At 62.4% G+C, this 122,329-nt stretch overlaps 9 protein-coding genes across 22 annotated transcripts; 5 read left to right on the top strand and 4 right to left on the bottom strand.

The window, feature by feature from the left end:
• Positions 1-1,359: 1,359 nt before the first annotated feature.
• NLRC3 (NLR family CARD domain containing 3) lies at positions 1,360-18,713 on the bottom strand. Of its 6 annotated transcripts, none has more exons than XM_068699349.1 (19): positions 18,351-18,713; positions 12,608-12,794; positions 11,949-12,097; positions 9,121-10,864; positions 8,695-8,781; positions 7,906-7,989; positions 7,606-7,689; positions 7,127-7,210; positions 6,669-6,752; positions 5,950-6,033; positions 5,641-5,724; positions 4,736-4,819; positions 4,549-4,632; positions 4,245-4,328; positions 4,024-4,107; positions 3,824-3,907; positions 3,497-3,580; positions 3,335-3,418; positions 1,360-2,883 (listed from the first exon to the last, which is right to left on the bottom strand). In XM_068699349.1, exons 2-19 carry the CDS (start codon positions 12,703-12,705, stop codon positions 2,793-2,795), a joined length of 3,261 nt encoding a protein of 1,086 aa, XP_068555450.1. In that variant the 5' UTR covers positions 12,706-12,794; positions 18,351-18,713; the 3' UTR covers positions 1,360-2,792. The 6 variants fall into 6 exon arrangements, with proteins under 6 accessions (XP_068555450.1, XP_068555448.1, XP_068555449.1 ...); XM_068699347.1 differs by having other exon boundaries at positions 11,837-12,097; XM_068699348.1 differs by having other exon boundaries at positions 12,608-12,797.
• Positions 15,313-23,717, top strand: NMRAL1 (NmrA like redox sensor 1). Of its 2 annotated transcripts, XM_068699367.1 has the most exons (6): positions 15,313-15,688; positions 20,108-20,295; positions 20,371-20,609; positions 21,299-21,548; positions 21,780-21,970; positions 22,371-23,717. In XM_068699367.1, the coding sequence occupies exons 2-6, from the start codon at positions 20,148-20,150 to the stop codon at positions 22,539-22,541; spliced, it is 999 nt and encodes a 332-aa protein (XP_068555468.1). In that variant the 5' UTR covers positions 15,313-15,688; positions 20,108-20,147; the 3' UTR covers positions 22,542-23,717. The 2 variants fall into 2 exon arrangements, with proteins under 2 accessions (XP_068555468.1, XP_068555469.1); XM_068699368.1 differs by lacking the exon at positions 15,313-15,688 and having other exon boundaries at positions 20,021-20,295.
• DNAJA3 (DnaJ heat shock protein family (Hsp40) member A3) lies at positions 23,327-34,472 on the bottom strand. Of its 2 annotated transcripts, XM_068699358.1 has the most exons (12): positions 34,246-34,472; positions 34,029-34,156; positions 33,796-33,879; positions 32,873-33,085; positions 31,672-31,824; positions 30,530-30,677; positions 29,673-29,737; positions 28,634-28,762; positions 28,168-28,283; positions 27,304-27,401; positions 25,049-25,164; positions 23,327-24,436 (listed from the first exon to the last, which is right to left on the bottom strand). In XM_068699358.1, exons 1-11 carry the CDS (start codon positions 34,445-34,447, stop codon positions 25,061-25,063), a joined length of 1,440 nt encoding a protein of 479 aa, XP_068555459.1. In that variant the 5' UTR covers positions 34,448-34,472; the 3' UTR covers positions 23,327-24,436; positions 25,049-25,060. The 2 variants fall into 2 exon arrangements, with proteins under 2 accessions (XP_068555459.1, XP_068555460.1); XM_068699359.1 differs by lacking the exon at positions 25,049-25,164 and having other exon boundaries at positions 34,246-34,471.
• A 529-nt stretch (positions 34,473-35,001) lies between these two features.
• Positions 35,002-70,377, top strand: CORO7 (coronin 7). 2 transcript variants are annotated; one of them, XM_068699353.1, is made up of 28 exons: positions 35,002-35,315; positions 36,560-36,656; positions 36,908-36,982; positions 38,560-38,630; positions 39,051-39,234; positions 39,632-39,708; positions 40,549-40,599; positions 47,471-47,557; positions 47,760-47,842; positions 64,148-64,202; positions 64,283-64,340; positions 64,421-64,566; positions 65,514-65,609; positions 66,343-66,465; positions 66,546-66,681; positions 66,773-66,948; positions 67,048-67,156; positions 67,278-67,364; positions 67,489-67,631; positions 67,867-67,971; positions 68,083-68,168; positions 68,325-68,466; positions 68,564-68,653; positions 68,727-68,843; positions 68,918-69,053; positions 69,134-69,225; positions 69,310-69,396; positions 70,242-70,377. In XM_068699353.1, exons 1-28 carry the CDS (start codon positions 35,256-35,258, stop codon positions 70,245-70,247), a joined length of 2,775 nt encoding a protein of 924 aa, XP_068555454.1. In that variant the 5' UTR covers positions 35,002-35,255; the 3' UTR covers positions 70,248-70,377. The 2 variants fall into 2 exon arrangements, with proteins under 2 accessions (XP_068555454.1, XP_068555455.1); XM_068699354.1 differs by lacking the exons at positions 35,002-35,315; positions 36,560-36,656; positions 36,908-36,982; ... (2 more) ...; positions 39,632-39,708; positions 40,549-40,599 and adding an exon at positions 46,981-47,053.
• VASN (vasorin) lies at positions 54,567-62,561 on the bottom strand. 2 transcript variants are annotated; one of them, XM_068699356.1, is made up of 2 exons: positions 62,447-62,561; positions 54,567-57,294 (listed from the first exon to the last, which is right to left on the bottom strand). In XM_068699356.1, exon 2 carries the CDS (start codon positions 57,282-57,284, stop codon positions 55,254-55,256), a length of 2,031 nt encoding a protein of 676 aa, XP_068555457.1. In that variant the 5' UTR covers positions 57,285-57,294; positions 62,447-62,561; the 3' UTR covers positions 54,567-55,253. The 2 variants fall into 2 exon arrangements, with proteins under 2 accessions (XP_068555457.1, XP_068555456.1); XM_068699355.1 differs by lacking the exon at positions 62,447-62,561 and adding an exon at positions 57,765-59,151.
• Positions 70,378-70,409: 32 nt separating the features above from the next.
• Positions 70,410-72,596, top strand: PAM16 (presequence translocase associated motor 16). Its single transcript, XM_068699369.1, has 5 exons — positions 70,410-70,552; positions 70,955-71,039; positions 71,493-71,632; positions 71,941-72,006; positions 72,440-72,596. Exons 1-5 carry the CDS (start codon positions 70,550-70,552, stop codon positions 72,524-72,526), a joined length of 381 nt encoding a protein of 126 aa, XP_068555470.1. The 5' UTR covers positions 70,410-70,549; the 3' UTR covers positions 72,527-72,596.
• Positions 72,597-73,197: 601 nt separating this feature from the next.
• On the bottom strand, positions 73,198-79,422 carry GLIS2 (GLIS family zinc finger 2). Its single transcript, XM_068699357.1, is given in 7 exon segments — positions 73,198-75,552; positions 75,669-75,787; positions 76,020-76,153; positions 76,333-76,509; positions 76,657-76,857; positions 76,859-77,057; positions 79,183-79,422. Coding segments are annotated over 6 exon segments (1,596 nt in total). The 5' UTR covers positions 77,039-77,057; positions 79,183-79,422; the 3' UTR covers positions 73,198-74,767.
• A 2,624-nt stretch (positions 79,423-82,046) lies between these two features.
• On the top strand, positions 82,047-90,870 carry TFAP4 (transcription factor AP-4). 2 transcript variants are annotated; one of them, XM_068699212.1, is made up of 7 exons: positions 82,047-82,352; positions 86,557-86,722; positions 86,914-87,012; positions 87,341-87,511; positions 87,826-87,963; positions 89,153-89,311; positions 89,445-90,870. In XM_068699212.1, exons 1-7 carry the CDS (start codon positions 82,264-82,266, stop codon positions 89,637-89,639), a joined length of 1,017 nt encoding a protein of 338 aa, XP_068555313.1. In that variant the 5' UTR covers positions 82,047-82,263; the 3' UTR covers positions 89,640-90,870. The 2 variants fall into 2 exon arrangements, with proteins under 2 accessions (XP_068555313.1, XP_068555314.1); XM_068699213.1 differs by lacking the exon at positions 82,047-82,352 and adding an exon at positions 83,044-83,120.
• Positions 90,871-91,501: 631 nt separating this feature from the next.
• Positions 91,502-113,840, top strand: SRL (sarcalumenin). 4 transcript variants are annotated; one of them, XM_068698933.1, is made up of 8 exons: positions 91,529-91,659; positions 98,664-99,791; positions 101,427-101,525; positions 102,365-102,460; positions 105,446-105,481; positions 108,869-108,985; positions 109,326-109,559; positions 110,217-113,840. In XM_068698933.1, exons 1-8 carry the CDS (start codon positions 91,599-91,601, stop codon positions 111,026-111,028), a joined length of 2,583 nt encoding a protein of 860 aa, XP_068555034.1. In that variant the 5' UTR covers positions 91,529-91,598; the 3' UTR covers positions 111,029-113,840. The 4 variants fall into 4 exon arrangements, with proteins under 4 accessions (XP_068555036.1, XP_068555037.1, XP_068555034.1 ...); XM_068698935.1 differs by lacking the exon at positions 98,664-99,791 and having other exon boundaries at positions 91,502-91,659; XM_068698934.1 differs by lacking the exon at positions 105,446-105,481.
• Positions 113,841-122,329: the final 8,489 nt, after the last annotated feature.

Raw genomic sequence — 122,329 nt, forward strand, 5'->3', positions numbered from 1 at the left:
TGTGTTCATCAGGGCAGGCAAGAGCCCAGGCTGTTCTCTTGCCCTTCTCTTTTCTTCACATCACCGAAGTACTTTGCTTTCCCTCCATCTGAAGTCTACAGTCAGGTCCAACCCCTCCATTATTGCACTCAAGGAAGGAATGCACGTGAGTTATTTGAAAAACCAAGAGATTTTTCATCTCTTCGATTCTCTGACACCTGTCAGCAGAGCTTAGAACTTAAAATGTCCTGTTGGAATGAGCCTAAACTTCACAGGTACACACTCCACAACTTTTATGTAGTTAACAGGACATATGTGGGTGCTGTGACGAGCTGAAATGCACTGAATTATATAGGCTTGAGCTGAACTGGCTGACAGTTAGGGCCTTTCTTTGCACCCGTAATTATAAAGTTAATCAGCATTTTGCACCTCACTTCAAAGAAAGACACAGAAGATGGTGTTCTTAGTGCTAGATACCTACTGCAAATCCATTAGGGTGGTCCTGTGACAGCCAGGGAAAAAGTGTATGTGCTTGCCCCAAGGGCTGAAATGTCCTGATTTTAGGACCTGATCTGAAAATGTTATTTTGTGGTATTCAGGGAATCCACTCTGGTCCTCCCTGCATGCTGAAAGAGATGCCTTTGACCTGTGAGGGAGATTTCCTATGTGACTGGGCACAGTCTCTGAGTTTGGACCAGTTTTCTGTTATTTTCTATACCCTAGGCTGAAGGGGAAAGCTGATGCACTAAGTCACGTGCGCAGAGCCAGAGGCTCTTCAGGCAGCACTGCCACCTAGCCTTCCAACACAGCCCGCCAGGATTTAGGGGAGCTGTGGTTTGCTTTACAGCTTCTTGTATCAGGCGTGAGCAGCAGTGCTTGTAGCAGCCACCCCCAGTGCCAGGGGAAATGCACCCTCTGGGTATTTGACACTTCCAGCACGGAAGCGTTTTCGTATAGCTAGGTATGTGTATGTGCATACAGATCTATAAATGGCTTTCAGGTTATTGTTAACCCCATATTTCCTGGAGCTCCAGGGTTTGTGAGCCTGCTTGGGATTGTTGATTGCTGTCTCCTTTTGGTACTTCAGGTAACATTTCAGCTTGGGGTTAAACACAGACTTGGGGCAGAGCTGGCCTCAAGGCCCTGTCTGCCCTGAAATAATGATGACAGAGGTAGGACTTCAGTCACTCAGCATCACTGTATCCTGCTGGAGATCACGAGCCAGCCTCTAATGCCTCATGGAAAAGCCATGAGCCCTCCTGGTGTGCTAGAGCAGGGTGTGGGGTCTCCAGCCTGGGCAGGGGCACGCAGCCCTAGTGGTGCACACTGAATGTCCTATGCAGTGATCCACAAGCAACAGAGAAAGGCCGTGCAAAGGAATTTTTCCAGCTAGGAATTGATTTATTTCCAAGTATGTACAGATCGCACAGCTCACCCCAGCAGTCCTCCAGGAGCAGCCCCCAGAGGTGTTTGGAGCAGGACAGCAGCAGCAGCATGTCCGAGTGTGGAGTCTGGCTGGGGTGGGTCAGGGAGAGGGGCAGTGGCTGGCAGGGGCTCTGGGGGCTGCACAGGCTGGCTTCTGGTCACCTGCAAACCTGGCACCTTCTGGGATCACCATGTCTCTGCTGCACACCCAGAGGCATCACCAGGCACCTCTGTTTCAGGAGCTGCCTGCCCAAAAGGTGACCTGCTAGGGGAGAACCCTCTCCGGAGCTGGGACAGGGGGAAGACGTGTCCCAAGGTCACCCAGCTTGTCACCGATGGCAAGAGCAGGAAACCCAAAAAGTCCAGCCTAAACTCGTGAGAGGCAGAACTTTGTCAGGAGGCCTCCCAGCAGCACCTGGATGCGTGTGCTGGAGGTGGCCTGTCCTCATGCAGTGCTGGTCCTCTTCCACGCGCCCTCCCGCTCCTCCTTCCTTTCTCCCAAGGGCTCTTTATTTCCCAAGGCCTTTCTAGATGGTTCTACTCCTACACCTTGGGATTTCTGTCTCTTCCAAGAGGCTTTGATGTGGGACAGCACTACCAAACACTTTGGGCATGCCCAGCCAAAATCATCTTGCTCCTGAGGGCATGGCAAGGCGCACCGCTGCACAAGGAGCAGCCCCTGCTCTGAAATGCCCTGCTCCAAAGCACCCCCGACTGATCTGAGCGAGGGAACAGCAAAGCTCTCATCTCTCCAGGACTGCAGCAGGAGCTGTATTTGGCATGGTGAGAAGGGGGGCAGCTGTTTCACCTGGCTCTCCCAGCCTCTCCCTAGCAGACCTCGATGGAGAAGAGCTGGCACTGGGAGCAATGTCCCGGGGCTGGGCTGGGGCGCCGTGACATTTGCCTACAGCAACCCAGGGTGAGAAGAGAGCCGAGCTGCTGGGCGGTCAGGATGTGCCTGGTGTGGGGCAGGCTCCGGGCACAGCACCGCGGCCCCAGCATCACGGAGATCACAGGAGGGGTTTGCTGCCCAGGCGGTGGGAGGTGAGTTATCCCTGTGCGTGGGAAAAGGGCCTGGCGTGTGGGGTGTCCCCTCCTCCCTCCTGTTTCCATTTCACCCATTCACATAGCCTCCAAGCTCTGCTGAAGGGGCCCCCAGCCATGTGTTCCCCAGCTTTTTAATGCTGGTGAGCATTGACCTTCATGCACTGCTGATCCCAAGCCCCACGTCCCAGCAGCTGCCAGCCCCTGGGGGCCCTGCTGAGAGCTGCGGGGCTCTCCTTGCCCCTACTCTCCCCCGCCGAGCCTGGCGTCCCCCCTGTGCAGGCACAAGCGGCCAAAGGGACGCCCTCTGCCCCACCAGGCCACCTCCTCGCAGCCAGGGGCCCTCACACCTCCACGATGCAGTCAGGTGCGTTTGTCCGGATGGCGTCAGAGATCATCTTGGCTCCCGACTGCCCAATGCGGTTCCCTTGCAGGCTGAGAGAGGGGAGGAAGAGGAGTTCAGGCTTGGACACTGGGTGCTTTTGAGAGAAGCTCCCCAGCTTTGCACCAGCCTCCAGCATCGCTTGCAACCTCGCCACGCCAGCCCAGACCTCATGCGAGGACCTGGTCGCAGAGGACTGTGGCTTTGAGAGCCCCAAGGCAGCCAGGTGAGCAGCTGCAGAACACCCCTGGGGAGCTGGAAGGGCTGATCCAGCTGCACCTTGTGGTATTTTGGGGAGCATTTGACTTTTAGGATGGTCCTTTGCCCTGAAGGCATCCCCGGAGAGGAGCTGCGGGGTCTGGAGTGGTGTAGGGATGTTGGCTGCCACTTGGGAGGAGATCGGGATGCCCTGGCCCCCAGCCCCTGCAGGGCAGCTGGGGATGGGCAGTGCCAGCAGTGGGGAAGGTCTCCCCCACCCCTGCCTTAGGTTCAGCAGCCACTTACTTGACGTAGGTGAGGCCGTGGTTCCCCTTCAGAGCGGTGGCAATGCAGATGGCTCCGTCCATGCCCAGGGAGTTCTCCTGCAGGCTGCGGGAGGCGGCAGGGTCAGAGCACCGACCTCCAGCAAGGTCTGGGGGCGTTCTTCCTGGGGTGCAGGGTACTCACTTGAGCCTGCGGAGGCTCCGGTTCACCTTCAGCGCGTTGGCCATCGCTTTGGCTCCTGCCACGCCGATGGAGTTTCCTCTCAAGCTGCAAAGGAAGGCAGGCCATGGGGAAGGACAGCCCGGGGTGACCCGTGGGCCCCGTGCTCTATATGGGCGAGAGGAGGAGGTGGGAGAGGGAGCCCCACATCAGCGAGCCAAGGGACAGGTAAGTCTGCTAGGGCGTGATGTAGGGGATGCAAGAGGTGATGAGACAAAGACCGGAGCCTCAGACACCCCCAGGGAGCGGTGTCACCGTGCTGGGGACTCGCTGGCCCCACCGAGCACTTACTCCAGGATCTGCAGACTCTTGTTGACCATCAAGGCCTCCGCTAGGGCTTGGGCCCCGGCCGCACCGACTGAAGCCACCTGAAGGCTGCAAGAGAACAAGAGCCCTTCAGTGCACGTCCTGAGGTGGCCGTGGTGCACTAATTAGACGAGGTAATCAGACCAGCTGCAACGCCGGGGCCCTGCCACAGCCTGGGCACTCACTGGAGATCTGCCAGGGTGGTGTTGACCTTCAGCGCAGCGGACAGGGCGGCCATCCCCTCGTCTCCGATGGCGTTCTCCTGCAAGCTAAGACAGGGAAATCCGGCGTCTGCCCCAGCCCCAGCACCCAGGAGCAGGGAAACGGGCATCGAGCACAGGGCACGGTGTGCCAAAGTGCCCTGGGGGTCCGTGCCCAGGACCTGCCCGCCTGTATCCACACTTACTCGAGGCTGGCCAGGCTGCTGTTGGACTTGAGTGCTTGTGCCAGCGCCGTGGCCGCGTTTGCCTGAATGAAGTTCCACTGCAAGCTGCAAAAAAAGGGGAGCTGAAGGCTGGGCTTTGGGGTGCCCCGGTTCCTCCGGGCTCAGCACCCATCCGCTCACCACCTCCAACACGGTGGAGGCTCAGGGGTGACCCCGTTCACCCAGTGCAAGGCCCCCACGGGTCCATGCAGGATGGCAAGCTCCACGTCTCGTGGAAGGGCAACTCAAGGAAGCCACTTGCCCACCAGCTCCGAGGGAAACTCACTGGAGGGAGGTGAGCGCCCTGTTCTCCTTCATCGCCAGAGCGATGGCCTTGCCGCCTTCGTCGTACAGCAGGTTGGCTGCTAAGCTATGGGTAGAGGACAGAGGAGACACGAGTCACACGTGGTTTGGGACATCTCCAGCGACACCACGCAGCAGTGTGGGTGCCCTCCTGGCCCCGTGGGACTTACTCCAGCCTCCTGAGGGTGCTGTTGGTCCGCAGGGCGCGGGCGATGGCAGGGCCCCCCTCCTTGCTGATGGAGTTCTCCCGTAGGCTGGGGAAAGACAGAGGCTGGGGGGAGAGCACCAAGGCAGGGCATCGGCTGCCCCCCCAGCCCCTCTGCCCCCCGCTCTGGGGCTGTAACCATCCGTGGCACCAGCAGCTCCGCTCCCTGCATGGCTGTCTGCAGCGACACAAGCTCAGCAAGAGATGTCCTCGGAGAAGGGAAGCCTAAAGTCTGACCTCGTGGTGTGGGGCTGTGCCCAGACTGCCCCACTGAAAACAGGGATCACGGATCACAGTGTGGCTGAGGTTGGAGGGGATCCCTGGGCCTATCTCCTCCACCCCGTGCTCCAGCAAGCTGCCCAGCCCCATGTCTGGGTGGCTTTTGGAGAGCTCCAAGGAGGAGACTCCACAACCCCTCTGGGCAACCTGTGCCAGGGCTCCATCACCGGTAAAGCAGCGCTTCCTGGGGTTCAGACAGAGCTCCTGTGATTTCTGTGGGGTGGCATTAGATGGAACAGAGCTGCTGTCATGAGTGCCCTGCTGCCACCCCTCCCTGCAGCGGCTAGTTTTCGCAGCACGTCCCTGCCAGTTTATCGGGGTTTTTCTCAGCCTGTTTCCGTGCTGCGATGGCTTTGTTGTGAGAGACAGCTGGGTGGTATATGAGCTGATACCACCTCATGGGGAGAAAGTTAACGACTCCCAACCCTCAGCCTTTTTAGGGACCGAGGCTGCTTTCAGCATCCGGAGCAGTCGTGGAAGCAGCCGGGCACGAGCCCAGCCTGCCGAGGAGCTCCCGTGTCCCCTCTGTCCCGAGAGCTGTGCCCCAGGGTGGCATCATTGGGACAGGGGGGCAGAGGGGCTGCCACTTACTTGAGGTTGACAAGTCCCTTGTTGGAGCAGAGAGCCACTGTCAGAGCCGCGACCCCGGCGCTGCTGATGGAATTGCTCTGGAGACTGACACAAAGAGGGGGGCGTTAGGACGGGCCACTCTTGGCACCTCTGGGTGGGCTGCGGGGTTGCATCAGGGGTTAAAAGCGCCTCTTACACCAAGGAAGAGGTCACCAAGGGGAGCCGAGGCCAAAGGAGCAAAGGTGGAAGAAGCAGAGGGCGCCCAGCAAGGGGCTTTGTGGCAGCAGGGGGGGGGTGGCAGCCAGGGGCTGCTGCGTGTTGGGGACTTACTCGAGGCTTTGCAGGCTGTGGTTGACCTTCAGAGCTTCAGCCAAGGCGACCGAGCCGTTGTCTCCAACGGAGTTGCTGGAGAGCCTAAGACAGGAGGCCGAGGGAGCGTTACCAGCAGCCGTGTCACAGCCAGAGCCCCTGCTGGCAGTGTGGGGTCTGCAGCCCCCTGCCCTCCAGCGGGACCTGAGCAGCTTTGTTGGCCTCCCCTTGCTGGGGTTATGCTTAAACCTGCTGCCAAGGATTCACCTGACCCAGCAGGAGTGCCACCACAGGGTCCCCATGTCCCCTGCTGTACCTTTGGGTCCCGGGAACACCCTCGGGGTCCGACCACAAGCATGAATTTGCTGCGGTCTAATTTCCAGCCCACATGCACCCGTGTTGCTGTACCAAAACTGCTTTTTAGCTGAAACCTCTTTTAATGTACCTACAGGGCCTGGAGCCCCACCGTTCTGGAGGGCAGCCTGGCCCCTTGGTTCGCTCCGTGGCTCCCTGCTTCCCCAGAGGAAAGCAGAGCATCTCAGAGGTAAGCAGAGCACCTCAGCACCAGGTCTATCCAAAAGCCATTCTGGCACGCTTCCCACCCTCACCCACAACATTCCCCTTGGACAAAGCCTGCCCTGACTGAGTAGCACGGCCCAGACCCCTGCCCTCAGCTCCCAGGGACACGTGGCATTGGCACTGCCATCCCTCGGCCTCGTGCTGCCCCTGTCAGCTCTCACATGAGTTCCTTGAGGCTGCAGTTCCTCTTCAGTGCTTCTGCGATTTTCTTCGCGCCCTGGGCTCCGATGGAGTTTTTCTGCAGGCTGCAAAGGAGAGGAAGTCACCCTGATTATCAGCCAGCCTCAGGCACCTCTCTGCTGGCAGCACCTGCACCCCCTTCCTCCCCTATAGACTGTTCTCAGCTCTGGCAGTGCTCTTCCACCCCACATGCACCCTGAGAACGCATCAGACTGGGAAAAAAACTGGGTTGTGACAACCTCTAGAGGTCTAGAAGGTCTTTGCTGATAGGGGTGGTGTGGGGGCAATAAACTAGGAAAATCAGCACAATGGGAAAGCCCCGGCTCTGCTGCTTGGCCCCCGTGACCAGCCAGACACCGGGATGGAGCTGAGCCGGAGCCCGTGTGGGGTCTGCTGGTGGCTGGGAGGAGCAGGGGGGCACCGGGTCCTGGTCACTCACTGCAGGGTCGTCAGCTTGTGGTTGGTGAGCAGCGCCTCGGCCAGGAAGGTGGCACCGTCCTCCTTGATCACGTTGTGCTGCAGGCTGCAAGGAGAGGAGCAAGCTGTGAGCACCAGGGCGGGTGGCACCTGCTTCATCTCAGCACCCCCAGACATCAAACACCCGTCCGGGGCTGCCACCAGTGCAGGGCGAGCAGGAACCCCCCTGATACAGCACTAAGGGGTTCCCAGCTTCGCTGCCCACAGCAGTCTGCTTTGCTGTTGTGCAGTCCTGCATCCCAACGGAGATTTAGGGCCCCTCTGGCTGATGGGGATTTAGGGCCCCTATTATTTCTGTGCCCCCTGCAGTCAGGCTTGCTGCCCGGCACAGCTGAACCAGGGTGTGCCCAGGGACTCCCCAGGGAAACCACGACGTGCAGCCCTGCAGGCAGCTCGTCCCATGCCTCTGCTCCTGGGGGTGCTGCAGAAATTGAGACTTACTTCAGGGAGAGCAGGACTTGGTTTTTTTTCAGTGCATCAGCCAGCGCTTTCGCTCCCGAGGGGCCGATGGAGTTGCTCCGCAGGCTGGGGCGAGGCAGGGGAGAGGTGAGCAGAAAGGACAGGGTTAGCAAGGCACAAGAAGGGACTGTGGCAGTTCACCAACACGTGCCCAGCTCAGCTGAGTGCTGCTGTGGGATGCCAGGGTCGGGCACGAGGCTGTCCCCAGCTCCGTCGGGGAGCCAGGAGGGGTTTGGCTGCACAGGGACAGCGCGGAGCGAGCTGGGAGGGGGCAACACTTACTCCAGCACCATCAGGCTCCTGTTGACCATCAGTGACCTGGCCAGTGCTTTGGCACCCTTGTTGCTGATCTGATTTTCTGCCAAGCTGCCCAGAAAAAGAGAGCGGGTGTCTGTCAGGGGAAGGAGGAGGCTCTCACAGCCCCGGTGCAGCTGCGAGCGCTGCTGGGTACGGTGCAGCAGAGGAGAGCGATGGGGAGCGTTTGTTTGGTGGATGGCACAGCCCTGCCTCGCTGTGCAAATGCTTCGGGGTGGCACTGCAGGGACGGGGTGGAAGGGGAGTTTCTAGATTTAATTCATGCAGTGAAACGCAGAACTCACAGTGAAGGGATCTCTGTGTGCAGCCACAAACAAGGAAGGGAAGGGAGATGGGAAAGAGGGGACCCATCTTCTCGAGGCCACGCATCTCCATGCACCAGCTGCTCTAACCCATGCTTTGTGCCCAGCAAACACCCAGGGCCTCGGGAGGTGGGTTACCAAGACAAGCCAGCTGCAGCTTGCTGCCCAAATTCCAGGTTTAAGAACAGCAAGGAGGTGAGGTAGGAGCCCAGCTAAAAATAACTGAGGGGGGTGGCACTGATCGGGGTTTTGGATGAATCACGGCCTGCACAGGGCTGCTGCTGGCAGCTTGTCCCGGGGAGCCTGGGCTCCTGGAGCAAGGGTAAGGTGCAGGAGCCCCCCACGTGGGGCTGTCCTTGTCACCTGGCACCCTGGGGAGGCAGTGGGACAGCCACCCCTGGAGGCCCCTCGCTCTGGTTCTTCCCAGGAAGAGCTCATCTGGGCTAGGTCCTACCTGAGCTTCTGGATCTGGCAGTCCTTCACGCTCAGCACGCTGCCCAGCAGCTCCATCACGTTGTCCTTAAACTGGTTATTGTCCAGCCTGGAGGAAACAGAAGGAAAGAGCAAAAGCCGAGGTATTCTGGAGAACAAAGAGTGAGGAAAAGACTACCCACAGCTGTGTAGGAACACAGCTGTGTAGGAACACAGCTGTCCCATGACGTCTGCGCTTCACGAGCGGAAAAACTCAAGCCCAGAAGCAGAGGTGGCTTCCCTGAGACTGCAGAGCTTCACCCATGCCATCCCCAGGAGAAAGGACAGCTTTGTGCTGAGGGACAGCGCTGGTGGGCCTGCATCTCCTGTAGACCCCTGGGGTTTTGAGTCACGGGAGCAGTCTGGTGTCCCTGCTCGCTAATCCCAGTGCGGCCCCACTGCGCCTTACCTGAGGTTGTGGCAGAAGAGGAGCTGGGGGAGCAGGCTCTTACAGACGTTGTAAGTCAGGCAGTTGGAGAGGTTGGTCTCCTCCACGCACACGTCGGAGACCTGCAGGAGATAGGCCAGGACGGAGCAGTTCACTGGCGTGAGCATCCCAGCCAAGCTCTCGTTCTTCATCGCCTCCTCCACAGACTTGGCGATCTCCATGTGCTGGATCTCCTGCAGGCAGTGCACGGTGTTCACCGTCCGCGAGGAGATAACGTAGTCCGTGTTCAGGCAGCCCTGGAGGAAGCTGATGGCTTGGCTCCTGAAGCTGTTGTGCTCGTCCTTGGCCAGGAGCCACCCGGAGAGCAGCTTGTTCACCTGGGGGGAGAGCAGCCCCGAGAGGAAGCGCACGAAGATATCGAGCTGCCCGTCCTCGGCCTGCAGAGACCTCTGCACGGCGCTCTTGAAGTGGTTGAGGAAACCCAGCTTGGGCCAGGACATCCCGTTCTCCGTGAAGAGGTCGAAAATTGCCCGCTTCGCAGCGGTGTAATAATAAATAGCTGCTAAGAACTCCTGTATGGTTAGGTGGGAAAAATAATAGGCTGTGGAGGACTGCACCTCCTCCTTGAGTAAGAGTCTGCTGCACAAGCTGCTCTGCAGCAAGGAGAGGTCTATGCCGTACGTCTTCATGTCCTGCTCGTAAAACACGTACTTCCTTTTGAGCAGCCCGTAGAAGGCCAGCCTGCCCAGGCTGCCCAGGATTTTCTTGCTGTTGTTCACGGCTTGCTCAATCCTGAGTGTTTCTCGCTGCTTTTCCGGCCAGTCGCTGCTCAAAGCCATTTTAAAGTAATAGGAATAGATTTCGGAGAGGGTCTTAGGAACAGCTGTCATTTCTTGGGACTGATCGGTGCTGGTTTTTAGGTAATAACCAATCGAAGAGCCAGAAATCCGGCAAAAGCCAGGAACGGTGCACATGATGTGTAAGGATCTGTTAGCCTTGATATGATGCAGAACTTGGCTGGACAAGTCTCTGTTGTCCCGGAACATCTGGTCCAAAAATTCTTTCATCTCAGCTGCTCCGAAACCTCGTATTTCTGTCATCCGGTCAACCAGCCCGCCGGGGATTTGGCTGGCTGCTGTCGGCCGGGAGGTGACCCAGACAGAAGCCTCCTGTAGCAGGTTGCCACGGATGATGTTGGTGATCAGGTTGTCCACCTGGATCTCCTTCTTGGGGTCGGTGCACACAACCGTGTTGGAAAAATCCAAGGGAGTCTTGAACTCGTCCAAGCCGTCGAGGATGAGCAGCACCCTGGCGGCTCCGGCGGAGATGCAGCTGGGCTCGGTGGCGTGAGGTAAGGCCAGGCGGATCAGCCGCTCGGCGGAGAGCTTCTCGTAGGTGTTGAGCTCCCGGAAGGTGAGGGGCAGCCCCAACATGATGTCCCTGGTGATCTCCCCCTTTGTCCAGCTGGAGACAAACAGCTTCACCAGCGTGCTTTTGCCGATGCCAGCCACCCCTACGGTCACAGAGATCCGTGGGGGGATGCTGACCTTGGACAGGGGCAGGAAGAGCTTCTCTAAAGGGATGCTCTTGGACACGTTCCGGAGGCCTTTGGTGGTTTCGATCTGCAGGATGTCGTGCTCCTTCTGCTGGATGTCGGTCAAGCCTTCCACCAGCAGCAGGTTCATGAGGCGCGGGACGGGACCCGTCTCCAAGCTGTTCCCATAGCGGCTCTGGAGGCTCTCCAGATGTTTCTGCACCATCGGCTCTGCCCAGAGAGAAATGAAAGGAGGTGAGGGGGAGGAGGAGAACCACGAATGCAAAATAAATAAATAAATAAATAAATAAAATAATGCAAAAGCTTATACAGGAGGCATGTGCCAGGGCCCTGACTGGCCTCACCTGCATCCTCTCCCCACACCTGCAGGGCCAGGAGCCCGTTTAAGCCCATTTAAGCCTCCCGACCCTACCCGAGCTGTGCTGTAGGAGCATTTGTTGACAGCTCCATGGCTCTTGTGCCTGCTGTGGGCCTTGTTGATCCAGACCCAGATCTGTGCACTGCCTTTGCAGCCTGTCCTCAGGCCCTCCTCAGCTCTCTGCACTTGTCTGGGGGTCTCTGGCACGTGCCTGGCCCCAGTTTTTTCTTCCCTGGGCCCGATCCTGTGGCGTGGCTCCCTGGCTTGGCCTCAGCCCCATTGCCACAGATCTGGACCCTTGCTTGCACCCAAACCCCGGCAATATTTATATTGAAGGGCAGGATAAAACAGGGGCTGGAGGGGAGGAAGGAGCTGGTGTTTTTGGGGCTGCTGCCTCTGCCTGGGGAGCAGAGGAGATGCCTCAGCTGGGGTGCGAGCCTGGGGGCTGCCGTCCAGCACTACTGACGTGATCCTCTCATTCTCTGCCTCTCCCCAGGCTGCAGAAGTGTCTCGGAGGCTGCGTGGCCCCCCCGAGGCCCTGCCCCATCCCCACATTGCTACAGGTGGGTGGCGATGGAGGATCCGTCCCCAGGTGGTCCTGTCAGACTGCGTGAGCTCCCTGGGATCCACCACCCTCCGAGCACAGGTACGGCATCGCTGCTGCACCCCACGGGGCTTCTGCTCTCTGCTGCGACTCTCGCGAGCCCTGTCACCCCCTTGTTGTTGTCCTTCCTCGGCTGAGGCTGGAGGAGGCCCTGAGCCAGCAGCGGCGCTGCCACGGGGCCGCAGAGCCCCTTGTCCTGCTCCCCCTGTGCGCTGCCTACCGTAAACAGTGATGTGGAGGTAGAGCTGGGAATTGGTGGTCTCGATGAAGGTCTGCAGGCACTGGGAGGCATAGCTGCCCTTGCCAGCCAGGACATCCACCACGGCCCTCACCTGCTCGGGCAGGGAGCTCGCCTCCTGCGCCCGGCCGGCCTCCTCCGCCGTGAGGAGGTCCAGCCTCCGCAGGTGGCAGATGATCTCCTCCAGGAACTGTGGTGAGATGGACCTCACCAGCTGCTTCTGGTAGCGACTGATCCAAGCCTCTGCGGGAGAGGAGAGCAGCAGGGTTGGCTCTGGTACGAGGCCCGGGCACGTGGCTCGGGGGTGCTGGGGAAGGGCAGCGGTCCTGGAGGATGGCATCACCTCCAGGGAACGTCCTCCTGGAGGCGAAGCCGTCCCAAAACTGTGGTGGGTTAGGAGGTGCTCGGTCAAGGTGGTGGCTATAGAAAATGGAGTTAAAGAAACCCAAGAACACAAGAGATGATGGAAACAAAGCCTACGCACAGCAGGGTCTGATGAAGATCATCTGCCTTCGGAGGCAGCTGCTCCCCCCATGCCAGCACAGCAGTCCCCAAGCCCTCAGACTGGCAACCACCATCAGTGCTCACACCGGGGAGCCCCACCTCACCCCAGTTTTGGACATGAACCCCACCAAGGCGCTGGATTTCCTTGGCCCACTGCCTGTCCTGCCGCAGAGCCCAGCCACAGCCAGACCCGAGGACCTGCCCGTGTCAGTGTCAGTGTCCCTGCGGCTCCCTCCGGCCACCACTCACCTTCCATCAGAGGCCTCCCGTGGCATCGGCGATCCCGGGGCGAGGAGCGCGGTGTTGGCAGCAGCACGGCTCTCAGCCTGCGCCCACCACCTTCCCATGGACTGCCCGGTGTTCCCTTAGGTGGGCACGCAGCAGACGGCACGTCAGTGCGAGCTCTGGCTGCCCCGCTCAGCCCTTATCCATCTTCCTGCTGGAATAAGAGGAGCGGCGTGGGAGGGAGCTGCCTTGAGGTAACGCTGCCCTCCCCACCGCCGGCACAGGGGGACGTGCACTGAGCTGGTGGCCATCCACAGCCACTGCCACGAGCCCTCGTGGGCCCACACCAGAGCTGAGGCTGCTGCGTGCAGAGCTCGGATGCCAGCCCTGATCCTCTGACACCAAAATCCAGCAGCATCTGTCTTAGCTTGGGGCTCGGGTCAGCCAAATGCTCAGACTGCTGCGGGCTGGGCCGGGGCTGAGCCCATCGTGCTGCAGCATCTCTGCCTGCTTGCCCGGACCTCGCTGCAGGCTTGGTGCCTTCTCCAGCACCGCTTCTGCAGGAGCCTTTCTCAGGCACTGTGTCTGTGGGAAGTGCCCAGAGGTGTGGTGACACCCCCGTGCCACCCGCAGGGCACCCGGCAAGCGTTGGGGTGCCAGCCCTGTCACCCGTGGGTCAGCAGCACTGTGCGCTGCTCATCAGGTTTCTTTTTGTTGTAAAGGAAGTTGTGGGGCAGCAGCAGAACGACAGGGGACCCGTTTCGGTTTCCAAGCCACCTCGTTGCCGTCCAGAACCCCCGTCACAGCTCGCTGAGCGGTGGCAAACACCACATCCTGTTGCAGAGCTGTAGGTGCTCCACTTCAGTGGCAGCGCTGATGAATCGCAGCGCAGACAGAGCCCCTACCCACCCCCTCGTCTGCTGCAGGACCGCTGCCAGACTGCTCTTACTTTTGGTTTGTTGTTTAGAAGCGCCTCCAGTCACTGAGCCCCATTGTTTTTAAAGCAGAGAGTAGAGGTGAGGAGGGAAATACCGCTGAGCATGCTCCAGGCTTCATCTGTATTAGCTCTTTGCACCGTGCCTCTTCGCCAGCCCTAAAACCATCGCTGTGGCTGTGTCCGGGTGGGAACTGCTCAGCCCGTGGAGCCAGGAGCCCCAGCACCTCCTGGGGCAGCTGCTTTGGGCAGCAGCAACACAGACACCACATCCTAGTGCCCTGGCACAGCACCAGGGCTGTGTAGGTCCGTGCCACCTCACCCCGAGGTGTGCCAGCCAGGTGCTGTGCAAGAAGGGACCCAGCTCGCAGGCGGGACTGCCCTTCCCAAACCCTCTCCTGAGCCCAACGTGGGCACCACAGGGGCTTTGTGCTGCCTGCCCAGCAGCCCCAGCTAACTCTTGCTTGCTTTGCTCAAACAAACCTGACCTCTTCCAGAGAAAAAATGTCAATACAGGTCAACCAAGGGAACCTGGAGGAGATTCTGGTCCGTGGTCAGGTCCATGGTACAAGGCTAGGATGTGGGACAGCCCCTTTGCAGTCTCCCCTGCTCGTCCTGCCAGGAGACCCGTGTGAGATTTGTGTTTCCCGACAGCAGACGCGAGGGTGAGTGCCCAGGGTGCAGGAGGGAGGAGCGGAGCCGAGTCCTGGGGTCCCTGCACACACCGTGGGGCCGCTCTCTCCTCGAGACCCTTCACAGCCGGTGGTGCACAGAGGCGCACAGCGACAGACACAGCTCTCCTACACAGCCCATCCCTGTCCACCCGCTGGCAAGCCAAGGTTTGAGGCACGGATTGGGTGCTGGTGCTGTTTTAAGGGTTTTTGGGGTGCTGGTGCTGTTTTAAGGGTAGCTGGGTCTGAACCCACTCTCCCTCCAAGACAGAAAGCCAAGTCCTTCTGCTCCTCCTCGGCTGCCCAGCTCTGACCCTCTGGTTTCAGAGGCCCGGAGGCAGCTCAGCTGCCTCGCATTTCACCCCTCAGGCAGCCTCTAGGTCCAATTAAAATATCAGCACAAATTAAAGGAGCGCGGGGAGCAGTTCACAGCAAAATTTTCACCCTTTGATGTCGTCTTGTCTCTAACTGGCCTGGAAGATTCAATTAAGTCTTTGCATGCAGCAGCCTCTAGGTTTCTCATCTTTGCTCCGCAACCAGTAGCGTGGTTAAAATGAAAGGGGTTTTTGCTGCTTGCAGTGATGTTTCCCTGTCAACCCTTCCTCTGAAACGTGGCTGGTCAGGAAAAGCCCTTTGATGGGGGAGAACCTGCTCTAACGCTAGAGATTATTTGATCGCATCCCTTGGTGCTACATCAAAACGTAATCCTGCTGCTGGAAGCCGGCAGCCGTGGCTCAGCTCATCCAAAAACATCTGATACAGAGAAGAAAGCAGCAGAAGAAATGTTGCAGTGGCAGCAATTTTTTTTTTTTCTGCTTCCGGCACGAAAGTTTCCCATGGACGCAGCTCCAGGGCTGCCCGGTGGGTGCTGGTTCTCTCCAGGAGGGCAGAAGATGTTATCTGCAGGGGCCAGGAGGCTGCAAGCGCTGTGTGGCCACCCAAGGGGGATCCAGCGGTGGCTTGTGTCCGTCCTGCCTTGCTGCTGGTGCCCCTGGGGGCACCGAGGTGATAAGAGGGAGAAGGAGAAGCTGCGCAGCTGAACTGGCATCTGTGAGCCCCAGGCAGGGAGATGGGGGATTTCGTTTGCAAGAAGGTGGTGGTAATCATCAGGAGGGTCCCACGCAGTGGGATGCCACCAGACGTGGGGCTTTGGGGACATGGGGACCCCTGGCTGGGGTGAGCGGAGTGCCAGTGCACAGGGAGGCTTCTGCTGGTGACCCCTGGGCACGGAGTCCTGCGGAGTGCTTTGGTTTTAGCTTTGCTTTTGTCTTCCAGCAGAAGAGTCGCCCGCCTGAGGATGTCCGGGCAGCCCTCGCCTTGTCCCTTAGCAGAGCTCTGGCCCTACCTCCTTCGTCCCACCACGCCTGTGAGCAGAGGGTGCGTGTCCACAACACGTCCGTGCCCAGGAATTGCAGACAGGACAGGCTGGCATGGCATGGAGCCTTGCAGACACCAGACTGCCTGGAAAACTGTGGAAATTGGCTGATCTGTAGTATTGAGGTATGTTATAAAGTCTCTTATGCTAATTAATAGCTGCGTTATTAACCAGGTGCCTCTAGGAGCAAAGGTCTGCCCATTCCAGTGCAGCTCCGTGCCCCCAAACCAGCAGAAACCCTCGGTGCTGCTTCTGCCTTCTCCCCTTTTCACGAGCACCCCGCTGGGGCTCGCTGGTTAATTCGGGAAGCCCCACACCGAGCCCAGCAGCACGGTGCTCCTGTGCTCGCTGTCCCCCAGCCATGGCAGCAGCGTTGCTCAGAGAGAAACCAGCCTCTCTTCCCACCATTTCCTGGCACGCATGAGCCTGGGTGGCACCTTGCTCCAGCTGGGGCAGGCGGCGTGATAGCTCTGGGTCCCCAGGATCTGTCCCCACAGCAGCGGGGGCTCGGGGCTGTAGGTAAGGCTGGTGGCAAGCTTGGAAGCCAAAAGTAGAAAACTGCCCCTGCTCAGGTGAGGTGGGAGGTGGTGATGCTCTTGCTGCAAGGCTCCCTTATTGATTCACCATCCCAGCAGCAGTGGGTGCTTTGGTTTTTCCCTGCGGGGTGGGGAGGGAGGGCAGCTCTCCGAGGGGCAGCACATCACACGCCATCGCACTGGGCCATCCCCTCCAGCTGCTCTCCCTCCACCGATGGTTTGAGCAAATCCTCCCGGCGCAGCACGGGCTGCCACCTTTTGGCAGAACAGAAAAGAATTTCCCTGAAGCATCTTCTGCGTTAGACCCAATTTCGGAACCGACGGATTTGCAGGTAATTCACCCACCTAGGCTTGCACACCATTTTAAGATGCCACCTAATTTTATTTTTACTGTCTGCACGTAAAGTTAGCAAAAATGATTGTGCCCACACAGAGAGTTTCCTGTGTGCGCTCTCCTTCCAGCCCTTCTTTACCAGGAGGACTTTCTCAAAACCAGAGGCCCCAGAGGCTGTTTTACCCCAGCCACCACCCTGTAGAGCCTGACCCGTGTAAAGTGTCACCAGGAGCCAAGGCTGGCCGGGCCTCGCTCATACCAGCATCGCAGCAGGCAGTGCTCTCACTCCCCAGTAAATACCTTCTAGATGCACCACACCTAACCCCTACCAGGTTTGTTTTTTCCTCCAAAACCTCAACCAGAAAAGCAGGGCCCAGACCCAGCTGGAGTTAAACAGCAAGCAGCGGAGGTGAGGAGCCGGGGAGTGCCTGTGGGCTGCGTGCTAGGAGCCCGAACACCAGATCTCATCAGCAAAAAGCAAGGATGGATCTACAGGTACCTCCAACCCGACAAAAATGAAGCTAATTTCAGAGAGGAGTTTTCCTGCAGGGTGCTGCTACACCTCGGAAGCCTCCAAATGACAAATGAAGCACTTACTGAGCCGACCATGCCCCCGGGACAAACTTCAGCACGTATGTGTCTGCAGCTCACGGAAACGCAGATCCTCTCCCCGTGAGCAGTTTCAGCCTCTCTCACCCCGGGGATCTCCGTTCTCAGGATTTCAGCACAAACACTGAGCAGGAGCCTGCCCCGCAGCGAGGCCAGCCTCAGCCCCAGCGGGAGGCAGAGCTGAGGGCGCTGAGCTGCCGCGGTGCTGCCCCGCCGCCGAGCCTTGGAGATGTGCCAGGTCCCCCAGGGCTTCGGTCACACGGCGCCTGCCCAGAGCTGCGGTTGTGAACCCCCAAAACCAGCTGCAAGTTCTCAAGAAATTTTTACCCAACACCCAACGTCCTTCGTGCTGCGCTCTCAGACTGCCCCAAATTACCTGCCTGGCCTTGGATCGCCCTCCACACAGCGCTCAGACCACAGGCGTGACGGCACCCAGCCCCTGATTTGGCTGCCCTCTCCCACCAATCCCCTGCCCCCAGGGTTCATAGCATCCCTGGTGCTCTTTGGGACTTAAATAAGAGCAGGATTAAGCCTCACGCACCGCCCGCAGTGCCCAGCACGCAGTGTCACGCTGCAGGATGCTGGGCATGGGCACACGGCCCCCTCCTTGGCCTGCCCTGGCACCTGCAGTTCGGGCATCGTGTTTGGGATCCCCACAAGCAGAAAGAGCCCAAGGAGATACCAGGAGCAGCCACTGAGCCTTCGGCCTCACTGTTCCTGTGGCCCAGCAGAGAAGCTTTCAAGGCCCATCTGGTTTCATCCCAGCCCCAGGACCACCGCTCGCTCTTTGATGTGCTGTGCTAGTGGGCAGCATGATGCACTGATGGATGCTAATCTCATCCCTTCCTGTTTACACCACATAAATAGCACGTTCTATTTATGCTACATTTCTCTGGCTGTTTTTGAAGAGGACTGAAGTCACCAAAATGGCACGAACCTGGGGGCAAAACCTGGCGGTGCACGAGGTGGGCAGGCTGCACCGGGCCCGTGTGTGCAGCCAGCAGCAGGCAAGGGGACAAAATTCGTGATGAGGGACACATCCCCGCGAGAAGCCACGCGTGTCCCCGTTGCACAGGATTGCTCCTGAGCCTCTCCCCCTCTGGCTGAGCTGTGAGAAGCCCGGACCAGGAGAGCCAGGACATCTCACAGCAGCGAAGCCGGTGCCGCCACGCATGGCTGCCGCAGCGAGGTGTGCAGCAGCTCGTCCCCACGCTGGGCAACCAAGCGGCACCCAAGCAGCACCCTGACATCCCACACGCCACCCAAGTGACAACAGCCAAGCTCCAACCAACCCCACCAGCACCTTACCTCTGCCTCGCGTCGCCTTCTCCACATCCCTGTGCGAGCAGGGCAGGAGGGAGGATGCCCCTAGTCCTGGTGGGAGCATCCTCCGCGCCCCTGCATGGCTCTGCTCAGACCTTTCCTCAAAGCTTTGCTCTCTCGCCGCCCGGATGCTCGAGCTCGAGTCAGAAAATGGAAGCTGAGCCCCTGCCCCTCCGGGACCCGAGGAGGAGCTGTGGGCCGCGGGCCCCCACAGAGGAGCCGGGGCAGCACCCCAGGGGTGGTGGCGGTGCCCCCCGCCCGCCGTGCCGTGCCAGCCGAGCTGCTTTTGCTCTGTCTCGCTCCTTGCCCCTTCCTGTGCTGTGGGTCTTGCTCGATCTTCCTTCCTGTCGCGGCAGAGCTGTCGGGCTGCCGTGTAGGCAAATTGAAGCACGGCTCTACCGAGAAACCCACAGCGCTGGTAACCACCCCAGCCCACGTGAGGCCCCGGCCACGGCTGCTCTTCTGGCTGCTGCATCTACACCGAGTGATTTCAAACAAAAATTCCCCCCAAACAGCAGCACAGGGGAGCCCTGCGTGGGCAGAGCTCAGGGGAGCTGGGTGCTGAACGTCGCAAAGCCGGGGCTGAAGCTTTGGGAAGACCCCACGGTACACAGCAGCTCTTCCCCTCGCTGGGCTGCACCAGGAAACCTTCGTCGTTCCACTGGTAAATTCAAGTTGTATCTTGAAAACGAGCAGAAGGAGAGGAATAAAGTCCCTTTTTCCCAGAGTTGTTCTTCTACCAGCACCGGAGCAGCGTTAGGGCAACGCTCTCAAGGTGTAATTCAGGTTGCCGCACGTAGAGCCAGGAGATGGACGCAAGGATCCTGGTGGGTCCCGTCCGCCTCGGGCTTTTCGGTCACTCCGTGGGGCCGTCTGCAGGCCCCCAGCGGGTGTCCCCCACTGGGTGTCCATCACCATGCCAGGCCTGCTTGCTGCCACCTGCCCTGCGTGTGGGGTGGGGACAGCGTGTCCTGCGTGGGGAAGGGGTCGCTCCCTTTCTGGCAGGTAGCACGAATGGAGCCCCACTGAGATCCCCGATGCCCATTGTGCTGCCCCTGGGTCTTGGGGAAAGGGACGTTTATTTATTTTTTCAGCTAGTATCATGTGCCCATATGTTTGCTTATATATATTAATACGAACCCGTATATATATATATAAGTATATATTAATATAGTAAATATACACTAATTGATATATAAAATTATATAAACATATTTATAGAATATGTTTAATGTGGTTAATGTATTAATGTATTAATATATTAATATATTAATATGATGTATTGTTAATATATCAGTATGAATATTATTAATAATATATTATATAACATATAACATATATATAGTAATATATAATGATATATATATTATATAATATATATAATATATATTATATAACATATGTTGTATAATATATATACATATATATGTATATAATATATACATATATAACATATATTATATAACATATAATATATTATATATATATATATATAATATAATATAAGATATATAAATATGAATATCAGTATTACACAAACGGATAAATATTACACAAATGGATATATTTCAGGCCACACAATGCTGTGTTTCTGTGGTGTCCATACAAAGGGCTGCTCTTGTTCTCGCAGCGTGCTCGCTGCCGCAGCCTGCCCCGGCCCCAGCTTCCAGGCTGGCTGCAGGGATGTGAGGCTCCTTTTCTGTAATTAAAGTGATCCGAGTCCGTCCGTCCTATAATAATAGGAAGTACCGCTCCCACGAGAGCACAGCCAAACTGGGCTGAATGCAGCTGAGCAGAGCCAAAAGGAGCCGAGCGGAGCCGAGCAGAGCCGAAGGCAGCCGAGCGGAGCCGAGCAAAGCCGAGCGGAGCCGAGGTGCCTGCGGTGAGGCCATGGCGGGCTGGGGGCCGCTCGTCGTGTTCGGGGCCACTGGTGAGCAAGGGCCGGGGGCTGGGGGCTTGGCCCGGTAGCCCCCGGCTCACGGCCCCGCTTCATCCCCGGCCACAGGGGCTCAGGGCGGCTCGGTGGTTCGGGCCCTGCTGGCCGAGGGCACCAGGGAGGTCCGTGCCGTGACGCGGAGACCCGGCAGCAGGGCGGCCGCGCAGCTGAGGCGTTTGGGGGCCCGCGTGGTGGCGGCGGACCTGGACGACGGGCGGACGCTGGAGCCGGCCTTGGAGGGCGCCTACGGAGCCTTCGTGGTCACCGACTTCTGGGAGCACTGCAGCCAGGAGAGGGAAGTGGAGCAGGTAGCGCCTTGCTGTCCCAGACCCCTCACCTGGTGGGGGTGCAGCCGTGTGGCAGCAGGGTGTGGGAGCTCTCAGAGCCCTTCCTGCAGCCTCACCAGCCCCGCTGGCTCAGGCACACAGTCACCAGGCTTTGAAAATGGATCGGGTCCTGCTCCTTGTAAAGCCAGAACTCCTTCCCTGCACCCACGTTGTCACAGTTAGATGCCCAGAGGCTCAGGGCGGTGGAGGGTGGGCTGACGGCCCCACAGAGCCTTCCCAGGAGGGAGCCAGGGCTGTGGCTGCCTGCACCCTGCTGTACCTACAGCTTTGGGGCCAAAACATGGCAGCATCAGAAATCCCAGGGCTTTCCCCAGTGGGAGGAGTTCACCCTAGGGGAGGCTGGTGGCTTCAGAAGGTAAGATCTGCTAAGGCAGGTCCCTGGTAGGTGCTTAGGGTTGGGGTTTGTGCACTTGGCGGAGGAGCTGGAGGGTTTGTGACCCTTTAAAGTAGGATGTGGAAGCGGAGGACTGCTCCACCTGGCTGGGTCTGCTCAGCCCTGGCCAGAGCACGAGGTGTGTGGAGCGTGTCCCCGGGTGTGCTGGATGCTGCCCGCCCGGTGGAACGAAGGGGAAGGGGTGTGTGGGGATGAAAGCTTGCGTGTGTCCCATGGGAGCCCTGCTTCTCCTCGCGGCCGGTGTCACTTCACGCAGGGGAAGCGGCTGGCTGATCTGTCGAAGCGCCTGGGTTTGCGCCACGTGGTGTACAGCGGCCTGGAGAACGTCCAGCAGCTGACAGGAGGCCGCCTCCAGGTGCCCCACTTCGATGGCAAAGGCGTGGTGGAGGAGTACTTCCAGGCCATCGGTGTTCCCACCACGATTATCCGAATGCCGTGCTACTTTGAGAATTTCCTTTCTTGCTTCAGGCCTGAGAAGGCCCCACAAGGAGACGCGTTTGTCCTGGGTAAGACGGGGCCTCTTGCTCTGCAACTCCTTGTCTGCTTGGCACAAGCTCTCTGGGCTGGAGGAACCATTCCCTATGTGGGCTCCTCCACAGCTCAGAACATAGAGGCTCAGAAGATCCCGTTTTTTCCCTACCTCGTGTTCAGGGGCAGGGTGCCAAAAACTGGGCATCGCGGGAGCTGGGCTCTCACACAGGGCTGCGCTCTGACTGGGATCGCTCTCTCCCCTACAGCACTGCCCATGGGGGACACCCCCATGGATGGGATGGCAGTGGAGGACTTGGGCCCCGTTGTGCTCAGCCTGCTGAAGTCCCCAGAGGAGTACGTAGGCCGAGTGATCGGGCTCAGCACCGGCAAGCTCACCGTGGCAGAGTACGCCGCTGCCTTCTCCCAGCAGACGGGCAAGAACGTGGAAGCCTCCAAGGTAGGAAGCCGCCCTCGGTGTGTTTGATGCTGCTGAGGGGGGTGGGAAGCTGGTGTTCCCTGCCAGATGGGACCGCAGGGTGCTCAGTGACACTGCCCGGCCACGTGGCTGAGGATTTGGGTGGCAGCTGCCTCAGGACAGATGCAGAACAAGCTCCTGAGCAGCTGCTGTGTGATGTCCCCCTGCACACACTCCTTACCCTGGAGGAAGGATGGGCTGGAGGGGCCTCGTGGACCCTACCCAATAGACTTGCTGAGCAGCAGATCCTTCCTCACCCTTGGAAATTAATGCAGCAGGCTGCTGTAACACATCCCTCTTTGGCTTCCCTGCATGGTGTAAGAGAAATGCCCTACAGCCTCTGCCCTGTGCAGACAGTGCTTTTCCTTGGTTCTCTCTGCAGATCTCACCAGAGGAGTACGAGAAACTTGGCTTCCCGGGGGCGAAGGAGCTGGCTGCGATGTTCCGTTTCTACGCCCTGAGGCCAGAGCGCGACGTGGAGCTGACGATGAAACTCAACCCCAAGGCCCGCACCTTCCATCAGTGGCTGTCAGACAACAAAGCTGCTTTCTGACTATTCCTCCTCTCATCTTCCACCTGAGCTTTTGCAGCAGGTAGCGGGACCTGGCCGAGGCCGTGAGCCACACAGCTTTCTGCTCGTGCCTGGGGGCTGCTGCCATCCAGGGGCACATGCAGGAGCAGCGTGTCAGCTGGGCTGACTGTAACTGCCTCGCACACTGAATTTAGGGAGGTGTTTAGTGATTCTGGGTGTTTTCACATCTGTGGGATTTGTTTCTTGGGATCACACACTTCCCTAGGCAGCTCAGAGCATACCGCACGTCGTGCACTCAGCTCCCAGTAGCGCTGTGCCCTTGCCAGGTACCCACAGCAGTGCCCCAAAGCAGCGCTGGGGCAGGCTGGGGCTTCTCCTTGGACCACGTTCAGGCATCACAGGTAGGCCGGGCCGCATGCCTGCAGAGACAGGGCCTGCTGCTGACAGCCCCGACGGGTGAGAGCTTGATTCCTCAAGCCAGACAACTCCTGACAGTCTTTGGGCTCCCAAGGCTGATTTCAAACACTGCCCTCAGCAGCTGAGTATAACTTTGACAATTATCCAGCCTTAGGAGTTAAGACTTGTTTAAAAAGCTTTTTCCCTCCCCCGAAGGTACTGTTTGGGGGAGCTCTGGGCCACGGCTGTTTTTGTGCTTGAAGCCAGGTGTGGGCATAACCCCATCACCCAGCCCTGCGCCCCCATCCCAGAGCCACCCCTCATCCCTTGCCCATCACCGGGGCAGGGAAGGGAACGAAGACAAACCCCCAGAGGCAGGATGGGGGAAGAGCAAACAAGGCAGCGAGGCACAGTGTTAAATATCTTTATCAATCTTATTTACATGGATACAGAATCACTTTACAGGCAATTTAATCAGGAGGCAACGCGTGCTTTATTTCAGCAAATTAAGAAGGGCAGGACTACGACATGTTCTCGTTTAGCTGGTCGATTAGTGTGTGGGCTGATGGTACCTGCACGGCATAGCTAACAACAGCGGGCAACTGTAACCATGAAAATACTCACTGCAAGAGCTCAGCTCCTCCTGGAAGGAGCGATCCACTTCACTTGCATTCTCACACATGTAGAACAATGACTCTGACCGATCGTTTATGCTATGGGTGTTGCACTAACAATAAAATAGTTTGTCCAAACTGGCAAAGGGCTTGGTGACAAGCTTGTCCCAGCTCAGAAGCAACAGCATCTCCGTAGTAACTTCAGTTGGTTGAGGAGGGGGAGGAAACCTGAGGCAAAGCGCAGATCCCACCTCTGCGCTTCGTGCAGGAAATCAGCAGGACTAAGAAACCCCAGGGCTGCGGAGGAAGCCAGGGCAGCTGGGCTCTGACAAGTCCCAGCAGAAGGGAGAGATCCTGCTGCGAGCGTGATGCAGGGCAGCTAGAAGGGCACGGGAGACTGTTGTGAAGACAGGCTTAAAAGCCACGGGCACACCGAGTCTCCTAGGAGAAGATAAGCAGTGCCAAGTTCACCACGCACGTCTAGCATTCAGAGGGGCACCTGAGTGAACAGCAGCCATCTCGGGCTCCATACAGCAGACTGCTCCGCTCTGTGCTGGAAGGACAATTCTTTATTTTCACATTTCCACTGGTTTAGATTCTAAATAATACTTTTTTTTTTTTAAACCAAATAAGCTTCTAGCAGCAGTATGGACAGTGGAACAACCTCAGGAGACACCCACATTACCACGAAGCTGGCATTTTCCATTGTTACCATTTCCTAGGACGCTGGGTTGCTTTTGTATCGTGATGAGGGTTGGTGCCGCAGTACTTTGAGGCCTCCAGCTGGGATTCTCACTGTGCTGCTGACCGACATCCTTCGCTCTCCAGAGCCCGCTGCCAGAAGGATCCATCCCCGACTGCTAAGGTGATCTGCTGCTGGCTCTTAGTTTCCAGTAGAACGTTTCCCTGCAATTGAAGCAAGCAAAATGTTTAATTTCTCCTGAACGCACCAGATTGAGGTGCACAACCCCTCCAGCCTGCTTTGGAGCACGAGCACGTCCCCGTCTGACCTGCGGTCATCACCCTTTGTCAGCCACAGGGAGCGGATGACTTTGAAGCCGAGCCCCTGAAATCCAAGGGGATATGTCCAAGTGGGCTGCTGTCAGCCCACAACCAGCACCAGAGGCTCTGCGGGCCCCTCCTGCACCTCCCAGCAAGGTGCTGCTCCACCCAGCAGCAGAACTGCCCAGCCCCAGCTTTGCCAGCTCACAGGAACACCCTCAGTGCTTGGAGAAGGGACAGTCCCTAAGGGGACAAGTACTTCCAGGAGCTGCAGGGGAAGCCACCAACCTCCCTGAAGCTGTCTCCAGCTTTTCTGGTGCAGCAACAACGCGGTTGGGGCCCTGTTTTTTTGCTCCAGGTCGCAGGGGACAGCTAGGGCTGGTCACATCGGTGGCTGGAAGGCCTGAGGCTAAGTGAGAAGCAGCGCGCTGCTTTGGCTTCTTCCACCTCCCAAGAAGGGCAAGTTCTGCTCGGTGTGGGGGGAAAATCAACAACAAAACACAAGAGGCTTCCTACCTCGGATGGGTATCAGGAGCTAAACATTTTCTTAAGTTTGGAAAGGAATCCCTCCTTGTTCTCCTCAGCCTCAGGCCTATCCTCGCCTGCGCCAGCTCTAGCCGTGGCCCTGCCACCTGGACACAAACAGCAAAGGGCTGCAGTCAGATACGTTCCTCAGGCTGCCCCAGCTACGTCTCCCACCAGCAGCCAGCACCCCTGACAAAGGGAAAGAGTTATTTCAGACCGGGAATGGTCGGGTCAGCTGGTTCTGCCAGCACCCTCACGTATCTCTACCCGTGAGGGGCTGCAGCAGGCAGCGAGCCGCGGTACCGGGGCCACTCTGAAAGCACCGGAGAGCCTGGACCCAGAAGGGGAAGAGAAGGACGTCAGCCCAGGTAGCGTTGGTCCTTTCCCTTCTCCTCAGCCCTCCAGCTGCACAGGGGATTCCTGTGCTCTGCACAAGCAGGGCAGAGGCCTGACAGAACACAAGCACCCAGAACCAAGAGTCTGGGTCTAGCCACTGAAAGCAGGTTCTAGACTTCACCCTACAGAAGAAAAAGCTATGCTAGTGGTCCCTGGAAAAATCTGTCTGCCCATGTTTCATCCATCATCTGTGTCACGTTTAGGGCAAAGGAGTGCGAAACCACAGCAGGAGCCCCTTGTAAGGGATTCTCATGCAGTGCTCAGACAAACAGTATCAAGGAGAAACTGAACTCAGGCTAGAATCAAAAAGGCTACAGATATCTGAGAACAAGTGCCCAGATAGGAATCTTACTGGCAGCAGCTGGCAAAGTTTTCCTATATAAAAAAGTCCTGAGAAGTTTTTTTGTCCTTCTGAGAAGTGGCTACAGCAAAAACAAAGGAAACCTCTTTGCTACTCTGCTTTTTCTGCAGCCTAACCACCCATAACAAAACCCAAAATCCTCCCCAGCCTTTTTTGGGACACAGAGGGCACAAAGTCCAGTCCTCCCCATCCTCCCACAGCCAACACTCGAGCTCAGACTGATGCAACAGCATGAAACACTGAGGCCTGCAGCAGAACGTGCCTGCATCCAGTCAGGGTACTTTCTGCCTCCCAGAGCAAGGACAGGCTTTCAGCAGCAGCCTGTCTCAATACTGCAAGCTACTGGCCTTGGTTTTAATCCACCTTGTTGCTTAATTGCATTTAAGAGATCTCTCCCCTTCCCTCCAAGATGCATCTTTAATGTTACCTGCAGTGGAAAAGACAATCCCATTCACTTCTGAATCAAAGCTCTACAAAACATAACATTGGTAAGGATATGGCAGAGTCCACCTTCCTGTATCCTGAACTTCCAACATCACAGGCTTTGGCACGTGAGGTAGAGAGGACCTAAATTTCCACAACCACTTGGCAGCTCTGCAAATCCTACCTTTTCCTAGCTGTACGCAGTCAACAGTGCCCTTTTTGGTTTCAACCAAAAATAAACCCCAATCTAACAGGCATTAAGAAGCTCATTGTTCCAGCGAGAGGAAAGAAAACACTGTTTTGCCAGCAGAAAAGACAAAATGTTTGTCTTGCCTTACTGTTCTGCATATATTTTGCCTGCAGCTGCTATTGCTGCCAGATACCTCACCACTGACACTTAAAAAACAATTGCTGGATCCAAGGTTTTAATTTGGGACTGAAAAAGCAGCTTTGCAAAGCTCCCAGCTGACTTCATGCCTTCCCTCATGCTGGATGCTCTCTGCTGACTGGAGCCAACACCCAGCACCAACAAACCTTCCTAGCCAAGGTTTCCCCACGCACACCAAGGATGGCTCAGAGTAACCTTGACAGCAGTACTCCCCTTCAGCTTTCAAGGAGAAACATCCCCACTGCAGCCAGAAGCAAGCGCTGAGGACGGATTAGCTCACGCAGAGAGCTGCCCTGAAGCACATTCGCTTTTTCCACCTCTGCTACCATGACAAGTTACTTCTGGCCCAGGGGGAGAAGCCGGCAGCAGAAGGCATTCCTCACCACAGCGAGACTCAGCAGAACTTGTCAGGACCTGGAGCATCGCAGTACCTGCTCTTTGTTCACACCGATTTTGCCCAGTGACTATCAGAGCAATGCTCCCTGGGAAGAGGCTTTGTGCCACAGCCCATTAACATCTCACTGAAACTAATTTCAAAGTAAACGCTTCGCAAGTTGTGCTGACACGCTGTCCAACAGTCACCTCGGCTCACCTTTCGCTGCCCCCCGAGTCCCCGGGACACGTTGTGCCCTCCCACACCACCTCCCCGGGGAAGGAGCAGTAACTCCCCCAGCCCACCTGATGCTGTATTTGTGACTCCGTTCACTGTGCCGTCCACATCTCTCTCGTCCTCAGCATAGCTCATCATTAAGGCTCTCTGGCGATCCGTCAGCCTCCTGCAGGTCAAAGACAGAGCTGGTGGTTACGGCTGCCTTCACCTCCTCGGGCAGCACACGCAACAGGCAGCTACTAGAAGCACAAGATTAATCTGGCATTCACCACGAATCCCTGTGACCAATCTATAAAGAGCAAGCCCCAGTGGAAGAGGAGAGAGATGACCCACTGCAGTTCACCAAACTGTAGGGAAACAGCAAAACCTCTTCAAATGCTGAGAGAAACATCTGGAGCTGCAGCAGCACAAACATCTGTGGGGGGAGGCCTCAGGAAATGAACTCCCTTGCTGCGTGCAGCAATGCAAACTAAAAAGTTTGCTTCACCACAGAAGCAGAGGGTGGTGAGGCAGCCTGAAAAACAATTGCCAAGGACCTCAGTTACTTGAAGCTGCAGGTATAAGAGCACAGACGGACGTGTTGTGAGCCAGAACACTGAATTTACATAACTGGGTTCCAGACAAAAAGTGGCAGAAATCCAGGTGCGTGACTATTTATATATTTCTAGGGTTTAGGATTTTTACAGCTGTGTTGCCAAATTGTATTCTCAAAAACAGCAAGCAAACAAACAAAAAACACAACAGAAATCCAGAAGTCTGCCTGTCTACCTCACACTGGGGAAAAAAAAAGGCAGAGGAATGACTCTAACTGTCCAAGGAAAATTCAAAACAGATCTTGACAAAGCAGTAAGAATTTTTCACAAAATCTTTCTGAACAATTTTCTTTTTTTTTGCAAAAAGCTCAACATTTCCCAGAAACTTGCGTTACTTACTGAGGAACTTTTATCTTTATGTGAATGTAGTGGTCTCCGTAGCCATAACTATTAACCTTGGGAATGCCTTTCCCACTCATTCGAATTCTCTGGTCTGGCTGAATACCAGGGGGTATCTGTGAACACAGGGGGCACATTTGTTATTCCACTGTATGCATTTTCATAGTAATTGTGTTGCGTGTTTGTAATCAATTATTTCTCCAGCAGGCTTCAAAATAAGATGGGAGAGATCTGGTAGGTTCGTGCATCTGAACATGTACAGAGGCTGAGTCAACAAGGATGGGAAAGCTTGTGAAGAACCTAGCAGGGTTCAGCAGACTTCGCAAGCCACCTGACACTCAGTGCTGAAGAAGTCTGGCACTTAATACTGGGGGACATGGGAGATCTGCAGCATCTCTGCAGCAAAGTGGGGCTCTGATGTCCCACAGTGATCTATGCCCGAGCTCTTCCACGTAACGGTACCTACCGTGATATTGATTGTCTCGTACAAGCCTTGACATCTGGCTGTACCTCCCAGAACAGCCTGTGCTACTGAAATAAGGAGGTCTGAATGGATATCTGCGCCATTTCTTCTGAACACGGAACTTTTTTGAACCTGAAAGGCAGGCAGTTGCAAAAAGTAGTTAGCAGAACAATACAGAGTTATTGCGGTAAACTGCTTGGAAAGGTCTCAGCAGAGAACACCAGAAAGCTGCAGCCAGACCCTTCACCGCCCACAAGCCACGTGGCTAACAAGTCTAGGTTAACGTTCAGTCTTTTAGAGAATCACAGCTCTTGACATAACCATAACTAGCCAGAGGCTCAGGGCTCAGCAGCTCCCTCCTCTAATCCCGTTTGTTAATTCAGTGTCAGTACGATTCTGCAGAGACAAAGACCACACTGTCTTGTCCAGCACCCCAAAAAAAGGAAAGCCTGAAGAGGGAAGCAGGAACCTGTGCAGTGGCCTCACAAGCTGGAAGAGAATTAAATCCTCCTGCACCACCAAGGTACTGAAAAAAAAAAAAGAGTTTTCTCCCTGGCAGAGCTGCATATAACAGGATGCCTACAGGAGAAGTAACAGGATGCCTACAGGAGAAGAGGGCCCCAGCTACAAAGAATGTGCAAAGCAGCACTTAATGCAAATCTGCAACAGGACACTTGACCAGCCAGCCTCATGTGCATTCCTCCAGCCCTCCTCAGCACTCCCACCGCTGCAGGCAGATTCCTCCTTCAACCTCCAAGTCAAATTCTCGAGGCACCAAGAACCTGCTCTGTGTTTTGATACACACTCCCACAAAGGCCTCTCCCCAGAACCAGCAGCACAATTCTTCACGAGCAGACTCAACTTGTTACAATGCAGAACTTCTGCTATCTCAGAAAGTTCACAGGGATCACGTTACCTCAGCTGTTTGGAAGGATCACTTGCTCTTCCTCCTCCCGTTCCCCATTTTGTCGGGCTCCCCAGGCCGTTGTGAAGGGAACAAGCAACCAACTTAAGAATGGAAAAGAGCTGTAAGGATACGTACCCTGAACGTGATGAAAATTTCCTTCTTCCCCACAGGCATCCGAACTGTCTGCCCGTCCTCAACACCTGCAGTCAGGAGAGAGAAAAAAAGGGGAATGTTATCGTGTTCATCTTGTATTATAATCTGCGTGATACCGGAATGCCACAGCATCCCCGTGAGCTCCCTGCCACTGCAGCAGCGCCCGCACACCACGAGCAGAGGCACAACACCGACCAGAGGCACAGCGAGCCCCTCGCCACGAGCCCAGCACCATGGCCAAAGGGCAGAGGTCCAGCACACACCGGTACCCCAGAGGTGATCCCTACAGAGTTCTCCTGAGAAACACATCAGCCTAAGGAACGCTGGGCAGCCTCTACAAGCTACAGGAAAATTACATGCTGGTCACCCAAGGCGGTCTCAAAGCAGCAAGTCTTCAGTCCCACTGCATGGTTTGTCCTCTCTGGTGAGGAAAGCAATCAGCAAACTTTTCTGAGCTAAGCTCAGGTTTTAAAGATTCCCACCCTCTCCACCAGCTTCACCAAGGACAGATGAAAAATTCAAGTTAAAATCTTTTGGAAGCCTCACTCTTCAAGAACTGCTGAAAAGGATCCATGCAAGAAAAAAAACTTCAACTCAAAAAGGGCAAAGCAAATATTTTTACCTGCCAGGTACAAACACACGGCCAGAAAGTTTCTCTCATTGCTAATGCCTTCAATTACCAAGCTATTGATCTGCTTTGTTCTTAAGATTAAATTATCTGCAGCAAAGCTTCTTTACATTGCCCTGCCGTTTGTACCTGGCAAGTGCCTTGCTGTTAGCACAGCAGAAATAACTGACAGCCCCTTTAACAGACAGCAGTGCACAAACACAGCACTGACCTGCTGGCACGGGAACCATCACTGTCTTCCTCTGTTTGGTTTGCCCCGTTCCTCGACACACCACACACGGGGTTGTGATGATGGAACCACGACCGCCGCACCGTCGGCATGTAGATCGCATTACAAAGGGGCCCTTATTTATCGTTTCCTGGTGAAGAAAACACAGATCATCCAAATATTTAGTACTGAGGTTGTATTTTTCACCTCCACAGCACCGCTGACAGTGACCAGCCCAGCAGACTTGAGTCCTTCTAATCACACGTACAGCCTGACAGGGCAGGGGAGGGCAGCGTGATCTTTTAACAAGGGGTGGAGCAGAAAACAGGCTGAGAAATCCAAAGAGGATGCTGCCTGCGAGAAGCTGGATCAGGTTCAGCTTCCATCACCACATGCTGATTTCCACTGAAAACCATCACGACTACAAGCACGCGCCTGCTGGCCTGGGGAAGGGAGACACAACACTTTTCATCTCCAGGACGTAACGCAGAAGAACAAGACTCCTCACAGTGCTATTTCACATGGCGTTACAAACTGTATCTTGAGGAGCCCAAGGACAAGCCACTTGCAGGAATTACTGCTGTATCCAGAAAAAGGTTATGGAGACTAAACTATGGACCAACCTGTCACACAGGGAGACAGTGGGAAAGGCCTGCCTTGTCCTCTGGCCAGCTGTGCCCGTTCTGCACAGCAAGCTATTCTGGCCACAGACTGATCGCCAGTTTCCATTTTGATGCATGGAAAATCAAAAGCCCAAGGCCTGATTATTTCTTTACTAACTTCTTTCCTTCCTGTCAGCAGCACACATCTTCTCATTTCATGATTATCTCTAAGCTATCCTTGCTCCACCCTCCAGCCCTCCACTCAAAGTATGCCCAAGTAACGTCAGAATTGTTACATCAGGTAAATATTGTTTACTGGGCACGATACCAAACTGACCTCGTCCTGAAGGTACTGCTTTAGCTGGACAGAACACGCCTTTAACTTAGAAAAAACAGTCCTAGTGCAGATTAACATCTAGTCCACATTAACCTGATTTCACCCAAGATAAGCCGATGAGTGCAGTGGGAATTCTTCAGCGTGGAGGGGACCGACTCGGCCCAGTAAGGGAGAGAGGCAGGTTCTGCTGCGCTCTGAGCACTCACCATGCCCGTGCCGTTGCAGTAGTGGCAGTGCTGCGCTTTGGTACCAGGCTCGTTCCCTCTCCCTCCACAGCGCTCGCAGGAGTCATTGATGTTCACCACAATCTCCTTGTTAACACCTTTTGCAGCTTGGGTGAAGGTCAGTTCCATGATGTACTGCACGGGAAACAGACATCAGTCCACAACCCATGTGTGGTGGGGTCTTAAGCAAACTGGAATTTTGCCAAATATCAAACTGTGCTTAAATGTGTCTGGGTAACAGAGGGGGAAAGAAACAGATGGATGCACAACTCATTCGGAAATGTTCTGCCTCAATCTGGGAAGCAACAGCCTGCCTCATATAAATAAAAAGCATGGCAAACATTACAGGAAGGATGATTACACTGTGTAACAGAAAGGAGATTTTAAAAGAGAAAAGGGACAAGTATAAATACAAGTCATTTGTTTTTCTGCTCTCAGGAAAGACCTTTAGTATTTCCAAAGGTTTTACTGAACAGAAATACATCAACAGGTAAAGGCAGAGGCTTTCACTCCCAAAGAAAGCATCTGCTCTTCCTGAATAAACTCTTTTCTTTCTTAGCAAGGGGACTCAGAAGAAAGGGGGACTCCATAAAACAGCAAGTTCTGTTTGTAACAGGAAGGCCACTGCCAGCTGGAAGCACTGAACACCACGCATCTGAGGGCATCGCGTGAATCCAGGCTGTCAAAACTTAAAGAGCGTTTAGCTGCAGCGCAAAGAACAAGAAATAGTTTTTACGTTATTATGGGCTCCACTGCAAAGTGAAGCCAATTAACTTGCAAAATTAAGCCAATTAAGCAGTCAAATCCAATGCTGGAAGGCTTGTTTTATAGTTATAAAGGTATTTTGTGGTTTTCGTCATTACAGCACAAAGCAGACACATGCAAAGCAACTTAGAGCAGAAAAGTTGCCTATACAGAGATGGAAATTGCTTGGCAGCACTAACCGGGTCAGTAAACACCAGAAGTAGCTGAAGTCCACAAAAAAACGCTCGGTCTGGAGGCGTGGCAAGTATATCCATGTGGCTTACCAAGAACACTCCCTCACACACAGCAGGACGCTCACGTGGTGATATTCCCAGAGCGAACGCTTTGCTTAAACTCGCTGCAGGAGCGACCTGGCAGCCCGCTGCCCTGCTCCAGCTCCGCAGCTTCACACCCCCAGGAAACGCGTGCATCTCCTCACCTCCTGCGGCTGGTCGAAGACGTTCTGGAAATCGCCGAAAGGGGACCCCGAGAACTCGCCGAAGATTTTCCTGAAAAGCTCCTCCGGATCAATGGAGGGGCCGCTGCTCCAGTACTGGCGCCCAGCACCAGCACCGGCGCCTGTTGCACCAGGATCAAAGCTGGCTGTGCCGTAAGCATCATACTGCTTCCGCTTCACCTCGTCGCTTAACACCTTGGGGGCAAAGAACGATGCCATCAGGACAGCGACCAGGTCCTGAGCAGCCTGGCTGTCCTGGGCAGCCCCCCTAAAGGAACTCAGGGCTGTCTGTTACCAGACGGCGCTCGTTCAGACCTTTGTGTCCTCAGAAAGAGCGCCCCAGCCTTTGTGATCATACAAATCACCGAAAAGCTTGGCATCAGCAACGTGACAAGGTCTTAGTGGTTCGTAACAAGCACGAACAACTTGTGTTGTGTATTTCACTGCTCGAATGTTGAATGAAAGCTGGTGGTAAGAGTGCTGGAGGAAATCTGAGACCTGCCAGAGGGCAAACCAGCACAAAGCAAGGTGGAGAGCAGAAACGGAGCATGGTGGAACGCACCTTTGTCTCAGAAAGCTGGTAACTGCTGGCAGGTTTGTTTGTTTGTTTAACCTAGGCACTAACTCCACCGCAGAAACCACCCTTCCCAACTCTGCCAGTCCCTCACTGCTAAGAGCCAAAACGCAAAGAGCCCAAAGCATGATCAGGCAGATCAGAAATCTGGCCTAAATAACTCGCTGCAGACACCTCTAGGGCAGATGCCCTCACACCTGAAGCACAAGGTGTCAAAAATCAGCTGTCCTCTTACAGCAAACACACAAGATGTGGTATCCCCACTCCACCTCCACCAAGAGCTGTCCCCACCTCTCCTCCCTCTCACACCAATAAAACCCCCCCACGTTACCTCGTAGGCTTCTGCCAGCTGCGCAAACTTCTCCTTAGCCTTGGGGTCATCCTTATTCGTGTCGGGGTGGTATTTCTTCGCCAGCTAAACGAGAAAAAAAACAGACATTAGCAACAGACGGCACCAACCTGCTGCAACCGAGCCCTCGCAGGCAGCAGGCACAGCTCGGTGCCGGCCCCCTGGGGGCACGGAGCAGCCCCTGGGCGGGCTGGGGGTCTGGGGGGGGGCCGTGCCTGGTAGTAGGCCTTCTTGATCTCCTTCTGGCTGGCGGAGCGCGGCACCCCCAGCACCTGGTAGTAATCCTCCTTGGCGAGGGCCGCCGAGCTGCTGTGGAAGGAGGAGGCCGGGACGCGGCTCGGGCCTGAGGGAGAAAGAGAAAAAGGAGGTGAGGAGGCGGTGAGGCGGCCCCGAGCCCCCCTCAGCCCCCTCAGGCCCCGCTCCCCGCCTCACCCGCGGCCCACAGCCCGGCTCCCAGCAGCGAAGGGCGGCGTGCGGCGGGTCCCTGCGCGGCTCCGAGCCCCCTGAGCAGCCACAGGAGCGGCAGCCGCAGCGCCCCCCGCTCCCCGCCCCGCCCGGGCCCCGCTCCCTGCGCGCAGCCCCGCGCGGCACCGGCGGCGGCCCCCAGCCAGCGCGCGGCGCTCCCCGCCGCCATCTTGGCCCGCGCGCGGCGCTGCGCATGCGTCAGGGCGGAGGCGGCGGGGGGCGGTGTGGCGCTGCGCGTGCGCAGTGGAGGGAGGGCGGTGAGGGGAGAAGGGGGTTCGCTGCGCGGCTCCGCACCTCACAGGAGGGCACCGCGGGGTGGGGGCCGCTCCGTGGCACCCGGGAGGGGTGCGCGCGGCGGGGTGAGGCGCTGGCTGCTCTCCCGGAGGCGGCCGCGGTCCCTCAGTGAGGGCAGGAGGCGTTCGCAGCACCCATCTCCCTCCTCCATCACTGGGGCTGCTGCTGAGTCCCGTCAGCGGGGAGCGCAGCGCGCACAGCCGGCAGCAAATAACCCCGGCGGGACACGGGGGGGGCGGCAGGACCCGTCCGCAGCCTCGCTGCACCCCGCAGGTGTACGGGCACACAGCGCCCGGCCCGCGGGCGGAGGGGCCTCGGCGGGTCTCGAACCCGCGGCCCCTGGAGCTGCATCGGGGTGGGGGGGGGGCGCAGCGCCCGGCCCGGCTCGGGGGCGGGGCCAGAGCGGAGGGGGCGGGGCCAGAGCGGAGGGGGCGGGGCCAGAGCGGAGGGGGCGGGGCCAAGGGCCCGGCTCGGCTCGGCTCGGTTCGGGCGCCCCGGTGCAGCCCCGCCCGGCCCGGCCCGGCTCGGATCGGATCGGATCGGGGGGTCCCAGCCCGGCTCGGGGGGTCCCAACCCGGCTCCGGGGGTCCCAGCCCGGCCCGGTTCGGCTCGATTCAGCCCGTCCCGGCCCAGCCCGGCTCGGTTCGTGTTTCCCGGTTCGGCCCGGCTCGGCTCGGCTCGCCATGAACCGCTTCAAGGCGTCCAAGCTGCGGCACACCGAGGCCCGGCTGCCCCGCAGGGAGGTGAGCGCTGGGGGGGGCTCCCCGGGGCTCCCCCGGGGGGTGGCGGGGCCGGGCTGGGGCGGGCGGCACCGCCCCGGTGTCCCCCCAAAAAACCCGGGGGTGCCGCTTTAGGGCCGGGGGGTGCCGGCCACGAGGGTCCCGGGGTGCTCAGCCCTTGCCGGGGCTCCCCAAAACCGCCCCGGTTCCTGGGTGGCTCCCGGGCGTGGGTGCGGTGCCAGCAGCGGGCTGGGTGATGCTGCTGGGGATTTTGGGGTCTCGCTGCTTTTGGGAAAGATTTGGGGTGCCCGTGGGCATGGATGTGTTCAGCTCCCAGCCCCTGGGGTTCGGCAGCCCCCTTGCTTTTAGCTTCCCACCCCTGCTGCCTGCGCACAAATCCTGCACCCACACCCCTGCCGGCACCCCGGGTGTCCCTTTGGGGTTAGCTCGGGGTAGGGGGGGACGTGGCTGTCCCCACACATGTGCCCAGCCAGCATGGGGAGCACACGCTGGTTTTTGGGACTGTCACAGCCCTGGGATATCCATGTGGGATGTCGAGGGCCTGGTGTGCAGGGAGACATCTGCTCGGCCTCAGCAGCCTGAGTGGGATGGGGTCTTCCTTAGGGCATTCCCCATCCGGGTGGGAGGTGTACCTAAAGGAGCCAGGACCTGTCCCCATGTCCCTCAGGTGTCCCTGAGCATGGCCGCCTGCTCACACTTGCCCTGGCCGGATCAGGAAGCAGGGCGCAGACACGAGGATCCCACCTGGGTCACTTCTCCCTCCCCCAGCAGAGACACCCCGAGGGGCTGCGGCTTGTTGTAGGGACGTATCGGGGTGCTCGCCCCCCCATGGGTGCAGGAAGGGTTACGGGGCCTGCCCCCGAGCAGGCTGCGGTGACAGGGACCGGAGGAAGTGCTGCAGGAACCGCTGCTCTCGGGCAGGCCCCAAAAGGAAGCCGTGCAAAGAGAGGAAGCGCAGCTCTCGCTCCTCGGGGGCTCCTGCAGCTCCCGTCCTACAACGGGCTCCGTGTGGGGCACGGGCACCCGCTGCAGCGTGGCACCGGTCCGTAACCCCGCTGTCACCTCCGCACGAGGGTTGGACTTGGCCCGGGGTGTGCCAGGAGCTCCCGTGGGCACGCGGTTGCGCACCGGTGGCACCGGGAGCAGGTCCGGCCGAGGAGGAGCCTCTCGGTGCCCCGTGGGTGCCGTGCTCCGGCACAGAGGTGGTGAGGAGCATCCCCTAACACGGGCTTTTCTCTCCATCCCAGGCCTGGATTGGGGGTCTCCGAGCCGGCTCCGTTTCATCCTGTGGGAACCAGGTGAAGGCCAGCTGCCAGTGGGTAGCGTTCAGCGCCGAGCCGACAGGTGAGGATGGGGAGCTGGGATGGGTTCACCCCCGGAGCTGCGGTCCCTCGGGGCTGGGTGGCAGCGGCACAGGGCACAGGGGGCACGAGGGCACCAGGAATTCCCCCAGGGGTGCTGGCAGTCCCGCAGGTCCATCTCTGGATCGCAAATCTGGGCGCTCCCCGCTGCGTCCCCGGGATTTTTGGGGGTCCCTGTGGGCAGCGGCCAGGCTGTGGGTGGCCGGTGACCTGCTGCTGTGCCTTCTCCTGCAGGTGTGCTGGGCATCGTGCCGCTGGAGGGCAAGGATGGAGGCAAGAGGACCGTGTCTCAGCTCTGCTGCCACTCAGGTGAGCCGGGCGGCTGCTGAGCCCAAACCATTTCGTGCCATACTCTGCAGAGCTCTGCGCTGGGGCACCAAGGGGTCTGGGGCCATCTGTGTCCTGGGAGAGGGGCTGCTGGAGTCTCCAGGGACCACCACCCGCAGGCAGGGTGACCCCGCTCCCGTGTGAGGCAGGGACCTGCTGAGTTCAGAGCCGTGGAAGCTGTGAGCACTCAGGACCCTCTCTCAGTGCCCTGTGCCCCTGGGCTGCTGTGCCTGGCAGGGGGTTCACCTCTAGAGCTGCCGATCTCAGGCTTTTGGGGACCTTCCTCCAGCGCGCCCTTCCCGTGTTGTGTGCCCTGGACTTCCCAGTGCAAAATGTGAGCGTTTTCCAGTGGGAAAAGCACCCCTGGAGCATAAATCTAGACTGGACTCACCTCGAGCATCCTGCAAAAGGCTCCTGGGAGCCACCCGAGGAGCAGCAGCAGAGCAGCCCCGGGGCCGGCAGCCTCGCAGGAGGAGCACGGGAGCAGCCCAGCACCGGGCTGGTGGAGGAGCTGGGATCCTGGTGGCGTGCAGCCAGCTCCAGCAATGAGGGGAACGGGAATGGGAACAGGAATGGGAACGGGAATGTCCCAAACACGAGCGTCAAGGTGGAAGCAGGCTGCTGAGCCCGTCCCAGCGCCGCCCCGGTGCATGCTGTGCTCTGCCTGCCTTGGCTCTGCCCTTTCCTGGGGCTCAGCCCATGATCTGCTGGGCTGGTTTCAGCCCCTTTCTGGCCCTGTTGCCCTTCCAGAGCTTTTTTCCAGCCTCCGTCCTGCCCTGGCAGACATCCCCGTGCCACCGAGCTCCCCGAATTCCCAGAGGAACACTCGGCAGGGCCGGCGGCGCGCGCAGCCAGCAGCTGCAGAGCCCTTAATGAGATTTCAGCACCAGCCCTTTGAAGCCGGCCGTGCCCGGGAAATGCCTCCCTCGGGCATTCGGAGCAGGGGAGGGATTTTTGGATCCTCCCCGGGGCGAACAGGGCAGATAAGTCCGGGAGCTGGAGTGAGTTGCTTGTCTTTTCGTGCCTCCTGGGCCCGTATCTCCGCGGCCTCGTGGAAGCGGAAAAAGTACAGGGTGACCCAGTTTGCTGAGCGTGCCGAAGCACCGGAGGGGCTGTTCGTGCTGGTGCCAGCCCAGCCTTGCTCCCGTCACCATCCTGCCCCCATCACGCTGCTCAGGGCCCTTACAAAGGGAGCGTTGTGGCCAGCGTGGGGCTGACGCAAGCGCCCTGGTGCCATGCGTGCTCCTCCTGCAGCTCGGCTCCGGGGATGTCTGTTGTGAAACCAGAGCCAAAGCTGGGCGGTGGCACCTCGAGGAGGGGAGAACGCAGCTGTGGTGTGCTCAGGGCTCCCCGAGGGGCAGCGTGGAGGCTTGCAGGGAAGCTGAGCTGCCCTAAAATACCTCGGTGGGGCCGGGTCCCCCGAGGGGACCTCGCTCCCTGCGTGTGCGCGAAAAGGGGCTGAGACTGGGGGGCAGCAACGGGGGGCGAACGCGCTGTGTGCGGGGGGCTTGGCTGAGTGGTGGTGACACGGGGCTGGACCTCTGCTCCTCTTCTTCCAGACGTGGTGACAGACTTTGACTTCTCACCGTTCGATCAGCTCCTGCTGGCTACGGGCTCTGCTGACGAGACGGTGAGTGCTCGGTGCCGTGGGGGCCGCGCTGTCCCCAACCTGGCGTGTCCCTGGGGCTTCACTGCAGAGCTTGGGGAGGTGGATGCAGAGAGACGGGAGTGCCAGGAGCCTGGGGAGGGGGGTGCCAGCCTCGGGGAGCTGTGTGGGCACTCCCTGGGGTGTAGGGGACGGGGCAGGCTGACGTGAGGGACGGGGATGAGGTGCATCCCCCAAGGATCAGCCCTCTCCTGCAGCCCCGATCCCACCAGGGGTCACGCGATGAGGCTCACCTGGTGGCCCATTTTCCTGGCTCTGGGTAGAAGGCACCACAGCCTGGAAGAGCAGCAAGCACCCTCTGCTGGCTCTGTGCTGGCTGCGGGGTGTAGGGCCAGGGCTGGCTCACCCACCCGGGGTCTGACCCACATCTTCTGGGGGCCGCAGGTGAAGGTTTGGCGCCTGCCCGAGAGCGGCCAGGACCTGCCCAGCAGCGCGGGGCTGACGTTGGGGCCCGGTGGGGGCCCCGTGGACGTGCTGCAGTTCCACCCCACGGCGGATGGCGTCCTGGGCAGCGGCGCGGGGAAGCGAGTCACCGTCTGGGACGTGGGGCAGCAGCAGCCACTGGCAGGTAGGAAATTTGGAGATGTTGGTGCCGTCGGCTGCTGAGCAGCCAGAGCTGAACTGGCCTGGTGGTGGTGGCGGCACACTGGCACCACCTTGGTTTGGGTTTTGAATTCAGTGGCTCTGAGTCCAGAAGAACCGGCAACTGCCTCATGGCAAACACACGGTCCACCTGGGGAAGGGAAACCTGCTTTCTGGGGCAGAAGGGGGTCATTTGGCAACACCAAGCTGCTCGGGTGGAAAATCAGTGGTGCCGAGGGGAGCTCCTGCTGGGAAACTGTTCCAGCCCTGCCCTCCTGCCCTGGGTGCCCAGGGCTGGGGTGGGGACATCCTGCTTTGTCCTCCGGAGCACGGAGAGGGTGCCCAGCTCTTTGGGAGGCCCTGACCGTGCTTTCCTCCCCCAGCACTGGAACCTCACGGGGACCAGCTGCAGAGCCTGGCGTGGAAGCGAGACGGCCACCTCCTGGGCACCTCCTGCAAGGTGAGTGGCACAGGGTGTGAGGAGGCTGCCGAGCACTGCGAGCACCTCGGCGGGCATCTCCCATCCTCCTCCTCCTCCGTGGGGTCTTTTCTGGGCTCTGGCTGGCTGCTTGCAGAGTGCTCACTGTCACCCACACAGGTCCTGGTGGCCACAAACCCACCAGGCTGAGGGCCGCCCCTCGAGGAGCGCCGGCTGCTTGGCTGAGCGCAGGGGCTTTGGAAAGGGGGCGACCTCTTTGTGGCTGGCTACCCTGCTCCTGGGGTGCGCACGGTGACCCCGTTTTGGGGAGAAAAAGCCCAATCTGAGCCCGGTGAGGGGCGCTGAGCAGCGCTAGATGGCGCCTGCTGCTCGGCGCCGGGCTGGCGGTGCGCAGGGTGCTTCGAGGCTGTGCAGGGAGGGTGAGGGAGCAGGACCGAGCAGGAGAGTCTGGACGAGAGAGCAGCTGGAGCACTGCAAAGTGTGGCACTGCAAAGAGCAGAGCTGGCTCCAGGGCACCTCCCTGCAGCATCCCACCCGTCTGGCTGCGGGGTGCCGGGCAGGGGAAGGCTCGCCACGCCGCCCTCAGGATGCTGGAGAGCGGTGGGAGGGTGGGGGCTGAGGGGTCAGCACGAGCCCTGGCTGTGCTTTGGAGGGAGAGTGGTTGTGGGGGCGTCTTGGAGCAGTTTTGGGGGTGTCGGGGCCCTGGTGAGGCTATGGGGATGTGTCTGTGCCCGCAGCATGGGGCAGGAGCAGGCACTGTAGGGAGGAGGAGGCTCGCTGCAGCCCTCTGCCTAACATAGCCACACATCCTGCTGGCCACGGGGTCCTTAACCCCCTTCTGTTTTCTTTTTATCTCACCAGGACAAGAAGCTGCGGATTTTTGACCCCAGAGCCGGCCCGGCTGCATCCCAGGTACTGTCCTTCCCGGCTGTGCGCTGCGGGGTGCTCGGTGCCCCCCCCTGCCCCAGCCCTGGCAGGGCTCGCAGACGCTCCAAGGGGCCCTGGTGACAACGTGGGGGCACAGAGGGGACAGGGCTGCCTCCTCCTTGGCCCTGGTGACGTTCACCACGTGGGTCCCCTGCCCTCCCATGGGGCTGGTGAGCGCTCCCGGGGGCTTTGGCACCGTCACCTTCCCCCCGAGGAGCCCTGCGGGCACGAGGGCTCCAGGGTGGCTGCGGGCTCCTGGGCTTTGTGCAGGAGCTCCTTTGGTTCCTTTGGAGCAAAAAGGCTTTTGGGAACGAGGACTTGCCAAGGGTGAGGCTGGGCAGCTGGATCCGCACAGCTCAGCAAATAACAGTGATTAGGAAATAAGGAGAGGGCTTGGGGCTCGCCGTCAGCATCAAGTTGAAGCAGCCTCTTATTAGAGGCTTCCTGTGGCTTTTGGGGCTCTGGCTGCCGCCGTCCCTCCGTGCAGAAGCGGTGGGAGGCATTTGGGAGGGGAGGGAAGCAGTGGAGACCAGGGCAGGAGGGCGGCAGCAGAATATATAGAATAGATTTACATCCACCCGGTGATTGCAGATGCAGCTGAGCTGGGGTGAGGTGCTCCCCGCCCTCCGAATCGCTTCAGGAGCCACTTGGCATCGTGGCGAGGTGCCCCCAGCTTCACCCCGTGCCCACCCGTGGGCTGCCCACCCCCCGTTCCTCCCCCCCTCCAGACCTGCCGGCTTGGGGACCGGCGTTCCTGCCGAGCCGCCAGCTCCGCGGGCTCGCGCCAAGTCTCCTAGGGAGGGTGGACTCCGTCTAGCTGAGCTCTTAAAAATAACGTGTGAATGATGGTGTCTGTTCAAAGCAGGCAGCTCACTTCCCTCCGCTGCCGGCTCAGCCAGACCGGGGCCGGCTGCGGAGCCCCGGCCGGCGCTGGGTTTGCCAAGAGAAATCTGCACCTTCGCTGCCGGGAGGCGCAGCGCCGCAGCCGTAACCCCGGCCGGCTGAGAATTGATGAAGATGTTTAGTCTTGGAGAAGTGCTGCGCTGAAGGGGAAAACTTTAAAATGCCATAAATCCTCTGGAAGCTTGCGCAGGGCTGGCTTAGCCAAGAGGAATAACACTCCTGTGTTTTGGGTTTTTTTTTGTGTGTGTTTTTTTTTTTTTTTTTCTCCCCTGTTGCTGGAGGGCCGGGTTGCTTGGAAGGGCTCCTGCTCCCCGGAGCCAGCGTGGTTATGAAACCGGGTGATGCCGGGGCCGCTGCGTGGTGCCAGCACCTCGCCAGCTCCCCCTCTTTGAAGTGGCCCGGGCGGTGCAGGAGGTGAGCGATGGGTTCCTGCCAGCCCCGCTCGGAGCAGAGAGGGCTGCTCCTCCGGCTCGTTTGCTTAATTTGCCAAGCCCGCCTCATTAATCCAGTCCTTTTTTAGAGCGGGGGAAAAAGGGTGAGAGGAGCTAAAACAGGAGCCCCCGGAGCAGGAAGGAGAGGTCGCTGCTGCGGGGCTGCAACGCCCCACAGTGCTTGCGGGGCTCGCGGGTGCTGCGTGCGCCACGTTGGGGACTTTGGGGTGGCCGGGAGGTCATGGTGAGGGTTCAGCCTCCAGAACCAGGCTGGAGGCTCCTGCTGCTGTGCGTGGGGAGGGCCTGCCCCCCCCCAGCCCCCTCGCAGCTATTTCGGGCACGTCCCAGCCGTGGGCAGCAGCGTGTGACGCAGCAAGAGCGGTGACGGAGGGCAGGGCGGCGCGAGAGCGGTGCGGCCAGGGGCTTTGCTGGCCCCAGACGTGCCCCTGGAGATGCCCTGAGCCTCAAGCAGGGGCTGCTCAGCCCCACCAGGCTCTGGGGCCACCCTTTTGCTCCCACTGAGTCTCCCCGTGCTCCCCGGCCCGGCTCGGGCTGGGTGTGAGCACTGCTGGCCTTGTGAAGAGCTCCCCTGAGCCCCATCCGCTGCCTTGGCCTCGTCCCCCTCCCAAGGCCACGCTCCCGGTGCCGCAGCCTCACACGGGCTCAGGGCTCGCTGCTGCTGTGCGCAGTGGTCTCCTTTCCTTTACCCTCGCCTTGGAGACGTGTCGCATCCCCTTCCTCCTGGCTGCGGCCCTTTTGGGGCTCAGTGCTTCTCCCCTCCTGCCTTCCCCGACCCTACAACACCTGGGCACGTCCCTCCTGCCTCCGTGCGCTCCCACATCCCCCGCACAGGGCCCTGGGGGTTCATCGTGTGCTGCAGGATCCTCCAGGCTGCGGGGCCGTGGCCGAGCGTGGCCGGGGTGGGATGGGGAGGGACCGAGCTTGTTCTCACGAGAAACTTCCCCCGACAGCCTTTCGGCAGGGCCGGGGGCGAGGGAACAGCCGCACGCGCCGGGCGAGCGCACGCCCGCGCTCACGTTTTAAAGAGCTCCCTTGGAGCCCGCTGCTTGCGGGGCTGGGGCTGAGGGCAGCTGGGGACAATTTGCAGGGGGTCCCCGGGGGTTTGTCCCCATGGATTTATCCCTCCTGCTGTGCCTGCCACGGTGAGGGGGCACGGCTGGGTGCCTGGCGGTGCCCAGGTGGGGACGGGGGGGTGCCCACCTCTCACCGTGGCTGTCCCCCAGCCCCCTGCCACGATCACAGCGGGGTTTGGGGCTCTGTGGCCGTGCCAGCAGGGTGATGCCGTGGCCAGCTGGACACCCAGGCTGGGCTCACCAGAACCCAGTGTGGCACCTCTGCCCCAAATCCTGCCGGAGCGATGGCAGAGCCTTTCTGCCTTCACCCCCCCCCCCCCAGCAGCACGGCGTCCCACGCCGGGGTCACCCCGGGGGTACCTGACTCCCAGCCTCAGCAGCAGCTTCCTCCGGGCGGGGGGAAGGTCCGCAGCATCCCACATTCCCAAGGAGACCGTGGGAAGCTTTGAAAAAGTTGGCCTAGCTCTGGGCTGCCTATTTATAGCACCGCGCGCTCGGCGCTCTCATGCTTCTGTTCCCCAGCGTAGCTGCACGGGACTGTTTATATTTCCTCTGCTCCGCTTCCCCCTCGGCCGTCCTTCGCAGGAATGCCGCTGGTATTGCAGACATGGGGAAGTTGAGGAGGATTTGGGGCCGAGCATCACGAGGGACGTGGGCGCACGGGCACGCCGCTCCCTCCCGCGGGCGCGCTGGGGATGGCCGTGCCGAGGGGGCAGGCTCGGGGTCTGCCACTGCTTAATTCTGTGGGGCTGGGGAGGTTTGGGGCGTCCCCCCACCCCCAATCCCGGCTCTTTGTGGAGGTGGGAGGCTGCGGAGCCTGGCGGCTGTCCCGCTGGGAGCCCGCTCGCCTTCCTGCCCTTGCTGGGCCGGCGGCATCCTCAGGAGCCTTGCGTCGGCCTCGCCAAGTAGCACAAAGGACGGGACGGAGGCTGGGGCCCCTCCTGGATGTCCCACAGCACGGGGACACTGAGGCAGCGCCGTTCCCTTCCCGCTGCCACCCCACACCCCCTCATCCTGCCCTGGGCTGGTGCCAGCAGCGTGGTGGCTGCCGGAGCATCGCTGCCACCGCGTGTGGCGACTGAAGCTGCCCACGGGGACAAGCCCCGTGCCCCTCGTCCCCTGCCCGCAAGCACCGCGCTCTGCTTCAGGACAGAGCTGAGGAAGGCGGCTTCTAAATGCCAAAGCCACACTTGCTGGGGGCTCGTGGCCCCCCATCCGTGCGCTGTCCCCTCTCTCCGAGCATCCTCGGTCGGAGGAGCCGAGCTGCAGGCGTGGGGCTGGCCTGCGAGAGGCTGCTCTGCACTCCTGGCCACCTCTGGAGTAAGTGGGATTTGGCAGCAGGAGTTCACATTCTTCTGCGGGGAGGATGCGTGGTGGTTAACCCCCTCGGCTCCTCGGGAAGCCTTTCCTCCTGCCCCCTGGGCCTCGGTTGCTCTCCCCACCCTTTTGCTCCCTCCCACAGGGTTTTCGGATGCCTGCGGGCTGCCAGAGGGCAGAACCGAGGGGCTCCCCCCCTGCCCAGCCCCACGGCTCTGCCCTGAGCTCCCCAGCCCCGGCCCTCCCTGCCCTCTCCTCCCTTCCCAAGGTAAATATTCCCCGCGGAGGCAGGGATCGCCCCGGCGCGGGAGCAGTTTTCGCTTTGTGTCGGGCTCTCCTAGGCAGCCGAGGAGCCGAAATCCGCCGGCAGCTGTTACCAGCTCGCGCTGCCCCGCCGGGGCTCTGCTGCCAACAGCTGCATCCGACACGCCGGCCGAGCCTCCCCGGCCCTGCTCCCCCGCGGTGCTCGGCCACCCCGCAGCCCCCGCGTCCCGCAGCAGCCCTGGGGCCCCGCGGGGAGCAGGGCTGGGGACCCCCACGGCACCCAACCTGCACCAGGAGAGGTGGGGAGAGCTCCCCGGCACCCTCCCTGCGGTGCCGAGCGGCCTCAGAGGAGGGAGCACAAAATTTCTCCCCTCCCTTGGCCTGAGCTGCCTCAAACCAGCTGGGCTGAACCTGCACAAAGGGCTGGGAGAGGCCGGGCTGCCTCGGCGCTGGTGTGACCGGGTGGTGGCGGGGGAGCTGGAAGGCCCTCCTGGGCTCCCTGCGTGCCAGCCTGGAGCTGGAGGTGTCCGCCAGCCTCTGCCGAGCTGCCAGGAGGACGAGCAGCTCAGCGGGGACACGGAGGAGCTGCCAGCATCACCTGGGCTCAAAGCACTGGGTTCTTGCCCAGTTCAGGCAGCCCCAGGGACCCGCAGCTCCCCCAGCTCCAGCTGACCGAAGCGTCCTGATCACACCGCCCCATCCCAGCCTCGCCACCTGCCCACGGCCGAGGACACGGGTTGGGGGTCCTGGGGGACCCCCGGGGGACCTGGAGCCGCTAGGTGGAGCGGCTCACGCTCACCTCTGGCAACATCTGCACAGCCTGGTGTCTGAGCCACCTCCGAAACCGGAGCGCCCCGGCCCCAGCCTCCCTGCATATTTGCTGACATACGTACTGCTCAGCCCGGGATGGAACTAATGCAGAAAACATGTTTCCCCACTGCAGCGTGCGCAACGTGGGCTAGGAGCGGCGAGGCCCCACCAGGGCGCAGAGCTGGACCCCGTGCGAGGGTCCTGGCACCGTCTGCGCCCCACAGCAATCCCGAGCTGTGCCCCTGGGTGCTCGGCCCCGTCCCACCCAGCCGGGGACCGGCCGCGCATCCCCGGCACCGGCCGCGCACGGGAGCCAGCGGAGCCGGCGCGCACGGCTATCGAATCTCCAGCTGTGGAGTTTTGGCTGCCGCGGCCACGGGGCTCAGGTGCAGAAGCCATCTCCCCGCTGATGATCTGGGCTGGCCGGGGTTGGGCTTCCAGCTCTCCTGGCCCCAGCTCCCGGGGTTTCCTTCCCCGCTCGGCTCCGATCCTGGCTCCCGTCCGTCAGGCTGGCGGCGGGGCCCCGGGAGGGCTGGCAGCCCCCAGGCTGCCTCCCCGCTGCCCCGATTTGGGCCTCTCCTTGTCCCCACTGCGGTGACACAGCCCTGCTCTGCAAGGGGGACGTGTCACGGGCCCCAGGAGCGGGATGGGGCCGGAGGGGTGCCAGTGCTGGAGCTGTGCGTGGTGCAGCAGGATGGAGCCAGCAGGAAAGGGGCACCGGGTCAGGGGTTTGTCGGGGGCCTCCCATCCCCTCTGGAGAGTGCCAGTGTGTTAGATGTGGGGAATGGGCCCCCCCTGCCCCACATCCTGCCCCACATCCTGCCCCACATCCTGCCGCCGCTGCCGGGCTCGGCTTGGCCAGCGCAGTGCCTTCCCCGCGCGTCGTGCTGGCTGGCTTTGCGCCCTGTTTGTGCTGGCAAGGCGGCCGCGTGCCGGCGCCAGGCAGCGGATGCGCTTGGCACCACCAGCACCTTCTCCAGCCCTGGCCACAGGCCCCGGGCGGCTTGTGCAGAGAGCGGGCGTCCCGCTGGGACTGGGGGCAGTAGCTCCCAGCGAGGCTTCTCCAGGGGGCAGGAGAACCCCGATGCCACCGGGTCCCGCGGGCCCCTCTGCGCCGCACGGGGAGCGCTCGGCCGCGCGGAGGGGCCGGATGCGCTGCGCTGGGCTCAGCTCCGCTTTTCCATGACAGCTCTGGAATCGTTAGCGGTTGGGCTGGCTTCTTGGCGCTCGGTAAAACGAGAACGAGGAGGCTCCAGCGCCTCCTGCGTTGCGGGGCGAGAGCTGGCTGCCGGGCCCTGCTGGGATGCCGGGAACCGCAGGGCCCATCTGGGGGCCACATGGGAGCCGGCCCGCAGTAACTCTTCCCTTCCCGTCCTCGGCACAGCAGCGCTGGGGCCTGGGGGTGGGACAGGGCTGGGGACGGTGCCGGGGCGGGCAGGATGAGGCACAGGCCTGCTGGGGGGGTCCCAGCCCTGCAGGGAGAGGAGGAGGAGGTGTGGGGAGCGCCGCCGGGCTCAGTTTGCCATCGGTGTCTCGGTAGCCTCTGGACACCCGTGGGGCACCTGCCTCCTGCAGCCGGGATTTGGCACAGATCGAGAGCCCGGGGAAGCATCCGGGGAAGTAAGTGCCTCCCCCTCCCTGGCCATGGCCGGGGTCAAACATCTTCTGGTGCCTGCCAGCATGGAGCAGCTTCTGGGTGCTCTGACCCCCCCGAACCCCCACGCTTGCCATAGGGGGAGCCCGGGTGGTGCTGGGGGACCCGGGATCCTTGCCATCACGCTCATGTTACCCACTGCCACGCCCCGCTCATCCCAGCCACCACACCAGCACCTCGGAGGCCACCTCGCTGGCTGGGGACTCGGGACGGTCACTGCTTGGGGGCTGCCCCCACCCCGCTGGCACCGTGGGCACCTCTCGGTGGGGACCTGGAGCCAGCGCTCGGCCCCGGGGCTGGTCACGGCCGTGCTGTAGCCACACGTGAAGCCACACGGCGCGGGCGGTGGGAATGCTGACGGCCGTGTCTCCTGTGCCTTGCAGAGCGTCCCGGGACACGAGAACAACAAGGACTCCCGGCTGCTCTGGATGGGCGCCAGCGATTGCCTCATCTCCGTGGGGTTCAGCCAGGTACGCTCCTCACTGCTTGGGATTTCCCACCCCGTGCCAGGGCCACGGCGCGGCGTCCCCACGCGTCTCCTGGGTGCCAGCCCGGGCTCCTGCATGGCACGGCGGTCGCAAAGCAAGGGTACCCCCAGCTGCTTTGCGGGCTGCCAGGAGAGGACGTGGGGACGGCCACGCAGCCACCGATGCCGCGTCTTTGTCCCTGCAGATGCGCGAGCGGGAGGTGAAGCTGTGGGACACGCGCAAGTTCAGCGGCGCGACCTTCACCTTGACGCTGGACACCTCGCCCGGGTAGGGACGGGGACTCGCCATGGGGAGGTCGAGGAGGGACGTGGGGCAGCGTGGCAGTGCCGGGGTGGGGACGTGCCCTGCCGCAGCCACCGCCACCCCCCCGTGCTTGGGGACACGCAGTGAACACGGCGGGAGGGCAGAACCTGGCAGGGAGCTCCTGGCATCGGCAGCGCTTGGACACAAAGCCAAGGACAAGCCCGGGGACGATGTGGCTGCGTCCCTGGCACCACGCGGGTGGGGAGGGCGGGAGGTGGCAGTGCTGGGGACAGCGTGTCCGTGTCCCCAGCAGCGCCAGGCTGGGGGGGGGGAGCTCCGTGCCGCTGTGACGGGTGATGGCAGCACTGGTCACAGCACAAGGCAGTGTTTGGGGTGGCTGCAGCCGGACGGGCGCATGCTCCAGGCAGCACACGTTGCTTGGGAACGGGGCTGGGCCCCCAGCGCGATGCTGCGGGCGAGTGAGTCCCTTTGGCACAGCTCGGCCCCGACCCCGGCTCGCGGCAGGGCTCGGCGCTTTGTGCGGCGCTGAGGCTGCCCCAGGCAGACGGGGGCTGGCTGGCGGCGGAGCTTTGCTCGTGGGGCGTCCTTTTGGGAAACGGAACAGCGGGTTTTTTGTGGCCGTGAGGGGTCAGCGCCTCTTTTCAAGGCTCGGTGAAGATGTCTCCTGTCTGCCTGGCACCACCGAGGCTGCGGAGGTGACAAACGCTCCGGTTAGGGCCGGCCTCACCTCTCCCACACCGCCCCCGTGAGCTGGCCCAGGATCACAGTGCTAGGGTAATGAGGGTTTGGGACAGAGACTTTCTGGGCTGTGCTGGAAGCCTCTGCCTGTCCCAGAGCTGCTGGCAGGGCAGCAGGACACCGGGACCCTCACCGCACGCCGGGCTGGCTCCGTCACATGCGGCAGGGACACCGGGACCCTCGCCACACACCGAGCTGGCTGCGGCACGTGCCGGGCTGACGGAGCTGGCTGGGTGGTCGGGAGCCTCCGGGTGCCGAAACGTGGCCTCTGGCAAGGAGCTGAGTGAGCTGTGACAGCAGGGCTGGCCCCTGGCTGCCCCGCAGCATCCCCGCGCGAGGTGTCAGCCCCGAGCCGGCGCTGACGGCAGCTGGGACCGGCAGGAGGGGAGAGGAACGGCCGCCGGCGCTGCGGGGAGGTGCTGGCACGTCCCCACGAGGAAGGGCAGCTCAGCACGGTGAGCAGGGGAGCAGCAGGAGGAGGGTGCTGCTGGGCTGCGGCAGCCTCCCCGGGCACCAGGAGTGTCCAGAGTGAACGCCCTCGAGGGGAGCCAGGGCGCACAACACGCTGCCAAAGGGGCTGCTTTGGGATCCTTTCTCTAAAACCCACCCCTCTGCGCCTTTCCAGGAACCACCCCAATCCCTGCCGCTCCTCATCCCCCGCGTGCGTGGGCCTCCGTGCCGGCGCTCAGCCGGGGCGAGCCCGCCCGGCTAAATTGGATCCAGACGCGAGGCCGCGCGCAGCCCCGTTTGCTCAGGCCGGGGTTATTTTGGCTGCCGGCTTTATCGGCCGCCAGGAATGCGGCTGGCAGGCTCTGCCGTGCGGCGTGTCAGGCCGGGGCTTCGCGAGGTTGTGGCTGCGCCGCGAGGGGAGCTGATAAGGCGGAGGAGGAGAGGGGCCGCAGGGCGCCCGGGGGCGAGCGGGGCCCCTGCTCCGGGGAGCCGGGGAGGAGAGGGAGGTGCTCAGCACTGGGGCTGAGCGCTGGCAGCCGCCTTTCCAGCCCTCTCCCCACCTCTCCCCGCCTGTAAATCTCGTGGAGATGACAAACCGCGGAGGGGGATTTGGGCTCGCTCCCAGCAGACGTGCCGAGCGCGAGCCGCGCTCTCCCTGCGGCGCAACCGCCCGGCACGGCACGGCACGGCAGGGCGCGATGCTCGGGCAGGCAGGACGGGGAGGTGGGGATTTGGGGGTCACAAGGGTCCCCCCAGGAGGCAGAGCCTGCGCAGGGGGGCTGCACGCTTGGTTTAGGACCAACAGACCCCAAATGGCACGGCACCCAGCCCTGCCGGCACCGGCTGTGGCAGGAGGGGTGCCAGGCTGGCACGGCGGCCGCGGCCACGAGCCGTGCACGGGCAGCCCGGCGCAGCAGCAGCTCGTTTAGGGTTTTTGAGGAAGCAATCAGTGGGCGGGCAGGAAGCTCATACCATTCATTACTGACGCCGGGCCGGCAGGAAGGGGAGCGCGTGCCCTGCCGTGCCCCGCCGCGGGGGCCCCTTGCCTGCTGAGCCAGCCCCACGCATCCCTGGGCACCCCAAAATGGGGCAGGAGCGTGGCCCGAGGTGGGGCAGGGGGGGACAGCCCCCATGTGCCCAGCCCCGACATCCTGCAGTACCCGCAGCCACCGCGGCCCCACAGACAGCTGCGCCCCTACACAGCGTCCCCAGGGGCAAGGGTAGGAAGGGAATCACTGCCCTCATTCACCCCGCTTTCTCCTCCATGTCATTGAGCTCATTTGGGGGCTTTCTCATCCCAAACCCCGAGCAGGTGAGGACTCTGTGACCACATAAACCTTGTTCTGAAGGCACGGGGCAGCAGCCGGGCAGATACCATGTGGCACAGCCCAGTTTAGCCACTTGTGCTGGATGTGTCCCCTGGTGTCCTGCACATTCTGGGCTGGGGGCACTCCTGGCCCTCCTCCCCAGTCCCTGCCCGGGGGCTGAGTCCCCAGCGGTGCCCAGGGGAGGCGGTGGCAGGACCCATGGGTGGCCCCGGCCCCTCTCCGCGCCGCCGTCCTCACATGCCGCCTTCTGCCTCTTTCCTTGCCCGTCGCTGCCTTTGAATCAGGTTTTGTCTCCCCTCCGGCCCCCTTTAATTGGATCAAGGAGCAGCAGGAAGGGGCCTCAATAGGTTATTGTTGCCCTAAATTGTAACCAGCACCGGTGGGGTTGGGTTACGGGCTCAGACGTGGGGTCAGCGGCCAGACCCCGCTGCCGCACGCCCGCAGCCCCGGGCCGGTGCCGCCTTGGTGCCGGGGCTGCCGAGAACAGTGGCTCCCTTGTTGTGCCACCCAAACCTTCCCCTGCAGAGCCGGCAGCCTCCAGCCCCTGCCACAACCCTCTCGGGGCTGGGCCGAGGTGACCGGGTCTTACAGAGTGTCCCAAAAAGTCCCGAAATGCTGGGAGAGCTGGGGAAGAGCTTTTGGGAAGGCGGAGCGCTGGGGCCTGGTGGGGCCGGCCGGGTTTGTGCTGCCCTTTGCAGTGCAAAGTCCAGCAGCGCCGGGAGGTGCCCGTGGCGTGTTTGCTTGGGTTGGGATTTGGAGGGCCCCGGGTGCTTCCCCGCGGGGACGCTGACCCAGGCAGCGCTCTGTGCTCATCATCCTTCCCTCCTCCAGCCCCTGGTGCTCCCCGCGGGGTGGGACCCGGCTCTGCACAGCCTGCGAGTGGCCGGGGCTGGAGCACGAGCCCTTTCCGAGCCCTTCCCAAGCCCTTCCCGACGGCGTTGCTCACCCGGCCACGAGGCTCCAGCTCTCGTGCATGCTGAGCCACCAGCCCGCTGTCCCCTGTCCCCATTTATTGGCTTTTATGGGATTTCTGCAGCAGATTCTGCTGTGTTCCCCGTGCCCTGAGCCCAGCGGGGCTCCCCTGTGCCATGCGGCTCGTCCCAGGGGTGCGCCCATGCCACTTGGGGTGACTTTTACCCCAAATCCCCGTGCTGGCAGCACCAGCACCACCATGTCCCGTCCCAGTCTGGCCATGAAGCCACAAATGCTGGCTATTTCTGGGACTCAGGAGCCATTTTCTATGATTTTGGGTAGCACGGACATTTCGGGGGTCTCCAACAGCTTCCACCCCAGTGGCAAGGCCTTGGTGGCAGAGCCCTGAGCAGGACAGGTCCCCCTCCCCGTCCCCGTGCCACAGGCATCCCTGGAGAGCCCTGCCCTCGCCCCCTCTGCCCCCAGGCCCGTGCTGCTCCACAAGAAAAGGGCTTTTCCCTCTGCTCCAGCCAGCCCCTGGCTGCTGCCACAGGACGCAAGGAAGGACAGAAGCCACCCGACCAGGTGCCAGCCCCGGCGGGGACCGTCCCCGCATGGTGGCGGGGACAGACGCTTCCCCGTGGCCGCACGAAGGGGTTAAGCAAAGCCAGGGTGCCTGCCCAGCCCCGCAGCCTGCCCCGCTAATTGCACCGTGTAAAAATAGCCCAGTGCTTGCGCGGCCGCTCCAGCGGGAAGGCGGCGAGCGGCGTAATTGCCGAAATCGCTCCCAGATGGGCCACAGCCTCGTCCCGGGCCTCGCGCTGGCCCGCAGCCGCCTCCGCGGGCGACCAGCGCTCCCCAGCCCTGGCCCCGTCAGCTTTCCAGGAAGCCAGCAATATTTCTGCCTTTCCACAAGCTCTTCCTGGCAGCAAATGCTCTGCAGCAGCGCGGGGGGGGCTGCGGGACACTTGCACGCACACCCTGGCTCCCCGTGGGCATCCTTCACCCTGGGGTAAGGGGACGGGGACCCAGCACCCCCTTCATGGCCCTACAAAGGCTGCGTGTCCTGCTGAGGCTCTGCTCCAGCCATGGGGACATTGGGGACCTGGCACGGGCTCCCTGGGCTGCTCGCGTGCTGGGGACACCGGGACTTGCCCTTGTGCAGCTCGTGGTGCTCTTCACTGGGCCCCCATCCTGCTGGTGGCTTCTGCCCAGGGCTCTCGGTTAGCCGAGAACAGCGAGAGGGATTTTTTTGGTTTCATTTCAGGGGGTTTTGCAATCCTTCCCCTGCGCTGATTCAGCTCGGAGGAATTAGCAGCGCCGCACAATGTGCTGCGCTCATCTGCTCCTGGGGCTGCGGTGGAGCTGGCAGTGGCCGGGGGGGACTTTTGTGCTGGGGCTAGGGAAGCCGTGAGGGCTTGGGGGGGAGCTGCGAGGACATTTTTTGGGTGCCTCTGAGCTCCTGCAGAGCCACACGGGTGCAGACGTGGGCGCTGGGTATCACAGCGGGTCCGAGCACTGCGCTGTGCCAAGCTGCGCCGAGCCCCGAGCCTGGCAAACCTTGAGCAAGTGGGAAAAGTCCCTTCCTTGGGAGGGGGGCACATCGTGAAGCCAGGAAGGAGCAAAACAGCAAAACAGCAGCTCCGGTGGGAGCGTGACCCTTGGAAGGGGATGTGGCTGTGCCAATGCTTGGATGTGGGAGAGGGATTTGTGCTCCCTCCCCGCCCTCTCCAGCCGGGGCGGTGAAGGATGGGGCTGCCTGAAAGCGGGGAGGGGATTTTTCAGCGAGGTCCTGGAGCCGTAGGAATACAGGGAGGGAAAAGGAAGGGGCCAGGAGGGAAGAGGCGTGATGGCTCCTGGCGTGATGGCGCTGGGGCTGAGCCCGTCCCTGCGCCCGTCCCGGCTCGGGGGCTGCGGCAGCGACCATCCGGAGGCACCCGGCACGGGGCTTGCGCTCCGCCAGGGAGTTTTCTGCTCTCCTCCTCCTCGCAGGGCTGGAAAATATACAAAGCTCGCAGTGAAAATATTTACACAGCAGCAATTTTCAGAGGAATTTGGGATGTTAATTTGAAAAATCTGTGGGGAGAGAACCACAATGGGCCCTTTGAGCGGGCGAGCGTGGCCCTCGCGCCTGCCCGCCCGCGCCGGAGAGGGGCCCCCGCTGCCACTGCGCCGGCCCTAATGGGAGCCAGCCCTGCCGGAAACCCACCTGGGAGCCGGGGGGGCCGCTCCAGACAGCCCCCGCTGCCGCCCCGCGCCCCTAATTGCATCCAGAGCACGCACGGGACCGGGTCAGGGCCACATCCTGCAGCAGCGCGGTGCGCACGGGGGTCCCGGTAGGCTGGGAGGGGGCTGCAGGGCGCTCACCTGAGCCGCCAGCCCGGGGGGGCAGCAGCCCCCTTGGGTGGTGTCCCCTCGGTAACCCCTTGGGCAGCCGGCCCGCCGCAGCTCTGCTCGCTGCGGTGGTGGCGGCGCTTCAGCCCGCTTTGCTCATTTTCTCCAAATAAAACATACCTCCGCGGGCAGGGACCCAACCTGGAAAATTCCAGCCCGAAAGATAAAGGATTGGAAAACGATTAAAACCAGAGGTTGGAGCAGAAAGCACTTGGCAGCGGCAACCTGCCTCGCGCCGGCCCCAAGCCTCCCCCCCCACTGCAACCAGCGCACGAACACGGCTGTTCAAGGGGCCGGGGGGCTCGCACCCAGGAGGGGGGGCCCAGCACGGGCTGCCTGAGCCCTGGCATGGTGGCAGCCCCCGGTGCGAGGGGACCGTGGCCCTGCTGCGTGGCTGCGGATGAAGGCTCGGGCACGGCGCGGTGCCAGATGCAGGGCAGAGCCCCAGGCAGCCCCTTGGCGTGAGGCTGGCACGGAGAGGAGGAGGAGGAGGAGGAGGAGAGGAGGAGGAGGAGGAGGAGGAGGAGGAGGAGGAGGAGGGTGACGTCAGGAGGTTATCGAGGTTGAGCCACGCTGTTTGTCCGACGCCCCGCGGCCATCTGGCAGCCAGGGCAGGATGAAGTCAGGCTGGATGATGCGCAGGGCAGGGTCTCATTTGAAACTCGTGGCCTCTGTTTTGCTGGCAGCTCGCGCTGGGGGGCAGCTTCACGGGGCTGAAACCTCCAAAAAACTGCCCCGACTCATCCAGTGCCAACAGCAACGGGGAGCACACGGCCGACCTGTCCCCCCCTCTGCAGGGGACATGGGCACTGCCACCAGTGGTGCCCGAGGGTCCCAGGGGGGCTGGGCTGTGCCGCCCTCGGGAGGGGTCCCGCAGCTCCCAAGATTGCAAACACCGCGCACGATTCCTTGTTGTTATTATTTTATTTTAATTTTTTTTTTTTTTACAAAAAAAAGACACCCTTCTGGTCTGCCTTACAAAACAGATGTACACAAACCTGTACTAGAAAAAAAAAAAAAAAAGAGTTTTCCCAGAAGAAATGGGAAATAACCGTGTATAAATATTCTCTCCGAGTTCTTAAAGCTTCGATTCCCGGTTCGCCTGCTCGGCGCTTCCTTTGGCGCGCGGCCCGGGGGTCCCGAGGGTCCCAGCACCTCGGCCGGGCCGCGCCGCTCACATCAGCTTCCAGGGAGTTGAGAGCCACGGGCCGTGCTCCACTAAAGGGCCCTTGTTGCCAGCACGTTGATGCCCCTTAGCTAAGTCACCGCTGACTTTCTTTTTTAGCCCTAGCTAAAAAAAAAAAATTAAAAAGGCCAACCCAAACCCCAAATTAAAAACGAAAACCCCTCTCTTTCGCTACCCACGTTCTACGTAGAGTCACAGAAGTCAAGGCACTCAGTCATGCGCCGAGCGGTAAAATTAGTGTCTGCTCCCGAAGTGTGTGAGCCTCTCAGAAATTGCACGTTACGGGTTTGGGCTTTGTGCCTTCACTCAGTTAACTCCTCGCTGTTCCTCGGCCCGGAGGAACGGGGCCGGGTGCTGCCGCCGGCCGCACGGGGCTCCCCTGGCCCGGCTGCCCGTGCCACCTGGCTCAGAAGTAGGAGGGCTTGAGCGCGGTGGTGTTGTTGTTGCTGGGGTAATGAGCCTGCATCAGCGGGACCTCGCACTCGGAGCCGCCCGAGAGCATCGCGGGCTCCGGCCCCTTGCGGCTGTGGGTGCCCAGGTCCCCGTTATCCAGGCAGGCTTTCACTCCTTCCAGCTCCAGCGGCCCCGCGTCCACCCCGCCGCCCGCGTGCGCCTTCGCCCGGCGGTGCCGGCGGTAATACGTGACCCCCGTCACCACCACCACCAGCAGCAGCACGGCGGCCAGCGCGGGGACGATCATCAGGGTGAGGTTGTTGTCCTTGCCCTGGGTGACGGGCGAGTGCTGCTGGTGGGTCAGCTGCAAGGTGTGCGCCTCGACGCAGAACTCCTCCTTGGAGACCTTCTCCCCCAGCGGCCCGACGCACACGCGGTAGGTGCAGTTGGGTCTCAGCGCCCGCACCGTGTACTCGGCGAGCGAGGCCGGCAAGCGGAGCATCACGGGTCGCTTGTCCGGCCCGGAGAGGTTTCGGTAGCTCAGCCGGATGCCCTTCAGCTGCGCTTTGGACTGGATGTAGTTTTGCAAGTCCACCTTCAGGGACGTGCTGCTCACCTGCGTGATGCTGATCCGCCGGCTCGGCGGCGGCGCCTGGGTGGCCGGGGACGGCGTCGTCCCCCTCGCCTCCTCCTCCTCCTCGCAGTACGCCCCGGCGAAGCCCTGCGGGCACAGGCACTGCAGGTGGCTGCGCGCGTCCAGCTGGCAGGTGCCGCCGTTCAGGCACGTGCGCGGGGGGCAGATCTGCGGCGGGGGGCTGCTGGGGGCCGGGGGGACGCTGAAGGACACGGGCGCGGAGCTGCCGGGGGAGGCTCTGACCTGCGGGGTGGGAGCGGCGGTGCTGGGCTCCGGCGGGGGGCGGCTGCTGGTGGGGAGAGGCGCGGGGGGCCGCAGCGTGGTGGTGCGCAGCGTGGTGGTGGTGCTGGTGGTGGTGGTGGTGGTGGTGGGGCAGCCGAAGTCGGCGTACTGCAGGTGGTGGAGGAGCTTGCCGGAGTTTTTGGGGGGGAAGTGGCAGCGCGTCTCCTCGGGCCGCCGGAGGACCACGCTGCTGGAGTTCACCCACTGCACGAGCCAGCTCATCTGGCAGATGCAGTTGAAGGGGTTGCCGGCGGCCGTCACGGCCCGCAGCCTGGGGAAAAAGCCGGAGAAGTCCCGAGGGATGGTGTTGATGTTGAGGTTGCTGATGTCCAGCTCCTGGAGGTTGTGAAGGCTCTGGAAATCCTCTGCCGGCAGCTGGGAGATCTGGGCATTGCCGGCCAGGCTGAGCTTGGTGAGGCTCCCCAGGCGCCGCAGCACGGCCGGGACGCGCTCCAGCAGGTTGTTGGAGACGTCCAGCTCGTGGAGGTTGTTCTGGGGCTGGAAGAGCTCCTCGTCCAAGCTCGTCAGGCCCAGCCCCGCGATCTTCAGCGACTCGATGTTGACGGCGTGGAAGGCCCCGGGTGCGATAGCCGGGATCTTGTTCCAGCTGATGTCCAGCAGCAGGAGGTTGGGCAGGTCGAGGGGGGGCACTGCCCAGAGCTGGTTGTTCTGCAGCTTCAGCTCCAGCAGGTTCTCCAGCGTGTCGAAGGCGGCGGCGTGGATGTGCTGGATCCTGTTCCTCTGCAGGTAGAGCCTCTCCAGCAGCCGCAGCCCGTGGAAGGTCTCGTTGGTGATCTCCTGCAGCTGGTTGGAGGACAGGTCCAAGTTGACGAGCTCCGTGAGGGGCTGGAAGATGTTCTTCTGGATGCTGGCGATCTTGTTTTGGGAGAGGTCCAGGAGCTGAAGGGCGGGCAGCCCCGTGAAGCTGTCCTCGCTGAGCATGGTGATGCCGTTCTCAAAGACGTACAGGGAGAGGGTGTTGGGGGGCAGCCCCCGGGGCACGGTGTGGCCCCGTCTGGCGGCGCACAGGATGGTTTTGGGGTCCTGGCACTGGCAGCCAGCGGGACATGCCCGCGCCAGCTCCCCGGGGACCAAGAGCAGCAGCGTGCAAAGGACCAGCTGGTTCATGGTGTCAGCTCTGCGGGAGAGAGAGGTTTGCATGAGGATACGTGGAGCAAGCAGCGCCGCGAGCGCGGCTTCACACGCGAAACACCCGGCTGGTTTGGCGGTGCTGAGGGAGGGGCTGGCTCCACGCAGCTCCTGGGCCCCCGACCTGGCTCCTGGTGGGGCAGGGACAGCCAGGCTTGGGCACGCTGCTGTCCCCACCGCTGTCCCCACTGTCCCAGCACGGCACCACAGCCTCCCAGCCCCCGGCTGCCCACGCAGGAGGGACCAGCCCCTCGGCATCTCACCATCCCCTCCTGCCCTGCCCGGGACACTCCAGCCCCAAAGTGACCATGGAAGAGCCCAAAAACCCCCTCTGCGGTCACGTCTCCCCGCCGCTGCTCCTGCCCGGGGCGTGAAGCAGCACACGAGCTGCCCACCCCAGCCAAAAGCTCTCCCTTTCCCCCAACCCCCCTGGATTTAGGGCCGTCGGTGTCCACGCACCCCCAGCTCCTCCGTGCATGGTGTCCTGGCTCCGGCTCGAGGGGCTGCGTCCCCCGTGGGGCGAGGCGGCGGGGAAAGGGCCCCTCCTTCCCCCCGGCTCCTCTCGGCAGGGTGCAAACCAAACATGTGGGATGCGCCGCCTCCATCCCAGGACGCACCCGGCTCGGCCTCCGCCAGCGAAGGGGGTGGGAGCGCGCCCGCTTCCCGCACGCCGAGCAGGACTTAACCCTTTGCTTGTGCCGCACCGAGCTGCGCCCACGGGCAAAACCCCCCCCCGGGACCCCTGCCCACGCTGTTGCTTTGCCCCCAAAATCGCTACAAGGTTCTGCTTTTTGGGGTGGGCACGTGGACCCCAGCGCCAGGGCGAAGTGTAAGGCAGGGTTTGGGGTTTTGGGGAGGGGGGGTGAGTGCTTTGAGGGACCCGAATGGCTGCGCAGTCTCCAGTGCTTGGAATTGGAGCTGGTGGTGGCACCCCGAGGGGGCCTGGACTAATGAAACGCTGCCAGGGCAAGGCTGTGGGGCCGAAGGAACCGGCTGCCCCAGCCCCATCAGGGAGGCTCAGGGTGCCGGGGACGTGGCCACGGGTGGCAGGAGGGCATCACAAAGCTGGGGAGGTGCTGAGAGGGGCGAGGAGCCACAAAACGCCCGCTGATGGGTGCTGCCAGCCCCCTCCAGCCCCTGCGTGCCGCATCGTGTCTGCGCGGGGAAGCAGGGAGAGGACAGCGCTGTGACCTTGGCTGCGGTCCCTTTGGCAGAGCAGAGCCCTCAGGAGGACAGGAGCCCCTGCCCGGTGCCGTTCTGCTGCTCGGGGGGCAGCGGGGCCACGTCCCCGGGATGCAGAGGGGGGCACGGGGCCAGGCGGTGACCCCTCGGTGGGCTCAGCCCCTGGCGGTGCTCCAGCCCTCTCATCTCCCAAATCCCTGGCTGCACGCTGCGACTTGGCGGCCCAGAAAGCTTCCTCTGTTGGCATCCCGGGTTCTGGCACAGCACCGGCCTCGTCGGGACACGGAGCCCCCGTCCCGCTGGCGTGGGCAGGCAGAGGACCGAGGGGAGGAAGCTCTGGGTGTGCGAGGCCGTGGCAGCCCCTGCTCCAGCCCCTCTGTGCCAGGGGCCCCGGGGACAGACGTCCCGCCTCGTGTCCTTGCCTAGGACGTGGCTGGCTCGTCTCTCAGCCCCGTCTTTCAGCCCTTTTAATGCCAGCCCTAATTAGTGCTGGCGAGGGGTTGCAGCAGGGCCGTGCTTTCTCCGCCACCCCACTGCCGGCGCTCTGCAGGCCCTAGGGGTGCCGCGGCCCCCGCAGCCCCTTCCCCAGCACCTCCTCCCCTCCTGCCGAGCCGCTCCGAGCTGTTAATAGCTTCAGGCAAATAAAACCCCCGCGGCGTGCGAGGGGCCCCCGCCGTGTGCGGGGGGCTACCGGGTCGCGCAGCAGCACGCGCCGGCTGCCCCGGCCGCCCCTCCGCCGTGGGGGGCCCCGGCCGAGCCTCACCGGCGGCACAGCACGGCCCCAAAAGCGCAGGGGGGGTGACACCGACACCCAGGGGCATCTCTGTGATGGTGCCCCCCCACCACCACCCGCACAGGGTTAAGGCGGCGGCCGGCTTGTGGCCCGGTCTCGGGGTGCGCCCGAGGGTGGGGTGCACCCGCGCCGCTGGGCAGGGTCACCGCAGCGCCTGAGTCACTTGGCCTGGGGACAGCAGCACGGGGAGGAGCCGCTCCGTGGCCATGGGGTCACCGTCACCATGCCCCCGCCTTGTCCCATCGGGTGGGTGGCTCTGCCAGGGGCAGCTGCGCCCCGCGCACTGCGGTCAAGCACGATGGATGAGCTAAAGAATGTGTCGTATAGCCTCAATAAGGGGTTTTGGGGACACTTGGGGTGTTAAGGGGGCTGGGGACAGCTCTGGCACCGCTGCGTGAGCCCGTGGGGGGTTTGGTGCCAGGTGAGTGGCTACAGGAGTGCGAGGCTGCCGGTGACACCTTGGGGACCTGGCTGCCCCTGGGAGCGAGGAGCCAGCCAAGAGCCCTGCACCAACCTTAGGACTGAGCGGGGAACAGGGGCACCCCGAGACAGCCCCAGCAGTGCCAGGACAGCCTGGGGGCCGGCGCAGCGTGTGGCCGTGCCAGGCCACCCGGGTGGGCAGCGCCGGGTGCTGGTGGTGCAGGAGCTCGGGGCTGGGAGCGGGGTTTTGCAATGCCAGGGTCGGGTTTCGCTGACGTGTCCCATGCTGCAACCAGCTGCTGACTCCAAGTCTCTCGTCCCTTTAATTACGCTGGCATTTCCTCTCCGGCTGCCAGGCTCCGCTCACCCAGCCCCGGGCAGGTTGGGCCGGGCCGTGACCGCGGCCGAGCATCCCGCCTCGCCGGCCGGGCCGGGTGCCCGTGCGCTCCACCCGCGCGGCTCCCGCCTCCGCCACCTCTCCCTCGGCACGCGCCGGCATCGCCTCGGCACCCCGGATGGGCTTTCGCAGGGTGCTGAGGGGTTGATCCAGCCCAGGGGCTTGGCGGCTCCATAGGGGATGGGAGCAGAACGGCCTCGGCGCATCCAGGCGTTGGAGACGTTCTCCTGGAGGTGCTCGGCCATCCCGCGGCCGCCCCTGCCAGCGGCCTGCTGCTGCCTTGGCTGTGCTCCCCCCTGCCTGCACCGCAGATACTTGCCGAATTATTCATATTTTCCGGCTGCGGGAGGATCCGGGCTCAGCCTCCCCAGCTCACACAGCCTCTGCCTGCCAGCCTGGTGGGCTGGGAGCGCCGGCCCCGCTCCCTGCTCGGGGTGGGCACCGTGGTGTCCCCGCCGGTGCGCACAGAGCTTGGCAGTCCTGGGGACACGGCGGGGTCACCCCTTCTCCCCATGTGAGGGGGAGCCCGATCCCAGCCCCGAGCAGCTGCTGGGGATGAGGGGCAGGGCTGGCTCCTCAAGGGGGTCCCCGTCCCCGTGCCGTGGGTGACACCGGGGCAGATGGATCCTGCCACAGCCACAGGGAGGTGACCCTGGCGCTTGGTGAGCATCCCTTGTGCTCACACAGAGCCACTCACCCTCCTGACACCAGGGGCTGGTGAACCCAGGGGTGCCAAACTACGGCCAGGAGGGATCCCACAAACTCTCACACCACACCCCGTGTCACAGCGGGTCCCTGAGCCGGGGGTACCCAGCACGGCCGGGACACCTCCTCCCATCACCGCCCGCACCGGCGAGCGAGGCCCCGCATCCGCCCGGCTCCTGGCGCCGAACAAAGCCACCGTTGTTGCCGGCACGCAGCCAAGCCCGGTGGCCACCCCGGCCGCTCACGGGCACCGGCGCAGGCACGGCCGCGTCCCCGCCGCCGCTCGGGGCCCCGCGCGCAGGAATGCGGGGCCTGCACCGGCGGCCAGCTCGAGTTGCAGGCGCCGCTCCCCAGCCCCTGCACGCGGGGCCCTCCCTAACGCCCCCCAAACAAGCCCGTGTCAGCACGTGCCCCCTCCCGACCCCCGGCGGGGGCGCAGGATTAGCCCCTAATCCCCCTTTTCCCTTCAACCCGCCCTCCGCCGCAGCTCCCACCTCCTCCCAGCCTCCCCTCCCTATTTAATTAAAGTTTCCACAGCAGCCCCAGAGGAATGCGGGCCTGGTTATTGCCTCCCCCTTGGCGCCAGCCCCTCGGCCCCGCTCCTGCCCCCGTGACCCGGCCGCGCTCCCGGCTCTCAGGTGCCGGGAAGGGGGGGGAGAAAAACCAGCAGGGTGGCTTCGCCGGGAGCCAACGCACCCGGGAGCCCGGCGGTGCCGCCCTGCTGCCACGCGCGGATTCCTGCGGCCTGACTGTGGCCGCCGTGTCCCCGAGCGTTTCCTCCTGCCGCATCCCGCCGGGGCGGCGGAGCCAGCCGGGCAGGCAGCGCTTGCGTCAGGGCGACCCGGCCGGGCCACCCGGGCTTGGTGTGGCGGCGAAAAAATAGTAATTAGTGTCGTTCGTCACGCCGGCACGGCCCTGCGCCGTGTGGGCAGCAGCCCGGCCCCAGCTGGGTCAGGCCAAGCCGGTTGCCACCAGGTCACCGTACAAAGGGACGTGCCCATGGCACGGAGGGGTGACACACGTCTGGCTGGCGCTGTCACCTGGGCATCTCCCCAAAGTGGCACCGGGATGCCCGGGCACTCAGGGCAGCGTGGTGGCCACAAGGGAGGGAGGTGACACAGCGAGGGGCGCTCAGCCCATGGCACACCTGGGGAGGCGAGGGGCTCGGTGGCACCCTGGTGACACCCCGGTGACACCGCGCTGTGTGACAGCAGGCACAGAGCAGCACAGCTGCTGGGGCATCCCCTTGGCCATGCTGGCTGGTGGCCCCGCTGGCACACAGCCCCACGGGGACACCGGTGCCCGCTGTCCCCTGCTGCCACATCCCTCGGGACCGCGCTGTGTCCCACCACCACCACAGCCACCCAGCAGCAGCGGGGGTCCCTGCAGCCCCATCCCACCCCCTGCCCGTGCCGGGGCACCCCCAGACCCGGTGACAAAGCCGTGGCAGGGGACAGGCAGCAGGGGACAGGACCCGCGGAGGCACCGTGCGGGATGGGGACCCCGCCACCGGTCCCCTGGTCCCCGCGCACCCCGGGGCTGCCTCCGGAGCCCCTTCCCCAGGCGACACCGTGCACCCAACGGGACGATCAGCCCGGTGTCCCCCCCCCCGTCCTGCCCGCACCCCCGGGACGCGGCACTCACCGTGGCCGGGCCGTGCCGGGCCGGGCCGTGCCGGGCGCTCAGTGCATGGCTGCGGGCGGGCGCTCCCCGCTCTGAGCGCGCCGGGCGCGGGGGGGCGGCTTTTAAAGCCTGGGGGCGGGGCCATCTCTCTCCTCGCCTCCCCATTGGCTGAGGGGGTCGGGGGAGGTGGCTGGGGGGCGGGGCTTCCGCGCAGGCTCCGCCCCCTGCTCACATGGGGCCCGGCGTGGGGGCGCCCCAGGGACCCCCGGGGACCCCCAGGGACCTCCAGGGACCCCCGGACCCCGGGGGTTGCTCGGGGTGGGGGGGGGCAGGCGCAGCACCCCCAGCACCGCCAGGCCCTGGTGCCCCTGTGGCCCCCAGCAACCCCCCGGGACCCCTGTGCCCCCCGGCTATGGGTGACCCCAATGCCCCAGCAGAGCCCTGGTGCCCCCTGCCCCAAAAACCCCAAACCCCAAACCTGGTCCTGGGGGGCGCTGCCCCAATGTGGAGCCCCCCACTGCTGCCCGCTGGGGACAACAGGCTCCGGGTGTCCCCATGGGGCTGGTGTCGCGGTGCCCCGGTGACAGCAGAGCCGTGCCACGCGCTCCAAGGGCTCGCCCTTCATCGCCTCGAGGTGTCCCAGAGGTGTCCTTGTCCTTGTCCCAGCGGCGGTGACCGCAGCCGGGCAGGGGACCCCCGTGCCTGCCGGAGCCACCCCAGTGGTGTTTGCCCAAGTTGTGCCAAAAGCCACGGGCTGGGATTGTGCCGTGCCAGCCAGGGCTGCCCCTGGTGTCACCCGGCCACCCCACGACGTCCTCTGCAGTGTCCCCATTGTGGGGACCCGCTGTGGGCACAGGGCTGCCGGGGCTGGGCACCGGCCAGGGTGGGCGCACGGGGCCGGGTGCCTTTGTAGGGCTGCGTTTCCTCAAAGTCGTTCCGTGTAAAACCCCGGCACTGCACGTGCTCCCTTCCCCCAGCCGGCACGACCACAAAAATGTCAACCCGAAAGTAATAGATTGTCCCTTTGTTCTCCTGGAAGCTGCCTCTGGAGCTTTCTCCTCCACCCGCATCGTGGGGAAGGAAGAGAAGGGCTTTGGTGCTCCCCGTCCCCTCCAGCCACTGGGTGGGACGGGGATGGGGACGGGGACAGGGACGCTTTGGCCAGCCCAGCCGGTGGCCCCGACCGCGGGACTGGCAGGGCGGCGTGTGCCGGCGAGGCGTGCGGCGTGCCGGCTGCGCCCCGCGGCCCCGTGCCCGTCCCGAACAGGCTGAGCCGGCCCGGGCAGCCCCGGGGCAGTGCCGCAGCGGGGCCAGGCGAGCCCCGGGCTCCCTCGCCCACGTTTGGCATCCGTGTGCCCCGTCCCCGCGCTGCCGTGCCACGCACCGGGCGGCTGGAGGCGGCCACCAAGGTCTCGCGGCCATAAAGCTGTCACGGCGGGGCTGAGCGGGGCAGGGCCGTGCCATGGGAGGCTGTAAATCGGGGAGATGCTCAAGGCCGTTCCCATGCGCCTCACCAAGGGCACCCAGCAGTGCCCTGGTGCCGTGGGCACGGCCGGGAAGCCAGCGGCGTGCGCCCACCTGCAGCGATCCTGGGGTTTGGGGCTGCAGCGGGGGAAAAGGGCTGAGAGGGCAGGATCCAGCCCCTATTGGGGCGCTGCCACGTGCCAGGGCAAGGTGCTGAGCCCCGTCCCGCGGTGCTCAGCGCCCTCCTTCCCTTTGCAGGGCCATGATCCCGCTGTTCGACGCCGACACGGGGCTGCTGGTGCTGGGGGGGAAGGTGAGGAGCCACGGCACGGGGGGCGGCGGGGTGCTCCCTGCGCCCCCGCTTACACCCCAGCCCCTCCGCATCTCTTCCAGGGTGAAAACCTCCTGTACTGCTTCGAGGTGGTGCCGGCACAGCCCACGCTCACCCAAGGTAAGCAGGATGAGCCCCACGCCGGGCTGCCACGGCCCCCAGCCTCGCCCCCACCCCACGGGTGTCCTGTCCCTCCCCAGTCACCCAGTGCCTGACCGAGGGGCGCACGCGGGGTCTGGCCGCCGTCCCCCGCCTGGCCCTGGACGTCATGGCCTGCGAGGTGCTCCGCGTCCTGCAGCTCACCGACACCTTCCTCGTCCCCGTCAGCTACATCGTGCCCCGCAAGGTAGGGGGGCGCGGGGTTCCCTCAGGGGGATCAGCACCAAGCTTGTCCCCATAACCCTGGTGCCCGCTCCCTCCTGCCACAGATTTGGGGACTGCCCGCAGCGTGCGGGGCCGCAGTGTCCCAGCCAGGTTCTCTCGCTGCCCCCGATGTGCTCAGGCTCTTCCCCACTCCCTAAAGCATTTTTCTGAGAAAAAAAAAAAAAAAAAAAAAAAAGGGTGGTGGCTACAGAAATGCCCTTTTCTGTAAACAGAGACTGTTGTGGAAAAAACTCATGTTTAAAAAAAGAAGCAGAGCGTAAGCGCTGCCGCAGGGCAGCCATGGGCTCGGGGGGTGGGGGCTCTGTCCCTGTGGGGACATTTCCCAGGCAGGGCTCAGCTCCCCAGGGAAACTGAGGCACGGAGGCGTGCCCCTAGCTCAGCCCCATGCCCAAACCTACGGGCAGCACCATGTTGGGGGGCCTGGTGCCATCTCACGGGTGCCACCCCCAGGGGATGGAGGGCACCCAGGCGTGGTGAGGGGTGGTGGGGGACCCGCGTCCCTGGCCTGGGGGGAGCAGGAGAGGAGGGAAACCTGTGGGGAGCTGAAACCTGGGTGCTGGGGGCTGATTTCTGGGTGCTGGGTGGAAGATGCGGGGTGCTACCGGACCCCGCTGCGTAACGGAGGCTGGGCGCTGGGGCGGGGGCCGCAGGGTGGGTGCTGAGAGCTGGGTGCTGCTGTTGGCAGAGCAGGGGCTGCGTTTTGGAGGCCGGATACTTTCAGGGGTGCACGGCGCAGCCCAGAGCTGGGCAGCGTCTGACACCTACAGGCTCCGGCGTGCAGCTCGGCCAGGGCCAGGGCTCCGCGGCCACAAGGTGCCCGGGGGTCTCCTGCCCGGGGTCACCGGGTGCCCAGGGGACAGCGAGGGGCCGCAGGCAGAGCACCACCTCCGCCCGCCCCCTCTCCCTCAGTCTGTGCAGGAGTTCCACGAGGATCTGTTCCCCGACTGCGCCGGGGTGCTGCCGGCCACGGATGCCCAAGCCTGGTGGGCAGGGGACAGCCAGCAGGTGAGTGTCACCCAGGGGGTGTCCCCATGGCTGGCATGGCCCGGGGCTGGGGGCAGCACTGGTGCCGGCACAGGGACCACACCACAGCCTTGGGATGGGGACGGGGACGTGGAAGGGCACGTGTGGGATTTTTTAATCACATCCTTTTAATGGGAAGTGGAGATTCATACGAATCAAGTCTGTTTCCCAAACGCCAGTGGGTTTTTGGGGTGGCCGCAATGGTGGCAGGGCACCGAGGTGCACCCCCAAGAGGGTGCCAAGCACCTCCTGACCGCAGAGTGGGAAGGAGGCCCCTGGGGACAAGCAGGGCTTCGTCCCCAGCTGCCCAGCCCCGTGCTCGGCTGCTTCTGAATACGGCTTCAGGAGGTCTCGTCTGTCCTGCTGCTGACGTGCACCCACTGAGTTTAAAATGTTTTTCCAGCAAGGAATTGCTCAAAAACGCTCTCCTGAGCTCAGCCAAGTGAGCTCTATTTTCCATCTAGGTGCAGCTCAGAGTAAAAATCTAATAGTGAAAACACATTTCCCACCATCTCCCTTAAAAACGTAGAGCTTGAGGCCGTACCTTACTGCATCCAGAGCCACGGGCCGGGGAAGGGCCCCTCCTGCATGCCACATACCACGAGCGGCAGGGTTCGGTGGGGGTGATTGCAGGAGGAGGGGGAAAAGGGAGTTTTGTGGGGGCAAACCTGCTCCTCTGAGAGCGAGCGGGTGGGATTTGGGGGCTCTTCTGCAGGTGGGGAAGGTGAGCCTGCACCCCGCGCGCAGACCCACGCAGACCTTCCGCTCCCCCGTCATTGCCCCCGCGGCGCCCAGCACCCAGCTGCCCGACGATGGCCCCGCCGACAGCGACCGCAGCGTGAGCACGGGGGCGCGAGGGGCCGGGGAGGGGCTGGGCGAGGGCAGCAGCACCCCCTGCCCACACGCCGTCTCCTGCAGGAAGGCAGCGGCTACTCCTCGCCCTCCGGCTCGCTGGCCTCGCCGAGCAGCGCCGCCACCTCGCTCTCCGCCAGCACCGGCCCCTCCAGCGGCTTCGTCAGCAGCCCCAGCCAGAAATCTCTGCAGAGCATTTTGGGTGAGTGGGTGCCGGGGTGGGCTCGGCGTCACCCCACCCGCGTGGCCGGAGGAGCCGTGACACTCAGCACCCCCCCCCCCCGGCTCCGCAGGGCCCAGCTCCCGATTTCGGCACACGCAGGGCGCGGTGCTGCACCGCGACACCCACATCACCAACCTGCGGGGGCTGAGCCTCACCACGCCGGGCGAGAGCGACGGCTTCTGCGCCAACCACCAGCGCGTCGCCCTCCCGCTGCTCTCCGCTGGCGGCCAGATCGCCGTCCTCGAGGTACGGCGGTGGGAAGAGGCTCCCAGTGCCACTGCTGTGCCCGGCACATGGGTGCCTGCGCCTGCCGTGCACCCTGGGTGACACGTTGCTCTCCGCCAGCTCTCCAAGCCGGGCCGTCTCCCCGACACAGCCGTGCCCACCATCCAGAACGGCACGGCGGTGGCCGACCTCTGCTGGGACCCCTTTGACCCACGGCGCCTCGCTGTTGGTACGTGCGCTGTGCCCAGGGTGCGCTCCGTGGGGCACTGACACCCTGCCGTGGCATGCTGTGCCCCGCGTCACCGCTCACCCCCTGCCTGTCTCTCTCCGTGGTGGTTTCGGTGCTGCAGCGGGGGAAGATGCCAAGATCCGGCTGTGGCGGGTCCCCGAAGGCGGGCTGCAGGACACGCTGCGGGAGCCCGAGGCTGTGCTGCAAGGTGAGCGCGGTGCAGGGACACAGCTCAAGCACCGGTTGTCCCTGGGTGTCCAGGCAGAGCCGCACGGGCAGAGGGGTCTGGTGGCGTCCCCGTCCCAGTGCCAGCACCCCGCTCTCCTTACCAGGGCACACGGAGAAGATTTACTCCATCCGCTTCCAGCCCGTGGCGGCTGACCTCCTCGTCTCCTCCTCCTACGACATGACGGTGCGGATATGGGAGCTGGGCGCCGGGCAGGAGGTGCTGTGCCTGCAGGGACACACGGACCAGGTAGGGTCAGGGGGCACCAGGAGGACCGCAGCACCCAGACGTGCCAGGCCTCCACGCTGCAGCGCAGCTGGGTGCCAGCTCGGAGCTGGTTCCTGAACTACGCTGCTGAGATGCCATTGGGGAGGAGAGGTGCCCACGGGACACCCAAGGGGTGCACCTGGCCGGCCACCAAGTCCCCTGGGCCAGCCGGGGGCTGTGGCACGGATCCCTGATGGGGGCACCCTCCGTCTCCCAGATCTTCAGCTTGGCCTGGAGCCCCGATGGGAGGCAGCTGGCGACGGCGAGCAAGGACGGCCGGCTGCGGCTCTACGAGCCCCGGCGCAGCCCCCAGCCCCAGCAGGTGGGACCACAGCAGCAGGAACGGGACAGGAGAGCTGGGAGGGGACAGGTCCCCACGCGGGGAGCTGCTGAGCACGGGGTGCAGCCGGTGACCCTCCTTCTCCCCACACAGGAGGGCCCAGGCCCTGAGGGGGGCCGCGGGGCACGCGTGGTCTGGGTGTGTGGAGGCAATTTCCTCCTCGTCTCCGGCTTCGACAGGTGAGGGCGGGCACGGGGATGTCCCTTGCACCTCCCTGGGCACAGCCACCACTGGGCACAGTCCCTGGGGGATGAGGTTCACCTCGGTGCCCACCATGGGGACACCAGGCACATCACGCCCTGCCGTGCCACCCACCCACCCTCACGTCCCCACAGCCGCAGCGAGCGCAGGATCCTCCTGTACCGGGCACAGGCCCTGCCTGATGGGCCCCTCTCCGTCCTCGGCCTCGACGTGGCCCCATCCACCCTGCTGCCCTTCTACGACGAGGACACCAGCGTCGTCTTCCTCACTGGCAAGGTGGGAGGACCTGCGCCCAGGAGGGCTGCCGGCACAGGGCCCCGCGGCGTGGGACCCGCCGTGCCCTCACACCAGCCCCCGTCCCGCTCTGTCCCAGGGTGACACCAGGGTGTTCCTCTATGAGGTGACCCCCGAGCCACCCTATTTCCTCGAGTGCAACAGCTTCACCTCCAGCGACCCCCACAAGGTGAGGGGGGAGCCCGTTGGGGCCGTGCCGCCGTCCCTGCTCCCAGCCCCGCTCACCTGCCCGCTCCCCCCAGGGCTTCGTTTTCCTGCGCAAGACGGCGTGCGACGTGCGCGAGGTGGAGTTCGCCCGGGCGCTGCGGCTGGGCCAGGGCGCCCTCGAGCCGGTGGCTTTCCGCGTGCCTCGTGTCAAGGTAACCATGGGGGCTGGTGGCATGGGGGGGCCGGGTGGAGGCTCCCCTGTCCCTCACCACCCCGCGTCCTGCAGAAGGAGTATTTCCAGGACGACATCTTCCCTCCCACCCGCGTATGGTGGGAGCCGGCCCTCGGTGCCAGCGCCTGGCTGGCAGGGGAGGATGGGCAGCAGCGCCGCGCCGACCTCCGTCCCCCCGAAATGACGCCAGGTGGGTGCGGAGGGGCGAGGTGGGCATGGCGTGTGGGGCTGCCCCCCCTGGAGCTGCCCCACATCGCGTTGCCCTCACAGTGAGCCAGGCCCCCAAGGAGCAGCCGGCGCGCAAGTTTGTCCCCGCGGCCGTGTACCTGGGGGAGAAGACGGACGAGCAGAAGAAGGAGGAGGTGAGCGCGGGGATGGGGGTGGTTGTGGGGGGATCCCGAACCCCCCCACGAAGCCCTGTCCCCACCCCGTGGCTTGCCCCGTAGCTCCTCAGCGCCATGGTGGCCCGGCTGGGCAACCGCGACGACCCGCTGCCACAGGACTCCTTCGAGGGCGTGGATGAGGCTGAGTGGGTAGGTATGGTGGGGACACTGGGACATGGGGACAAGGGGACACCACGACGTGGGGACACCAGGACACTGTGACATGAGGACACCACCACATCAGGACACCGGGTCACCATGACATGGGGACACTGGGACACCAAGACATGGGGACACCGGGATGCTGTGATATGGGGACAAGGGAACATCACGACCTGGGGACACTGGGATGCTGCAATATGGGGACACCGTGACATGGGGACACCGGGATGCTGCAATATGGGGACACCGTGACATGGGGACACCGGGATGCTGTGATCTGGGGACACCATGACATGGGGACACTGGGACACTGCGACAAGAGGGCACCATGACATGGGGACACCAAGTCACCATGACATGGGGACACTGGGACACCACGACGTGGGGACACTGGGATGCTGCAATATGGGGACACGGTGACATGGGGATACTGGGACACTGCGACATGAGGACACCACGACATGGGGACACCAGGACATGGGGACACTGGGATGCTGCAATATGGGGACACCGTGACATGGGGAGACTGGGACACCACAACATGGGGACACCAGGACACTGTCACATGGGGACACTGGGACACCACAATATGGGGACATTGGGATGCAGCAATATGGGGACACCGGGGTGCTGCAATATGGGGACACCGTGACATGGGGACACCGGGATGCTGTGACATCAGGACATCGTGATATGGGGACACTGGAACACCGGGACATGGGGACACTGGGACACCTCGACATGGGGACACTGTGACACCACAACATGCGGACACCGTGACGGGGGGCGCGGGGAGCGAGCCCTGCCGCTCTCACCGCCCCCTATCCCCACAGGACTGATCCACGCCGGAGCCCCCGGACTCCTCAGAGCCCCCGGGCTCCCCATGCCCCCCGGGCTGCCCGGAGCCGCCCCGTGGGGACGCGGTGTCGCTGTGGGGCCGGCCCCGCCATTAAAGCCGTGCAGCCTCGCCCCGCTCCGCCTGCTGCTTGTGTGGGGCTGAGGGGCGGGGAGGGCAAAATGGCGCCCGGCAGCGCCCGGCAGCCGCCAGCAGGGGGCGATGTGGGGAGGGGGGAGGCGGCTCCGCCCCGCGCCCTCCGCTCCCTGACCCGGCCCCGTCAGGAGCGGAAGGGGCGGCGGGGACATGGTGAGGGGCTGAGGGGGGGGGGATAGGGGACATGGGGGGGATAGGGGACACGAGGGGGTGGTAGGGGACACGGGGGGGGGACAAGGGATGGGTAGCGGGGCAGGGAGGTAGGGGACAGGGCGCTGGGTGTGGGGCGGGGGGCAGGGGGCGGGGTGGGGGGACAGGAGCCGGGGAGGGGGACAGGGACAAGGGACAGGGACAGGGAGGGGGTGGAGGGGTTGTTGAGGGTCTGAGTGAGGGAGGAGAGAGCTGAGGGGGCAGGGGACACGGCAGGGGACACAGGGGACATAGGGGACATGGGGGGGGGGAGGCCGGATCCCGGGTGGGGTGGTGGGGAGGGGGGCGCAGGGACACGTCGGGGCCGGCGGTGACAGGGTGACAGCCCCCCCGCTGTCCCCACAGGCCAAGTACCTGGCGCAGATCATCCTGGTGGGGGCCCAGGTGGTCGGACGGGCCTTCATGCGGGCGCTGCGACAGGAGTTCGCAGGTAGGAGCTGAGCCCCCCCCACCCCCCCAGGGCTCCCCCAAATCCGGGCTGAGGGGACACCCCCGGGTCCCTTTGTGCGGGCAGGGGACACCCCCGGGGCCCTTCATGCACTGAGGGGACACCCCCAGGTCCCTTTGTGCACAGAGGGGACACCCCCGAGTCCCTTTGTGCAAGGAGGGGACACCCCCAGCTCCCTTTGTGTAGGGAGGGGACACCCCCAGGTCCCTTTGTACAAGGAGGGGACACCCCCAGGTCCCTTCGCATGGCCCCCAGGCTCCTGCCCCCTCCCCAGCGCTGGGTGCCGGGAGGGGACCTCACCCGGGTGGCCCCATGAGGGACACGAGAGACTAAGATAGGGCTTTGTGGCCCTGACCCGCCTGGAAGCCCCCGGGGTTTTGGGGTGCGGGGCCGGTCCCTGAGGCACTTTGGGAGGGCTGACGGTGTCCCCGGCAGCGAGCCGAGCTGCGGCAGACGCGCGAGGGCGCTCGGAGAGGCCCCAGTCCGCCGCCGCCTCCAGGATCATCGGCATCAGCCTGCAGGAAGCTCAGCAGATCCTCAACGTCTCCAACCTCAACCAGGAGGAGATCCAGAAGGTGGGGGGGGCTCCCTCGGGGTGCCTGTGGCTGGGGAGGGATTTTGGGGTTGGTGGGGGGTGATGTCTGGTCCCTGGAGGGTTTGTGGGTGCTGTGCTGGGCATGGCTCGTCCCAGGAGATTTTTGCTGCCCCAGCTTGAGCTGGAGCACGGAGGAATTTGCTTGGCAGAGCTGCCTGGGGATGGGGATGCTGCTCCCCGGAGGTACTGGGGGTGAAGCAGCCTCCACCCCCAGGGCCAGGGGACACCAGGATTTGGGGAGCAGAGGGTGCAGGAGGCAGCGACTGACGGGGAGCTTTGTTTTGGCAGAACTATGACCACTTATTCAAGGTGAACGACAAGTCTGTGGGAGGCTCCTTCTACCTGCAGTCCAAGGTGAGCGAAGGGAGAGGTGTGGGGTCCCCCCAGCTGTGCCCCCAGCCTGTCTGGCTTTGAGAGGAACCTTCCAGAAACAGATGTTTTGGGGCAACAGCGTCTCCTGCGCAGGCTGAACCCACCCGAAGGCCATGCAGGGAGGGTTTTGCTGCCTCTGCCTGGCTGCTTTGGGAGGGGATGGGGGCTGTTGGTGCCAGCGGAGCAGGGCTGTGCTGACAAGGGGTCAGGAATACGATCTGTCCCCATCCTTTGTCATGCTGGAGGCCATCTGGGGGGTGCCTCGGGGGGGTGAGGGACCTGCAGCACCGACAGTCACTGCCAACGAGCCCCTTTCAGAGCCCTGGTGAGGCAGGAAGGACCCAGAGCCTGGTGCCAGTGGGCAGGGTGTGGGTGCTCCGTCCTTCTGTGTCACCCTGTCCCCTTGTCCCCGCAGGTGGTGAGAGCCAAGGAACGGCTGGACGAGGAGCTCCGCATCCGGGCCAAGGACGAGAAGGAGAAGGGCTGGAAAGCCGAGACGTGACTCCTGCCACCCTCGCCCCTGCTTCCCTCTCCCTTAAGTTAAAGGTAGCCAATAAACGCCGTGTCCTCCACCGCCTGGCCTGGCTGCTCTGCGCCCCGGGGAGGGAGAAGGGGCAACCCTGGCGCTGCTCCTGCCCTGCTGCTGTGCCCTGGCCCTCGGCTCAGAGCGCAAAAACACGACCCAGACGCAAGGGACTGGCACGGGCCGCGTCCTGTCCTGCGGATGACGGAAGGTGGAGGAGGAAGGAGGGGTGTCCCCAGCTGGGCCTCAGGGCAGCGAGGGCTGCCAGCGCACAAATCACGCCCGGGAAGGCCGCAGGAGCTATTTTAGTGGGGGGTTGGATGCTCTTGGCCCGGCTGCGCACATGCCTCTGGCTCTGCACCACGTGAGAGCCGGGAGCTGCGTGCAGACAGGCAGCAAGGACAGGAGCTGGGTCGGGGCACAGCAGCGAGGAGCCGTGCGGGGACACCCGGGGGCTGTCCCTGTCACAGCCCCTGGAGGGGGCTCAGCCCCCCAGGGAGGCAAGGCAGAGCCAGCCGTGCCCCGGGACCCCATCCCCAAGGAGATGGCGCTGGTGTCGCCCCTCTGTCCCCTGGCACGAGCTCAGCACTTTGTCCACATCTCGGGCTCCTCGCTGCCCTCGAGCCCCGGGCACAGACTGAAACAGGAACTTACTTCAACTTTGCTTTATTGTTTTCTTAATAAACTTCCTCTCCCATGGAGGAATATAGTGTTATAGTCGTTAGCTTATCTCTTACTTCTGTAGTCCTTAAACTCTATGCTAACAGCGATGGAGCCCAACAGGAGGAAAATAAAAACAACCCAGAAACTACAATAGAAAGGCACTTAGAGACCGTTAAAATACTGATGTCCTGGAATGTGCAACAACAAACCAACAAACGAGCAAGAAAAACGTACACCGGCCGGGGAGGCCTGGTCGATGGCCGAATGCCATGCTGTGGCAGTGCCGGGCGGCCGCTGCGCCCCGGCCCGAGGACGGTGAGCACGGGGAGACCGGCTCCCCGCGGGGCGTGCGGCCGGGGGACCCGACCCTTCCCGAGCCTGGGCCCCTGGGGGGGCTCCTTGCAGCTGGGTTGGGGTCAGGGAGACCCCCGGTTCGGAGAAAGCCGTGGGCAGGGGTCCTGCCCGGGGCGGGGCGAGGTACGCAGGACCCCCCTGTGCGCACCGGGGCGAGAGAGGCACCGGTGCCGTGGGAGCGGTCAGGGAGAGCTGGCCCCCGTGCTGGGGGGGGGTCATGGCCCCGGGTGAGTGCGAGCGGTCCCTCAGAGAGGGAGGGTCGGGGCTGGGGGAGCAGGGATGGAGCTCAAGGGGCCTCGGGGCACCTCCACGGGGTCCCCATCCCCGAGGCTCCTGCCTCATGGTGCTGTTGGCAGAGCTGAGCGGGCCCAGCCATGCCGGGGCTGCCCAAAATCTCTATTTTAGCCACGACGCCTGGTGCACCGGTGCTGCCCCATGGCATGGGGCTGGCACACCCCATGGCAGGACACCCTGTGGGTCTCCTGCCAGGCAGGGTGCCCCGGCTGTGCCAGGAGAAAACACCGCCCCGTTGGGGCCCCAGGGAGCCGGCACGGCACCGAGCCACGCGGCACCGAGCCGCACGGTGCCAAGGTGCCGCTGGCAGCTGCCCGCAGCCCTGCCCGCGCTGCCTGCATGCGCTTCGTTACACGGTTAGGTATGAACATAGCAAAACGCGGTGGCTCTGCCCCGGTGCGGAGCCGGCGCGGCGAGCGGCACACGCGGCCGTGTGCCTTGTCACGGGGAGGGCCGGGGAGGCGACGCGGGGTGGCCCAGCCGCGGAGCGGGCATTTTGGGGACGGGCACCCAGGAGCAGCCCCCCGAGCTGCCACCCTGCTGTCCCCACGGCAGCCCCGGGCAGGGAGACGCCAAGTCAGCGACAGCAGAAGAGCCCAAGAGGGGCCCCGTCGGAGCAGGGGTCTGGTCGATAAATAAATAGCGGCGTCTCCGGCTGCCGAGGCCGGGGCTGGGCACGGAGCAGGGGCCCCCCCAGGCCCACCCCGTGGGGCCGTGGGGCTCAGGCCGGGCAGCAGCAGGGGGTCGCGGCCGGCTGCGTGCGCCGAGGGATTATTGCTATTCTCAGAAGAGTCCCATCTTCTTTCGTGAAGGTTAAAATCGCGCGCAGGCCCGCTGCCGGCGGAGGCAGCACCGGGGGTCTCGGCGCGTGTCCCCCCCGCCCCGATTCCGGGAGCGGGGCCGGGCCCCTCAATTCACCACGGCCGGCTTGAGCAGCAAGGAGCCGGGGGGGATGACGACCCAGCCGGGGGGCAGCGCTTCGGGGGGGCTGCCCGCTGCCCCGATCCCAGCCGAGAGGTCGAGCACGGCCCCCGGCAGCAGCGCCAGGCTCTCGGGGGGGGCCCGCAGGCGCCCCAGCTCCGTCCTTTCGCCGCCCGGCTTGCGGCTCTCCGGCCCCTTGCCCCCCTTGCCCCCCGCCGCCTTCTCGGCCTCCACCTTGGCCCCGCCGGCCAGCAGCGACATGACGGGCAGCCCCAGGCCCCCGGCCGCGAAGGGCGAGGACAGCAGCGGGCTCTTGGCCAAGTTCAAGGGGCCGCCGTTGAGGGGCAGAGCGGGGCCGGGCAGGGCGGGCAGCCCCCCAGAGCCCCCCGCCCCGCAGCCCAATGCGCTCAGGTCGAGGGGGGCCGGCGCCAGCGGGATGGGCAGCCCCGGCAACCCGTGGGGGGCAAAGAGGGCGGCGGGGTTGGGGATGACGAGCTGCGCCCCGTTGACGTAGGGCACGTCTGCCGAGCCCAGGGGGGTCTTGGGGGGCGGGTGGCCCTTGAGCATCTCCTGGTGCTCGTGGGACACGAAGTGGCCGTGGGCTTTGATGTGCTTGCGGAGCGAGCTGGGGTCCGTGTAGCGCTTGTGGCAGCCCGGCATCTTGCAGTAGTAGGGCTTCTCCACGTAGTGGGTGCGGGTGTGCTTGAAGCGGTCGCTGGAGTTGGAGTAGCGCTTGTTGCAGCCTTCGTAGGGGCAGATGTAGGGCTTCTCGCCTGCGGGACGGGACGGCACAGCGCCGGGTCTGGTGGGGCCGGACACCTCCGCCACCCCCCTGCCCCCCCAAAAAGGGTCACCCCCCCCCACACCCCATCCAGCCCCGCACCCTGACCTGTGTGCGAGCGGTTGTGGATCTTCAGGTTCTCCAGGCGGGAGAAGCTCTTGTTGCAGGTGGGGCAGCGATGCGGCTTCTCGTTGGTGTGCGTCCGGATGTGGATCAGCATCTTGTACCTGCACCCGCAGCCGTCAGCTGGGGGGGGGCCGGGCCCGACCCCAAACCCACATCCCCCCCCCATCCAACCACCACAGCTCGCAAGGACACCCGGTGCCATCACCCGGTGCCGTCACCCGGTGCCGTCACCCGGTGCCGTCCACCCTCGCAGCCCAGCCCTGTCCGGGGGTGCAGCGCTGCCCCCCCCCCAGCCCCAATGCCCCCCAAGGAGCCCCCCCAACCCGCACCCACCTGGCGTTGAAGCCCCGGCCGTGGCGGGCGCAGCCCTCCCAGTGGCAGCAGTACCCCGCGTCCTTCTCGGGCTTGACGTGGAAGTCGTTGACGTGGTCCACGAGGTCTTGCAGGAGGTCAAAGAACTGGTTGCACTGCGGGCACGAGGCTGGGGTGAGGTGGGGGGGCTGCGGACCCTCCATCCTCCCCCAAATCCCCGTCCCCGAGGACCCCCCCCCGAATCCCCGAGGGGTTGGGGAGGTGCAAACGACCCCTTGCATCAGCCCCATGCCTGCTGCCCCCCAGCCCCACGTCCGTGCCCCCCCCGGCTGACCTTGGACCAGCGGCAGACGAGCTGTTTGGGCAGGGGCAGCTCCGGGGAGAGGCGTTTGTCCTTGGGGGGGGGCAGGAAGGCGGAGGAGGGCAGGTGCAGGGCCCCCCCGGCGCCGAGCGGCAGGAAGAACTGGAAGGAGCTGGGGATGCCGTCGATGTAGCGCAGGGACTGGAAATCCTACAGCAGAACCCAATGGGGACAGCGGTCAGGGAGGGGGCCGGGGTGCAGGGCCCCCCCTCCGACCCCAAAAAAAAGAAATGGGGCGGATTGGGGATGCCATGGGGGGGTTGTATAAGTGGGGAGGGGTGTCCCGAGTGTACTCACGTGGGGGGCGGTGGGCAGGGGCAGGTCGCTCGCCCCCGGCCGCTCGGGGGACAGCGGGGCGCTGCCCCCCGGGGACTCCCCGCCGGGGGGGGGCGAGAGGCTCAGGTCCATGACGGGCAGGGGGGGGAAGCGCCCGTCCCTTTTCTCCAGCAGCTTGGAGTGTGCCAGGAGGCCGGGGGTCGGTCCTGCCCGGCGCCCCCCCCCGTGCCGAACCCCGGCTCTCCCCGGCCGGCGGGGCGTCCTGGCGCGGAGGCGGGGGGGGGGACACGACGGGGCCGCGGGGTCGGGGGCCGGGGGGGCCCCCCCGTTCCCGTTTGTCCCGGGCAGCCCGCAGCTTGGAGATGCTCAGCTTCAGGTCCAGCGGCTCGTCCAGCGAATGCATGGCGGCGGCGGGCGGGGGGCTGCGGAGATTTGGGGAGGGGGGGGGGGGGGGTCAGCACCGCATCGCCCGGCTCCCCCCCCCCCCTCACCCCCCAGCTGCGGAACCGGGGGGGTCTGGCACAGGCTCAAGGCCGCGGGGCGCTGGCACGGAGCCGGGGCCGTGCCGGTGTCCCCGTGTCCCGGTGTCCCCTCCCGCGGCGGGCAAAGGGCAGGGCGCAGCGCGGGGGCGACGTGGGGGGGGGCACGGAGGTGGTGGTGGGGGGGGGGGCACCCGACCCCATCCCCATCCCCTGCAGCGTGCACAGCCCCGCTCCCCGCCCCACTCCCCCCCCCAGGGGATTCCCCCGTGCCCCCCGCCTGCATCCACGGGGGTGGCCGCCGGGACCCCCCCCTCTCCTCCCTGGGTGCCCCCCCCCCCGGCCCCCCCCCGCCCTTTCCCAGGGGCGGCGGCGGCTCCAGCCCCGCCGTGACCCGAGCGCGTTGGCCCCAGCCCCGGCTTCCTCCCCCGCCGGGGCCCCTCCGCCGCTGGGGCCGGGCAGGGGCTGCCCGCGGCTCGGCTCAGCTCGGGGCCCCCCCCGGCTCCTCCTCGGCCCCCCCCCCTTCCACCCCGGTGCCCCCCCCTTCCCCTTTCCCCATCCCTTTTTTTTTTTTTTTTTTTTTTTTAATTTTTCCCCCATCCCGGTGCGTGCGCGCACAGAGCGCGGGGGGGAGAGACCGTGGGGCCGGGCAGGGGGGGGGGGGGGCGCAGCGCACCCAGCACACGTGGCACCCCCCCCCCCGCGTGTGTCCCCCCCCCCCCCCCTATACACACACACACCCAGGGCCCCCCCCCTCGCTACCGCTGCCGTTGCCACCGCCCCGGGGGGCCCGGCCCCCGCCCTGCCCCGCCGCCGGGGCCCCCCGCTCTGGCCGGGCTCCAGCGCGGCGCAGACGCTGAGGAATGCGGAGGAGCCGCGGGGGGGGGGGGGTACGGGGGGGGGGGGGGGACACACGCAGGGGGGCCCGGCCGCGGGGGTGGGGAGACCCCCCCCCCCACCGCACACACACATATAGATCCCCCCCGCCCCATCCTCCAGCCGGCTGTGGGGCTGGCCCCATAGGGGGGAGCCCCCCCCCCGCCCTATAGCAGCTGGAGAGGGGGGGCTGCTATAAAGGTGATGCCCCCCCCCCCAAAATAGAGCCCCCCCATGTCCAAAAGTGGGGGCGCTGCCCTGAGCCCCCCCCCTCCCCAGCCTCTCCCTGCACCCCCCAGGACGGACAGGAGGCACCCACGGGTGCGCGGCCCCACGGCACGCATTGGGGTGGGGGGGGGCTGACCCCACTTGGGGGGGGGTCGGGACATGGGGAGGGGGGGGCCCAGGGGAGGGGCGCAGCCCCAGGCCCTTTAAAAATCCCAAACCCACGGCTGGGGCCGCTTCCTCTTCCTGCCACCCGCGGCCCCCGCCCCACGCAGGGATGCGGCGATGGAGCCTCGCGGGGGGGGGGACGGGACACGGGTGGGGTATTTTTTTTTTTGGGGGGGGGGGGGGGGGGGGGGAACCCAAAAGCTGCCGGGACGCGGCCCTGTGCCAGGTGCCCCAAAAGCGGGGTGGCCCCGGCGCTGGCCCCGGCTGTGCCCCCACCCCACTCGGGACGGGGTTCGTGGGGTGCCGTGGGGAGGGGGGGGCACGGGGGGGGGACACACAGAGGGGAAGCGGCTTCTGTCGGGCAGCGGAGATGGCTCTGGGAGGGGGGGGGGGGGGGCAGCCAAAACGTCCCGCGGCCTCGCTGTGGGGACAGCCGGGGGGGTCCCCACGGGCAGAGTGGGGTGGGGGGGGGGGGTGAGACCCAGCGGCGGGGTGACATCACCGCCCCCCCCCAAGAAAAAATAAATAGATAGATAAATAAATATAAATAAAGGATAAATAAAGCCCCGAGCATCCCCCCCCCCCCAAAAAAAAAACGCCGACAAGGACGGAGCCGGAGGGAGGACGCGGTCACGGGTGGGTGACACAAAAGGCGAGCGCTGGGGGGGGGGGGCACGCCGGGAGCCTTCTGGGGGGGCTGTCACGCGTCCGGGGGGGCTCCCCCCACCAGTACCACCACCAGTAGCACCAGTAGCACCAGTACCATCCCCACTGCCCCCCCCCCCAGCCCGCTGCCTACCTGCGGGCGGCTCAGCGCGGGGCTCGGCGCAGGGCCCCCCCCCGCCGTGGGGCCAGCGGGCGGCTCCGCCACATCTGCGAGGCGCCGGGGCCGGGGGCGGTGGGAACGGCGGGGGCTCTGCCTGGCCCCCCCCTCCCCACCACCCCCACCCCACAACCACCGCCCCCCCCGGCCGGCCGGCAGGCAGCCCCGGGGCGGGGCGGGGGCTCTGCCCGCCGTGATTTATGGCCGCCCCCCCCCCCCCCTCCCTCCCTTGTCCCCCCCCCCCCCCCCCGGAGAGCCCCGCTAGGACCGGCCCCGCCGCGCCGCCGCCCCGGCAGCCATTCGCGGGTGGGAGCTGAGCGCATGCTTGGGACCGCCCCGGGGGGGGGGCGTGGGGGGGTTTGGGGGGGGTTTTGGGGGGCTGCAGGGGTTGGGGAGAAGCGGGGGGGGCGCACGGATGGGGAGATGGAGACGCACGGGGAGCCCCGCGGAGGGGACGCGGACACGCGTGGGGGCTGCTGCCCCGCGTGGGGGGGGGCACGCGTGGGGGGGGTAAAATAAAATAAAATAAAAAGGGGGGGGGGGGACGTGGCATGGCGTGGGGACCCCCCCCCCACCCCAGCCGGGCCGGATGCAGGAAGCGAATCCCCCCCCCCCCCCATAGGGATTTAGGGGGAGCGCGGGTGTATGGGGGGGGGGTTTACTGCCGCGGGGGGGGGGGCGAATTTCCCGCGTGACGCCAGCACCGCTCCGTGACGTCACGGCCTGGCAGGGCCTCCCTATGACGTCACCACCCCCCCCCCCCCGGAGGAGGGAGGGGAGGGAGGGAGGGAAGGGGGCGGGATGGGGCGGGGGGGGGCGCACCGGGGGGGGGGGGGTTGTCCCCGGGGCTCCTTCCGCAGGCAGGATGTGGCGGCTGGGCCCGGCGGGGGGGTGTCCCCGCTGTCACGCCCCACGCGTGGTTTTTTTGTTTTTTCTTTTTTTTTTCTTTTTTTTTTTGGGGGGGGGGGGGCAAAATCCACGCGGGGAGGGGCAGGGCAAAAAGCAGGGCACAGCCCCGTGGCGTGGGGGGGGCGACATCCGCCACCCGGTTGTGCCCCCCCCCCCCCAGGGGAGTTGTCACCCATGTGGCACCCCCCCAGTACTAAATCACCCCCCCCCAAAAAAAAAATCCCATTGTGCCGTGGTTCCCAAAGCCACCTCTGAGCCCCACACGTGGTCTGAGCCCACCCCCCCCAAGGCCACCAGCAGCCCCCCAAGCCCCCCATCCGTTCCCCCCAGCTGCCCCATTTGGCAGCCCCACGGGGACGGAATGGGGTGGGGTGGGGTGGGGCGGGGTCAGATGGGGTGGCACAGGGTGGGATAGGGATGGGGTAATGGGATGGGGTAGGGAAGGATGGGATGGGATAATGGGATGGGATAGGGAAGGATGGGATGGGATGGGGTGGGATAATGGGATAGGGAAGGATGGGATAGGATAGGAGGGGATGGGATAGGGTTGGATGGGATAGGGTCAGATGGGATGGGAACAGGACAGAGCAGGATAGGATCAGGTGGGGGTGGCACAGGATAGGATAGGGATGGGATGGGGATAGGAAAGGATGGGATAGGGTGGGATAGGGTCAGATGGGATATGGTAGGTTGGGATGGGGACAGATGGGATGGGATGGGGTCAGGAGGGGATGGCACAGGATGGGACGGGAATGGGATGGGGATAGGAAAGGATGGGATGGGATGTGGTAGGATAGGATGGGACAGGAGTATGAAAGGATGGGATATGGTCAAATGGGATACAATGGGATGGGGACAGGACAGAGAAGGATAGGGTCAGGTGGGGGTGACACAACATGGGATAGGGATGGGATGCAGATAGGGAAGGATGGGGTAGGGTCAGCTGGGACAGGGCAGGATGGGATGGGGACAGGATGGGGCAGGGATAGGATCAGATGGGGTGGCATAGGATAGGATAGGGATGGGCTGGGGATAGGAAAGGATGGGATAGGGTCAGATGGGATAGGGTTGGATGGGATGGGATGAGGACAGGATAGAGCAGGATAGGGGCAGGTGGGGGTGGCACAGGATGGGATAGGGATGGGATGGGGATAGGAAAGGATGGGATGGGGTAGGACAGGATGGGGTAGGGTGGGATGGGGACAGGGCAGGATGGGGTAGAGTTGGATGGGATATGTTCAGATGGGATAGGGTCGGATGGGATGGGATGAGGACAGGATAGAGCAGATAAGAGTCAAATGGGATAGGAAAGGATGGGATGGGGTAGGACAGGATGGAACGGGGACAGGACAGGATGGGATAGGGTTGGATAGGGTACGTTCAGATGGGATAGGGTCGGATAGGATGGGATGGGGATAGGACAGCAGGATAGGGTCAGGAGGGGGTGGTGCTGGATGGGATAGGGATGGGATAGGGATAGGGCCAAATGGGATGGGATGGGACAGGACAGAGCAGGATAGGGTCAGCTGGGGGTGGCCCAGGACGGGACAGGGCTAGGACAGGGCCAAGAAAGAGCAGGACAGAGCGGGACAGGACAGCACAGGGTCCCCTGGGACTCTCCCAGACCCCAGCAGACCCCAACCCCGAGCTCACCCCCACCCCCACCGCACCCCTGGCTCAGTCCAGCACCTATGGGGGCACCACAAGCAGGGTGGGGGGGGGACACCAGCCCATCTCCCCCCACCCCCCACCCCCATTCCGCCGCCCCCCCCCCCCACCCCAGCCACCCCTCTGCGCACCCCAGGACCCCCCCCGAGCCCCCCTAACCCCCCCCCCAAACCCCCTCCAAACCCCCCTTAAACCCCTCTAAACCCCCCCCAACCCCTTCCAACCCCCCTGGGGACCCCCCCCGCAGCCCCTCTCCCCCCTCTCCCCGGCGGAGCCCGCGCCGTCCTTTGTTTACATGGGCCGGTGGCTGGCGGAGGCGGCGCCGCCGGGGGAGGGAGCGCTGCTGTGTGCTCGGCTTCTCCTCTCCCCCAGCTGTTTCCCGCCTTGTGAGACACACGCACCCGCACCACCCGCACCCGCCCGGCCCCGCACCGCACCCTCCCGGCCCCGCAAAGCCCCCCGCCAAGCCCCCGGCCGGCCATGGAGTACTTCATGGTGCCCGCCCCGAAGATGCCCTCCCTGCAGCACTTCAGGAAATCCGAGAAGGAGGTCATCGGCGGGCTCTGCAGGTGGGGCACGGCTCTCCCCGCGCTTCTGCCCCTTTCCACCATTTTCTGCTTTTTTTTTTTTTGTTATTATTATTTCACGCTCCGTTTTTCATTCTTTTTCTCTATTTTTATTTCTTTCTCATCCCACCCCCGCTCCTTCCCCAGCACGTGGGTGCGCGCCCGGGGGCGCCGCGCACATGGGGCCGGGCCCCGCCAGCGGCCATGCGGCCTCCAAAAAGGGGGGGGGGGGGGGGGGGACAGGGGACAGCGCTGCTGCTACCGCTGGGGGTGGACGTGGGTGGGGGGGGGAGGCACCGGGTAGCCCCGTGTGTCCCCCCCCCACCCCCCCGGGCACCGGCACCGGGACACGAGGGGGGAGCGGAGCCCGGAGGAGGGGACCCCGGGGGCGCCCCGACGGCAGCGGGCGGTGGGGCCCCGAAATTGGGGGGTGGGGGTGGGGGTGGGGGGGGGTGGGGGGGGTGGAGGTGGAGGGGGGCGTGCGGTGGGGCCCGGGGGGGGGGGCGTGTGTTTACTGCGGGCCCGGCCGTGACTCTGCAGCCCTCCCGGAGGAGGCGGGCCGGGAACGGGGCCGGGGCTGCCGGGATTTGTAGTGCGGAGCCCCCCCGGGCGCCAGCCTCGGGGCTCCGGAGCACAAAGCCGGGAGGGAGCTGCTGGGGGACGAGGAGGAGGAGGAGGAGGAGGAGGAAGGAGGAGGATGGGGATGGGGATGGCGGCCTCGATCCCAGCCCCGGTCCCGGCCCCGGCCCCTCCGCCCCGCCCTCGGCCCGGGTGCGGCCCCGGCGGGTCCCCACGCGGCTCCATGGCGGCGGGGCCTGCTCGGGCCTCTGCCGGGCCCCCGCGCTCACACACGGCTTCACACACTCACACGGACCTTTACACACTCACACGGACCTTTACACACCCCTTTACACGCACACACCGACACCCACGCGGCCCCCGGTCTGGCTGCGGCGTGGCCATGGCCCCCCGCGGGGGGCTCGGGGGCGCACGGGTTGGGGAGGGGGTGCTGCTCTCAGGGGGCCCCTGGGGGCTTGGGGACACCCTGCCCAGGAGGTTCCACTTGGGGTGCACCCTGCCCAGGAGGTTGGGGAGATCGGGGACACCCTGCCCGTGAGCTCGGGGAGCTGGGGTGCGCCCTCGTTGGGAGCTTGGAGAGCTTGGGGGCACCCTGTCCCCATGAGCTCAGGGGACACCATGCCCATGAACACCTTGCCCATGGGTTCAGGGAGCTGGGGTGCACCCTCCTTGTGAGCTTGGGGAGCTGGGGGCACCCTGCCCATGAGCTCGGGGAGCTGGGGTGCACCCCTCTTGAAAACTCGGGGAGCTCGGGGGCATCCTGCATGTGGGCTCGGGGAGCTCAGGGATGCCCTGCCCGTGTGCCTGGAGACACCCTGCCTTTTCCTGCAGGCTTGGGGGACCCAAATGCACCCTGCCTGGGAGCTCGGGGACACTATCCCCTTCCTGCAGGCTTGGGGAACGTGCGTACGCCCTGCCTGGGAGCTCGGGGAACCTGGGTGCGTCCTGCCTGCGAGCTTGGGGAGCTCAGGGACACCCTGCCTTGGAGCCTGGGGATGCCCTGCCCTGCCTGCATGCTTGGGTAGCCTCAGGGATGCCATACCTGTGAGCTCAGGAAGCTTGGGGACATCCAGCTGGCGAGCTCAGGGAGCTCGGGTACACCCTGAGCTCGGGGACACCCTGCCTGAGAGCTTGAAGCGTTCAGCAACACCCTGCCTGGGAGCGCGGGGACACCCTGAGCTCGGGGACACCCGGAGCTCGGGGACATCCAGCCCACCGGTGCAGCCCAGGCCATGAGCTGCGGGCACTGCCAAACACGGGCTGGCACAGCGGGATGTCCTCGTGAGTTGTGTGGTGGCTGCCAGCTTTCATCCCCCGTGGTTTTGCTTTCCTCGAGGTCCAGGCGAGCGTTGGTGTCCCCGCCGGGTCCCACGTGGGTGCCGCCATGCAGCTGGGGAGGGAAGGATCAAATTCTACCTGCCCAGCCCACACCTCGCGTCCGGGTGCGCCCGCGGCACGGAGTGGGGGCTGTGGGCACCCCGGGGCTTCTCCCCGATGTGGCTTTTATGGCACGAGAGCTTCTGTGCACAGGAGTGTCCGGGGCAGGAAGGGACAGCCCGGGTGTGCTGCTGGCGCGTCCCAGCACCGTGGGGCTGAGGCTGGGGCTGGGGTTGGGGCTGGATCTGCCCCGCTCGGGCACGGCCGCCGTGGGCAGGCACAGGCAGGCAGCAGCTGGGCACCGCGTGGAGATCCCGGTGTGGAGCCCATTCCCGGGGTGGCACTGGGTGCCAGGACAGCTTCTGAATGGAGGCCTTTCTTTTTCCCCTTTCTGTATTTAGCTGTCACTTTTTAGGTCTCTTCCCAGGAAGAGCAGCTGGGGAAGGTTATGAGAGGTCTGCTGGTGAGGAAACGGGCCCTTCCTCCTTTTCTTGTATTTAAGAAACCGGTTCCGCGCTGCCCGGCCCGAAACATCCCCATCTAATTCCCCCTGTGGGCCTGCAGCTGGTGGCCCTCGGGCCCGAGAGGCATCGGTGCGGGATGACGAGGGGCAGATCCTGCCCTGGAGGAGGGACAGTGACCCCGGCAGCCACCACGCTCACCCCACGACAAGTGGACGTGAGCCTGTGCCCGCTGCTGTGGCTGCCCTAACATCGTGCTGTGTCCTAACAGCCGCGATGGGCACACGTGGGGCACCCACCCAGAGCCCCGGGGCACCCCATGGAGCTGTGCCGGGGGATCCGCTGCCTCCAGTGCTCCTCACCCAGCTCCAGCCTGCAGCGCAGCGCTGTCTGGGCAGCCGGGCACCGACGTCTTCCCCGTCCCCGTGGGCTGAGCCAGGACCTTCCCCAGACACACGGCTCTGCGAGGTGCGGGGCGGCACGGTCCTGGCTCCCTGTGCTGGAGCTGACGATAACGCCGTGGCCCCGCAGCCGGCGCGATGCAGACGAGGGGCGAGAGGCATCAGGGAGGCTCGTCTCGCTGTGCCTGCGCCGTGGCGTCAGCCCCTGGCGCTGCTTGGCACTTGGACGTGTGTTAAAACGCTGGCTGGGGCCGTGCACGGCGCTGCTGCCTGCAGGTGAAGGCCGAAACCCCTCTTATCTGGCCTCGTGCCCGCCGCCTGTCCCCTCTGTTTTGTCTTCGGTGTTTTGCAGCTTCCCTAGCCCCGGCTGGGAGCCTGGCAGCGGGGCCAGGCTGCGGCACTTTGGTCTCTGTCACCCCAGCCCTCAGGGCTCCGTGTTGCCTCCTTGCTCACTGCCCCGTGCCGCCGGCACTGCCCTGTGCGTGCCAGCACCCCCCGGGGTCAGGAGGCGCAGGGTGTGCGTGCTGCCCCTTCCCCCCGCCGCGGATCCCCTTTTGTTCTGCTCCTTTATTGCCCCATGGCTTGCCAGGATTTGGTCTCCCTGCTCCCCGCACCACCTTGGGGCTGCTGAAGAAGCCGAGCTGGGGGGGTTGAAGAACCGTGACCCCCCCCTCAGCTCTGGGCTTCACCAGGGCGCAGCGCCCGGCCGGGGCACGCTGGCGGTGGCCGGCGGTGTTTCCCGGCCCAGCTGTGGGGCGAGGGCGCGCAGGAAGCAGGCGGGAGCTGCGGCTTCGGGCGGGACGGGGGCTTCTCCGCCGGGAGCTGTCATCTGGAAGCCATCAGCGGGGCGGAGGGAGCCGCCTTCCCGGGGCCACACACGCCGGCCGGCCCCGCGGGGACGCAGCCGGCGGCCTCGCCCTCCCGCCCGCACCGGGTCCCGCGGCCGCTGCCAGCGCGTGGGCACGGCGTGGCACGGCCCCGAGGCGATGCCGGTGGAGCAGGCGCCCACACGTGGCTCTGGACAGGGCGTTTTTGCTCAGGGGGTGTCCGTCAGTCCCTCTTCCTCACGGCTTTCTGGAGCTTTCTGGAGCTCTGTGGGGACGGGAGCGTTCCCAGCTTGCCCCGACGGCAGCGTCAGGCAGCCTCTCCCCATCCTGCACAGGACAGAGGTTGTGCTGCGTCCCTCCTACCTGCACCTGGAGCATTCACCCCGCGGGCTCAGCATGGCCGTGCTGTCGGGATTCGGCTCTGCCCTTCCAGAGGGTTCTCCCCACGGTGTTCCCCATCCCTTCAGCCACTTGGGGCTGCAAATCGAGGCGGTGCGGTGCTGGGGATGCCGGTCCCTGGGGGTGCAGCCCTCCCACCTCTCACACCCAGCCTCTCTCGCAGCTTGGCCAACATCCCGTTGACTCCGGAGACCCAGCGGGACCAGGAGCGGCGGATACGCAGGGAGATCGCCAACAGCAACGAGCGGAGGCGGATGCAGAGCATCAACGCCGGTTTCCAGTCGCTGAAAACCCTCATCCCGCACACGGACGGGGAGAAGCTCAGCAAGGTGAGCCGGGGCTGACGTGGGTGATGCAGGTGTCAGTCCCACACCTTGTGGTTCCCGACACTGCTTCTTGCCTGGGAAGGGCAAAGTAGGGGTCGTGCTGGTTGCAGGGAAATCCCAGGGGAGGTGCGGGGCAGGGGGCTCGGGGAGGGACCGTGATTTTTGCCTCACCACCCCCCTCGGCTCTCCTGCAGGCGGCCATCCTCCAGCAGACGGCGGAGTACATCTTCTCCCTGGAGCAGGAGAAGACCCGGCTACTGCAGCAGAACACCCAGCTCAAGCGGTTCATCCAGGTGCTGCCCCAGGCGCTGCGAGGGGACGGTCCTGGGGGCTGGGGACGGTCCTGGGGGCTGGGGACGGTCCTGGGGGCTGGGGAAGGGACGGTTCCCACTGCTTGGGGTCCGTCCTAGGACATGGAGAGGGGGGGAGCGGATGGAGGCACCGACCCCGCATGCTGCCCGTGTCCCCAGAGCCCCTTGCTTTGTTGGGGAGCCCTGGGATGTGCTGGGGACGGCCACAGGGGTGGCACTGCCCAGCCCTTGTCTGGGTGGAGGGCTGGGAGGGGAGGGCAGCGCCAGGGCTGAGCCCCCATCCCCTGACCCCGCGTCCCCGTGGCGGCAGGAGTTCAGCGGCTCCTCCCCGAAGCGGCGACGGGCAGAGGACAAAGACGAGGGCATCGGCTCGCCAGACATTTGGGAGGACGAGAAGGCCGAGGACCTGCGGCGGGAGATGATCGAGCTCCGGCAGCAGCTGGACAAGGAGCGCTCGGTCCGCATGATGCTGGAGGAGCAGGTGAGGCTGCGGGACGGGGCTGGCGGTGCGCAGGGAGGGCTCGCCCTCTAGTGGGCTGCACCATGGGGATGCTGGAAGTGGTTTGGGGCCGGCTGCGTGGCTGGGATGAGCCCCTCTTGTAGCGAGCCCCTCTTGTGAGGAGAGGGTTCCGCCATCCAGCTCCTTGTCCCCAAGCTCGGCTGTGCGCTCTCCTCCTTGTCCCCACATTGTCCACCCCGTGGCTCCGTGCTCGGGGATGTCCCAGCTCGTGTCGGGGCAGCGTGCACGGCACGGGCTGTGCTCCCCCAACACTCCAGGGTTTTCTCTGCTTGCAGGTTCGCTCCCTGGAGGCCCACATGTACCCCGAGAAGCTGAAGGTGATTGCTCAGCAAGTGCAGCTCCAGCAGCAGCAGGAGCAGGTGAGGTTGCTGCACCAGGAGAAGCTAGAGCGCGAGCAGCAGATCCGAACCCAGGTGAGTGCGGACGTGTCCCACCACCCGCCCGGCTGCGGGGACGCCCTGGCAGCCCCCGTCCCTGCAGGTTTTCCCCTGGGATGTGCGGGGTGGAGAAGCACAAGGGGTCAGGGTGGTTCGGTGAAGGGCTTGGCACCGGTGGGAGGCTGGGGTGGGCAAAGCGCCGGTGTTAGGGAGCTTGGAAGGGGTTGGTGCCGAGGGTTCCCCTCTCACTGGGGGACTCCAGCTGATTTTTGGGGATGCCAGAAGTGCTCGCTGCCGCCTGCAAGGCTGGGACGGGCAGCAGGCATCGCTGCCTGGCAGAAGCAGCAGGACTGCAGGGCCAGGAGCCTTCATCCCTAGGGGTGGGGAGCGTAAAAGGGAGCGAGGAACACCGGCTTCCTCTGTCGTTTGGCTCCTGCAGCGATGCTTCCCTGCAGGAGCCCTCCTGGCTGCCTCCTGAGGAAGCTCAGCCTAATTTTAGGTGAAGGCTCCTTAGCCTGCTGCGAGGGCAGCTCTTTGCACCCTCTATTTTAGCAGGGATCTTTGAGGGGTGCAGCGTGTTCCCGGCTGAGCCGGTCGGGACGATAGCAGGGCGAGCGCACAGCAGCTGCTTGGGTCTGGCTTTAAGCCTCTGCCTGCCTGAAAACCGAAAGCGTCAGGATACGGCGGGGGGGGGGAGGAATTCTTCAAGTTCATCCGGATGCCTCCTGCCCTGCCAAAGCCAAGCTGCCTGCAGCTTTCAGCTGGCGTCCTCTTGTGTCCATCCAGGAGGGGCGAGCGGCAGCTGATGGAGCTTTTATGGCCTCAGCAAGCGGCGCTCCCCATCGCCGCCTTGCTCGGGTCCAGGGGCTCCTGTGCAGTTATGGGGCTGCCCCTCTTTTGGTTCTCACTTCGAGCCACAGTTATTTCAAGTGGAAACTGGGCACAGAGCACGGTGAAACACTGCTGTGAGCAGGAGGGATGGGTTAGGGCACTGCTTCTGTCCCTGATAACCTGCATCAGGGTGGCCACGAGGCCCCCAGTGCCGCTCTGGGGTGCAGCCCAGTGTTGGGGTGCTCCTGGGGACGTTCCCGTACAGCTCACAGCTCTGGGTAGGGCAGAGGCAAAGGGGACGAGGGGTTTGGGGCAGGAACTGTTGCCCTGGGGTGGGGGGAGCTCCCCAGAGGGAAGCTTTGCCTTGCTGACTGGGGTTTGCTTCTGTGCCCAGCTCCTGCCAGCACACGGTCCCCCAGCGCCCACCCACCACCCCACTGTGATCGTACCAGCACCGCCTCCCTCCCATCACGTCACCGTGGTCACCATGGGCCCGTCCTCGGTCATCAACACAGTCTCCACGTCCCGGCAAAACCTGGACACCATCGTTCAGGTAGGGAGGGTTTGTGGCGGTGCCGAGGGGGGAGCACTGCAGGGTGCCCTGGGGACGTCGGGGGTCCCCAAACCCGACGTGAGGGTCTGAGGGGGGTGTCACCGTCCTGACGGCCATCGGTTGCCCCCGGCAGGCGATCCAGCACATCGAGGGGACGCAGGAGAAGCAGCTGCAGGAAGAGGAGCAGCGGCGTGCCGTCATCGTGACGCCCGCCCGCGCCTGCCCCGAGCCCTCCGCCTCCGACACCGCCTCCGACACGGAGGGCAACGACAGTGACTCCATGGACCAGAGCAAAGAAGACCCCTCGGGGGAAGGGGAACTGCCCTGACACCCCCCGGCCGGCAGCCGGGGCGGGGAGCGGGGCGAGGGAGGGAAACGTCAGAGAATATGCTGAAATTTTTAAAAAATACGATGCGATTTGGGTCTCTTTTATGACCTTTTTCCAATACTGTAAATCAGAGCGCTAGAACCGGGCGACGTTCGCTGCTCAGTTCCCAGCGAGCGGGGAGCCGGGGGGGGGCCGGGACGGGGGGGGGCGGCGGCGGGCACTCGAGGGGGGACAGAACTGGAACCGGGGCTCGGGGTGCAGCCGGGGTTTGGGCCGGGCGGGGGGTCAGAGCCCCCCCTCAGCCTCCCCCCCCGGTTTCATCAAACTCGCCCCCCGCCCCCGGGAAATCCTGCAGAACCAAAGCCGGTCCCGGCGTTCCCGCTGGCGAGCGGGCACGGTGCCGGCCGGAGCCGGGTTTCCCTCGGGACGCCGGGGCAGGGGGGGGGGTGTCGGTTGGGATTTTGATTTCTTTCCACCTCTTTTTTGTTTTGTTTTAAACTTTTTCGTGTTGTTTTTTTTTTTTTTTTTTAAGCAGGGGGGGGCAGACTGCAAGCGACACGGTCGCAGACACAGCACCGGCTCTCCCAGAGGGACGGGGACCCCAGCTTGGGGTGCGTCTTCCCCCCCCCGGCGTCTCCTGCTCCCCACGAGCATCCTGCACCGTGCCGGGGCGAGGAATCCCACCCACCCCGAGAGCAAACACCAGCAGGATCCGGCTCGTCGGAGCACGGGCTGCCCGGCACACCCGGCCCCCCCCACGGGGATGGGGTTTTGGGGTTTGATTTTTGGTGCCGGGCCCCGTGGGGCTCCCTTTCCCTCTCCCCTCCCTCCTTTAAGCACTTAATCCGGTTTGCGGGGTTCGTCAGGTGAGAAGAGCTTTTCTGTTTCGTGGTTGTGTCGCTTCTGTTTTTCGTTGTGGGCAGGGGGGGGCCCCACTTTTGTCCCGCCTCTGCCCCCCGCCTCTGTCCCCCCCTCATCCCCCCGTTTGGCTGTAGGGTTTTAGGCCAGTCGTGTGTAGAGCCTTGTTGGTATTTGGTAGGTTCCTCCCCAGCCACAGCTGTTTCTCTCTCGGTTTCTTTCATATTTTTTTTTTTGTATTTTTTTTTTACGATTTTCAGGTCTTTGTGTTCATTGAGAAGCTATTATATTTTGTTAAGAAAGTGAAAAAAAAAAAAAGAGGCTTGTGCCTTTGTAAAGAAACAAAATAAAGTTTGTACTTTGTTTTTTAGAAGCTCTGCCCCAGCCTTATGTCTGTGGGGATTTGGGGACGGGGTGGATCCGGCCCTGGGGACACTGCCCCCTGGAAGCAGCCGGGATGTGGCAGGAGGATGCCGGTCCCGGGGGGGCTCCAGGGCTGGTTTTGATGCCGTGTCTCAGCTGGGGGGGGGCTGGGGAGGGGATTTCTGTTCCCAACCGGGGGTCCGATGTGCCCCAGGATGGGGGTGCCAGGATGGGGGTGCCCCATGGGGCACTGTGGTTTGGGGAGGGGGGGCACCACCTCTTCGCAGGGCTTTTTGGGGGCACCCCCCATGGGCCAGGCTGCCCCCCCCTCTGTACCCGCTGTGCCTGGCAGGGGCTGGGTCCTGCATCTCCTCTGTGCCCCCCTCTCCCAGCACAGCCCGTGGCCTCCTGCACTGTCGTCCCCATCCCCACCACCCCCTGCTCTTGCTGAGCTTTGGGATGGGGGGAACTTTCTCAAATATCCCCAGGACGCTGAGGGCTTGTCCCCATCCCTGGGGACCCCTCTTGGCACGGGACGGTGACCCCATGGGCAGTGCCACCTCCTTGCCACCAGCCCTCCCCGTGCTGCCACCCCCATCCCCCGGCTGCGGGCCCCCGGGGGGGATCGGTGGCGGCAGCATCTGTGCAGGGCTGTGCTGACGGCCGCCAGCCCGGCCCCGCGGCCCCCGCGCCGTATAAATAGAGGCAGCGAGCGGCAGAGAGCTCCTGGCAGCCACCATGAAGCGCCTCAACCTGCTGTGCTGCTGCGTGGCCTCGCTCCTGCTCCTCGGCACGGCAGGTACGGCTCCCGCACCGTGCCCGCGGGGCTGGGGGTGTCCGCGGGGATGGGGGTGCTTATAGGGTTGGTGGTGTCCAGGGAGCTGGGGGTGCTTCTAGGGCTGTAGGTGCCTCTAGGGCTGTGGTTGCATATAGGGCTGTGGGGCTCTGTGGGGCTCTGGGTGCCCACTGGGGTTGTGGGGTGCCTACAGGGCTGTGGGTGCCTCTAGGGCTGTGGGTGTCTATAGGGCTGTGGGTGCCTATAGGGCTGTGGGTGTCCATGGGGCCATGGGTGCCCAGTGGGGCTGTGGGTGCACATGTAGGGCTGGGTGCCTGTGGGGCTGTGGGTGTCTGTGGGGCTGCAGGTGTCTTTGGGGCTGCAGCTGCCTGCAGGGCTGTGGGTGTTCGTGGTTCTACAGGTGCCCGTTGGGGCTGCAAGTGCCCATGGGGTGGTGGGTGCCCACACGGACCTTTGGGTGCCTATGGGGCTGTGGGTGCCCGTGGGGCTGTGGGTGCCCGTGGGGCTGTGAGCCCCCCCGGGGCAGTGGGTGCCCCATGAGCCCAGCCTGCCCCCAGGGCGCGTGCCCCATGCAGGACATGCTGCAGGGCTGCAGCCGGCTGAGCTCACCCATGCCAGGGCTGCAGTCACCCCAAAACTATGCGGGGCCACAAGGGCGGGGGGAGGCCATGAAGGTCCCCACTCCACAGCCGGGGTGGGCGCAGGGGCTGTGCTGAGGGCAGCACCCATGGGCTGTGAGGGTGAAGCCCCCGCGTGGGGTCCGATGGACTCCGGGGCACCCAGCACAGCCCCCTCTCCCCCCCGAAATATCTGCCAAGCAAGACAGCATTGGGGTGACCCCCAGACCCCCTTCCCCGGGCTGCAACATCCCCGCTGAGCACCCCGGTTTTGTGGCGGCGCTCGGCCGTCCGTCCCGAGCGGACGGGGGAGCCGGCGACATCGCCGTTACCCTTGCTTGCCCTTGAGTTAATTTGGGCCGGTTCGCTGCCTGGCCGGGCTCAGGCGGCCGCGCTGCCGGGGGGGCGGCTAAGTATGGAAACAGCCCTGTAACGGGACACTGAGCTCCTGCGGCCGCCCTGGCCCCCGCGCCACCGCGGCCCCGCGCGCGGGCACCCGCAGCTGCTGCCTTCTCGCAGCCCGGCACCCCCTGGCCCGGCAGAGTTTTTTATCCTTTTAAGGGCATCTTTTACCCTTCTGGGGAATAAAAGGGGTTCGGGGTGTGGGATGTGTCCCGTCAGTGGTTGGGGGACCTCTGTGGAGCCGTGTGCCGGGGATGGGGACAGGAGTGCCAGGGGGATCCTCTCTGGGCACGGCTGGTGGCTGGTGCCACCCAGGGCCGGGCTGGTGGCCCTGTGGGGGACCTGTCACCGCAGGAGGTGGCCCCAGTGCTTGGGGCTTTTCCTTCGGTGCAGAACCAGGCTCTGGGACACGCTCCCCTCTGGCCTGCAGGAGGCCCCTGTCACCCCGTGCCTGGCTTTTCCCATGGGTTCTGCCGCCATCTTGAAGGCCTCGGCTTCCCGAGGGCCGTGCAAGGCCCCGCGGCGAGGAGATCGCAGGGGGACCCCACGGGAAGGGCTGTCACAGGCACCTGGTGGCTTGGGGTGGGCTTGGGGTGGCTCCTGCAGCCCGGTGACCAACCCCGGCCTCATCCTTGGCACATGGGGGTGAAGCCCCCCCAGGTTTTGTGGTGTTTTTTAGCTTCTGTGTGCCCGGCCCCGCTGTGGTGACGCCGGGGGCTGAACGCGCTCGTTCAGCCCCTGCCAGAACGGCCCTCAGCCCACGTGGCCGGGGCTGGCAGAGCTCCCCGGCGTGGACGGGTGCTTGCCCACCTCCAGCTGGGCAAGGAGCTGAGGGAAGCCCTGGCACGGCGCAGAGGGCGTTACGGGGCTGGCACCCGGCTCTCCCCGTGGCAGCGGCCTCGGCCACCGCCACCACGCCCCGGGACTCCTCACCCTGCCTCCTCCCGGGTTCCAAGCACCCAGGACGTGTCAGCTTGGGGTGGAACCCACCTCAAATTGTCATCTGGAAACGGGGTGGACATTTCCACCTAGAAAGTGTCATCTTGTGTTGCCTGGGTACATCACCTTGAAGAGTGCCCCATCTTCTGGGAATGTGTCCCAGGACACCAGTGGGACATGTCACCTCATGGGGAGCTCCATCACCACGTCCTCATGTCAGTTTGGGACGATCCCCATCACAAGGGGGTTCTATCACCTGCAACACGTCACCTCGTGGTGGGCTCCATCACTGGGAATCTTGGGGTGGGTGGCATTATCTAGGCCAAGTCACCTTTGACGCCCTGTCCCACCAGCCCCGATGTTTCTGGGAGCACTCTTGGCACGCTGTGCGGGTGACATCCAGCCACACAGGACGTGTGGATGGGAAACCTCGCTTGTGTGCAGCCCCCTGGGCACAGGGTCCCCATGGGGAAGGGGTTGGGAGCTGAGCTGCAGCCAGGGAAATGTCCCCACCATGTCCCCACCACGTCCCCACTCACCGACCTGCCTGCTGCTGGGGGTGCCGAAATCCCAGCCCGTGAGGCAGATCCTAGAGTGACCAAATCTCTCCTAAAATCACCTAATTCTTCAGGCGCCGCAGGAATAGCAGCGGTGCTGCTGGCTTGGCAGTGTTCCTCTGGGCTATTTTAAGCCCGCGGGGACATTTCCCTTGTAAGCGATAGCCTGAGGAAGCCATCGAGCTCGTGGGCTGGCGGGGGCTGGCGGAGGGGCCGGGGAGTCTCCAGCCGGGCACCCCGAGCCATGCCGGGGTGCTGGCACCGGGAGAAAAGCCCCAGTGCCAGCAGGGGTGGTGGGACCCCAGCTGAGTTGGGATCTGTGTCCTTTGTCCTGCTGCTGGGGCTCCTGGAGGGGGTTGGGTCCCCTCCAGCCCCAGGTCCTTCAGCATCTCTCGGCACACAGCCTCCTGGCCAGGGAGTTGCTCACAGTGTCACTCCGCTGCCCCCGTCTCTGACAGGAACACCAGCGTGGGCACCCTGTGGGAAGACAGTTGAAAAACACCCCACAGAAACGATTCCCAATTTTCATCTCTATATTTAGTGAGCCCTGAGCCTGGTCTAATCCATTTGGTGCATCCTGGTGAGGTTCCCTTTACCCTGACTCCTTAATTAAAATATCATGCAGCTCTACCCCACTATTCACAGAAATGAAGGTTTTTTTTTTCTTTTTTTAGTCTGACTAATCTGTTTCCTGTGTCAGCAGTGCGATCTGCATCGATCAGACATCTCCCCCTGTAGGTGGGCAGCTGGGATTTCTGACATCACGCTGGGATTTCTCCTGCAAAAAGGCTGGAAAACGCACTGGGGTGGCTGGAACTGCCCGGGGTGGGAAACTGAGGCACGGGGTGGGGGCAGGCAGGAGCTGCTAGATCTGGCTGGAGAGGCAAATCCTCCTCGAGGTGCTTGCCCTGGCAGCAGCGTGGGGCATCCTCCCTTTCAGACCTTCTCTGCATTCCCCACCTCCTTTCCCCTGGGCCGTTTGTGCTGCAGCTGGAGGTGAGCTGGGCTCTGTCCCCGAGCACAGGCAGGGACATCGCCGTGATACAGGGGGACTGCAGCGGGGCGGACGGCACGGCCGGTGCCACGGGAATCCCGGGAGGTGCCAGGCAGTGCCTTGGAGCCCAGCCACCTCCCGGAACCTCTGGAGGACTTTGTCAGAAGCAGGCACATGGTTTGGGATCATGCAGCTTTGCCAATCCTCAGAAAGAGGGGAAAAAGGGGCTGGGGGCTTCCTCGGGTCTGGTACAAAATTCTTCAGCAGGAAACGTGTGCTTCTTTCTTTCGGAGCAGCAAGATGTCCCCCTAAGTCAAAGAGCCCATTTGACCAGAACCTTTCTTTGACCAGGCCTAAATAAAAGGAACGAAGGCATGAAATAGTGCTTTGATGGCTGAGGCCTGGCCTTGGTTTCCCTCCAGCCCTGCCTGTGTCCCTCCGGGCAGTGCCACCGTCACTGCTGCCACTCCAGCTCCCACCAGGGCGGGCACGGCCGCTGGAGCAGATGGGGACATGTGTCTGGGGTGTGGGGTCCCCCAGAGCCCCTCAGGGAGGGCAGGACTGGTGGTGGCAGTCCCCTCTGTGACTTTCCCCACAATGCTGGTTTATGGACTGCCGGTGGGACCACAGGAGAGCAGGGAAAGGCAAAGTCGGGGTTCGCGTGGGGCTCTGCGCCCCTCAGGGCATCTCGTGGTGCCTCCCGGGGAGCCGCTGAGCTCTGAACCAGCCACGCCGTCAGAAATAACTCCCCGCGTGCTGCAGGGGCTGGGATTCGGGCAGGGGAAGAGGGCGTGTGAAAAGCCATCCCCGCGGCGCTGCACATCGCCGGCCCCACGCTCGGGGCTCCTATTTCTGCTGGAGGGGGAGAGTGTCCTTCCCGGGGCCACCTGTGCCCATCTGTCCCTCCCGGCTGTCCCCAGCCCCGGCGCCGTCCTCAGAGGCAATCCCTCCCGGCGGGCTCCGTTCACCCGTGGTGCTGCCGTTTCATGCGGCCCTGTGCGAGGATGGCAGGAGGCAGCACGGCAAGGAAGGGTCATGGGTGTTGTAGCCATAGGATGGCGGAGCCAGCCCTCTTCCTGGCACCAGCACTGGTGTCCTGTGGCACACTGAGCTCACTGTGGGATTCCCGTCTCGGCTGTGCCCCACACTGCTGTCCCCAGCCATGTGGGCAGGGCTGGTGCAAGCTTGGGGACATGGGGTCCCACCACCAAGGGGGGGGAAAGGTCTCCTCTTTGATGTTGCTCAGTAAAATGTAGGGTGTGAAGCTGGGGAGCCCTGGAGTCATCTTACAACGGGTCTGCACGGTGTGGTTGTCCTGCTCTCTCCCACAGTGCGTGGGGACAGTTCCTGGCCGAGGACGTCACCCTTGGCTGGCACCTGGGCCCAGGGGCTGGGGACAAGCGAGTGGGTGCCTGCAAGGGGGCTGGTGCCATCCGTGCCCCCGCTGAGCTGCTCCTCTTGACCCCACCGTACAGTTGCTGGACGTATTTTTAGCCCACGGAGGCCGGGCGGAGGGTGTTAAGCCCATAACCTTCGGCCCATTTTGCTGCACGGCGCTCATCAGCCGGCCATCTGCAGATCAGCACAATTCGTCTTGTGATGGATTTGGAGACCATGTAGGGGAAACAGGAGGGAGAAGGAGGTGGAGAGGGGAGAGGGACTTTATATAATGCCGTGAAGGTCACAGGAAATAAAGCCCGTGGCCGGCACACCAGCAGGAATATCCCAGTTGGAGCGCGTGGGGAACATTTCCCTTCTCCCACAGGGGATGGCTCACAGCTGAGCGCTCGGGTCCCAGTGGGTCACTGCCCAGGGGACGCGTCTGTCCCCTGCATTCAGTCAGAGGGGTCACACCGGCCCTGGAGATCTCCACTGGGGTCTCCTTTGGTCCCCTCCTCACCTGCCCTGACCCTCTCCAAATGCCCGCTTGGGGATCAGCTTCCCTCCAAGCCCTCCAGGTCACCAGCTATTCTGGGGCCATGCTGGGAGTCTCCCTTGTCCCCATCCGCTGCGGGGAGCCTCAGGGTGTGGGTGGGCAGAGCACGCCTCGAACTGGCTTGCCTCTTCAGACCCTCTTGTGTGGGAGCTGCGTGGGGCTTGCCGTGCTCCAGGCTGGATATGGAGCTTCCTGTACCTGCTAGGACAGGATTTGGGAGGCCAGCGTGGGCAGAGAAGGGTGACCGTGCATCTGTGACAGGCGTGGGGATGCTGGCAGCTCTGAGCCATGGTGCCAGGCTGCACATGAGGACTACGAACCCTGGCAGGCTGAGGCGGGCTGGTGCCTCCCAGCTGCCTTCCGCTGGCACCGTTTGTCCCCCAGCGCGAGCCCTCAGCTGTCGTGTGACTGCGGGCTATCAGCATGGCTGTCCCCAGCATGGCACGGACAGACACACGGCCAACTGCCTGGCGCTCTGCTCCAGGGCTGCAAAGTGGTCAAAGAGGCCTGGGGTTACCCCACACTGTCCTTGGCCCTGCTCCTGCCGTGCTCACACCGGGGATGGGTGGTACCCAAAATTTCAAGGGTGTTTTAAGTCACACTTGAAGCAGCAAGCCAGGTCCCCGTGTCCCCAGCACAGCGCTGCAGGGCCATGGGGCACGAGGCCGGAGGAGGATGCCGGCTCCATGCCGCGTGCCGTGTCCGTGCCCGCTGCCTTCCCGCGGCCGGGGCGGAGGTGGCGTTTCTCCCGGTTGGCATCTGCTTGCCAGCTGGAGTACAAAGGCATTATTTTCCTCTGAAACGCTTCCCTGGTATGCAGGCATTAGAGTTTTCAGGGGATTATTTAGGCTAGCAGCAACTGTTTGTAACGGAGACAGTATAGCTGGTGATATTTTATTTTTGGCATCAGTTGACTAATGTTAAATTGCAGTCGGAGGCCTATGGAAAATACAGATGACTTCTCCCGGACTGCAGAACAAATTCATTGTGTTCCAGCCAGTTGCACGGAGTGGCAAATGTTTTCCTAATGAAGGGACGCTCACAATAAATAGCTCCGCGCCCCGCCGCGGGGTCAGGCCCTGTGGTGCCGCCCGGCCCAGCCCTTCCTGCGCGCTGCCGGCTGCGGAAAGGCACGGCCCCACTGCGGGGAGCCGCCGGCGAGGGGCTGGGGAAGGACCCTTTCACCTGCCAAGTGCCCGAGGCCTCTTGCACCCAGCGCCCCACTTTTGTATCCCCACCACCACTGGGTTCTCTCTCAGGGCCGCTTCGCCGCCTCGCCCTGGCCCCACAGCGCTTCTGCGGCGCCCCACAGCCTGCACGGCCCCAGGGCCACGTCCCAGCCCCGCGCAGCAGCAGCGCTTCTGCCCGCAAGCACCTCTTTGCGTCCAGCTTCTTGCTACGGCCAGGGAAGCGAGCTGGAGTCAGAGATGCGTTAGGAGAATTTAAAGTCTTGGTGGCAGCCTTCAACCCCCTCTCTTGCCCCCGCTGTCCCCCGGCGGCTGTGGGGCGCGCAGCCGCGGGCGGGCGCGGGTAAGACTGACCGAGCTGTTCTCATCGTTTAGAGCTGCGTGCCCCAGCCCCAGATGTCGGCCGTGCCGCACAACGCCCCTCATCGGCCACGGAGCCCCAGCTGGAGGAGATGGCCGCCGCCGGCAGCCCTGAGGAGAAGGAAGATGGCGGCACCGCCAATGCCTCCATGCCCAGTGCTGCAGAGAATGGAGGCAGCACGGGGGAGGAAGAGTTGAAGGGAGGCCCGAGTGGGGCCACGGGGCTCAGCCAGGAGGGGCCCCACAGTGAACAGGGCCCCGGGGAGGATGAGGCCATGTTGGGTGTCCCTGAGGCAGCGGGAGAGGCTGCCCAACAGCCTGGCCCACAAGATGGCTCCCGCGACCAGGAGGGTGAGGAGGCTGGTGGTGGCACCAAGGAAGCGGCCGCTGAGGAGCAGGGGAAGCCTGAGGGACAGAAAACAGAGGAGCCAAGAGTGGTATCTGCTCCTGAGAGAGAAGAAGAAGGGGAAGAGCAGAGCTCAGAGGAAGATGATGAGCAGGAGGAATCTGAGGAAGAGGGTGGGGAGTCTGAAGAAGATGGAAGCAAAGGAGAGTCAGAGGAGGAGGGAAAGTCTGAGGAGGAGGGAGAGTCTGAGGAGGACGCTGCTGGCCCAGCAGGGCCAGAGGACGGAGCTGAAGGAAGTGACAAGGAAGAGACCGGCGTTTTAGGGGAAAGCGGCCACAGCAAAGCAGCAGCTGCCAGCAAGGAAGAAGCCAAGGATGGCCCTACCAGCTGCCATCACCCACCGTGTGGGGACGTGGAGCCTGGCTCTGGCAGCAGCAGCCCAGCAACAGAAGAAAACCCACCTACGGCCGTGGAAGAACCAGCAGCAGCTGAAGACCCACCAGCAGCTGTTGAAAACCCACCAGCAGTAGTGGAAGACCCACCAGCAGTAGTGGAAAACCCACCAGTAGCAGAAGACCCTCCAACAGCAGAAGACCCTCCAGCAGCAGTGAAAAACCCACCAGCAACAGAAGACCCTCCAGTAGTGGAAGACCCTCCAGCAGCAGAAGACCCACCAGCAGCAGAAGACCCACCAGCAGCAGCCCCCCCTGCAGACAACCCATCACTGGCAGAAACGGAGAGCCCAGCCAGCCCCAGCGCCCACCCTGCTGCCGCTGAGCGCCAGCACAGCCAGATAGGTTGGAGTCTTTTGCTGTTGGTGTGCCGTAGTGTAGTGAGCAGAGAGCGGCGAGAGTGACCTACTATCAACCCCGGCGGAGCTGCGCTTGGCTCATTAAACTGCGCCTAATGCATGGCCCTCTCCTAACGCTTGTGCTTCCCGTGCCTGCCCCTAACTGCTGCACGGCCGGGCCAGCGGTGGTGCAGGTGGGAGCCTGCAGATGCCAGCAACGCAGGTGCTTGTTGCAGCGATACCGAGCTGGCCAGCATTTCCCTCACTGCACTTTAAGCCCATGACTTCTCCCATCTGTGGACTCATGAACTTCTGCCCTTCCCCTCGGCCCCTTTCAGCAGCCACAGACCTGCTAAAGGACATTTGCCAGCCCTCAGAGTCCACCAGACCAAACTCCCGGCTCTCTTGGCATGCAGGCAGGATGCTGCCCAGGCCGGCAGGTCTCGTGTCCATCAGCCACTGGCCCGCAGCCCTTGCCATGTAAGGAACGTGTAAAGAGCCAATTCAGCCCGCTGAATTGCTGAAGCGCCTGCTCTGGCCACGGACAGGGTGTGTTTGGTCACCGAAATGTGAGCTAGCTCAGGAAAAGTGACCCCCCCTTTCCATGTTTTACTAGAAACGCTTACGGACTTTGGCCCATGGGCTAGGCAGCAACCTTTGAACACAGCTGATTCTTTTTTGCTTCCTTCCGTAACATCCCAGCTCAAAAAGCTCACATTTGTGCCGAGAGGAAAACCCAGTTTGGATTCTGTGGCTTTACTTGGCAAGTCAAAAGGTCTTCCTCAGCCCCACGCTCAGGGAGAGGCTCAGCACAGTCCCTCGGGGCAGCCCCAGGGCCCGTCAGTGCCCCTGTTTGCCCGGGCACCCATACCCCAGCCCAGCCAGTGGGGCACGTGTCCTTGAGGCCCTGCTCCAAAGCCCCAAGCCATGGGGCCCTCTGTTAGCACGTCTGGAGCTGGGACACTTCTGTCACCCTCTGCGGGGAGGCTGGGGAAGGTGCCCAGGGCCACCTCCTGCTGCTCAGCACCAAGCCAAGGAGGCTCCGGAGAGGCAGCCACCAGCCTGGCAGGAGGCAGAGGTGGAGAGGCAGGAGGGAATCCTGGCCTCGCAAACCCTCATGTCTGCAGCTTGACGTGTGATTTTTGGGTGGTGGACAGGGAGAGAGGCAGAGCAGAGAGCACCCAAAGCTGAAGGGAGCTGCAGCTGCCGTGGGGAGCGGCGGGGTGGGCAGGAGCCCCGTGGGCAGCAGCTGCTGCATGCCCCAGCCCTGCGCTCCCCAGTGCCCGAGAGCCCCTTCCAGGCACATCCTTCACATTCCCCGCGAGCACCGGCCCTCGCCTTCCCCTCGGGAGACACCAGGGGCCTCCCCCACCGGCCCCTCCTCGGAGCCAAGCAGTTGCCCGCGCCGCTTCCCTCGGCAGCCATGGCCCCAGCAGCCCCGGCCAAGCTTCCAGGAGCATTTGCAAAACAGAAAGCGAGCGGCGTGCCAAAGCTGGCGGGTGCCGGGTGCGCAGCGGGGCCGCGGGCTCGGGGTGTGCGCGCTCCCCAAAGCCCTCTCCCCAGCAGCAGCTTGTGTGAGCTCCCGTGCGGGTCCCCCGCCACCAGCTCCAGCAGTAACGGGTCTCCTTGTCTTTCCCTCCAGAAGAGGTTGAGGATGCCAGCGAGCCCACCAAGCGCGACCGGTCCCACTTGGAGAGCACCCTCAAGCTGAACGAAGACAAACCTGCCGACGACTTCTCAGGTGAGGGAGCCCGGGTGGCACCGGTGCGTGCAAACCCCGCGCCTTTCATCCCAGCCATGTTTCCAGGATAAGCTCCCTGCCACTGTCTGAGAGCTGAATCTGGCAAACCTGCTCTGCTTCGTGAGGAGCACGGACAGGGCTCCCCTTCCCTAGGCTGCTTTGTCATTAGCCTTATGTCTTGTGGGTGTCCATGTCTTCAATACCAGCCCTTACTAGCATACTTGAGGTATTTTAAAGACATCTCTAAGAACGTACAAGAATGAGGAGGCCAGAGAGAACGGCAGATCATGAATTGGCCTGGGCCAGCCACAGTGCTGCCTGCTGCTCGGAGAAGCCTGGGGCAACTTATAATAAGGGGTTTTGATTTTTTTTTTCCAATTACGGATTGGGTATTATTCTTATAAGGCTTGCTTCTGCTGGTCCCATTGGCAGTCAGGACTAGAAAGGAAGCAATAAAAGCGGCTGGGAAATGCCAGCAGCAGGGGGGCAGCACTGGCTGCAGCAGGGGTCCCTGGGCTCCGTGGAGGACTTTGGGGATCACGGGTGTTGAGTGCTAAACGAGAGAGGCATTAATGAGAGAGGTTCCTTGCATCAGCTGCTGGCAAGCACGAGACCGGCAGGAGATGGGGACGGTGCCCAGTAGGAAATATTAGCAGGGCAGGGGCACCAAGATGCGTGACTTGGATCAGTTTGGCCAAGGTTTCAAGCACGAGCTGCGTCTCTTGATCAGCTGTCACCCTCCAGGTCTGCAGGGAATGCCCAGCAGCTTACCTAGGAGGGATGCACCCCGGGTGGCTGGGGTTTGGCTGTCTCCCATATGCATGCTTTTGCTCCCACAGGAGTACTGCAGCGGCTGAGGAAGATCTACCACTCCTCCATCAAGCCCCTGGAGCAGTCCTACAGATACAATGAGCTGAGGCAGCACGAGATCACAGGTAACGCTGCGGGCACCGGGGTCTCCGGCACCGTCAGGTCATTGGGATGCATTCAGACAGCAGTGCAGAGAGCAGATCATGGAAAGGCTCGGCTAGTTCGTCTTCCTCTACAGCTTCCCAAGAAGGCCATGAACATGCTGGGCTCGGAGGACGTGCCCTAGTGAACCCAGCACCCAGCGGCAGGCATTCCTGCATCTGCCTTAGCCCATCTGCTGTCAGGACCATCTGTGTAGGCTGAGCATTGAACCCTGCCTGCTTTGGGTCCTCCACCTGCTCAACATCAATGCTCTGTACCCGTGCCAAGCAGAGATCATGGCCCAGCAAGACAGGCTTGGCAAGGAAGCTTAGGACCTCTCAAGGCTGGGGTTGAGCTTCCTGGGGGTGGCTGGAGCTGGCATCCGTCCTGCTCCATATGGGACACGGCCATGTGGGCAGGGTATTCCTCAAGCTCGGCAGCCTTCACTCATCCCGGGAGTTAGAGTTTCCACCCCTTGGCAACTGCAGACACGTTGGATCAGGTGAGCAGGTTCCCGTGGCCATGGGCATTGGCTTGGGCTGAGCCCCAGCAGTGTACGAGGCCCTCCAGAAGAGGAAAGTGCAGCTCTGGCCCCAAGATGCTCACACACCTGGAGGCTCCTGTGACCCTTATGACATGAACTACCCCATTTTCCAAGCACAGATGGCTCCAGACCCGGGTTAAGCCGTGTCCCAAGCTGGACCAGGTCCCCCCGTTCTTTGGCTACATGCTCACGTCAGCCTCCTTCCAGGGTCCCTCCTATCCCTGGGGTTTTGCTTCCTCCCCCAGACATCCTCAGGGCTTTGGCCTCACACCCTGGAGCCATGCCTGCCCCACTGGAGCCAGAAGGACCCTGCACACCACCCTGATCTTCCTCTGCAGATATTCATGGGTCCTCTGCTGTTATAGGCAAACCCACAGGACATACCCACCTAGAGCAGAACTCTTGCTTTACAGGGGCCCCCACTGCAGCCCAAATTCCACTCCTAGGTCAGTGCCAGACTTCTGACATTTTGGCAGGCAGGCTTCCTCACCCCCAGCCCAGCCAGCTCCTCTCCAGCTTGGAGCCAGTGGGGAGCATGTGGGGGACCCATGGGACAGCAGGACGGAGTAGGGACAGGGCTGTGGAGCCATCATCACCAGCCCAGGTCCCGTCCCCACACCTCACAGCACACCCTGGGCATCGGCCACCACCCACCGGGGTCCTGGGGTGGGTGGTTGGAGGTCTCACACAACCAGAGGCACACACAGCTGCCCCGCAGCCCGCTCCGTGCCGCTGCCTTCGCGCTGCCTTGGCCTGCCTCAATGTGCCTGGGGGCCACGAGCTGCTTGCCGTGCTGGGGGGCAGCCGGGGGGGGGGGTCACAGCAACAAGCATCCGCTCTCAGCTCACCCTGGGGCACTGCATTTTGGAGACCACTTGGGGTTGCAGAGGCAGATGGTGGACTCTCAGCTTCTTTCCTTATAGGATGCAGCCCCAGTGCACAGCCCAGGGCCTAGCTCAGGACACCCAGGTCAGCTCCTCAGCCATCCCATGCCCAAGCAGCACCTCCCTGCTCCCTGCTGGGGAGTCTCAGCTGCCTGGCACAGGGCACAGCCAGGCACAGCCCCGCTGGGCTGCGAGAAGCCTGGGCCATCCTCCCATGGAGCTGTCTCACCTTCCACCAAACTCCTCAAGTACCTCTGGAAACCCCAACCCCACCATACATAGTCACATCCTAGAAGCCTAAAGCACAGCACCTTGCCTTTTATACCCACTGGCATGGTTTCCCCCAGCCCTTCATTAGTGGTGCAATTAGAGCAACCTGCAGATTAATGAGGGGGTTGGCCGAGGGAGCCCCTTTGGCTTTGTAGGGTGGGCGAGGGCACGGTGGGGCTGAGGGAGCCTTCTCAGCTGCTTCCACCTTGCAGTGAGGTGAGCCCCTGTCCTGCTTGTGCCTACAAGGGGTTCCTGGCACCGGGGTGCCCCTGTGAGCAGGAGATGCCCCAAACCTCCCCCCGTGGTGAGCCCCCACAGCCGGGGAGGCTGGAGGGCGCGGAGCTGGCTGGGGGGGGAGCGGGACAGCTGGGCGAGCGGCGGGGCAGCAGTGTCATGGAATATGCATGACCTTTGAAGGTGTAAGCCAATATAGAGGGGTGCCACGGCAGGCACCCTCGCCCCTCCATTACGCGGCAGCCCTCCCTCCATTTTGTCCACCTTCCCTGGGCTCCCTTTTGGCCTCTGCTTTGCAGCCGCGGCCGCAGCAGCCCCAGTGTGGGTCCGAGCCGAGCGGGGCCTCCCCACCACGCACAGCGGTGCCCTGGGGAGCTGCGACGGGCGCCGTGAGCCTGGCTGAGGCTCAGAATTGCAGCCCCGAGTTCACCCAGCTCCCCGCTCACAGCATGGCCAAGCCCGACAGGGGACATCTCCATCCCATGCTCAGCATGGGATGGGTCCCCCGTGCACTTGGGTCCCTCGCTCGGGGAGCCTCGCAGCCTGGCGATGGGAAGCTTGCTGCCAGGCCGTGGTGCATGCTGCTGATGCTTAATTACTGTGTATGTGCCAATTAGCCTGCCTGCTTAGGGGATGACCTGACGATTGCCTTCACCAGGCAGTCTAGGGAGGCACGCAGATAACCGTGGGGTGGTCAGGGCACGTGTCTGGGTTGCTTGCTGTCCTCGTGTGGCTCCGTTTGCTTGGTGATGCTGCCAGGGAAGGCAGGGGCAGGAGGATTGGGGCGCAGGGCATCCCCGGCGAGGCAGCTCTGCCTGGGTTTGGATTCTCATCCTGGTAGCTGCGGGTCTCGTTGCTGACAGACTGTAACTCCTTCTTTCCTGCTGGAAACGTGGCCGTCCTCTGGCTTTGTCCTGCCTCCGAGAAGGCCAGGGCCGGTGTTCAGCTCCCTCTTCGGCCCGGGCCAGACCCAGGCAGCCGCATCCCTTCTTCGACTCACGGTACCTTTTCTCTCTCCCCGTGTCCCCTGCTAACAGCTTACCCCGGACGCACCCTGGGCTCCTCCGCCACAGGTTGGTATTGCTGCCTGCCCCCTGCATGCTGCCGGCGCTGCCTGAGCTCCTCACTGGCCTCTGGCTTTCCTCTTCACCCACCCCAGCAGAGCCACGGCTCGGCTGCTCCCGCGCCCCACGGCACCCAGCAGCACAGCGCTGCCCCGGCACTGCCCGCCCCGCAGCCGTCCTCGCCTCTGCCAGGCTTCCAAACCTTTTTCCCTCGTGGGTTCAGTCTCAGGAGGGTGCGAGGTCCTCTAGTGATGGCTCAAGGGCTTTTCGTGGTGGGCCTACAGGTCTGTCTCCCACCCACAGGAGCGGAGCAGCGCCCACACTGCGGGGGTGATCTCTTTTCACCCTCCTACGTGCAGAAACTTCCCCAAATGCCTCCCCTTGATCCCCCCCGGCTGCAGTTTAAGCCGATGACCCAGCAGCAGCTGTCCTACTAACACAGCCTGGCCCCTGCGCGGCGGCCTCAGCCCTCTCGGGAGCTGGAGCTGGCTCCTGTCCCGTGTCATGCCCTGGGGGAGCTGCCAGGGCCCCTGGGAGCACCAGCCCGGAGAAGCAGGGGCTGGGAGGGAGGCCAAGAAGCACTGGTGATCACACAGCCCTTCCCCTGGGTCCCTGCTGTGGCACAAGGCACACAAAGGACAGGGAATCCCATCTTTTCATGTCCTACCCCACGGCCCCTGCTCTAGGATCCTTCCAAAGTGGGCTCCTCCGTACCCGGCCCCGAAGTGGCAGAGCCCCAGTGGTGCCCGAGGGCCTCTGGCTCCCTGTCATGCCAGCGTGCAGGCAGTGGAGAGTGTGGCAGATATATTTAGCGTGTCAGATAGCTGTGTTATCTGTGTCTCTGGCTGCACAGCCACACAGGGGTGCGTGCTTGCTGCTTGCGTGGGTGTGCGCACACGGGGCGAGCGCACGGAGCACCACACAGGGCGAGCATCCACGTGCAGCTTTCCCCCCGGCCGCGGGCACACGCGTCCTGCAGACAGACAGGAGGCTTCGCCTGGTGTTTGAACCCGCCTGGTTTGAGGGCAGAGTGGGATGTTTGGGCCAGTCCGAGCCAGGAGAGGAGGGAGGCTCTGTCCACGTCCTCTGCCTTGCTGTGTGTCCTCGGGATGGATCCGCACCGCGGGGTCGCCCTCACCCCACGGGGCTGAGCCAGCACCCGGCACTTCTGCAGGGTTTGAGGAAGGAGAAGACCCAACCCAGGGCTCATCCTGGCCTCAGAGCTGTGGGGCTCCCACCTGAGGGCAGCAACATGGAAAAACCACCCACAAAGCCACTATGGTAGGAAAAATCCCTCCATGAGCGAGAGAAGCAGTTCTCCGTCCTCCCCTGCAGGCAGCAACCCTTCCAGGAGCAACAATGCTCCGGGGCATGGACTAAGGCAGAGCGGGACAGGACGAGATGAGCACAGCCTCTGCGGGGGAGATGTGGCCTGCCAGCCCTGACTGCCAGGTGCTTTGCAGCGTCTCGGCATGCTCTGTGCTCCAGGAACCCTTAGAGAAGCAGCTGCTGTGATTTAAGCAGAGCCACGAATGAAATGCAAAGAGCTGCAGGGTCTGAGGGTCCCCCCACTCACATGCAGGGCGAGATCATGCACCGACCGGCGTGAGGCCGCCCTGCAGACACCAGTAGGATGAGCTGGGATGAGCACCAAGCGTGGCGTGAGCCAGGCTGGGCTGGGAGCGAGCAGCCACAGGGTGGCTGGAGAGAGCCGTGGTGGCGGAGCCGCCGTCATCCCGTGCTGGCTGGGACGGAGCCTCTTTTCCCCTGGCAGCAGCACCAAGGTGACGCAAACCCGTGCTGGAGGGACGCAGCGGGGGGCACCCAGCAGGGCAGGAGGCCTGGCCAGGCACCCAGCGGGGTGGGAGGCACGCTCTGCTTCCCCAGTCCCACGCCGTGGGCAGCGGCGAGGAGGGCTCACGACGTCCTCCAGGGCCCAGGAGCTTTCCAAAGCAAGGGAGGGGATGGTTTTGGAGAGCTGCTGGTGGCCTGCAGAGGGGCTGCCCGTCTCGGCACGGCCACGTGCGGCCCCGGTGTGCAGGGAGGGTGCTGAGCCACGCACCTCGCACCCCGAGGAGCCCCCCCGGCACGTGCAGCGGAGCCGGGGCTCGCTGGCTCCTGCCCTCACCCAGCCACACCTGGCCGGGAACCTGTTATGAAAGAGCACGCGGGGACCCGCCTTCAAACCTCTGGCACAACATCACAGGGGATAATAACAATAATCATCCGAAACCCAATTAAAGCCGGCGAGCGAACAGAGCGGCAGCGATACAGTGGTACGGAGGAATGATTAGTAATGAAAGCCCGAGGTTTCGACACTTGTTTTTGTCCCGCATGGGAACAGAAAGTCAGATCCCAAATATTCTGGGGAGATGGGAGTGGGAAGGCTGCGTCTTCCCTGGCGGAGGAGACGGAGGGGGTTTGGTCTGACTGCCCCCCGGGTGACGGCCACCCCGCTGCCGGACCCTGCCTGCCTGGTGCTGCCTCACACCTCGGGGGCAGGAGCAGGGCTCGGGGCTGACCCCGCTGTGGGTGCCCTGTCCTGTCAGCGGGGGAAGGCTGCAGAGCAGGGGATGGGGATGAGCTCCCCACAAACAGGAGCTCACTCATCCAGGTTTTACTTCCATTTCTGGTCTTATTTGGCCTCGAGACGACTAGCATGCTCCCACCTGCCCAGGGCACTGTCTGGGGACCAGTATAGCCCAGGGGCTCCCATGCCCAGTGCCATTTGGGCAGTGGGTTGATGGTGCTGGTCATCCCCAGCACCTCCTGGAGCTGCTCCTGGGCAGGGGACAGGTCGTTACGGGCCCCACGCCAGCCCTTGTGTGCGCTCCGTGAGCCTCTCAGCAAAGTGTGGGGCTTCCAGAGCATGGGATGGGGACTGTGGTTAATTCTCCTCCTGCCTTTCCCCGAGCCCAAAGCAGGGCTGTTGGCTGAGCTTGCCCTCCCTGTGCCGGTCTGGAGCCCTGCAGCCTTCGAACACCCCAGCTCCTTTTGCACGAGGCGTTTACCCTCCTGCAGCATGGCCACGTCCCCTGCATGCCCAGTGCTTTGTGGCGCCTGCCCTCCAACAGCCCCCTGCAAACAGCCCCGAGCTCACCCTGGCTGAACTCGAACCGAGCCGAGACCCGACCTAAAAGACCTTCAACTTGTCCTGTAGTCTAAGAAGGGCCAAAGCTCAGAGCAGGGCAGACAGGGTTCGATCTCGCCATGGTGGCCCTGCTGGGCGATGCCGTGGCTCAGCGGTGCCGGGAGAGCAGCCCCGAGGGCGGCCGTCTCCCCGAGGCTCTGCGGCCGTGCCGCTCAGCTGGGATGTTCATTACGGCAGGGAGTTAAATGCGCAGCGGCCACGGCTATTGTTTCTTCACTTCCTCTTGTTATTTCCCCTCTCCGCAGATGGGGAGATCACTTCCAAGCCGATGGTGCTATTCCTGGGACCGTGGAGCGTCGGTAAATCCTCCATGATAAACTACCTCCTAGGGCTGGACGACACTCCCTACCAGCTCTACACAGGTACCTCGCTCACCGCGGCCCCGCAGGCTTCTTCCCCTGCCACATCCCCATCCCTCAGCGCAGTGCTCGCCACCCCCAGCCCCCTGGGTGCAGCACAGCAGGGAGCCTGCATGGCTGCGAGAGCAGCAGCCCCGTAGCGAGGGCATCTTGATGTCTTCTCCCCATCCTGCCCCAATTTATTCATCCTCCCAAAAGAAAAGCCTTTCCCAATCCTCTCTGCTCCCACTGACGTTGTCTTGGAGCCTGGGAGGTGCTCCCCATCTAGGCCTGGGCCAGCCCCCGCAATGGCCGGTGCCCAGCACAGATTTCACAGCTCTGTTTTACCTCTTGTGCTGGACAGGGGCAGAACCCACCACCTCCGAATTCACCGTCATCATGCACGGCCCCAAGCTGAAGACCATCGAGGGCATCGTGATGGCTGCAGACAGCGCGCGCTCCTTCTCGCCCCTGGAGAAGTTTGGGCAGAACTTCTTGGAGAAGCTGATAGGGATAGAGGTGCCCCACAAGCTCCTGGAGCGAGTCACCTTCGTGGACACGCCCGGCATCATTGAAAACCGCAAGCAGCAAGAACGAGGTAGGGCTTCACTGCATTCATCCGAGGGACTCCAGAAAAGATGCTGTTGTGATGTAGGATAGCAATGACGACTGAAACATTACGGGGAAGAGCCCTAGGCTACAGGACGGGGCTGTTCTCACTTTGAGGGGTTTAGGGAAGTTTGCCTGTGGCCTGGGGAACGTACCCAGCCATCATGGCTCAGCATTTGCTGTCCCGTTTGTCACTTGGAGCCAGGCTTTGCCAATGGCTGGTGCTGCAGCAGCGCCCAGAGGGGCACCTGGCACTGGATGCCAGGACAGACCCCGCAGGGCTTGCTGACCCTCTCGGTGCCCACTAGGGAAAGCGGTGCCGTGGCCGATGCCTGCTGACAGGGGCAGCAGGAAGCTGTGGCTGGCAGCAGGGAGAGCAGAGGTTTGGAGGTGAGGCTGAGGGTGACGCGCAGTCACAGGCCCAGGCTCACAGGGATGAGTTTTCATGCCCAGAAATTAACTCTGAAGTGCTTTAGCACATGAGAAACGGGTTCTGTGCCACTTGGGAAGTCAGCTGTGTCTCACAGCCTGTCCAACCCAGACAGGGGGTGAGTCGCAGCAGGCTCGAGGTTTCTCTGTCCCTTGACCTGAAGGGACTCCCGCTGTGCTGGCCATCGCTGCTGGATTTCTCTTTCCTCTCCTCAAGGTTACCCGTTCAACGACGTGTGCCAGTGGTTCATCGACAGAGCCGATCTCATCTTCGTCGTCTTTGACCCTACGAAGCTGGATGTGGGCTTGGAGCTGGAGATGCTGTTCCGCCAGCTGAAGGGCCGAGAGTCCCAGATCCGAATCATCCTGAACAAAGCCGACAGCCTGGCTACCCAGGAGCTTATGAGAGTCTACGGTGCCTTGTTCTGGAGCCTGGCTCCTCTGATCAACGTCACAGAGCCGCCCAGGGTGTACGTTAGCTCCTTCTGGCCCCACGAGTATCATCCGGACACCCACAAGGACCTGTTCCTCAAAGAAGAGATATCACTCCTGGAAGATCTCAACCAGGTGATTGAGAACAGGATGGAAAATAAGATCGCCTTCATTCGCCAACACGCCATCCGGGTGCGCATCCACGCCCTGTTGGTCGATCGCTATCTCCAGACCTACAAGGACAAAATGACCTTCTTTAGCGATGGAGAAATGGTGTTCAGAGACATTGTGGAAGATCCTGACAAGTTCTTTATCTTTAAGTCCATTCTGGCAAAGACCAATGTCAGCAAATTTGACCTCCCCAACCGCGAGGCTTACAAGGACTTCTTTGGCATCAACCCCATCACCAGTTTCAAGCTGCTGTCTCAGCAGTGTTCCTACATGGGCGGGTGCTTCCTCGAGAAGATCGAGAAGGCCATCACCCGCGAGCTTCCCGATCTGCTGGGGAGCATCGGCCTGGGGAAGAAGCCCAACGTCCTCTCCTGCGACATCACCGGCTGTGGCGAAAACCCAAAGAATCGCTACAAGAAGCCGTAAGGTTTCTGTAACACAGCCGTCCACGTGTTCCTACCGGTGAATGAGCTTATGTCTTATCTGTCCAAGAAGCCGTGGTCTGATAACCCTTTGAGTGCCACACTGGCAAAGGCTACTGTACGATGAGGACTTTGAGTCATTGACACCAATGGCAGGGGAAGATGGGTGGGCATAAGAAAGAGAATAAAAACTGTGAATTCCTGACATTTTATCTTTGTTCTTTTGAGTAGAAGGCAATGTTTAAGCTGTAAGTATGAGCAATGTGTGGTGAGCTAGAACTGTAGCTGCTTCTTCACTGGTGCCGAGATGGGCGAACTGGAATTTCAGCCTCTGCATACACGAAGCCAGCAGGGAGCGAGGACAAGGGCACGGCGAGAGCACAGGGGCGAGCAGTGACACAGTAACCTGGGGCATCACCGGGAGCCCCGGGGCACGGCGCTGCGCAGGGAAGCAGAGGCCAGGTTCCAGCTGTTGTTTTCAGGCACAGAAATCCTGCAAATCTCTGCAAATATTGATCCTGTTTTTCCTCCCAAGGCTTTTAGGTCACCTGGTAGAGTCCTCCTTTCATGTAACAGCCGAGCTTAACTTTGTTCTGCAGCCTTCACCTGGGTGTGAGCCATAAGAAGGGATTCGGTCCCCCCGCCGGGCATTTGCAGGGGCATTTGTTGCTCCGGATGGATCACTGTGATGGGATCTGCAAGTCCGTGACAGAGCAAGAAGTGGTCTGGAGAGGAGCTGCAGGACTTGGCTGAGTTGTGCTGGAGGAACAGGGGCAGCACCCCGCATCACAGAGTCCTGCAAGGAGCTGTCAGCAAGTTCTCTCTCCAGGCCAGCACAGAGACAGGGCACTTCGTGCCTGCTCCTGCCATTAACCTCAAAAATCCATGCTGGCAAGTCAAGCCCGAGAGTCAGCAGGGCTCAGAGGGTTAATAGTTTGGCAGTTTGACCTCATTTAAGTCCTCATTGCATGCTTTCTCCAAGCAGCCCCGGGTTTTTGTGCTCTGTGGAGGCAGACAGGAATGGGAGATGACGAGCCACATCCTTTTTTCCCCTCTGCTGACCTGTTCTCCCCAGGACAATCCAGGCAGGTTTCTGTGGCTTATTGTCCAAACCTCACCCATTTTAGCCAGAATTTTGTTGGCTTATCTCTGTGCATCGGCGCTCAGTCCTGGGAGTCACAGGAGAATGACTTTTGCTTCAAAGGCAAATCCCAAGCAGGCGACCTTCCCCGGGGAAGCCGACCTTGGAACCTGGCAGCGAGCGCTGGAGGATGACGGGTGGCCCCCACCGCCGGGCTGCGCTGCCCAGCACAAGTGACAAAGATCTCCCGGACGGAGCCTGGTGCCTTCGAGCCCAGCCACAGCCTGCTGAGTGGCTTTTCTCCTTCCTCCTGCCAAAGGACCACAGCCACCGCTGCTCTCCAGGAAACCTCTGGAGCAGAAGGACTTACCTTTGGCAGGAACAAGAAGAGGTGGAGGTGCCGGGTGAGGCAAGAAGAAGGCAAAGGGAATGAGCGAGGGAAAGAGAAAGCTGGAAACAGAAGGCTCTGTTGTGATGGGAAGGGTGTGAAGGGCAGTGCCCCTTGTTGCCACGTGCCCCACGGGACGTGGGCCAAGGCAGAAGGTCCCTGGGGCCCCATGTCCCTGGGCGCTGAGGCTGGGTACTGCAGAGAAGAGGTCCCCTGAACCCAGGTGGGTTTGGGGTGATGCCACCCAGGGACTTCCCAAGCTCCTTGCCTCTGCTTGGGGTGAGGACTGTGCAGCTGAACTAGAGCCGACAAGACCCAAATCCACCTCCAAGCATGGGAAGGGGCACGTCTTGTGCAGAGGGGACTGGAAGTAACGAGTGAAGGCAAGGAGAGGTGTCAGAGAAAGCAGAAGCCAGGATAGCCTGGAGAGAAGTGATGCACTCATGAGTCAGTGCTGTGAGGTCTCAGACCTGCTGCCTCCCTTCGCTCCTGTTCCTTTTTCCCTCTTTCACGTTATCTCATTGCTCATCGCCGTCCCTCTCTATCTCACCCACTCTTTCTCGCCTCTCACTGTCCTCCGCTGGGTGAGTTTGCATGGTTTTCTTAAGAGCTAATGGGACTGAAATGCCAAAAGAAATGTGCTAATAGAGTTGCTGTTCTGCCGTTGCGCTGTGTGTCATTGTCACAGTAAGCAAAGTCCATCAAACCTTCTATTTGCAAGTGCCGTGTTGTGCCATCTCTTTCTTTGCTGCCTTGTCCCTCCAGGGCCCGTGGGCTCTGCCCGGGGTGCCCCATGGAAAGCCCCCGGAGCCCAGGAGGAACCTGACCTCTCCCTGATGGCCTCAGACCTGAAGGCAGCATCACTGTGCTCTCAGGCTGCTCCCATCCTTCTCCCAGCCCCTTTCCTTTCCTTTTCTTTTGCTCCAGCTTTTCTTCAGCACTCATTGCCTTCTCTCCCATTTACGACCCCTCGCTCTCTCCTCCACCGCCTGCAGCCCCGTGCAAAGCACTGGCACGAGTGTCCCGGACAGGGCTCCTCTGACATGGCCAGCTCCTTTCCTGGCACACTGCGCTGGGCTTCCCTCTCCCCTGCGACGTCCCACGCAAGAGTGATGGCAGCGGGGAGGGGTCCGAAGCTGGGGCCGGGCTGGGGCCACCTCCTGCTGCCCCCGTCCCCGCGTCGCGGGCTGCGAGCATCTCGCCTGAGCGCGCGCTGGACAGACACTCGCAGGAGGACACACAGTGGGGACACAGGCCCGTGTAGGTGCCCGTGATCGAGTGCATTTGGATGAAACTGTCAGCTTGAACATCGGCCTGTCTAATAAATCCTGGCATTTTCCAAACACACTCCCTGCGGGTGCCTGTTTTTTTTTCCTCTGGCCAGAGGCCAGCAGGGTGAGGGTGGGGGGCAGCAGCCAGGTCCCCGTCCCTGAGGCTACAAGGAGCGCATCCCATCCCATGTGGGCTCTCCCCAGCACCGGGGTCCCCCTGCTGCCCCCAAGCAACACGAAACCCAAGGGCACGCACAAGCAGCTGATGCCCTGCATGGCTGTGGCTTCTCCCCCTTGAGCATCACACTGGCACCCGCTCTACCCTGGGGTCCTGCTGCCCCCCAGCTATCTGGCTAGCTTGCTGGTCAGAAGGGGTTGTCCCAAGAAAGCTGGAATAGGCAGAGGAACATCTCACTCAGCCATGGCTCCTTTGGAAAGCCTGGAAAATCCACGGCGTCTCAACATGCCTGAAGGTCTGACTAGCGAAAAGCACAATTTCTTTCCAGAGCTACTTTAGAGACGTGAATCATGAGAAATTAACACTCCTGGCAGAATAAAAACTGATTCCACTGAGATGCGGTGCTGGTGGCAGCCCTGGCGTATCTCTTGGATGGAAAAGGCAAACATTCATCCCAGGACCTCACCGGGCAGGAGCTGCCCATGCTGCTGGCAGCCCCCGGCACAGAGCCCAGCTCCTGCCTGCACCCGGCGGTGTTCCCAAAGTGTGGCCGTAGCACTGCCGATGTCCAGGCACAAGCTGAGGGTGTTACTGTCCCTGCTGCCTCCTCTGCCCCAGGACTTACCCCAAGGTCTCCATCGCCTGCCCCAGCGGTGCGTGGAGGTGATGGGATGTACCCGCTGCGGGATGTTCCCACTTCCCCCTGTGCAAGGCTCAGAAACCTGAATGAGCCCAATGGTAAATGAAAAAGGGTTGTGTTCTGCCTGCCAAAACACACCACTCGTAACCTCACCGCCCTCGGTAGCATCTCTGCATTTCAGGGATGAAAATATCCCAGTGGCTCTTTCGCAATGAAGTTGATTCAATTTCTGTTTGTTTGTTGTGTTTTATTTGTTGCTGTTTGGTTTGGTTTTGTTTTGCAGACATTATATTACACTTTGCAGGGGTGAGGAGCGATGCCTGTAACTTGATCAATTTTTCTCGCTGCAAGCACAAGGCCAGCGCTTCTCACTGTAATTAATTAATTAAGCCCCGCACCTCCCCAGCTGTACCTTCCCCACGGAGGAGCACCTGCATTTCGTTAGTGGCAGCCGCACGTGGGGAGCTCATCTGTGTGCTGCCTCTTTCATGGAAGAGAACCAAAAACCAGGTTGCGCCTACGTGGGATGAGCTGGAAATCAGTGGGTTGTGCCTGGGGCATGTACACGCTGAACCACAAAAGTGCACAAAGCCTTGGCAGCCCCGTGGCACAGCCGAGACCCTGGGCAGCGTGGAGCCCTGGGGAGGTCGCCTCAGCCTCGCTGCGTGCCCAGCAAGAGCAACGCGGGAGAATTGGGGGCTGCTGGTGCGGGGGGCTCAGCCACCGAGCTCCCCTGGGTCCTGGGAGTGCGAAGGAGGAGGGAGGGGGGCGGTGGGTCAGGGAATGGGGTCCTGAAGACAGAGAGACGGGATGTCTCTCTGCAACAGGAAAAATACTGCAAGACCACAGCCATCGGGAGACCTGCTGCACCAGCGAGCAGCCTGTGACCTTCAGCGGTGCTGGTGGCAGCGGGGACCGGATCGATGCCTGCAGCAGCCTCAGCAGGGGATGAGCAGGGTGAGCCGGGGGCATCAGCGGGCACCCTGCGCCCCCAGCACCGGCTGTTGGAAGGGATGGCAGTGGGGACAGCACCGCTGGGACCTGCGGACACCGGTGAGTAAGTGTCCGGGTCCTGTCTCCACCAAGCCCTGGCTGCACAGGTGCAGCAGCACTGTGACACTCGTGCTCCTCGTCCCCACGCGTGCCTCTAAAGCTGTTGGCACGGGGAAGCCCTTGCTTCCTGGCTGCTTTCTTGTGCCGTCTGCCGAGGGATGGGAAAGGCCGAGCAGGAACCGAGCGCTCCCAGGGATCGCAAGTGCTGCCCAGCACTTCCCGGCGCCCGTGATTAATTGTTGCTCTTAAATTCAGCGCTTTTATGCAGGATGGAGAACGGCCAGCCAGAAGCCCAGCTCCTGCCCCACCTGTCAGTAAAAAACATTGCAGTTGTATAGTTGTGGAAGGAAATAAGAGTAAATGCATCCTCTGTAAGTGGCTTCAGCTTTCTATGCACATCTGCATCCTACCATTTCCGCTTCGGTGGCCGGTCTGCTTCTGTTTTCCCTCTTCCCATGACCCGTACGCTGCTTTTCTCCTTAATCCTGTCTGCAGCTCCTGACGTGGGGCTCGGGGCAGCGCTGCAGCTATGGACAGCGGGGAGGAAAGGAGCCACAGCTGCCTCTGGCCAACTGCAACCGATGGAAATTTTGGGTAAGCTGCAGCCCAAGCCCAAGCCCTGTCCAAACTCAGGGCTACTCCAGGTGCTTTCTCCCTCCCTGATGCACGATGCCCTCTTCCCTCCTTTGGTTTGCCCAATTTTAACACTAGGGAGGGAAGCTGGCAAGCCAAAAAAAAACAAGTAAATGAGTGCAGGGCTGCACAGGGAAGCGGCGTGGAGTCGGGACACTCAGCAGGTGCCAGGATGGCTGAGCCCACAAAACTGGGGCTGGTGCAGCCCTGGTGCCCGTGGCGGAGCTGTGATCCCAGCAGGAATGCAGGGTGGGCTTTTTGCAGCCTGCATTGGTGGCAAGTGCAGCCAGAGAGTGTTTTCCCTCCTAGGGGTTATCCAGCTTTGCTTTGGGTGCGCTCCCTCCACCACCTTGGGTGGGATTTTGGTGTGCTCGACACCAGGGAGCACAGCCCTGTGCTGGTCCCACCGCCACGAGCTGGGAGATGATGGGTGCTGGGCGCCTCACCACGGTAAAACACATCAAGACGAGAAGGGACCCAAGATGAAGAAGCTGGAGGTGAAGAAGATCGAGGGCAGCAGCTCCTCCTGCACCAGGCCTGGGGCTTGGCAGCATCGGTGGGCAGAGGAAATCCAAGGAGAGGCACCGCAGAAGAGGGAAGGGCTCGCGGGATCGCAGTGCCGCAGAAGGAGGAGTTTTTTTCCATTGCTTGCAAACATCATCATGTTGTATATAAACACAAAATGCCAAAATGTGAGTCAGCTTAATGGCAGTTTGGCTTGCACACAGAAGGAAGACGATAAATGTTAGAGGCACAGTTTGCAGAGGTGATTTATGGGCGTTTCGGAGGTTTTCAACAAGTCGCTTCATGGCAGGTAGAACATGCTTCCACAGTCTAATAAATTTTTTGATGAGTTGCTTCCCATCAGTGAGGAGAAACCTCTCGGGCCCGGCTAGTGGCCAAGCTTACTTTTTTCGCCTTTGGCCTTGATATACTTTAGAAAGTGCAAATGCAGATGGTGTCTTCCTATGGGCAATAGGATAAGAATACATACCCGTGTATTTTTAATAGCTGCTAAATAAATGTAGTGGCACAATGCCCTGATCCAGCAGAACTAAAGATCCTATTCACATGAGGGAGCAGATTTAAGACGCACTCAGGAATCTTAATTCCCGAATTTCCCTCCCACACCCCCTTTTTTTTTTTTTTTCAACATAAAGAATCTCAATGAGCCAGTTGCGGAGACTTTGATATAACGTCATTTTTGTAACAAATGCTATGGTCAAAACGTTGCTCCGCAAACATTTACGCATGTACTTACATTTACACGTGTAAATAATCCCATTCAGGTCAGCAAAACTAACCACATATATAAAGTTAAGCATGTGTGAAAGTGTCTGCAGGATTGAGGCCAATGATTGCAAAACAGTTTAAACTATAATCCTCCATTTTCATTAGTTCTAACTTTCTTGAAAAACTTCTACCGTGGGCTTGAAATTCTCCATGTCTTGTTGAGCCAAAGGCGATTTTTCTCCCCAGGAAGTCCAAGCAAAACCCTTCCAGCTGTTTTCAAGTTGTTAGGCTTCAAAATTGCATTTCCCACCAAGGACATTCTGCCCTTTCAACTCAGATAGCTCAAAATCTATTGTGCAAATACGGCTAATTAAAGCCAGTTATTACCTGCTATACATGAAAGCCCTCAAACACCACAGCCTGGTAGATTTGGCTGCTCTTGCTAATAAATCAAGGAACTCTCCGAATCATTCAGGAAGCTCCTTGAGCTTTCACCACGCTGCAGAAACACTAAACACAAAGTTTACAGCCTACCAAGAAGTTTCTCAAGCCTCCTTTTCTGTAAGACTTAAGACTTCCAAAAAGTGGAGGTATTTCAGAACGCAGCATTTGGCGACCCACCTCCAGCCCCCTGCCCGCCATGGGCGAGCACCGGGGGGCAGCCCGGGGAAACCTCTGATTCCCAGGCCCCCAAGAAGCCAAGGCACTGATCTTTAGAGGCCAGTCTGTTGGGCCTGGTGATCTTGAAAATCTTTTCCAAAATAAATGAATCTACGATTCTGTGATTTTCTTTTCTTTGACCACTGGGACTCGGCGCGGGACCGCACTCCCAAATCTCGCTGGGTTCATCCTCTCAGAGCATCGCGGCGCTGCCTCCAGCCCCTGGGCACAGCCATGGGGGGCTCCCATCGCAGCTCATCACAAGCCCCATCACACGCGGCAGCGAGCAGCCACGGCCGTCTCGTGGTGAAATTTTGGTGAAATTTCTCACTTGTACAGTCCAGGCATCCTGCTCTTTTTTCAGCAGCTGGGAAGAGCACGGAAGCCTCGTCCTCCTCTCCAAGCGAGGTGGCAGAACAGACAGAACCTCAAAAATAAAACACGGCAGTCATCACGCTTCGTGTGTTGGGGGTATAATAAAGCAGGATTTAAGGGGTACGTGTTACTTGAACAGCCGTGAGAGGGGCAATGGGGAATTTCCACTGCTTTTCCACTGAGCCAAAGCTAAGGAAGGAACTGAAAAAGGAGGGTAAAAGTGGAGAAATTAGAAGACAGGAAAAAGCCACTTAGTTCACCAAGCCTGCTCCTCCGTGGGGTTGGCTCAGCCCCCGCGCTCCCGTCTCTCCCCAGGGCCTCACGTGGCTGCGTCCTGAGGTCGGGGAGCGCGGAGCCCCGGGGTGCTCCAGGGGCTGCTCTCCCAAAGCATCATCCGAGGGCACGGGATCGCTGTGTGAGCACTTCAGGCAGCAGCACATCTTCACAGCTTATCCAGGAGCAGGTTCTGTGGGATCCCAGGAGCTTACCCCTAATAACGGGGATGTTTTGGCTGGGCAGATAAGATGCAATCTGGTTGTTTGTTTGTGCCGGAGAAATACCGAGAGGCCACCTCAGCTCCTCGTTTCCTTTTCAGCCTTCTAGGAAATAATTTACCAATTAGCAGACAACATGCAGCGAGGAGATGGGGTCACACACAGTAACACGTCAGGCCACCTGCACCAAATCCCCTTTTAGACACCCTGCAGTACTTCACTCGCCTGTCCCGGTCTGCCTGGCACAACACCTGAGCAGCTCCTGCAATGCTTTCAGGGGGGCTCCAAAAGCTGCAGCCTGGAGACAAACCTCGCTGGGAAATGGCCAAAAAGCCTGCCATGGTTCTGCTTTTTTCTGACGGTGTCATTCAGAGCTCAGCTCGTGCTGTGAAGCATGAGGACTATCGGATTTTTGCTTATCACGTGTGGCTGTCGGTGCTCCCATTACCCAAGCGAAGGAGATTCCCTCTTTATAAAAGGACAAGGGCCCCACTCCTAAATCATGATTGCATCTAGTCTGGACCACGTAATTTCTCATTCCACAATCTTTCATTTTTCTATATGCTACTTTGTTTTTCCCAACTCACCTTTTTACCAGATTCTTGCTGTTTTCAGCACCCCAGAACTGATATTTCTCCCCAGCTGCAGAGGAATGCACCTCACCTTGCTTCCAGCTTCAGTCAATGACAGAGCAGGGTTCACATTGCTCCATACGATTTCTTTTTGCTTCACCAGAGCCTTAAACCTACCAGCACGGCAGAAGCTCCTGCTGCCTGTGCTTCATGACAGTAGCAGTGGGCTCCTTCCAAGCTCACAGGACACCAGCGCGTGTAAATCATCACTAACGCAGGCTGGAAATGGAAACAATCATTCCTCAGTGCCTCCCACATCAGCCTCTTAAATCAAACGCCTGCTGCTCAGGGGCATTTGCTCGGGGGGAGCACTGAGTTATCCACGATCCTCGAGAGCACAGCAGCCGCGGCCACCTAGGAGAACGCCCGGGTAGGGCTGAGAAGGTGGCTGCCTTTGGTCTTCTTGGGGAGAAAAAAAAATCACCAAAAAGCTGGTATTACAGATTTTTTTTAATTATTTATTTTTTAATGATTCTGGCACCCACGCCACAGAATAACAGATTTGCAGCTAAAATACTCCGTGACATTCTGAGAAGGGGAAAGAGAAAGTGAATGTGTTAGATGGGAACGCCGCGTTACTCAGACACAGCACCACAAACGTTCTGCTAACTTGTAAGTTGTGTAATTCCCTGTGGCACTTGGAGTCCTGGAGCTGGGATTTTCTGTGGATTTGCAGCAGGTCTTTCTTCAAAACCTGTGGAGTGTGCACAAGGTGGTTGCATAAGGCTGTAATTATGCCTATAAATTCTCATCCCCACCTCTTTTCAGTTGAATAATCCAAAACACTAAATATAAAATGTGTTGCAAGTTGCAACTGTACTTTTGAAAAAAAAAAAAAAAAAAAAAAAAAGTTATGCATTGCAGTGTTCACACACATTGCACAAATGACAAATGATTTTTTCCAAATCTCTATAATTTCCTCATAATAATGCAGGAAAATCCTGTACTGAGTGTCACCCTAAAAGGAAACCTGCCTGTGAGGTTATACGAATAGCTCAGGCTATTCTGAGGGTGATTCCATGGAAGAGAAATCCCTTACCCCTAAGGATCTTCCCACAGAAACTGTGCAGTGAAGGCAGGTTGTCTAAATAAATGAGCTGGTATACCAATTTTTATTTTTATTTTATTTTATTTTATTTTATTTTATTTTATTTTATTTTATTTTATTTTATTTTATTTTATTTTATTTTATTTATTTTATTTTATATTTTATTTTCTGTTTCTCTGTAGCATTGGCTTCATAACCCCTATTTTGCAGCATCACCTAAGTCAGGATGTCATCCAGGTACAGGAGCATGTACGAGGTCTTTGTGGTACTGCAGCACATAGGTCCCCAGCCCTTCTTTAGACGAGATGGAAGTCAAATTTCCTTCTTGGACCTGGAAGACGGTGAGACCAGCCTGCAGCAGGCACCAAGGGAGAAATGAGGAGCGGTGCCAGGATGGTGGCACGCAGCCTGATGGCCCCGACACATTTTCTAAAAGCTGTCTTTCTGTAGTGTGCTAAAAAATAGCGACGATCTATCTGCAAGATAAAAAGCCAGCTGAGCAACTTGAAAAGAGGAAAATGGGTGAATTAACACTATGCTTATTTTCCTACTTATCAGCCTGACGTGGAGCCACAGAAACTCCTCCCTAACGCACACCCTTCATGGACTATTTTTACACGCCTTTTCACTGCCTTCCACCTACTCACAGAAGTCCTGCCCATGACTTAACACCACCTGACTGCAACTGTTGATCATTTTCACTGTTTTTTGGTACTTTGTGTTGTGCTACGAAGCTGAGAGGTGGCCTGGCAGTGGGAGTGACCCAGCTCCACTTCAGGCATCCTGAGCGAGCGTTTTCATGGCTCATCTCTCACCAGCTGTTTTACAGCTTCATGGCTTACGGCTTTGTTTTAGCCTGTCCCTTGTCCCCCTGCTCTGCCCTGACCGTCCTGCAGGTAGATGTGCTGGGATCTCGATGCTTGTCTGGGTGAGCGGACATCAATGCCTGCTGCTCATCCATCTCCTGCTGATTATTCCTTGATGCTTGCACACCAGAGAGCCCCATTCACACTGATCGTAACTTCTCTAAGTAAAAAAAAAATGCCTATTTTTTTTTTTAAAAAAAAAAAAAAAAAAAAGAATGCCACGCAAGTTCCTCCAGCGAGAAGTTGTAGTTATAAAAAACCCAGCACATTAGATGTGGCAGTGTTTGCAGACAACAGTGGTACTTCCTGTGCTCGGAAGCTGAGCAAGTTTCTATTTCAGGCTTTGCTGACTCAAGGGTGAGGTACCCACGCTGATTCAGCAGCTTGGCAAGTCAGGAGAACTTCTCATTACGAATGGCACGAGCAATAAATTTTAAGTTTGCCTGCATCTTACAGACATGCATTTTAAGTGAAGCCACCTCCTGGTGGCAGACAATTTGCCAAACAAGCAGTGATGTCTGCACTGCTTTCGGGGTAGATGGCCACTTGAATGAGACACCCGTAAAGCCTGCAAGGAAAAGCCTCATCCTGCAGGAGCCAGTGCTTCCCACTCAGCTGGGCCAGGATTTGTCCTTCCTATCGAGGTACAAGTCATGCAGAAAGACCTTCTATTGCTTACTTGCTTCCATTATCCATGCGTCTTGTCTGGGACATGAAATTGTGTCGGTAATATGAGTGATTTGAACCACAGCT

This window comes from Anas acuta, chromosome 15 (genome assembly GCF_963932015.1).
Source record: "Anas acuta chromosome 15, bAnaAcu1.1, whole genome shotgun sequence".
NCBI classification, from domain to species: Eukaryota; Metazoa; Chordata; class Aves; order Anseriformes; family Anatidae; genus Anas; species Anas acuta.

What these genes read in the sequence shown, in the direction of transcription:
- NLRC3 (XM_068699347.1), bottom strand. An exon ending in CCTCCACATCACTGTTTACG is followed by an intron (nt 10,865 to 11,836) that starts GTAGGCAGCGCA and finishes CTCTCTGGGCAG; the next exon opens with AGCCGATGGTGCAGAAACAT. An exon ending in AGCAGCCTGGCCAGCCTCGA is followed by an intron (nt 4,108 to 4,244) that starts GTAAGTGTGGAT and finishes TCCCTGTCTTAG; the next exon opens with CTTGCAGGAGAACGCCATCG.
- NMRAL1 (XM_068699367.1), top strand. Translation starts at nt 20,148, where the DNA reads ATGCAGCTGAGCAGAGCCAAAAGGAGCCGAGCGGAGCCGAGCAGAGCC. An exon ending in AGGAGACGCGTTTGTCCTGG is followed by an intron (nt 21,549 to 21,779) that starts GTAAGACGGGGC and finishes TCTCCCCTACAG; the next exon opens with CACTGCCCATGGGGGACACC. An exon ending in AGAACGTGGAAGCCTCCAAG is followed by an intron (nt 21,971 to 22,370) that starts GTAGGAAGCCGC and finishes TTCTCTCTGCAG; the next exon opens with ATCTCACCAGAGGAGTACGA.
- DNAJA3 (XM_068699358.1), bottom strand. Translation starts at nt 34,447, where the DNA reads ATGGCGGCGGGGAGCGCCGCGCGCTGGCTGGGGGCCGCCGCCGGTGCC. An exon ending in ACTGCAACGGCACGGGCATG is followed by an intron (nt 30,678 to 31,671) that starts GTGAGTGCTCAG and finishes TTTCTTCACCAG; the next exon opens with GAAACGATAAATAAGGGCCC. An exon ending in AGTCACAAATACAGCATCAG is followed by an intron (nt 25,165 to 27,303) that starts GTGGGCTGGGGG and finishes GTTTGTGTCCAG; the next exon opens with GTGGCAGGGCCACGGCTAGA.
- CORO7 (XM_068699353.1), top strand. Translation starts at nt 35,256, where the DNA reads ATGAACCGCTTCAAGGCGTCCAAGCTGCGGCACACCGAGGCCCGGCTG. An exon ending in TCAGCTCTGCTGCCACTCAG is followed by an intron (nt 36,983 to 38,559) that starts GTGAGCCGGGCG and finishes CTCTTCTTCCAG; the next exon opens with ACGTGGTGACAGACTTTGAC. An exon ending in ACGCTGGACACCTCGCCCGG is followed by an intron (nt 47,843 to 64,147) that starts GTAGGGACGGGG and finishes TTCCCTTTGCAG; the next exon opens with GGCCATGATCCCGCTGTTCG.
- VASN (XM_068699355.1), bottom strand. Translation starts at nt 57,910, where the DNA reads ATGGAGGCGGCGCATCCCACATGTTTGGTTTGCACCCTGCCGAGAGGA. An exon ending in CATGCACGGAGGAGCTGGGG is followed by an intron (nt 57,295 to 57,764) that starts GTGCGTGGACAC and finishes TCTCTCCCGCAG; the next exon opens with AGCTGACACCATGAACCAGC.
- PAM16 (XM_068699369.1), top strand. An exon ending in ACCAGGAGGAGATCCAGAAG is followed by an intron (nt 71,633 to 71,940) that starts GTGGGGGGGGCT and finishes TTGTTTTGGCAG; the next exon opens with AACTATGACCACTTATTCAA. An exon ending in CCTTCTACCTGCAGTCCAAG is followed by an intron (nt 72,007 to 72,439) that starts GTGAGCGAAGGG and finishes TTGTCCCCGCAG; the next exon opens with GTGGTGAGAGCCAAGGAACG.
- TFAP4 (XM_068699212.1), top strand. Translation starts at nt 82,264, where the DNA reads ATGGAGTACTTCATGGTGCCCGCCCCGAAGATGCCCTCCCTGCAGCAC. An exon ending in ACGGGGAGAAGCTCAGCAAG is followed by an intron (nt 86,723 to 86,913) that starts GTGAGCCGGGGC and finishes GCTCTCCTGCAG; the next exon opens with GCGGCCATCCTCCAGCAGAC. An exon ending in AGCTCAAGCGGTTCATCCAG is followed by an intron (nt 87,013 to 87,340) that starts GTGCTGCCCCAG and finishes CCGTGGCGGCAG; the next exon opens with GAGTTCAGCGGCTCCTCCCC.
- SRL (XM_068698933.1), top strand. Translation starts at nt 91,599, where the DNA reads ATGAAGCGCCTCAACCTGCTGTGCTGCTGCGTGGCCTCGCTCCTGCTC. An exon ending in CCTGCTCCTCGGCACGGCAG is followed by an intron (nt 91,660 to 98,663) that starts GTACGGCTCCCG and finishes CTCATCGTTTAG; the next exon opens with AGCTGCGTGCCCCAGCCCCA. An exon ending in TCCCTACCAGCTCTACACAG is followed by an intron (nt 108,986 to 109,325) that starts GTACCTCGCTCA and finishes TGTGCTGGACAG; the next exon opens with GGGCAGAACCCACCACCTCC.